At 37.0% G+C, this 121,896-nt stretch overlaps 3 protein-coding genes and 1 pseudogene across 3 annotated transcripts; 1 reads left to right on the forward strand and 3 right to left on the reverse strand.

Annotated features, from left to right (window-relative positions):
- Positions 1–42,926: 42,926 nt before the first annotated feature.
- On the forward strand, positions 42,927–50,367 carry LOC140155582 (uncharacterized). Its single transcript, XM_072178485.1, has 3 exons — positions 42,927–43,006; positions 44,995–45,249; positions 50,178–50,367. The coding sequence occupies exons 1-3, from the start codon at positions 42,929–42,931 to the stop codon at positions 50,202–50,204; spliced, it is 360 nt and encodes a 119-aa protein (XP_072034586.1). The 5' UTR covers positions 42,927–42,928; the 3' UTR covers positions 50,205–50,367.
- Positions 50,368–53,907: 3,540 nt separating this feature from the next.
- LOC140154597 (cytochrome P450 4F2-like) lies at positions 53,908–65,513 on the reverse strand. Its single transcript, XM_072177165.1, has 7 exons — positions 65,471–65,513; positions 64,651–64,823; positions 63,533–63,669; positions 62,179–62,455; positions 56,609–56,805; positions 54,771–54,917; positions 53,908–54,085 (listed from the first exon to the last, which is right to left on the reverse strand). Exons 1-7 carry the CDS (start codon positions 65,511–65,513, stop codon positions 53,908–53,910), a joined length of 1,152 nt encoding a protein of 383 aa, XP_072033266.1.
- Positions 65,514–72,045: 6,532 nt separating this feature from the next.
- On the reverse strand, positions 72,046–83,650 carry LOC140155583 (cytochrome P450 4F2-like; annotated as a pseudogene).
- A 3,724-nt stretch (positions 83,651–87,374) lies between these two features.
- LOC140154598 (uncharacterized) lies at positions 87,375–108,549 on the reverse strand. The gene is made up of 5 exons (XM_072177166.1): positions 108,436–108,549; positions 94,614–96,074; positions 91,936–92,086; positions 89,371–89,506; positions 87,375–87,955 (listed from the first exon to the last, which is right to left on the reverse strand). The coding sequence occupies exons 2-5, from the start codon at positions 96,062–96,064 to the stop codon at positions 87,375–87,377; spliced, it is 2,319 nt and encodes a 772-aa protein (XP_072033267.1). The 5' UTR covers positions 96,065–96,074; positions 108,436–108,549.
- Between the last annotated feature and the right edge of the window lie 13,347 nt (positions 108,550–121,896).

Raw genomic sequence — 121,896 nt, forward strand, 5'->3', positions numbered from 1 at the left:
ATTGATTTGTTAAAAGAAAATTATTTGACGTTTTGACTCTCCCGCTTTTATCATGAGTAAACAGCACGGCTAATTTAAGCACAACCTACCCTTCAAAAAATCGAATAGCCTAAAATCGGGCTAACCAATTACAGCAGCGCGAAATGACGCTATGGCAGTTTCGCGTGCGTGAACTGTTCCGGCGCATAGAATGCGCGCACGCGGAAGGCATGGTCAAAAGTACTATTTACGGCTTGGAGGTACTATTTACGGCTCATCCGGGACATTGAAAATACTATTTACGGCTTAGAGGTACTATTTACGGATAGGAGTATTGATGGTAGAACTATTTTTGGTCATGTGATCCACTTTTAACCAATCAATGAACAAGAATATATTAATGAAGTATATAATAAAATATATTCAGATCTACATGTATAAGGTAAATTATACTAGTGGCAAATGGTGGTCATAGACCACAAACCTAGCTAGGGCATGTTGGTGTTTTGAGGTATATGACCCCTGCTAAATGTTTCAAACAATTTCCCCTGGTCACTAGGTTTGTTGTCACCGAGTTTGAGCCCCATACGAGTTACAGATGTCCAGATAATACAATTCTAAGATTTGACCCCAGATGACCTTTGACCTGACACATGCATGATGTTCCTTGATAGTTCCCTGGTCTTGAGGTTTGTTATCACCAAGTTTGAGACCATACCTCTTACAGATGTCCAGAAAATGAAATTTCCCGCAAAAGACACATCTTCGACCGTCCGTGACCCCTCCGTGACCCGTGCCATGTACTGCCATGGTCAATGACTGTTGTGACCAAGTTTGATCCATTTCGGTCAAAGCATGCCTGATCTATAGCAATGTTGATAGGAAAAAGTCGGAGGCGGAAGAAGAAGAACAAAACCGAGCACTCGAAAAGAAAACCTTAGCTAGGTAATTAGCAAGTCCTAAGATCTAAACTCTGTAATAAGAAGTATGTGTGCAGTGGGATGTGGGCGAGGAGCATGTGGGGGTGCGTGTGCGACGGGCCCGGCTGGGTGGGTGGAAGTTGTAGATGTATGGGGTGTGGGGTGTACGTGTGACTGCTTTATAACTTTGTTTTGCAACGTATACCGTATGTTAAACGGCTCGCACGATTTCTCGTAATTGTAACCCGTGATTTTTGCCAGGTAACCCGGTGCATAGAAAGTGTACATTAACGGTCAGTTATCGTTGGTGTCATACTGCAGTTACTGTCCGTTTTCCTATACACAATACACAGTGCTCTCACCATTCAACTCGACCTTTGCAGGACTTAAACCCCATTAAAAGCTATTAAACCAAGATAACACTCATTGAAAACAGCTGAACTGATTAAATCATATCTTCTCTGGTTAAATACACACAACATATGTGTCTGCTTTACACGTACAATGGAGCAATGAGCTGGGATTATACTTTCAGTTGGGTGAACGATTATAGAGCGAGCGCTAGAGAACAATTGTGTGTGGTCTTTGTTTACGAAATGAGACAATACATGCTTATTGTTAACCAGCGTTCTTGAAAATGAGAAACATGGTGGTTTGCAGACTTAACACGGTTTGGAAATAATTTCTTCATATTTTTGGTGTTATCTGTCGTTTACATATCCTTCCTAAAACACCAAAGTACGCATATTTCCAAACATCTAAATTAGCTAAAAATTTAGGACATGTTACAAAACTATATTGTCTAGAATTTTAGAAGAGTACTTTTAATATTGGCCGGTTATTTTTCACACAGCGACGTTAACTAGGTAATGTACTATTACCTATAACATTAACTAAAACACCAAAGTACGCATATTTCCAAACATCTAAATTAGCTAAAAATGTAGGACATGTTACAAAACTATATTTTCTAGAACTTTAGAAGAGTACTTTTAATATTGGCCGGTTATTTTTCACACAGCGACGTTAACTAGGCATATCCCCATACTTTTAACGTAGGCTATTTGTAGAGGTCACGCGTCAATGGGAAAGAGCACTGTGTATTGTGTATAGGAAAACGGACAGTAACTGCAGTATGTGACGCGTGACCTCTACCAATAGTGTATGTTAGAAGTATAGGCCATTGCCTAGTTAACGTCACTGTGTGAAAAATAACCGGCCAATATTTAAAGTACTCTCCTGAAATTCTAGAAAATATAGTTTGGTAACAATGTCCTAAATTTTTAGCTAATTTAAATGGTTAGAAATATTCGCACTTTGGCTTTTTAGTGTATGTTATAGGTAATAGGACATTGCCTAGTTAACATCACTGTGTGAAAAATAACCGGCCAATATTTAAAGTACTCTTCTGAAATTCTAGAAAATATAGTTTTGTAACAAGTCGTACATTTTTAGCTAATTTAGGTGTTTGGAAATATTCGCACTTTGGTGTTTTAGGAAGGATATGTAAACGACAGATAACACCAAAAAATATGAAGAAATTATTTCCAAACCGTGTTACGGTCTACAACCATTATGTTTCTCATTTTCAAGAATGCTGGTTAACAATATGCACACTATTGTCTCATTTCGTAAACAAATGCTGGCACAGTATTGTTACCTTGCGTTTGCTTTATAATCGGTTACCAAACTGAAACTATAATACCAGCTCATTGCAATACCGCACAGGTAAAACAGAAACAAGTGTAGTGTAGATTTAACCAGAGAAGATCTGATGTAACATAATTGAGCTGTTTTCAATGAGTGTTATCTTGGTTTAATAGCTGTTAATGGGGTTTAAGTCCTGCAAAGGTCGTGGTGAATTCTACTGTAGACATGACTGCATCATGTATTAAAGCCTTGTAGGCCTATACCACTATGAGGAAGCATTGACGACACATGGCGTACAATGTTTGTATCATTTTCATAATTATTCGTAAAGCTCGCTACCTCCTTCCGGATATATGCCCTACGCATTTAGGTAAACAATTATACAGTAGCCCTAATATTTTTTGCTTTGAGCAAATACTCTGTCAATTTATGAATTAAGAAAATACAACGTCAATGACAACTTCACTATAGTAATTCAACATTACGTATACAGCGCTTCAGTTGATATTTTGTTTACGTTATTTCAACATAGACTGGAAATTCAATACTAGTACTTTCATTATAATAATCGTTTTGAGATTTGGGTTTACAAGCTTTGCTATAAATTATTAGTTGCTGTGTTAGCTGTGTTAGCTTAAATATTGCAAATACATTTAGTCATATGCGTTGATATATGCCTACAGAATAGTATTATTACTATAATTGTAAAAGGAGTTTGATCAAACATGTGTAAATATGCGTTTATAACGTTCCTGACATGAGTAAATAGATATTTAATTTTATTTCAATTCAATTTATTTAGGTAGGAAGCATAAGATTCAAAAACACAGACAAGTTACTTGATGTGCCTAAGCTATAAGAAATGTTTTACATTTCACTTTACATATTAAACATAATCAACTGTTCAACCAGCAAAAGACATACAATATTACAAATACTGATACCATTGCCTACAAATTTGGAAAAAAATTGGATCAAATGAAAGCACACAATACATATTTCAAAAACTTGAAGTTATTAAACAAAAACATTAGGTCCAGCCTGACTTCCGGTAATTAAAGAAATGTTGCACGTTTATTCTTAGAGATCTCTTTAAAAAGCGTTATTTAACATCATCATCTGCTGAAGACGCTAGTCGTACTAGTGACAAGATGTCATCGCAGTATCACCATCTGCTGAAGACGCTAGTCGAGCTAGTGACAAGATATCATCGCAGTATCAACATCTGATGAAGACGCTAGTCGAGCTAGTGATAAGATATCATTGCAGCATCACCATCTGCTGAAGACGCTAGTCGATCTAGTGACAAGATATCATCACAGCATCACCATCTGCTGAAGACGCTAGTCGAACTAGTGTCAAGATATCATCACAGCATCACCATCTGCTGAAGACGCTAGTCGAACTAGTGACAAGATATCATCGCAGTATCAACATCTGATGAAGACGCTAGTCGAGCTAGTGATAAGATATCATTGCAGCATCACCATCTGCTGAAGACGCTAGTCGAACTAGTGACAAGATGTCATCGCAGTATCACCATCTGCTGAAGACGCTAGTCGAGCTAGTGACAAGATATCATCGCAGTATCAACATCTGATGAAGACGCTAGTCGAGCTAGTGATAAGATATCATTGCAGCATCACCATCTGCTGAAGACGCTAGTCGATCTAGTGACAAGATATCATCACAGCATCACCATCTGCTGAAGACGCTAGTCGAACTAGTGTCAAGATATCATCACAGCATCACCATCTGCTGAAGACGCTAGTCGAACTAGTGTCAAGATATCATCACAGCATCACCATCTGCTGAAGACGCTAGTCGAACTAGTGACAATATATCATCGCAGCATCACCATCTGCTGTAGAACAAATTACAATTGTAGGCCATTTAGGACCCTTTTGGTCAGAAATAAATATTGAAATCTCACAATTCACAATTCAACATACGTGAACTATGATAACTGGTGTAAATTGACAATGTTATTGATTATCATATGTTTTGTTGGGCAGTCAAGTTAGCTCAATCGATAAGGCGTTCGACTGTGGTACGAGAGGTTACGGGTTCGAACCCTGGCGGTGCCTAGTACGCTCACGTGAAAAAAATTGAGTTAGCTTGAAATTCCCCTGGACAAGGAACTCACTGCTAACTCGTTGTAACCCGTACGAAACTCGGGGAGCTGATCCTGGTTGCGATGGTTATTTGTGGAATGTCTAGGGTGTGCGCTCTTGAAGCAGCAAAGTCCCTGATTTGTTTTAATGGTTTGTGGAATGATGTGGGGCCGTAGTGGTCAGCGACAACCTGTAAAGTGTGTTGAGGCTTGTGGATCAACGTCTAGGCGTTGTGCCTGTACTTAGCGCACTATAAATCACTGCGCTTTTTTTTTTTTTCTTTTTTTTGATCCTCCAAGAGTATGAAACAAAAAGGATAATCCAATAAGAGCTGAGCAGATTTCCTTCAATGGACACTGAATACAAGGCAATAGAATTTTGCTGCAACTTTCAAATCTTGGGTTACCTTCATTTAAGGTGGTAATACACCCCTTGATAAATTTGTGACTATGTTTGCATTTTCCTCAACAAAATAATGACACACTGGTAACAAATGTTATGTATATTATAGGGGCAAGGAATCCAGTTACTACACTAGAATTTCAGTGACTCAAGACAAGCGGTACGTTATTTATATGATAAGAAAAGAGGTACCGCTAAAATGTACCTCATTTCTTAACATATGTAATGAGCCACTTGTCTTGAATCACTGAATTTTAGTTAAGTAATTTGATTTCTTGCCCTATAATATACATAACTTTTGTTACCAGTGTGCAATTATTTTTTGAGAAAAATGCAAAATTTAATAGTCACAAATTTTATCAGGGGGTGTAGTACCACTTTAAATGTACGCTGCGACATCAATTTTTGGACCATTGCAACAAATGAGGTGACAGAATGCGCAAAAATAAATTATGCTTTTCATGCATATCCCACATTTGGCATACGATCAACCGTTTTGGAATAATGGTCATTCATCCAAGGGGGTAATTAATTTTTGGTAGATGTTTATATTATATACTAATATATCATAATATTGAATGTTCAGAGAATAACTGATCAAATTAAGCAAATTGCTATCTAGTTTTTACGAGCAGCGGTCACATTTAAGTTTAGCTGATGTGTCAGCTTTTTAGAAAATGTTTCTAATATTGAAAAAAGTGTTCTTAAATTGTGTCTTTGTTGTAAGGTTATGATCAGTAGCGTAGACAGGAGGGGCAGGGGCAGAGTGTTCCTTGAAAAAAAAAAAATGAAACAGGAAAGTGTCCTTCTGACAAAAATTGAAAGAAAAAAATCGGGAAAGGAAAAGGAACCACAAGAAGCCCGTTTTCCAAATTCACCCCGACCGATTTTTTTTTTTGGATCAAGCTCAAACTGACGACGAATCTTTTGATTTTTCAAGATTAACTCCTGTTGCAATTCTCGTAATGCCAACACCACCGATAAATGAATTTGGATTGGATGAAAAGGGACGCCAGTTTGCATGATTAACTGTGGCGACTTGTGCGAAAGAATCTCATTAAAATGCATGTAAAGTCACAATCAGTGATTTGTTTAACAAGGCTATACCCTACAATTGATCAATTTTGGCATTTTTATTTTGGAACGAACTAATGTGATAATAAAATGTGCAAATGGCAAACGCTAATGGAATCGGGCTACTGCATTAAAAGTTTACACTCCCTCTGTGGAAGATTTAGCTTAAGTTGTCTACATAGGGTGTATAGATTTTAAATAGAATAGACAATTGGGTAATTTTCATATCGCGTTATTATGCGAGAAGTCGACGCTTACAACATGAGTTATGTGCAAAATTAATGAAAAAACATCAGGTATTGTGATCAAATTGGCATAATTTTGTGAATTGTGTTCAAAGGAGAAGCCAACCAGGAGGTGCATTAGTGATATTTTTAACAAATGCGCTATTCCATTTAAAATCCACACTACTCATGTGGAAGAATTTGGAAATATCTTCCAAAGGGGGAGTATGAATTTCAAATGGAATAAGCACATTTGGCATTTCCATTTGAATTTCATACACCCTCTGAGAAAGATTCAACGTGAATCTTCCACTGAGGGAGAATGAGAGCCCCTGCTAATGTGTTAATTCCATTTGAAATTCATACTCCCCCTGTGGAAGATATTTCCCAAATCTGCCACAGGGGTAGTGTGGATTTTAAATGGAATAGCCCAATATATGAGCAGACGACGCTTACAGTATGAGTTACTTGCAGAATCAATGAAAACAAAAATATTGAGGCATTATAATCAAATTGGCGTACTTGTGAATTATGCTCAAGGTTGCCAAAAAAGCTAGGTGCCACGGTGCCTTGATGATAATTTTAACAAATGAAGTTATTACCCAGAATATTATATAATATGTCATTATTTAATGGTAGATGTATCAGATCACAAATTTATAATCTATGTTGATACGTCATCAAGACCCAGACTCAGCAATATGATGTATCATACATAAAATAAGTAATTGTGATCTGGTAAATACTTGGTCTAGTTGGAGAGCACCGACATTGCAAGCACACTTCCCTGCACTATCATGTTTCAATTAAAATTGCATAAGGATTCAAAAACGTCCTTATATAACAAGCACCTAAATTAGACATGTGCAAATACAATTAGGCATGCATAGGCAACAAATCTGCACGAGTACTTTCTTCTGGTGTATAGTCTGGTCGGGTTAACTAAACAGACACTAACTTTGCCATATTACTCAAGGTGAGAATCCTTGTGTTTAATATTGCCCAACCACATATCCCTGCTTCTTAAAGCAGCGGCTTGGAGGTACTATTAAACCAATATTAACAGCTCCCCTTTAACATATTTATAAAGTAACATTTAGCTGGGCAGAACATGTTTTTTTATCACATAGTGCCAGAATTTACTCAAGCTGATGTGAATCTGACCATAGGGGACAAGTGAACAATTGGTGATTTCTGTTTAGTTGGCTGGACTGGCTGGATTATACGTTTAATTTTCTTTGAAAAACGCATTTTCTGTTTATTACAATGTTGTAATTTTTAATTGAAGGAAAATAACGCCGCGCCGCTGGGGACAGTCCCAGTTTGTATTGCCAGTATCAGCTTGCATAAAAACGGAAGCATTAACATGAACTCAAAAAAGGCAAAGCAATGGGATGGGATCTAGCAGTTATTTTGTTTTTCCAGGGCCAGTGAAGTATGAATTGGTTATTCCAGTAGAAACCCACACCTACCCCTGTGGAAGATTTTGGAAATATCTTCTACAGAAGAAGTATGTTTTTCAAATGTAATTGGTAAGGTAATCATTTTGAAACCCATACTCCCCTACATTATGGCTTGACCTATCTTCCACAACTGGAGTGCGTATTTCAAATGGAAATTACCCAATTGTCTATTGTATTCAAAACTCCTACTCCCTCTGTGGAAAACTGTAGCTAGACCTTCCTCAAGAGTAATGTGCAATTTAAATAAACTGAGCTCAAAAAGAAACTTATATTTTTTACAACTTGTGAATCACAAGGTCATATCTTAAAATACTGTCAATCAAAATGAACAAAAATTACACACAAGATTACTTTAATACTCTACTCAAAACACATGTCAGTAACCAAGCAGTTGTCCAACTGACACAACAGCAAAATGCACTGTCATGGGACAGCTTCCTGGACTTCCTCCACTTTCACAGCCCAACATTTGACACACAGCACAAACAATTTGTGAGAATGCACACAAGATCCTTGCACAGATGATAAAACGGTGCTGCTTTCTGCTTTTCATACACTTTTTTCATGAAACAGGGCTGGGCTGTGAATGTGGTCCAGTAAGCTGTTCCATGTCAGTGCATTTTGTTGTTGTGTCAGTTGGATAATTGCTTGGTTACTGACATGTGTTAAGAGTAGAGTATTGAAGTAAACCTGTGTGTAATTTTGGTTCAATTTGATGGACAGGATTTCAAGATATGACCTTGTGAAAAATTATAAGTTTCTTTTTGAGCTCAGTTTAGAATAGCCAAATAAAGCTTAGTATCATTTTTCGAATGGCATTGAAAATTCACCCGAGTCATGTAGGAAACTATTTTACAGTACATAGTCGTGTAAAATATCTATTCATTTTCCCTTAATATCAGATACCACCTGCACATTCAAGACATTGCATCCTTTGACGGTGCATTATGGGACGACTTTTAATAACATATAAATTATGTGTTTGATTTATCGTCCAGGTGCTTTATCCACAATTGAATACATGAATACAAAAGCCACCTAAGTCCATGCGAAGTTATTTTGAGAGAAAAACCCGTGTATCATTTTAATTCCTTCAGTTAGATTTACCTGGTCAATATGGTAAGTTTTACGTGCAAATGAGTGGATTAACCTGTATTAGGTATGACGATTAGCATTTCAGGGACTTCGTGGGGTTCATTTTAAATTTTGGACTTTTTGGTGGTTTTTGAATCATATACAAAGACAACAATGTTAGAATGAGATTACCACTAGTAAGATAATACAAAATAAAGCACACAGGTATGTATAATGTTGATAAGCATTCTGCCATGTAATATAATTCAAAAGTCATTCTCTAGCAATGAATGTGTTACAAGTGGACTTTTATACATACTGGATTTCAATCAATGTGTTACAAGACTCAAATCATGGAATTGGGTAATTCTTTCATACATGCTATTTTTCACATGCCCAATAGACACAGAGGATGAATTTGAGTTGTTCTTTCATGCATATGACAGGCCTATGTATAGCAACAATTTCCCATGCTTAACTCAATTTGGCCAAAGTATGGACTTAGGTGGCTTTTGTATTCATATATTCAATTTCTAGTAGGTAGTACGAGTCATGTTATCATGTCTGTTGTTTGATTACTCTACCGATGGTTATTCGCTGTAGAAGTGACGTAAGGCTACCATAGCAATTGTAGATGAATACAATTTTTGACTATATCGCCCTGCACTACAACGTTCACGCGGTACCTATATGCATTTTAACCATATCATGCTGATCACTTGCACCTGTAAGATTAGTATCTTTGAAAAGAGCGGTACTGTATTCAATCACTGTTTTAATGTCCTCGGGCTCTCCCTCTCTCTATATATATCTCATACATTTGTCCTTTTGTTTTCCTGCAACAGAATACACAGATCACGTTGTAACATTGCTATCAAAATATAAATCAAATGTGACAGATTATTTTATTTATACTCTAGTTGCTCTACGAAAAAGGAATAAAATCAAAACCACAAATCCTTCAATTATCCTCTGCTGATTATATTATAGAGCTATCAACATGGCTCGAAAAGTGTGCCAACAATAGAGAGTTCCTGTGTTTTCAAGCGGAACGGACTACAATAGTGTTTATAACGTGATTCGCACCGCCGTATTCCTCATTCCTTTGATTTGGTCAATGACCCTATTGGTGCTACATTCTACAAAATAACATTTGCTAATTATTGCGCGAGTGTTGGTATTCTGAAAATTGTAAACGGAGTTTAGGTTTCCCTCCAAGATGGCGGGTAACCCAAAACACGGGAACTCTCTATATGTTTCATAATAACATTATTACATAACAGTTTACAATCTTTTGGCCTGTCTACTATGGTTTATCATTGGGGTGTGTATGACCTGACTCTGTAATAAGAAGTATATGTGTGTAGTTGGATGTGGGTGAGGAGGGGTGTGGGGTGGGTGTGTGGCTGGGTGGGTTGCGTTTGTAAATGCCTCCAAACGAGGACCTACATATGGATACACACCATAAAACGAGGACACACCTCCAAACGAGGACGTCCTCGGTTTGAAACTATGACCAGGATGACGTAAATATTTAATGAAGCAAATATGCATATAAGATGGCATATAAGATAGGTCCCCCATAGGGGGTATAGGACGGGTCTCAGTTGGATAGTAAGTTGTCTGGTGTGTTTGTGTGAGGTCCACGGTGTGTCGATTAAAAACGGGTGTGTAAATGTGTTAGATCCTCCTAAAGTCGAGGTCTTCATTTGAACGTATTTACAAACAGGGGTGTAGTTGTGGATGTGTATGGGTGGGGTGTATACCTGTGACCGATTATGACTGTGAGTTTGATGTTTATTGTTTGTTCTGCAATGTATAGAGGGTATGCAATACGACGTCACTCATGACAGAGTCATCCTCATTTAAATAAAATTCTGTCCTCCATAAGGTGCCACGGGGCAAATCGCATGATAATACATTAAAACAGGTGATAGGTATGAATGGATGTGGAATCGATCTAGAGACCTGTCCCTCTGTCATCTTAAGCTATTTTAGAACTGTCCTCCAACATGGCTGCCATCTCAATTGTTATATCGTTCCGGTTGGTTTATTGCATACACTCTATATGTCAAATGGAGCGCACGATTTCTCGTAATTTTAACACGTCATTTTTTACCAGGAATCCTTGAGCATGGAAAGCGTACATTAATAGTAATTTACCGCCTTCATCGTTGGTTTTATATGTATTATAGCGCGTAGGCATAATTAAATGTGGAAGCATTGACGACACATGTCGTGCAATTTTTGTATCAGTTTCCATAAAGCTCCTCACTACCTCCTTCCGGATATATGCCCTACGCATTAGGTAAACACTTACAGCAGCCCTGATAGTTTCTACTTTGAGCAAATACTCTCATGAATTTATGAATTTAAAAACAAGTACATGTACGTGGATTTCACTATTGTCATATTCAACATTACGTACAACGCTTCAGTTGATATTTTGTTTACCTTATTTCAACATAGACTGGAAATTCAATTAACTACCATAGCAATAGGTCAAAACAATTTTTGAATATATCGCCCTGCACTACAAGCAGGTTGCACCCATCAACTGTGTATGTCTGCAATGATAGAATAAATACAACACAGTCATTATATTTTCCTCTGTTTCATTTTGGAGATAATTAATATCATTTGTAATAATTGCTTTTTCATTTCCGACATTTTTGCAGAATATTGTTGCTTCTCTTCAAGTACTTAAGTTGTTGAAATGCAAAGACCTCCCATTTCCACCTAAGTTTAATGGCAGGTCCCATTATTTTACCGAAGGCAGACCCAGGACCTAGTGTTTATTCCTGCCAAAAACTAGACATAAACTGTATACAAAAAACTGAAACAAGTTTATTTTTATATTTTACACGTAAAAGTATAGGAGGGGTTGCATACGATTAAAACCATAACACGTTTATAGAGGTATTTGTAGTAAAATATAAACACTTCAACACGTTTATATCACCGATAGAAACGCTAATCCATCAATAAATCCTTCTATAAACGTGTTATACACACGTACATTTCCTGCTCTCGGAAGTTTTAAACACGTGTCTTCGCTGTAATTTAAAAGAACCGGGTTTTTTTTGCGTGATTTGGCAGTGTCTCAGTCTATTGATTTTATGCTAATGATGTCATGTAAACAAGTATATGATTATTTATACGCATGTGCTTTGAAAGACAAAGGTACAGTCTTTATGTGATCATAGAAACATTACTCGTTGACTGCCGATAAACGTCCCAATAAATCGGACTTAGTCACCGGTCAGTTCTCATGATAGATATCCATGGCTAACGATGGTTAACTATGAAAACATGTTAAAGGACATCAAGAAAATTTTCTAAGTTATTTATTTTGAGCTCTAAGGGTCGTTATTCCGAAGGTTCATTACTCCGAATTAACGATAAGGTTCGTTATTCCGAAGGACCGTTATTCCGAAGGGTCATTACTCCGAATTTACAACAAGGTTCGGTATTCCGAAGGGTCGTTATTCGAAGGGTCGTTATTCGAAGGGTCATTACTCGAATTTAAAACAGGGCTCGTTATTCCGAATTTACAACTAGGCTCGTTATTCCGAATTTAAAACCAGGCTCGTTATTCCGAATTTAAAACTAGGCTCGTTATTCCGAAGGGTCATTACTCGAATTTAAAACAGGGCTCGTTATTCCGAATTTACAACTAGGCTCGTTATTCCGAATTTAAAAGCAGGCTCGTTATTCCGAATTTAAAGCAAGGCTCGTTATTCCGAAGGGTCATTACTCCGAATTTAAAACAGGGCTCGTTATTCCGAATTTACAACTAGGCTCGTTATTCCGAATTTAAAATAAGGCTCGTTATTCCGAATTTAAAGCAAGGCTCGTTATTCCGAAGGGTCATTACTCGAATTTAAATCCACGCTCGTTATTCCGAATTTAAAACAAGGGTCGTTATTCCGAAGGGTCATTACTCGAATTTAAAGCAAGGTTCGATATTCCGAATTTAAAATAAGGCTCGTTATTCCGAATTTAAAACAAGGGTCGTTATTCCGAAGGGTCATTACTCGAATTTAAAACCAGGCTCGTTATTCCGAATTTAAAACCATGCTCGTTATTCCGAATTTAAAACAAGGGTCGTTATTCCGAAGGGTCATTACTCCGAATTTAAAGCAAGGTTCGATATTCCGAATTTAAAATAAGTATCGTTATTCCGAATTTAAAACAAGGGTCGTTATTCCGAAGGGTCATTACTCCGAATTTAAAGCAAGGTTCGATATTCCGAATTTAAAATAAGGCTCGTTATTCCGAATTTAAAACAAGGGTCGTTATTCCGAAGGGTCATTACTCCGAATTTAAAACCAGGCTCGTTATTCCGAATTTAAAACCATGCTCGTTATTCCGAATTTAAAACAAGGGTCGTTATTCCGAAGGGTCATTACTCCGAATATAAAGCAAGGTTCGATATTCCGAATTGAAAATAAGGCTCGTTATTCCGAATTTAAAACAAGGGTCGTTATTCCGAAGGGTCATTACTCCGAATATAAAGCAAGGTTCGATATTCCGAATTGAAAATAAGGCTCGTTATTCCGAATTTAAAACTAGGTTCGTTATTCCGAATTTAAAACAAGGGTCGTTATTCCGAAGGGTCATTATTCCGAATTTAAAAGAAGGCTCGTTATTCCGAATTTAAAACAAGGGTCGTTATTCCGAAGGGTCATTATTCCGAATTTAAAATTAGGCTCGTTATTCCGAATTTTAAACAAGGGTCGTTATTCCGAAGGGTCATTACTCCGAATTTCGGAGTAATGACCCTTCGGAGTATTTTCGGAGTAATGACCCTTCGGAGTATTGACCCTTCGGAATAACGAACCTGGTTGTAAATTCGATTCAATAGGGTTCGTTATTCCGAAGGGTCATTACTCCGAAATGACAATAATGGGCCTTATAGGTAAAAAAAGAAAGAAAGAAAGAAACAAACAAACAAACAAAGAAAGAAAGAAGAGGAATGGAGAGAGAGAGAGAGATAAAAATATAGACAAAATGAAAGGATATAAAGAGAGGAATAAAAGAAAGAACGAAGAAAGGGGAGGGCGAGAGAGAGAAGAGAGACAAAGAAAGACAAATAAAAAAAAAAAAGACAAAAAGCAGACAAAAAATAAAGAAAGTAATAAAAGAAAGTAATAAAAGAAAGTATTAAAAGAAAGAAGGAAAGAAAGAAAGAAAGAGACAGACAGAAAAAAAAGAATTAAAGAAAAAAAAATGACGAAAGTCAGAAAGGCAGGCAGACAGACAAAACATAAAGAAATACAAAATTTAAAAAAATGACGGATAGAGAGAGAGAGAGAGAGGAAGACAGACAGAAATATAAAAAGAAAGAAAGACATACAGACACACAGACACAGAAAGAAAGAAAGGACGAAAGAAAGAAAAAAAAGAAAGAATGAGAAGAAAGAAAATAAGTAAGCAAGTAAATAAGAAAGAAAGAAAAAAAAAAAAAAGAATGGCCAAAACTTGCAAAAAATATAGTCAGTCAAATATTTAAAAGTAACACAGAAAGCTCATAAACAGTACCACACAACTTAAGTTATAATGAATCATTCAACACATTTTTGTCTCATTTGATATGATGACACATTTCAGTGAAGTGCACTTGTGAGCAATGACACCCAATGCCTTTAATTTCTTATACTTATAATTGCAAAATCTGGCCTTATTAGGCCTACAGTCAGAAATATTTTTTGTTACATAATAATTAGTAAAAAAAAAAAAAAAAATGAAACATTTATCACTTATTTACAAATGCAAATTGAATCACAAAACATGGCTTGGCTATTTGCAATAATAAAAAAAGATACAAAAACAAAATTTTCTGTAATAAAATAGGTTTAATAACCAGTTTAACTACAAGTTTGTCAAAATTGCCTCATAAAAACAATAAAATACAAAAGAAATTGCATACGTGCATTAGTAAAGGAATGATTAGTCTCGGTCCCAGCCGGTTTGTGCTCCTCCGTCACTTTGTTTAGTGACGGAGGAGCACAAACCGGCTGGGACCGAGACTAAGGAATGATAAGTGGTTTCAATTTTGCGTTATCTTGTCCACGTCTATGACCATAATGAGAACCGAATATCCGATATCTTTCAAATAAAAAAGCCAATTGAAGCTGCAATTTCAAAGAAATTAAATATGAGAAAACCCGAATATGACTTAATTATAGGTTAATACATGCGTATCACTTGTTGGGAGTGAAATTATACAAAATAATGTACGCGTACTGAGATGTTGATGCGTCTAATGCACGAGCCTCGAAGGGGGAGTGCATTAGACGCATCAACATCTCAGTACAAGTGCATTATTTTGTACAATTTCTCGAGCAACAAGTGATACGCATTTATTAACCTATTTCATACACGAAAAAAAAAAATCCTGTTACTTTTTCATTTTTGTAACAAAATTGTTACTAAAAATTTGGGAAATGCAGGCAAATACAAATGCACCAACTCGCCCAGACAAACGAGAACCTAGACCTATGACTTTGACTCGCGTAGTGAAGCCGACACTGCTTAGCAACGAATTAGACAAGGACGCATACCCGGACGCAAACAAGTAGACATGTTCGCGTCTATGGAACATGTTGCGTTTGTTGCGAGTACTACGCGGAGTGCGCGCCCGTGCAATTATACAACATTTATGCACGGCTAGTAATTTACTAAAGCTGGTTTTATACTTTCTGCCGCTTGCCGCTGAGCGGCATGACGCTTCATCATGCCGCTTGTACTTTTCTGCAAGCGGAGCGGCACACCGCTAAGCGGCAGCGGCATGACTCTGAAAGCTACTCTTGCCGCTCAGCACCGCTCCAAAATCGTATTTTGTTCTCATACGTCAGAGCGGCACCGCTCCGAGTTGACTTGAATTCAACTCCCAGCGGTGCTGCCGCCGCGGCAAAGCGGTGGAGTAATCGATATATCGGCTTGCCGCTGGTCACCGCTAGCGTTTTTAGTGAGATTGCGCAGTGAAGTAAAATCATCTTCAGAGCGGCAAAGCGGCAAGCGGCAGGAAAGTATGAAACCAGCATTACGGAGGCTTTGATTGGTTCTCACTATCTAGGAGTGTATACAATATCATCATTTCGCCATTTGCCCACTTCAGTGCCCCCTTTGTTTTTGGGGTTTTTTGTTTCTTTGCATTCCGTACCCATTCAAATCTTCGAGGTGTAACTTTTCATTAATCTCCTAATCTATACAATGAAAATTGAGTTTCTGCATGACTATTCCGACACGCCTTAAGGTTATTATGATGTTGCGATTATAAAATTTGAAAACAAAATTTGATTAGCAAGCTAGCCAGAGCTGCATCATCTTTTCTTCCATGAAAATAAAAATACAATGCGTTTGGTGAATTGTAATTCATTATGGAAATATAATAGACATATTAATATTGAATAGCAAAAACTTGTTGCATCGAATATTCGACGTGGACCAAAAAGTGACACTAACAATACCAAATCCTTTTATTTTATTTTCAAACATATTTTCTCATTTTTAAATAGGCCTATATCACATTCTCAAAGATCATAGTTTGCCAATACCATGTTCCTGGTTTTGAGGGAGCGATTGACATATTTTGATACAGTTTTCTTATAATTGACACCCTTCCTGACGTTGATGACGTTTTGGGCGCTTTGGCTCGGCTAACTCTAATCAGCCGGAATCAGTGGACCGGAAAATTCAGGGCAACTTTCATTGCATCAAAAATGCGTCATTAAAGGGAAAAACCCCTGGAAAAACATATCAAGTACTGAGTAAAATGAAATCATTTACTAAGATATATTATTACTGACTTTTCCTTGGTCCCACATGAAATTTCTTAACATATCCAAACTGAATGTAGAACGTAGCCTTTAAAGTGTAGGCCTATAGGCCTACCTGGGGCCTATACGAGGGATCCAACATGAAAGCTTACATCGGCTTTGCCATTTCAAGCAGCTTTTGATGACATAATGGTAATCTAGCTGAAACTTAACCAGGTATTTTCTTGTTTTGAAAGGTGCAGTAGCTTCTAGTGACAGAATTTAAACTTCTGAAGTCCAAAATCAAATATCTACAGTTGGTAAACATCATTAGCAAACATTCCTGACTTGAATATCTAAAAGTTGATATCCATGGTTTAAAAAGGGCACCTGAGTTTGAGAATAATTGTACAAGTGTGCACTTTTCAAATATGTATTTGGATTTCCCTTACGATAATACATGTGAGAGATATAAAGGCTCGAAATGGTAAAGAGACTTTCGAGATAACCTATACTTAGAATGTCATGTACGTAGAACTATAATAAAAAGGGTTATGCAAGGGCCAGAAAGAACCATTTTAGGCATGAGAAGCCAGGTTCTGTTAAAGCCAGAAGGAACCATTTTGAGTTCTTGCAATTTCCTAGAACCCCTAGTTGTCCTGTATGTACGTAGAACCCCTACAACCTGTTTGTTTCTAAGATTGTGTCATCAGTTGATTAATAGGCCTACTCTGTCTTCGTGTTCATGGATTTCAACCCTAAAAGTTCAGTGAGAGCACTCAACTTTTGAATAGACGGGTATAATGTGCCTGTCAAGAGTTATCTTATAACTGGCACCCATCCTGACGTTGATGGCGTTTTGGGCGTATTTGGCTCGACTAACTCCAATCAGCTGGACTTAGCGGACCGGAAAGCTGCCAGCGAGATAGCTAGATCTCACACCACTCTTCGCCATACATACATTCTCCCAGCCACATTTCCCTAACATAATATGAAATGAAAAAAAGGAAATTTAGTTCGGCAGAGGCGCCATCCAGTTTTCCGGTCCGCTAATTCCGGCTGATTGGAATTAGCCGAATAATAAGAAAAGACCCTTTTTAAAGTCAATATGCTAGATGAGACCCTCCTTCTTTTTACATTCTACCCAATTTTATCATAAAAATGCCATGAAGTAATTAATGAAGAAACTTAAAATCAAACTATTGGCATCTATATTTCTATTGCAAATTTGCAAAAAATTAAAACTTTTGAAATTTGTTCCATATTTATTGAAATTTCTCTACCCGATAACTCCTTTTTCAAGTCTTATACCCAATAAACCCATTTTGTCAAAAATTTACACGCAATTACCCTTTTTTCATTTTTATAATGCCCAATAGACCCTTTTAATCACCATTTATTACCGACAGGCCCCTACTACCCAACGCCTGTCGGCACTATACCCCCAACCATCCTCCCCCGAGTTCAGTAGGGCATACATGTTTAGAAAATGAACGCTTTTCCAGTTTTTTATTACATAGGGGCCAAAAATTACTATATGGCCAATTTGGTCAATAACGAAGCATTTTAGACAGTGCAAACAAATCCTTCTTTGACTTTCTTTTGCATGACGAGCAATTTGAGACCATTTGCGTTGAAATCGGAGCATTTTTAATTTTTGGCCCCTGTGTGGCCAAAAAACTGACCACCGCCCAAAATTTGACCTTTTTGCTTATAACTCAAGAACGGTAAGTCGCAGGTAGGTCAAACTATACTTTTTCTGAATCCTTGCAATGAGAGGAATAATTTGTTAACCAGATTTGAGCAACTTTGAAATTTGACCACTGTGTTGACCTTTAACCTTGAATATGGCCGGAGTGCCGGTATTTTTGTTAACATCTTGAATGTGTTATAGGGGAATTAAAAGCGAAAACAAACATTTAAATAGGAATCTATTCTTTATGCAAATCACACATTATTGCTTTAAATGTGTTTATCGTTAGGCCATAGACCTAGGGGCTATAGTTAGCCCTTAGTGTTTTTGAGTATTTACGTGACTGTTTAATTTACTGTTTAATTTGGTTAATTTAGTCTTTACCTCATGTACCTTAACTGTAATCATGGTAACCTTTAAAGGTATTACAAAGTAAACGTATTGAAGTGTTTAAACAAGTATTTAAAACCCAAACATTTTAATTTTCGGTGCATTAATAGGGAACGCTATTATTATACCAATTCCTGTTTAACAAAAATCTAACTCCATACTTTTTTTATCGTTCATTAAAAAAGTTAGGTTTCTAGCATGTTTCGTTTTGTACCTTTACTCTGTTGAAATCCCGACATCTAAAAACCCAAGATGGTCGCCAATTAAATATGCAAATTAGGTTATTTTGTATTTTTCGCTTTTATTTAACCAAAGTATTAATTAATTAGTTAATTGATTAATTAGTTTCTTTAGTTCTTTCTTTCTTTCTTTCTTTCTTTCTTTCTTTCTTTCTTTCTTTCTTTCTTTCTTTCTTTCTTTCTTTCTTTCTTTCTTTCTTTCTTTCTTTCTTTCTTTCTTTCTTTCTTTCTTTCTTTCTTTCTTTCTTTCTTTCTTTCTTTCTTTCTTTCTTTCTTTCTTTCTTTCTTTCTTTCTTTCTTTCTTTTGTATTGGTTTTTTACCTATAAGGCCCATTATTGTCATTTCGGAGTAATGACCCTTCGGAATAACGAACCTATTGAATCGAATTTACAACCAGGTTCGTTATTCCGAAGGGTCAATACTCCGAAGGGTCATTACTCCAAAATTCGGAGTAATGACCCTTCGGAATAACGACCCTTGTTTTAAATTCGGAATAACGAGCATGGTTTTAAATTCGGAATATCGAACCTTGCTTTAAATTCGGAGTAATGACCCTTCGGAATAACGACCCTTGTTTTAAATTCGGAATAACGAGCCTTATTTTAAATTCGGAATATCGAACCTTGCTTTAAATTCGGAGTAATGACCCTTCGGAATAACGACCCTGTTTTAAATTCGGAATAACGAGACTTATTTTAAATTCGGAATATCGAACCTTGCTTTAAATTCGGAGTAATGACCCTTCGGAATAACGACCCTTGTTTTAAATTCGGAATAACGAGCCTTATTTTAAATTCGGAATATCGAACCTTGCTTTAAATTCGGAGTAATGACCCTTCGGAATAACGACCCTTGTTTTAAATTCGGTATAACGAGCGTGGTTTTAAATTCGGAGTAATGACCCTTCGGAATAACGAGCCTAGTTTTAAATTCGGAATAACGAGCCTTATTTTAAATTCGGAATAACGACCCTTGTTTTAAATTCGGAATAACGAGCGTGGTTTTAAATTCGGAGTAATGACCCTTCGGAATAACGACCCTTGTTTTAAATTCGGAATAACGAGCATGGTTTTAAATTCGGAATATCGAACCTTGCTTTATATTCGGAGTAATGACCCTTCGGAATAACGACCCTTGTTTTAAATTCGGAATAACGAGCCTTATTTTAAATTCGGAATATCGAACCTTGCTTTAAATTCGGAGTAATGACCCTTCGGAATAACGACCCCTGTTTTAAATTCGGAATAACGAGACTTATTTTAAATTCGGAATATCGAACCTTGCTTTAAATTCGGAGTAATGACCCTTCGGAATAACGACCCTTGTTTTAAATTCGGAATAACGAGCCTTATTTTAAATTCGGAATATCGAACCTTGCTTTAAATTCGGAGTAATGACCCTTCGGAATAACGACCCTTGTTTTAAATTCGGTATAACGAGCGTGGTTTTAAATTCGGAGTAATGACCCTTCGGAATAACGAGCCTAGTTTTAAATTCGGAATAACGAGCCTTATTTTAAATTCGGAATAACGACCCTTGTTTTAAATTCGGAATAACGAGCGTGGTTTTAAATTCGGAGTAATGACCCTTCGGAATAACGACCCTTGTTTTAAATTCGGAATAACGAGCATGGTTTTAAATTCGGAATATCGAACCTTGCTTTAAATTCGGAGTAATGACCCTTCGGAATAACGACCCTTGTTTTAAATTCGGAATAACGAGCCTTATTTTAAATTCGGAATATCGAACCTTGCTTTAAATTCGGAGTAATGACCCTTCGGAATAACGACCCTGTTTTAAATTCGGAATAACGAGACTTATTTTAAATTCGGAATATCGAACCTTGCTTTAAATTCGGAGTAATGACCCTTCGGAATAACGACCCTTGTTTTAAATTCGGAATAACGAGCCTTATTTTAAATTCGGAATTCGTAATAATGACCCTTCGGAATAACGACCCTTGTTTTAAATTCGGTATAACGAGCGTGGTTTTAAATTCGGAGTAATGACCCTTCGGAATAACGAGCCTAGTTTTAAATTCGGAATAACGAGCCTTATTTTAAATTCGGAATAACGACCCTTGTTTTAAATTCGGAATAACGAGCGTGGTTTTAAATTCGGAGTAATGACCCTTCGGAATAACGAGCCTAGTTTTAAATTCGGAATAACGAGCCTTATTTTAAATTCGGAATAATGAGCCTACTTGTAAATTCGGAATAACGAGCCCTGTTTTAAATTCGGAGTAATGACCCTTCGGAATAACGAGCCTTGTTTTAAATTCGGAATAACGAGCGTTGTTTTAAATTCGGAATAACGAGCCTAGTTGTAAATTCGGAATAACGAGCCCTGTTTTAAATTCGGAGTAATGACCCTTCGGAATAACGACCCTTCGGAATAACGACCCTTCGGAATAATGACCCTTCAGAGTAATGACCCTTCGGAATAGTGAACCTTCGAGTAATGACCCTTCGGAATAATGAGCCTTGTTGTAAATTCGGAGTAATGACCCTTCGGAATAACGGTCCTTCGGAATAACGACATGACCCCGACGAGTAATGGATATATTCTGTAGATTTAGGTTTTGTCTGTGACTGCTAATGTGAGGTCGTACGGGGCTCAAACTCGGTGGGTGGGTGTAGCTCTGTCCTGGCAAGAAGAAGTTTATGTTCGTTAAGTCATCTGACCCCGGGGCCCCCTCCCAGGGGTCATTTGAGGTCAAATGACTAAAAACTGTCATATGGGCATGAAACTAGGTCGTACGGGACTCAAACTCGGTGGGTGGGTGACGTTCTGTCCTGGCAAGAAGATGTTTATGTTCGTTAAGTCATCCGACCCCGGGGCCCCCTCCCAGGGGTCATCTAAGGTCAAATTACTAAAAAGTGTCGTATGGGCATGAAACTTGGTAGGTACAGTCAACATTTAAAGCAGCATTTTTGAAGGTCATTTTGGGGTCATCCAAGGTCACCACGGGTCATCTGAGGTCAAATTAGTAAAAGCTCATATATGGGCATGAAACTTGGTAGGTACAGTCAACATTTAGAGTTATAAGTTTAGGTTATTTTGGGGTCATCCAATGTCACCCTGGGGTCATCTGAGGTCAAATTAGTAAAAATTGTCATATGGGCATGTCACCATCAGCCTGGTAATCGCGCTCAGCCGAGAACCGCCAAATATGGGTAACCGCCTAGTCTATTTTAAAACTGATGCATCAATGACTATGTTCATCATGTCATATAGAGGCCTTGCATGCGACGTATCATCCCGTAAATATGGCAGACTACTCAAATGCATTCAACAAAAGCATGATTGCAATCTACTGTGACAGTTCGTCTCACACACATAATCCTGCACTACGATCAAATAGGTTGATGACAACATTTGATTGAATGGACTGCACTCCGCCATAACTACGGTGAAGGACACCGGTTGAAAACCTTTGTTTGGAGCCAATCAATAATTTCATGCAGGGCCTCTATTGTATCATTCTCACATAGATATAGAAATACTAAATTCGTTCACTATCTATATTTTTACTTCTAGTAGAGCTCCAATCTAAGGGTTAAAGTTATGTTTTAGGTTAGGTTAGGATTTTTTAAAGTACCCAGTACAGTGAACCTTATGGTACAAATGCGCGCGAAAATTTTAGCATAGGCCTATTGAAACCAAACTGGTGAAATATGGGACAAAAGTGGAATAAATTCGCGCAAAGCGCTAAAAATGGCATTCTGTGGCTATAAAATGGCCAAATATGAGGTTAATTTCGACACAAACCAATACACAGGCGTCAATATTGGGGGTGATTATATTGACCATCCCCTGGCAAAATATTGTGGCATTTATCCCCCGATCTACGCCTATGTAATTTAGAGCCCTGTGACTCCATCGGTCTCCCTCTCTCTCCCTTCCCCCCCCTCCTTCCTTTTTTTTTTTTTTTTTTTGGCGGAAACTCTAATAGGCACAAAGGACCAATATGCGATACGTAATCTATTTCCTCTTCTTTCTATATAACCTCCTTGGGCCTACATATTAGTACTGATATATCATACGCTGGCGAAATTACGTAATTAATCGGATTAATTAACATACTGAGCAATAGGTGAAAACAATTTTGACAAAAGGAGTTGTCCTTGTCAATTTGTAGACATGTACTTTTGATTATTTACATAGCTTCTTCTCCAATCACTGTGTAAAACATCCATCCAAAAATCTGATTGCTATTATTATATGGGTGAATGGACATATCACAAAAGGATTGCTTATCTCAATAGGGCATGTACTTAAGCATTTTTTTTAACTGTCCGGCGTTATTGGGCGTTTTATCGGAGGTCACCGAGTAATGCCGAAGATCAAAATCGATTTTATGTATTGTGTATGTATCATAGGACGCTTGTATTAATTGTCTCTATGCGCTTGAGAATTCAACAATATAAATAATGGTAGCTCTATTATAATACACATTAATGTTTTAAGCAGATAAAATTCCAAAATATAATACGTTTTCTGCCTTTGCTTGTCACGTGGTAGGCCTATGTTGAAGTTGCGATTATATTTTTAAATAAGTTTCAGATGAATAACAAGAAGACAAGTGGCCTAGTGGTCTAAGGCGCTAGGCTCATAGAGTACTAAGCGTTGCGCCGTGAGTTCGAACCCCGCCTCTGCCAAACTTTAAAAGAAGTAAATTAAAATTTGACTTTTTTTAATTTCATATTTGGGAAATGTGACTGGGAGAATTTATGTATGGTGTGGAGTGGTGTGATAGGGCATTGGGCGTTTTATCGGCAGTCAACGAGTAATGAAATTCCATCAAAATATTTTAATATATGGGGGCCAATGGTCAACTTTAATTACATACTGATCGACCCTCGTATGAAATAGCATTTAAACACAATCTGTCAGGACAATATAATTTTTTTAAACACCCCTTCACCCCCCCCACACACACACACACACACAAATCCAAATACAGTTTCACGGTACTAACAGTGAAATAGCAATTCAATTTTACGGGAAATAACCTTCAAGTTAAAGGGAAAGTGCCATAAAATAACGGTAATATAGTTGTCTACTCGGATATAGCCTAAGCCAAACAAATTTAAAGGTCCATTCAGCGAGTTGCTCATCTGAAAATCGTGAAAATATGATATATCATAATTGAAGACCGAATTGAAAAGACTAGTTTGCGTATGATGTCCTGTCAACCAAAAATGCTGTACTCCGCAGATCAGCAACCAATCACGTCGCGTCTTTGCCCTGACGTCAGGCGCAAACTACTATAGTCTTTTTAATTCTGTCTTCAATTATATCATATTATACGCCTTTCTTGCATTCATGAGTACGTGACGCGTAGTCTGCTCATTTTTCTGCGTCATCGACGGTTGCTATGAAAGGATGTTTGTTTTCATGATCTTGCTTTATCTTACATCGGGCTCTATTCAAACATATAGCTTTTCCTGGCAAGATGGTTAAATTACTCAATCGAATTAAGGGGGTACTACACCCCTCGTCTATGTTTGCATTTTTCTCAAAAACTAATAACACAGTGGTAACAAAAGTTATGTATATTATAGGGGCAAGGAATCCAGTTACTACACTGTAAATTGGCCAGAACACATGGAACGCGTTCATTAATGTAACAGTTTTTAACACATGACACGTGTTCAACTTATTTAGAGAACACTAGTGTTAATGTAGAGAACACAGGTGTTATTACCTCAGAACACTAGTGTAACATGTTCTAATCCTTTAAACTCTGGTGTTCAAAATTACTATCTATGAACACCTCGGACACATGAAAGAAATGTAACAGTTTTTTAACACATGACACATGTTCAAACATTGATTTTCAGAATGCTGGTGTTCAACCTTTATTTATACATTTTCAAAATCTCATTACTCGACAATAAACAAATACATGGTAGTATAAACAAGATAATGGCGGTGTTCCGAAGAATTCCGAGAGATGAAATCAGAGAGTTTTCACCTAAGGCAAGCCCAAGGCTCGAACCCTCGCCGATCGTATCTCCCGGCTGACAGCGCAACGCATTTCAATGCGATTTTCCTGCGATTAAAATCGCTCGGCCATAATCACCCTCTTGTGTCTCTCCTATGCTTGTTCATCGCTGTCCACAGATATACGGGCTCCGAGTCGCTCCCAAAGTTGCCCTGAATTTCATTCTTCTCTAAATCCTTCGAATTTACTCTCACTATCATCCCATTTGTCTTGGAAAAGACAGTTTGTTATAGCGTTTCCCGGAAGCGTTTCCACGTTTTATCGCCATTGTTGTTGTTACTTATATCCCTCCTTCAAAGGAGCACCGTGTATTTCTCGCTGACACGTCGCAGCTCTCCAACGCCTCTATCTGCTCATCCGTTCCATTTTTGAATACCAGTATTCAATATAATCATTCAGAACACTTGTGACATGTCTGATCAATACGATGTGTTCTACATTATACTAAAAGAACACTAATGTGCAAGGCTTATCATATTTTCAAATACACTAGTGTTCTAAAGAGACAATTATGAACACCTCGGACGCGTCTGAGAGGCGTCACGTGTTCGGGAACATTTGCAGTGTACACTGGAATTTCGGTGACCCAAGACAAGCGGTTCGTTATTTATGATAAGAAATAAGGTACCGCTAGGATGTACCTCATTTCCTATCAAATATACTGAACCGCTTGTCTTGAGTCACTGACATTTCAGTGTAGTAATTGGATTCCTTGCCCCAATAATGTACGTAACTTTTGTTACCAGTGTGTTATTATTTTTTGAGCAAAATGCAAAAATAGTCATAAATTTACCACAGGGGTGTAGTACCCCCTTAACATACTCTTATTAGCATTTAAGGCGGCGATAGAGGTGGGATTTATGACATTTAAGACTGTGAGAATTTGGTATTTTCAAATAACTTCATCTATCGGATGAATGGTGACGCCAGGAAGTTTTTCTGCAAATTTGCCGCAAAAGAACGGATATATTTCGTAAGTTTGGGTTTTTACATGGGGGAAACTCGGTGGACAATAGTTCTGACTGGGCATTTGCCCCCGCCCCTCTCCACTTCCGCCCGCGGCGCCACCACTGAGCCGGACTATGTTTCTCTGTCTGTCCAAATGGCTTTCATAATCCTCCTTCTTCATGTTCTTGTTATCGTGTCCACACATGTTAGACATTGTGTTTCAGCCAAAAGCTGGACACAACTCTTAGCAATTATTGTTCTCAGCAAGGTCCACAGTTTTACATTCTTGCGCCAATCGCAACACGCGCTCCATGGTTTGTGGTTAGTTCCACATACGCAGGTCACATCTTATTATTAAGTAAGCAAAAAAGAGGTTTTAACAAAAGCGGAGTGAAAAATGGAGAGCTACAAATTTTATACCACTGTGGATATTCTCACTCGTAAATCATTATAAATCATTATAGTATCAGTAACAAATATGGCCATTTTGAGATTTTGAGATTGCCCATTGAAATGTGTGTAATACTTTGCGTACAAAAAATGACATTGCGATTTCCCATTTTGGATTCCAACGTAGTATATAGCGCAGATGGTATGTACATAGGACGAAAAAGTCTCATTCTGAAAGAAAGTAAAGTCATGATATATGGATGTAGTGATCTTTAATCTACCAAAATATATGTTTTTTGGGCAACTATAATATTTGAGGAGCTCAAAAATACAATTAAGTGTTAAGTCAAAATTTTAGTCAAAATAAAAAGCGGGCTGTTTGAATTAGGCAGAGACTCAGTAGCCTGCGCTTACTGTTAATTTTTCAATCACTATGCCCTCTATCGACCTAGATGAGATTAGATCAGATTTTAGTCTTTATTCCAGCCGACTTGTTCTCCTTCATGACGAATGAGCACAATCCAGTTTGGAACAGAGACTAGCAATATTTAACACTGTATTAACGTACGTAAAAACGTACGGTCCATGTGCTGCGTTTGGAACATCGCAATCTCTCTATGTCGAACCTGTTACGGTTGCTGAGCCCCTGATCAAATCGATTTTTTTAAGTATAGTGAATGCAGCACATTTTGGCTACAGAATAATTTTATAGTACAAATGGGCGCGAAATTGTTTGGCATATTGAAGCTAAACTGGTAATATATGGTGCGAAAGTGGAATATATGCGAACGAAGCGCGTGCATTTTAGGCTAAAATGGCCAAATATGCGGTTAATTTGGTCAGAAACCCACATACAGGCGTCAACATGGGGGATGATTGTATCGACCATCCTCCTGTCAAAATATTGGGGGATTTATCCCCCATCCTCCCGGGATCTACGCCTCTGTCAGAAAGTGAGTAAAAAAAAGCGATAGTGATTTAGTGGATTTTATTTATTTATTTATTTATTTATTTATTTATTTATTTATTTATTTATTTATTTATTTATTTATTTATTTATTTATTTATTTATTTATTTATTTATTTATTTATTTATTTATTTATTTATTTATTTATAAATGACATAAACAGCAGACAATGTACAAAATGAAACAAAAACACTACTAAATGAAAAGCCACGGGAAGATTGAAGATGCGATTATACGGTCAATTCCAGCCAAAGCGGGACAAAATTCTCTCTGGGGGCCATTTTGAAAATGTTTTCCTTTTCAATTCTAGACTTATCAAATGAGACGATCATATCTAGTGAATCATCAGGTGGAAGTGCCATCGGATTGAAAAATAACTTTTCTTGCTAGACCAAATAAAGTGTTAAATGCGCATATGCATGTTACCAACGAATTCAAGCCTTTTTCACCTGTTGTACGCCATAAAAATTTCACTTTCTTTAATATCTTTCAATATTTTATGTGTGACTCATATACACTAGAAATCGGTGAAAACTTTGAACGTAAAATAGAATTTTATTACATATATCTACAAAGAAATATTTTGGTTATTACAAATTTTAAGAAAGAACCAGGTGTACAGTTCAGATTGTGTCAATTCTTCGAACTCTTTCCAAAGTGGCTGTCATTTAACATTAATGTATTATTTCGAAAGATTATAATAAATGCTTCATATAAATATAAAGTTAGATTTTGTATCTCGTCGCAGGATGAGGATCTCGGATGGATTCGTGGGTAACAGCGTCTGAAAATAGCAATTCCTATTAATTTTTTTAAATAAAAATAAAAAATACTTTTCCGTATGTCAATAATTCAGGCTGCAATGGCACTAAAATGAATTTTAATCAAAATACAAACAACATGGACTATTTAGAATGGATCATTATGGCATTTTGGGTATACAAATTTTGAGAATAATGAAGTTGCCAAATTGAAATAGACAGAGCAAACAGTTTTATATTATTATTTTAGTAAAATCATTCCATATTTTCATGCAGCAATATTCTATCAACTCGTGTTTGACAGGTCCTATGAACTAAAACACTATCAATACATTGTTAACTATAATTTAAGTAGGGATTCGTGGGTAACCAAAATGTTCGTGGGTAACACATATTTGAAGGTATGTATTGGTAAGCGGCAAAATAGAAAATATTACATAAGGTTGGAAACCATCATGCGGTATTTCCTCCATTGTGTTTCAATGATTCCCGTTTCTCTAACCAATTGCATTTAAAAAAAAATGGTAATTTAGGATAATCAATCAAAACTTCATGATACAGCTTCAGTATACCTTCAAGAGGACGCTACTAAACAGGACTGTTTTGGAACCTATTTCGCATGTTTTCAAAATGTTAAGATGCATAAGAAACGTATAATTTACGAGTAAGTCCTTGGATTCGTGGGTAACGCCGAATTCGTGGGTAAAGCTATAAGTACTATAGTACCGTTTGGGGTTTGCGTTTCTTAGGTGCATAAACTGTAAGTACTGTAAAAATTATAGCATACCCATGGCTTGAATATGTGCTGATTTAAACTTAAAATAAACAAACTCCTTGTTTTTCAAGGTTAGCATCTATTCGGGATTCGTGGGTAATAAAAGTTTAAACCGTCGTAGATTCTTTTTTAAAGCGGTGAACTTATTTTTACGATTTACAATTTTAAGCGCTTGCCAAACTAAATTCAGTGCCCAAAGTCATTAAATGTTAATTTAAGTTATGGCAATTATATTTGCTGGACTCGTGGGTAACAGTTGATACGTGGGTAACGTCAAATTTGATTTTATGGAATTTTATGGGTAAAACGTATTTGCATAAAATAATCACTTGGACCTCAGAATTATAGAACGAAACTTCGTTTCATGATATAGTCATTTATGACATATTCACTTAAGGGCTGGGGTATGAACGTTTGGGCAGTATTTATTTTGGGACATTAGAGCACATCAGACATGTCGAATTGCATTCTGAATACGAAGAATGTCATTCTGATATCAAATAATTTTGATTTTTTGAAATTCGCAATTTGATACACATTTTATGGCAAATCATTAAAAATTGATATTTTTGATATTTAACAGTACTTGAAGTAAATTTTATAAATCTGATGATTTATACTTAAAGTGTATGTAGGTGGGATGAAAAGCCGACGATCAATTGAAAATTTTGACCTTTCGTCTTTTGGGAAAAAATCCATATCTTCAATATGAAAGGTCAAAATTTTCAATTGACCGTCGGCTTTTCCTCCCTGCTACATACACTTTAAGAATATGTCATTAGATTTATATAATTTACTTCGAGGACTGTTATATATCAAAATTTGGAAAATATCAATTTTTATAATTTGTCATAAAATTGATATTATATTGTGATTTTCAAAAAATGAAAATTATTTGATATCAGAAAGACATGCTTCGTATTCAGAATGCAATTCGATAGGTCTGAGGTGCTCTCATGTCCCACAAAAAATACTGTCGAAACGCAATAAACGCTCATTTTAGATCCCTTAACATTTTTCAGAACGATCATTTTATTTTTGATACGCGGGTAACAAAATTATTAGCCAAATTGACTTAATGGCTTCTAGAGTCCACAAACTTTGGTGGAATTCAATCGTTTTACATATGATGAGAGATCATGCAAACGTCTTTCTAACGGTAATAATTTCATTTTGATTGAAGGACATTCAATGACATATATGGTGCTTTATCTTTGAATTCGTGGGTAACGCCAATTCATTTAAGCCATTATAACTTGTCCCCTGGTATGACTTGCTAGTAAAGGCCTATATGCACAAAGAGAGCAGTGGCGGCGCCAGGAATTTTTTCGGGGGGCATTAGGGGGCAAAGTGAATTTCAGGGGGGCAAAATCAACAAAGTTTGCGCAAAATTACCGTAAAAAGTGGAAATTTTCGTAATTTTGGGTTTTTCTGGGGGGTCAACAGGGGGCAAGAGTTCTGACTGGGGGCATTTGCCCCCATGCCCCCCCGTGGCGCCGCCACTGAAAGAGAGCACATTGGACGTGACCTGATAAGCTCCATCAATAACGTGATTTCCTTTATTAATGACATTTTAAAGTGGAAAGTTAACATAGAGAGAATTTTGTCCCGCTTTCGCTGGAATTGACCATACACTCATCATGCTATTTCCTGTTGCTTCTAGCATAAAATGAATAACTTAATCGATACTATATTTAGCCTTTTTACAATTTACCTAACGAAGAGTAAAATATCTTATCTATCTGAAAATGTGTTCCACAGTTGCAACTAAATCCCGCGTGCCCGGAGAGAATATCTAATGTGATTTGCAGTATTGTGCATTGAAATTACTACTTAATGCTGAAGCGCTTCAATTCCTTTTAACCCTCTCTTTACTGAGCTTTATTATTATTATTATCATTATTATTATTATTATTATTATTATTATTATTATTATTATTATTATTATTATTATTATTATTATTATTATTATTATTTGCTTAAAAAGTTACCTTTTTCAGAGTCTTCATTGAGCAGCGACGTAGCTTGCGACACCATCACGGCGTCTTCATTCAGCGTAGTGATGTTTTGTTTACAATCCTCCGGTCACATGACCACCCGATGGGTGGTCAAGTGTCAACAGATCATTGTAGATGGCGGGCAGGTCGTATCCGGCGTCCCTGTTGAGCGTGGGTCTTTGTGTCTTAATCTCTATGGCTTCCCTGATCTTTCTGTTCCAAAAATGGTCTTCTCTGCCGATGACTTCCACATCTTCAATACTAATATCATGTTTATGATCAGCTTTGTGATCACCAACTGCTGTTCGGGGGGCAGTGGTTCTAGTATGTTCTTTGAAACGGGTGCCGAGAGATCTGCTTGTCTCACCAACATAAGTGTTCTCACAGTCGGGGCAACTGATTTTGTAGGTTACACCACATTTGTTGGGTTTTGGGGTTTTGTCCTTCGGATGTACTAGGAAAGATCTGATGGTATTGACCGGTTTGTGGTAAGCGTTGACCCCGTGGTCACGGAAAATATAGGATAGTTTCTCAGAAAGTCCTTTGATGTATGGCAGCGGGACATTGATTTTTCTCTCATACTGTCCAGTTGTTTCTTTGCGATCTTTCTTTTTCTTTGGTTTGGGGTTTTAAACATCCAGGACTTATAGCCGTTTGCCTTGAGTGCAGATTTTACATGGCTCGTTTCCTGTTGTTTGTCCTCCTCTGTAGTGACTAATTTGTCCACTCTGTCCATTAGCGTTCTAACCACTGACCTTTTGTGCTCCAGATGGTGGTTCGAGTCAAAATTCAGGTATTGGTCAGTGTGTGTTGGTTTGCGATATATAGTGACCTTGGTGCTACCGTCATCATCAACATGAATACACGTGTCCAAGAACGGGAGTTTACCCTCCTGTTCGGGTTCGTTTGTGAACTTAATGTTCTTGTCTAGGCTGTTGATGTGCGATGTAAATCCATCTATGTCATATTCGTGGATGAGGACGAACGTATCGTCGACATAGCGAAACCATTTCGACGGGGGGCGAGGGGCTGTAGCAAGAGCCTTGACCTCGAAACTCTCCATGTATAGGTTGGCCACTATGGGAGAGACGGGGGAACCCATCGCCGCACCATGGGTTTGCTTGTAATATTGTCCTTTGTAAACAAAATAGGTGGTATTGAGACAAAAAGTGAGGAGTTCCAGGATATGGTTAATTTTGAGGGGAGTGCGATCCTTTAGCGTAGCGCCTTTCTCCAATTTGTCCCTGACAGCTTGAATCGCGTCTGGTACGGGAATGCTCGTGAAAAGGGCAGAGACATCATATGATATCAACTTCTGCCCTGAAGGTACTTCCAAGTTCTTAACTTGTGACCGGAGGATTGTAAACAAAACACCACTACGCTGAATGAAGACGCCGTGATGGTGTCGCAAGCTACGTCGCTGCTCAATGAAGACTCTGAAAAGGGTAACTTTTTAAGCAAATGTCAAACATGACAGAGTCCAATATCAGTATACACGCTGCTATTATTATTATTATTATTTTTAGATTATTTATCTAATCATTATTATTAGGCCACATAAAATTAAAAATTTGTTTCACGTCCCCACCTTTTTGGAAAAGTGAGGAAGGAGGGAGTTTTTTCTCTCTTTTTTGTGGCTAAATTGATAAAATACAGCAGTTTTCACATTTATTGACATTGCTATAGCAGTTTTCAGCGTCTTTCGAGTTCTACAACATTACTTATGGCTAATAAACTTGTTTTATTATGAAAATTGAAAAATATTTGATTTGGTCTTATTATTACAATTGTTGTTGTTGTTGATGTTGTTGTTTTTGTGTTTGTCGTTGATGATGATGTTATTGTGGTTGTAGTCGTCGTTGATGTTTATAACAAGTCTTGTACAAGAGAGATTGTTGCGAACATCTCTGTTTTTCTTATTTGGAAGTATTAGGGTGTCTTTGTATCTCCTTTTACCACAGATGTCCAGGCTTCACAGATGTCCAGGCTCACTAAACTTCCCGCTGTGGGACTTGGTAGTCTCATCCTCACAGGTTTAAGTACATATCATAAGATTTATACAATTTACTCGGACTGTTAAATTTCAGAAATATCAATTTTTAATAATTTGCCATAAAATGTGTATTATATCGTGATTGTCAAAAAATCAAAATTATTTGATATCAGAAGGACATTCCTCGTATTCAAAATGCAATTAGATATGTCTGATGTGCTCTTAGGACCCATAAAAAAATTGGTAAAAACGTCGCTATCTGAGCTCTTAACACTATGAGAATTTGGTATTTTCAAATTACTTCATCTGCTTACTTATTATTTGTATCATATCGTGAATTTCAAAAAATCAAAATTATTTGATATCAGAAGGCCATTCTTCGTATTCAGAATTCAATTCGATATGTCTGATGTGCTCTAATGTCCCACAATAAATACTGTCCAAACGTTCATACCCCTTCCCTTAAACTTATAAATCATTATACAGACTTGACATTATGGAATATTTTTTCGCAAAACTCCAAGACTGGTCTGGAAGGGGTCTGCATAAACCGCACGGGCTAAATATAATTGGGGTGTGTCAGGAGATGGTGTAAAATAATTATTTGATAGAAAATGTGCTTTCCATAAGTTTACATTATGGTACTCATAATGTAGCGAATTTACCTAAAATTCCGGATTTAGGCAAGCTGAATTTGAGCTTTGTGGGGGACACATTTCGGACTATATGCAACATTGTTCTGTTATTAGCAAATTCATAGGGGTTTGATGTGACATATCTTAAACTTCGTCAGGAATTGGCATTCGTCACAGCTGAAATACACTTGGAATGTATCAATTTCTTTAACATGGGAGGGGCGTAAAAATAGGGTTTTTAAAGGTGGTACGTACTCAGAAAGTTTGAATGCCCCCCCCTGTGGCCAAATGTTATAAACAAACAATTATTTTACACAATCTCCCGACACACCCAATTAATATTTAGCCCGTACGGTTTATGCAGACCCCTTCCAGACCAGTCTTGGAATTTTGCGAAAAAATATTCCATATTAAATGTCAAGTCTGTAGTATCAGTGAATGGCAAATTTTGGCAGGACATTTTACTTTAGCTCCACCTTAATTCACTTCCTAATGTTTGCCGTTCGTTTTTCTCATCAATTAAACAATGAACCTAGGATATAGTGGTTTATCTCATCAACAGAACGTTGAACGTAGCAACGTTATCATATACCTCGTTGCTCCCTATACCTAATGTGTACTTTATGTTTGTTAACTTGAATATATGCTAAGCTTTCGATAGTCGGTAATAGACTTCAAAAATGTTACTGCCAAAAAAATTAAGATCATTATGGCAACATTCTTTTCGGGAAAAAGTTGTATGACCATGAAGCCTGTCTCCAGTATATAAAAGAATCAAATAACTTAAAAATAGATTTAAATAAAAACAATCGATGATGAAAATACACCCAAGAATCACGTATTTATTCGGATCTTCAGTTCATGGTATTGAAAAGCACCCTTTACATGCGCGTATTTGGGGGGGCTTTGGGGGTCAAAGCAGGGGCGGCCAAAACGAAGGGGCGGCGGGAAGAAGAAGGGGCGGCAAAAAGAGGGGCGGCGGAAGAAGAAGGGGCGGCAAAAAGAATTAGTAAATAAAAAAGGGCGCCTATAAATACTTTTTTTTTTCTTTTTTTTTCTCTTCACTGTTTCTAACGACCGTAAAAAAAAATTGGGGCAACCTTTTCGGGCTGTTGAGGAAGGGGCGGCAAAATTGGATTTTCTTCAGCCCCCCGGGGAAGAGGCGGCCACGGTACGCCACTGCTTTCTATACATAAAATACTCTGAATGAAACGCTTTCGAAGTTCGTTGACCATTGTCAGTTCGGTATGTTACTTGCCCAGTTAGGTGGTCATTTTATGTCGAATGCTGAGCCGCTGATTAAATCGAAATTTTTTGAACAGGGGAGGAGCTTAAAATATGGCTCTTAAAAGCTGTACGTACTCAGAAAGTTTGAATGGCCTCCTGGAGTCAAATGTTATAAACTTACGGTACAAAAACAACTGTGCGGATTCCTGGTTGTCCAATGAACTCACACTCTTTCTTTGTGTACCGTAAGTTTCATCAAATTTGACCCCAGGGGACCATTCAAATTTTTCGAGTGCGTACCACTTTAAGAACCATATTTTTCAAAGCTCCTCCACTTTCAAAACTGGTAGATCACAGGTGCATTTCAGTTCTGACAAACACTTATTGGTATTTCGGTTCAGTAAGATCGCCTCAAACCTCAATAAATTTGATAATATTAGAATAATGTTGCTCAAATTCAGAAATTTTACCCCCGCAAAAAATAAATTCAGTCTCCTTAAATCCGCCATTTTAGGCTAATTCGCTACATTATGAGCGCCATAATGTTAACTAATGGAAAGCACATTTTAAATCATCTCCCGACACACCCCAATTAATATTTAGCCCGCGTGGTTCATGCAGACCCCTTCCAGACCAGTCTTGGAATTTTGCGGGAAAAAAAATTACATATTAAATGTCAAGTCTGTATTTACGGTACTTACTATGGTATTATCTAAGACTAGAGATCTAAATTGATTGGCTGATTTTCTGATGAGATTCCTTTGATGGCCTCAGTTCTTGATCCAAGATCAGGGAATGACCATGATCCTGTTTACCCAAGGGAAACCCCTGGTCTACCACAGTCTCAGTCCAAGTCCTGAAGACTATGTTTTTAATATCCTAGCTGGTATGCTTGTGCTTTCCAAGTGGTCTTCTATGTTTACCGTAGGTTCCTCTCTCGAAGATCTCTTTCTACAGTTCTACTGCACTTGACAGAGAGATAACACACTGTGTTAGCCCAGCAAAATACCACAGTTCGTTGACGGAGATGCCGCTTCTTTGAGTCGACAATACAATCGAGCACTATTGTCTCTACTGCCGCCTTTGCCCGGGGGGGCACTCAATTGTGGCCTGTACTGTACACCATCCGCGATAATGAAAACGCTTAAAAAGGGTCGTTTTTCGTGGGTAGGCACGATACGCGCGTATCGCGTTTAGGGTGTCAAAAACATGAAAAATTGGAAAAAAGGGTAGCAAAATTGCAATTTCTAAATACGCGGAAATGAAATTTGATGTTAGGAATGAAATCCCTGTTTAGGGTGTCGTTTTAGCCAAGGGTTAAATCCTTATTTAGGGTGCTTTTCAAAAGTTGATTATCGCGGATGGTGTACAGGTCACAATGGAGTGACCCCCCCAGGCGCCTTTGGCATATTTTATTCTCTCAACACACAAGAACCACGAACCGAAGTTTGAAGACTTTCACGCAATTATGGTAACTTTTGTACCACCACTGGCTAACATAAGTTTCACAGATTTCCCTCTTAGAACTTCATACTGCTGCTCTATATGCTCCGCATGCCTTATATCCCGGCTTTATTATACAACAGTACATTACATCATCACTTCACCACAAGCCAATCAGAATCATTAATCTCTAGACGGTTACTGTAATAGCGCCACCACTTACTACTTTGGCATGATCATTCTAGTACTAATAGTAGTTTCCATTTATTGTTAACTAGCATTTTCCATTGAGTTTCCAGAATATTCCATGTACAAATGGAGATAAATATCAAAACAAGTGAAGACTAATATCTGATGACAAAATACATAAAATATCAATGTTATGGAGTATTTTGGAGGCACACAACAAATAATAAACTTGTTTTAATATGAAATTTGAAAAATATTTGATATGGCCTTATTATTATAATCATAATTATTATTATTAGGCTATATTAATAATCAGCGTGACGTCAAATAACGAAATATCAAGTTTATACGCAAAGGATTATGGGATTTAACGAAAAGGTGAATTGTGACACAGGCTCGGTTCAAGTCTTCGGTGGCTATATGATGTAACAAATTTTGAATAGATCGCCCTGCACTTCAATATGCATTAAACCATAGGCATAGATGTCAAAGAAATGCTGATCACTAGCACATTAGTATCTTTGAAAAGAGCGGTATTGTATTCAATCTATGATTGCAGACATACACAGATGATTAGAGCAACCTGCTTGTAGTGCAGGGCGATCTATTCAAAAATTGTATTCATCTATTGCTATGGTAGTTACTAGTAATCCGAGTATTACGTCACTTCGACAGCGAATAGACAGACAAAGTTGTACTGAGCTACTTTATTCCCTGTTCGTTCGGTACTATTAGAAATCTAATGTTAAAGCTTCTCTGTTGATTTTATATTATTTAAATCTCGCGTATCTTTGTATCGTGTATTCAACTGAACATTTTGTAATTCTTTATAATTTCAGTTTGACCTTGACCTGCGGACTACGACTAATTCAGTTACTTTGAATTCATAAATAAAAAGTGATGAGAATATAGATGAACAGTAACAGCCTCAACATCAAATCTACTTTAATTTTTGCACTTTCCACATTCGCCATTTATTTGTAAATAAAGGAAAGAGACGTAGTAAACAGACCAGGAAACCCCCGGGGAGTACTCAGTACAAATGACCATACGGGGACGTGCCGCAAACATGGGTAGCATTTTCAGCCTTCTGGTATATCAATGACCCCTTTTCAAAGCCTATTTTGGTATAGGAATGGGTCCTCTTTTCAAAATTTTCTCAATTTTTTCGGAAAACAGCCCAATTTTTCCGTAATCTAGCCAAAATTTTCCAAATTTTGTAAAAACTACGACAATTTTGGCCGAAAATTTTGACTTTTGGTATATAAATGGGTCCAAATTTTTTGAAAAATTTGCATATTTATGGGTCCACTTCCAAAATCTCAGCGGCACGTCCCTACCAAAACCAAACTTGAGTAGGCCTACCCCCCGGGAAACAGACATTACCTGGATAATAGTACGTCCAATTTTAAGGATTATGAGCAAGTAATTATGAACGGGGGGGGCCTGATTTACCTTATTGGGGGCCCTGGGCAAGGCCAAAATTTGGAGGCTCCAAACGCACCGTGAGGAAGGCATGTGCACTCAAGTGACCAAGTTTTTAGTTTTCACTCGGACATTGCGCGCGAAAAAATTTAAATTTTTAGAAGAAACCTTAAATTTGGACAGAATCAAAGACATTAATTTGTTATTCACTCATTTTATTTATTAAATGCATATTTGATTAAAAACAAGAAGTATTTTCCATTTAATTCAGTCCAAAAATGCACAATTTTCCAACTGTAAGGAAAATAGAGGAAGAGCCCTTAAAAAACCCAATAAGGCCAAAAAAAAAGGTTTGTCTCAAAGCTCACGAGAAATTTAAAAACAAATGCGAAATGCGATTTTTTTTTTCTTTATTCCCGACTTTTTTCATGGTATTTTGAGAAAAAAGTCTGGTGTTCGCCGATATTTTCTGGAAAAAACTATAAAAAAAAATTTTTTTGAAATAAAATTAAATTTCCGCATTTGTTTTTTGTCAAATCGTGGAATTTTACAAACGCGCGCGCAAGCTTTGAGACGAACCTTTTTTTTTTTGGCCTAATAATAATAATAATAATAAAAGATCGACCTATACCGACCCTTCAAATTTTTGTCTTGGAAGGGCAACCAAACAATTTATTTTTTGGGCCTAATTAGCCACCTTTATATTCAGCAATTGAATGCAAAATAGGGGCTGTGCAATAATTATGAGCCTTGGGAGGGTAAAATTGGGGTGTATCAAAATAAAGTAATCAGTTTGAAAAATGCCACTAGATAAAAAGGTATGAGGTATTTGGTCAAAACGCTCTATAGTTAGAACATCTCGTCCTATGTCCTCCCACAACTGTACAATTACTGGCGTGTGACCATTGATATATCAGTGGCTCTTTTACTGAGCCGAGTAAAATTGCAGTTGCGCAAAGTCAATTGAAATCAAAGCAACATGAAACTCACATGTTTCACTGACAGTCTTAGTCTTCCACATGGCCACCCAGGCATGGTCACCATTCCTCTGCATGTATCATGCAGATTTCAGCTCTCCTCAAGCGAATGCCATGTTGAGGCTCAACATGGCATTCACACATCAGACTGCATGCAGGAGGACTTGTGAAAACCCTTTATTTTAGAACAATGGATTTTAGATAGCCGGCCCCAAATCCAGAGGTATAAGATCAGGAGATCTTAGGGGACCATTCCACTTGATCAGTTGGTGATTAAAGGTCCGTAACCCGATCGACAGCATCATCCCCCGATTTTTTTCATTGTTGATGAGGTTTTGGTATCACATAATAGATACTATTTTTCTCATTACTATCCTGAAATTTGACGCTCCAAGTCGATGTATTTCCGGAGAAATCATGAATCACAGCGGTTGTTACAGCTATACCAGTTTGTAAACAATAAAAATTACTTCGGATCATGGGAAGATAAAAAAGCGAACTACGCTAAGTGTAGTCTCCTACACAGCCAGTTTGCGTCGGTCTGACACTCGTCGATCCTCGTCGATAGCCACATACAGTCTGGCTCGAGACTACGCTAAGTGCTGAGGAGACGGTCCGCCGTATATAATTAAAACAATTCCTTGATTATATCAGTTGGTGAAATAGCTCAATTGGCTAGCGCGCCGTTCTTTTACCCTAGAGGTACCCGGTTCAAAACCCGGTATCGGAAGGTTTTTTTTCCTCTCCATTTTTAACCCAAACTTTTTTATATTTATTTGAAATGTACATATTGCAAGGGGAAATATATTTTGTTTCCTTTTTTTCTGAAACGGTACGAAAAAACAAAAAAAACAAAAAAAACAAAATATTTTCCGTTCAATACGGGCCGGGCATTGCAGCATGTCAGCATTCGTCATACGAACGGGAATTGTTGTTGTTGCATGCCTACCCAGAATGCAATTCACGTATACAAGGTATTGGATTGCAAATTTGGCTATTTATTCACATTTACGCTGAAAATGCTCTCGTTTTTTCACAAAGCAGCATAAAGGGGGAGATATTTGATATTATTATGTAATTTTAAAGACAATCCATATCCAAAACCAATAGGGTTACCCCCCTTTAAGACAATTACACAATTGCCAAACAATTCTGCAAGCCGTTCTGTCAATTACTGTAAAGAATTAAAGTGGTGAAACACTTATGATGTGATTTTCAATGATGTTTAGTTTAATTGACTTTGTGGAACTGCGATTTTCAAACGGCGCACAAAAATAACTACTGAATCCTAATTAATGGTCACACGCCAGTGATTTTATAGTTATGGGGAGGAAAAGATGTTGATTCCGCTATCAACTAATAAAGCATTTTGGTCAAAACCCAGAGGGGGGGGGCACTTCAATTTAAAATGGATATAATGTGTAGGGCTGACACTTTCGCACTAAGGGGCATTCGGTGAGAGCAAAATGTAAAAAAACATGGGGTAATTGGGTGAGAGCATGACTTTTGGCATTCGGTGAGAGTAAAATATATGGGGTCATTGGGTGAGAACATGACCTTTTTTTAAATGGAATCTTTGGGTGAGAGCCGAAACAGCGCCACAGAAACCTCGAAAATCGAATTTCTAGTTCTAAATGGCTTCAAATTTCTTTGTTTTTTCAAAATAAGTGACAAAATCAGTGATAAATGAAAGTTGCTGTTAAAATGGAACTTGTAAGGGTCTTTGGGTGACAGATCAAATGAAAAAAATGGGGGTCTTCGGGTGACAGAACATGTGTTCATAAAAAAATATGGGGTCTTTGGGTGACAGCGACGCTGAAAAAGGGGTCTTAACAGCCCTACATACGCGTCACCTCCAAGTTGGAGTGTTTCTGGGGTCAAATACCTCATACTTTTTAATCTCTAATGGCATTTTTCAAACTGTATACTGATAAATTATCAGGCTTCTGAAAGTAATAAGAAATTGCGTGATTTGTGTTCAAAATTAAAGATGTGGCTTGTTGTAGGCCCTAATGAATCGATGTAGATACTTTTACATTTGGCAACAATTACAAATAACTTGAGATCGGATTTTTTCCGACTGCTGAATCATTTACAATGTCTCCATTAAAGAAGCTTTTTATTTAAAAATACCCCCAGGTAATTATCATTAAATTTTTGAATAAAGTTCTGTTATTGACGGCTTATTTTAAAAGCAAAGACAAACCTTTATGTATTTAAAAAATTTTTAAAAAGTGCTTGTAGCTAGCCCCATCATTTGATCGATGATTCGATTTTATTCATGTTCACAGGCTTTCAACCTGATCAATCATTCATTTGCCTTACCCAAGAAACATGCAAACACGAAAATGGTTTTAAAACGTGACTAGGCATTTAACGCTTTTTGGTTAAGGTGTCGGGTTATAAAGGTCATGAAAACGTTTTATATGAAAGAACACTACGATAACATTTTTAAAATGTTGTCCAAAAAAATTTTTTGGCAAACATTTTGTCGTAAAATAGATTATTTTGTCAACACATTAAAAGAAAGAAAGAAAGGAAGAAAGAAAGAAAGAAAGAAAGAAAGAAAGAAAAAGAAAGAAAGAAAGAAAGAAAGAAAGAAAGAAAGAAAGAAAGAAAGAAAGAAAGAAAGAAAGAAAGAAAGAAAGAAAGAAAGAAAGAAAGAAAGAAAGAAAGAAAGAAAGAAAGAAAGAAAGAAAGAAAGAAAGAAAAAGAAAAAGAAAGAAAGAAAGAAAGAAAGAAAGAAAGAAAGAAAGATGTGCAAGGTAGACTTTCGCCAAGACTTGGTATGTGGTTGTTGGTGTAGGGGTACCCCGGGGTGTGGGGGTGTGTGTGTTGGGGGAGGGGGGCGTGTTGTCCGAGATGTTAGGAATTATTTAATAATAGTTACCGTATTAATATTGGAAGAACGTTTTAAACTTTAATTTAAGGTTAATAACAAAATAATAAAATCATATTAGGCCAAGTAAAATAAAAAACATGTTTCACGTCCGGGTTTTTGAAAAAAAAAGGAGGAAGAGGGGGCTTTTTATTTTCTATTTTTTATCGCAAAATTGGTGTAAAAACCCATAATTTGAGCTGTTTTAGCGTATACAATAATGCCTGGAAAAAGGAGGAGGCCTCTTTTTATTTGTTGTTCTGAGAGGTAGCACCCCCCTAAACTATCACAAAACCTTCCAAAAGTGTTTCTTGTATATTAGCAGGGCTATAGAAAGCATCTCTACTTCCTAGACATATTTTTTTGAAAAGTTACAACTGAATTTCATAAAATAAAAAATAATTGAAGAAACCTCAAAAAATGAAGCGGAAGGGGACGTGAAACATGTTTATTTTTTCATTTGGCCTTAATAGGTCTATTTATTATCACACGCCATGGTAACAATAAAAAAAATGGCACACTTTCCGATAAAAATTTGGGAAACAAATTAATTTAAAAAAAATAAATAAAAACAATCTTTCTTAAACCAAATTTTCATGAAATTGAGGGCCATCAATAAACCAAAATGCACCTCGAATCTGTCACACATCCCCGTAGTAGGCCTACCCTCCTTTCCCCCCCGTTGCCCTAAACTAGACGTGTAATATAACCGCCAAGAGTATTTTTTTTTACCTGTAGGCAAGCTCACCCCTACAGTCGCAATAGTTCTAGCCCAGATAGCTTTTAACTCACGCCTACTAATAACGTACTTTCGTCAAGTGATGGCGCTATAAGGTTTACCACGGAAGCTGTTTGGTTTACCGTGGAAGAAGATTATACCCTATAATGGGGGCGCTATAGAGTCAAAGTAAAATTCGCAGTGTTAAATTGGCTCTGTTTAAATTGGTTCGATTTCGGGAAGTCGAAAGATTTCTGGTACCCAGCAAAAATGTAAACATTGAAAAACAAGTGGCGTTCATCACGACGACGGCGCGGCAATCTCGAACAAATTTGTCTTCTTTTGGCCAATATCTCATCAAAATCAGTGAAAACCAGAGATGCTCTGTAGGCTGAAAGTTTAAAGTGACTAAAAAGCGGTTGCGTTGTAAAAAGAATTAGCTTAATGTTACAGTGACAGTGTGTTAATGACACTCGTCGCGGCGGGAATCGTGGTTGCTAAGCAGAGTTCCCAATATTTGTGATAAGCTTACTGAAGTTACTCCTTGTCATTGAGCCAAAGAACACTCAGATTGATTACTCTTCAGTATCATATCAAATTTATCAATCATGTCTGCTCTACATTGGGAAGCCTTACGGAAACAAAAAGTTGTTGACAAGCGAGTAGAGCAGGAACTGAAACGCGAGGTGAGTTCATGACATGATGAGTTGCTCGAGAAGTCGAGCTGCAAATTTATTTACAGTTTCTGCCAAAGAAGAACGGCAGTTATTTACATTTTGAGAGCGTGCACAGCGTAAACATGGAAGTGGGGTTCTGATTGGCTGATTCAATCGTCTGTCAATCATAACAACAGACACTGTAATCTGATTGGCCGATTACGCGTCAAAACGTGTGTCGTTGGTCGACGCAAACAAAACTTCACTTATGTCGCTCACTAACACAGGGCGCTCGCGTCAATCTGAGCAAGGGACTGCCGTTTTTCTGTTGAAACCGAGTGTAGAGTCCCCAAGCTATAGTACGGTATCAAAATCTAGTAGACATCGATGCAGTAGGTATGACCAGAGAAGATGAGAAAAGAGGAGATCGCTCGAACATATAATCCGATTACCCACAGTTAACCTCTATTCACTTTTCTTTGTTTGGGGTACTTAAAACACCACTTGAAACTTCCTTTGTGGTAATCTGTTCATCCGCCACACGCTCGTCTGATTTGGTAGTTCTCTCCAGTGGAGAAAATATTCCACACACGGAAGTACATCGTTAAAGTCCCAATTTTGCAGTCAAATCATGCTTTTTTGATTAAAAAAAATAATACTAACCAGGGTGACCATGATTTTTACACGAGTGAAGAAGCATTATATATATTGCAACTCCCATTAAAAAAATCAAAAAATTGTTAAGTTATGGAAAGTCAAGCATAATTAATTTTCCAGTCAAATTAATATAAGGTCAAAGGAAAAGAAATTTAAATGATAACTATTTGAATATTTGCGGCAGTTTACGGAAACATAAAACCAGTGTAATCAGTAATTCAAACTCGTGTCAGTTTCTCCATATACTCCCGTTTTGTGTCCAAAGCGTGTCCAAAAATGCTATTTGGATCCAAAATGCGGGTCTTTTTCACAGGGATCTCGGGTCAAACTTAGCAGCCAGTCATGCCAAACAATACAGAAATTATATTTCGCGGTCAACTGACGTAACAAATTGATATCCGGGCATGCGTGCGTTTAGAGCTAGACAGTCGTGACTCATAAAGCCACTTATCGTATTAGTTGATCAATCGGATTAGATCATTGTTTCCATCAATAGGCGGATGCACACATTATTTATTTGATGTGGGCAGCGAGCGACCTCCTCTTTTATCATCTTCTCTGGTATGACAGGGAAACCTCAGTTAACACATTTTGCTAGTCAGTCAAAATGCCCTTAACCGGCAATACAAATTTACATTGAAATTTAAAAGAAGGTTTTAAGAAAGAAACCTTCATAAATATGTTGTTTATACTTCACTTGACCCAAATATATGATTTTTTTTTGGTGATGAGAGACTTGCACATGGAATTTCAGAGAGATTTTGATAGCAGTTCCATTAAAAAAAGGTGCTATCGTCATGAGACTAAGATCTAGAAACACCCCCGTAATGCTGTTTGGGGGAATTTTGCTAGCAGAATCTTTTTGATGAAAGTCAATCTTTGACTAGATGTAACTTTGCTACGGAAAGTGCTATGACAAAAAGGTTTCCAGTGTTGGCTTTCTTTACTCAAGGGCTTTAATTTGATATATAAAATGATGCAGTTTGATGGCAAATTTGAATTCACCTGGCATACCTAGATGCAGCAGGACACCAAAGAATATAGGCCTATCATTATGTATATACATGTATATGCTACGGCTACGCGTTGCAAAAATGTCGAAGCTGTTCTGTACTGAAAAAGGCCAGTTTGGGACTAATGTGTAAACCATGTGAGCATAAAATTAAAAACAACAACATAAATATCACAATAAATGCTAATAACAACATGAAACATAACTTAATATGGCAGAGACATGGACAGTCTGAACTTATCCACATGCCCAATGTGCCCTGTGGTAAATCCGGCCAAGCAGCTACGCTGGTCTCAATCTAGTCAAAATGTGCATAATTGTCGAGTAAACTGAATTTATTTCTTTTCAGGAAGATCTAAAAAAACTCAAGGAACAAAATCGTCAGGAACTTTTAGAACAATACAACAATGGTCGCTATTTTGGTGCTAGTGCAAATGTAACCAGTTATGAACGTCAGTTGACAGCGACAAGTCAGTCTCAGAAGAACTCAAGCCATGGAGATGGAACGTGTCCACGAGGCAAGAATCATGTGAGCATGGATTCAGAGAAGAGGAGAGTACATCAACAAACCGCTAAAAGAATACAAATGCCTCTTAGATACAATGTAAGTGTCAAAATATTGCCTCGCTATACTCTCTCCAAAAGTTTGTTTGGCTTATAATTGATGAGAAATGTTCAGTTTTTGTTACTGCGCACATAAATAAAGTTCTCACATAAATTACATGATGTAACCATGCACCCCCGGGCATGCACCGCTAGCAAGGGTGAAAATAAGAGAGCTTGAACCAGGGCCCACTTTGGCAAAAACGTGGCCCCTGGTTCACCAAGATTTGGAAGAACCAGGGGCCATTTCCAATTACCAAGGGGGCCAATAAAAATAAAGATGTGCTGGATGAGTTAAATATTAAGCACTATTTGCTTGTAATTCGATATTTTTGGTTCACTATCCATCCCAGGGGCCAGTTTTGTGATAAAAGTGTCCCCTGGTCAACTAAAATTGAGATTGAACCAGGGGCCATTTCAGAGTTTCTGGGGGCCAAACGGCTCCCGTCTCCCACTTAATTTCACCCCTGACCACCAGTCATGCATTAAGCAACTCACAGTCAAGTGCTGCGCTCAGCTGAGTGTACGGCTCATACTTTATCAATACACAATGTTACGAGTCTCATATCTTTTTGTCAATTTTAAGGCAAACAAGCTGTAGACTCCGTCTGTGACTTACAGGCTGAGTCAAAAAGAAGTAAACTCATGTTTGAGGGGCTGTAACTCAATATCTGTAAGGAATCTGCTAAAACGCAAGTTATACTTATTTGAATACAACCACCCATTTTTGTAGCTGCACAAGGTTTCACTTCCCAAATAGGGGCCTACCTATTATATTGATTGGTAAGGCGCAATATTCAAATGCAAATTAAGTTATGTGGCAGGTGTGGTTTCGATCAATAATTCCTACATTTTAAAGGGCTCTTTTCAATATGAATTTTACCTCATTGCACTACATTATAATAAAGCGGGCCAAATGACAACATAGCACCACAATTTACCTTGGGAGCACACGTTTCTGTCGAATGAAGTATCATGAAACTAAGAGTCCCACTGAACTTCAGCGTCTTTTTCGTCTCCAATTTCCTACAGCTAACCGGGTTCCGGGCGGGTTCCATGTAAGGGAGCAGTATAAGAATGTGAGCAAGCTCAACAGGGTTCGCAGGTTTTTGCCGCAGGTGGAAAAAACCGTGGTTTTAACCGCGGTTTTAACCACTTGGCAAAAACAGTTTTTGCCAGCAAAAATGGCAAAAACTAAAAAAGTGATTTATAGTTCAGTTTTTTCATCTCAAAACAAATTATTGAGTTACAAAAATAAGTTCCAGAGTGTAACAAGGCCAGATTGTGTAATTATAAACAATATATTTTAGAAATTAAAGGCATGCATTTTCATTGCTCAAGTGCATTTAATCGAAATGTGGCATGTATCAAATTCAAAACATTTTCATTTTAAGGACTTGATGAGACAAAAAAATAGGTTGAATGATTCGTTAAAAGTTGTGTGTTACTGTTTATGAGCTTTCTGTGTCACTTTTTAATATTTGAGTGACTATATGTGAGTTTTGCCAGTTTTTGCCATTTTGCGGTTTAAACCAGGCAAAACTGGCAAAAACAGTTTTTGCCAGGTTTTTGCCACTTTGCTGGCAAAAACAGGTTTTTGCCGGCAAAAACCGAACCCTGAAGCTCAATGTGCATAGGACACTAAGGAACAAACAGCCGGAAGTTTCAGGCAGACCACGAACTGCTAGATCACAAGTGAACATTGCTAGAGTTAGACATGCGTTACAGCAAGACCAAAGATCAGTTTAATCTTTTACCCAACATTCCCCAATCAAGCTTCTGCCGGATCGTTCGTAAAGACTTGTATTGGTATCCCTACAAACTATAGTACCGTCATGGACATGAATATCAATTAAAAGCAAAAGTTGCATTTCAATAATAAATCCTGTTAGCACTTTACTGATTCGTCGAAATTGAAATGGATGAAAATCAATCAGCCGTGTGCAGCTACAAAAATGGGTGGTTGTATTCAAATGAGTATAACTTTAGTTTGCTGAAAGCAATTGCAACAATTCTTTTTTATTTATTTAGACGTGTAGCATTTGCTCTTTTTAGTGGTATTTTTATTTTAGCAGATTCCTTGCAGATCTCAAGTTACAGCCCCTCAAACATGAGTCGTATTTTATTTACACTTTATTGTACGTTAATATTGCCTTATTTGAATTATGGAGTACTTTTATGGGGAAATACATGTAAAACTTACTTAAATAAAATTGTAAAAATTCAAAAATGGGCTATTAGAACTGTGGCAAACGTTCACTATAGAGACCACACAGTGCCATTGTTTGCTAATTATAACATATTAAAAGTTGAAGATATGTACACACTGGAATTAGGTACATTCATGTACAGGCACTCTATAAATGAGCTGCCCTGTTCATTTGATAATTATTTTACCAAACGTTCTGACATACATAACTACAAGACACGATATGTAAATGACCTAAATCTAACCAAAAATAAGAAAGTCTTTTCTGATCATGCTATACGTACAAGAGGTCCCATTCTTTGGAATTCTTTAGATAAAAATCTGAAAGCTTCAAAATCTGTTAAACATTTCCGTAATCAATTCAAAACAAAACTGATCTCTAAATATAATTAATCTTTTCCGTGAGCACCCTCTCCCCTTCCCTTGTCTTTTGGTTATGTTATGTAATGTTGATTTATTTTGTTAATTTCATTTGATTTCAGGGAAAGGCTAACTTTCAGACCTTTTTGGTCTTCCAGCCTTTTCCTCCATATGTACCGTGTTTTTATATATTTTTTTGTAATGTCTTTGATTTTTATGGAAATAAAATATGAATGAATGAATGAATGAGTTTACTTCTTTTTGACTCAGCCTCTAGCAGTGTAGCCACCATTTTAGTATGTGTCGCATACTAGTGTGTGAGAGGGCAAAGCCAAATTTACGTCCCCATTTTTTTAAGTCGCGATATAATACACATTTTTTTATGTCAAGCATTAACAGCTGAAATCTAGGAGATAACGCTGACGAAACTTTGGCCAGGCACAAGTGACGTGGTGAATGACTTGGGGGTCGCCGTAGATAGCTGCTCGGGGCAATTTTTATAGGACAGTCAAGTGTACGCAACAATTGGCTTATTACCCTAATCGGAACCGACTGTAACGAGGTCATTTATCACATGTGAGTCATCTCAGCTCATCTGCCCCGCCTTTACCAGATGAGCCATGGGGAGAGCGTATAGGTATTTTTGGGTCCTGCGGGGAATTGAACCTCTTGCACCAATTTTACATGGCAAATGATTAAAAATTGATATTTTTGAAATCTAACGGTCCTCAAAGTAAATTGTATCAATCTAATGATATGTACTTTTATGTAGCTGGGTTATAAAGCCGTCCATCATAAAAAATTTGACCTTTGTATTGACGATTGATTTTCCCCAAAAAACACAAATCTTTTTGAGAAAAAAAGGTGTATCTTCAATATGAATGGTCAAAATTTTTAATTGATGGTCAGCTTTTCACTGTTTAATATCAAAAAAAAATTATTTTAAATGTAATAAAATTTGTGTAATATATCTCAAATTAAACAAAAAAGGTAAATTATTTGATATCAAGGCCATTCCTTGTATTCAAAATGCAATTTGATATGTCTGATGTGTTCTCAGCTCAGGTCCCACAAAATATGTGAAAACATTGCTATCCGAGCCCATATAACCATGTTAACTGTTGATCTGCAACTACTAAAAAAAAAAAAAAAATACAGCACTAATTTTTTGGGATTAAAAATATATTATCATGTTTTGCCAAATGAAACATATATCTAAATCCTAATTCTTTAGTTAGTCCTAACTGGCAATAAAAGTTAAATTTTAATATTTTTGCAATTTGAGTGAAAATGGTCCAAAACGTGAAATTTTGCATGTTTTCTTACAATTGTACTGTAGTCACAAAATTGTAAGACTTGGCAGTTGGCACAAGTCTAAAAGCATTCAAAATCTTGAGAATAGGGTAAGAGTTGGCTCATAATTTTAATATTATATGTGTACATCCATATCAAAAGGATGCACTTGTCGGCTGCTACATGTGTCTCATTTCACATAATAATTGGGAATAAATACCAGACTCATTTCAAGTGAACATTCACCATGTCACTAATTGGGGATGATTTGAAGTGACCTCCACTTCAGATGAGTCTGGTATTTATTCCTAGCTGTTATGTGAAATGAGGCACATGTAGCAGCCGACAAGTGCATCGTTTCGATATGGATGTACACATATGTGACTGATCAAGGGAAATGAGTGGGATGTCGCTAATATAAAAAAAAAAAAAAAAGAAGAGAAAGTGTTAAAATTCTTTTGTTTTATACTGTTTTCAGCGATTGATAAATTGACGTAACTTCACAAAAGAAATTCGTATCAACATGGGGTTTTCAGTTTCTGAAAGCCCTAAATGTCCTCTTTAGAAACATGTGTAAAACTCATTTTCGACTAGGGCCGACATGTCATTTGACTCATTCCCCTTGATCATGTCACATATGTTATTTTTGCTAATTGGGAATATGAAAAAGATTGGAAAATGTGTTTTCCAAAAATTAGAATGCATAACTTGAAATTAGCCTTTGTTCAAGTCTTTGGGATTGATTGTCACAATACGAAAAAAACACCCTAAAAATTCATGTTTTGGCCCTTATTTCAAACAATTGACCAAACATTGAAATTTTGCTTTCATTGCCAGTTAGGACTAACTAAAGGATTAGGATTTAGCTATGTTTCATTTGGCAAAACAGGATAGTATTTTTTAATCCAAAAAATTAGTTCTGTATTTTTCTGGAATGGGGAGTACACGCGTATACGTATGTATGTACAACATTACTATGAGCATCACTATGTTTTCTGTCTCCAATTGCAGCCTAAAACCCATACACTAACCTTTTTCTGTTTTTTTATCCTCTTTTTTATACATAGGACACCAACTTTGCTCAACAATGGTGACTGGATGATGGCAATATGTTTACTGTGACTGACTGATCCAAAGATTTGATGAACAAATTTATTGAACTATGCAAATGAAAAATGAATCAAGAACTTCTAGTTTTATACTCAATGTTTTAGTGTATTTGTTGTGTGGGGCTTTTTAAAAATTGTAAATTAACTTTTAAAATGTGTTACGTTGTTTAATTCAGAACTTTAAGTGTACATTTAGTTTAGTTCAGATTTGAAGGAAGGAATCACACACTGATACCAAAGATACACTGTATTATGTTCTTTCAATCATTTGATTTAATATCTGATCATGTAGAAAATGGTGTTAAACGTAAGATCATTATTAAAGTAATTTAATCTGCCAAAACTTACAGAACTGTCAAATTGTCAGTAGTTAGCTAGACTAGCTAGTAGTGAATAAGTGTATGTAAAATCATTTAATTTATTGTGGGTGTGTGTGTGGTAAGCAGTTTCCAATAGCCTGTATCTTAACAATATTTTTTAACTGAAAGAAAAGACTTTTTACTGGAAACTGGGAAACATGTTTCCCCATGGCCCTGAGGGGCTGTGCAATTATGATAAGCCCCCTTTCTGTAGGGGGTGGTGATTTAAAAAAAAAATTAATGCCAAGAATGGCTTAACCCCCCTTTTCGACCTACCAAAAATTGCTTCCCACTTTAGTGGACTTTAATTAGAGAGAGGGTGTATGAAATTTAAATGGAGTTGCTTAATGTGTTCATTCCATTTGGAATTCATACTCCCCCTGTGGAAGATATTTCCAAAATCTGCCACAGGGGCAGTATGGATTTTAAATGAAATAGCCCATTATAAAATGATGACAGTATGATCAGCTCATAATAGATGAGAATTATTCGGATTTTGTTACAGCGCGAATCAGTAAAGCACATTTTGGTAATCCAGACATTTCCATTATTGAAAAATTACTCCTCTATCTATAGGGTGTGCACTTATTTTCTGGAATAGCCCAATGACTGATGATATTGTTAATTGTTTTAAACCGCATCAAGTCAAGTTGAAACAGGTTCATCAGGGGTTAGGGGTGATGAAGAATTAAAGTAAGTTTTTAATTTTGTCAAACCAATCAACTTAAGAAACACACAATTTTCTTGCTGACGGTTTCGTCACTGAACCACTGATTTTTTTTAAGCTTGTTGTCATGATGATCCAACAGGTGATGACTGGTGTAGTAGCGTAGCCAGCGAGGGGTGGGGAGACCCCCGGACACCCAAAATGGGGACGGAGAAGCGGAAAAATGGAGATGAGAAGAAGGGGAAGGAGAGGAAAATAGGGATGATACTGATGTTTGGCCCCCCGGACTGACTATGTTGGCTATGCGCTTGGTCTGGCGGGTAGTCCCTGTGGGTAGTTATGTCACTTCCGGTAGTGATGTTAGTCTTGCCAGCAGTCTCCAACATGGACAATGGATCAAACATGATTTTGATTATAGATCCCTTTGTCAGCAAGACAATATTTTCTTGAATGGTTTTGACAAGAAAGGTTCAATTCCACATTAGGCAAAAAAAAACATAGCAGGTCAAATGCGAAATGCATTTTTTTTATGTCTTCAAATGACAAAAATACCTTTTTTTGCTGCAAATTGGAATGGGAATTTACACGGAGGAGCTGCTGCTGCAAGGCGTCATCTCCCATATGAACGTTGTTTTTGTTTGTACTTATATTATGTTTAGGGAAACAGCGGCAGCACGTATGAAAATATTTTATTCACGTTTAAGCGCAGCGCATTTAGCAAATAATGAGAATTTACAGTGGGTCTCTCCGACACACACAAAAAAAATATATTCAAGAATATTTATGATCCCCTTTTAACCTGCAGATTAAAAAAAGGTATTTTGAAAAAATGTGTGATGTTTTCTCCAGTAGTTTTTCACTACGCTCGTTTGTTGTGTAATGTGTAAATGTTTACTTTCGTAGCGCTTTATATAATTTTTTTTTTCTTTGAAAAGTGAAAAAACAATTCTGATGCGCAAAATAAGCTGTCAAAAACGTAATGAGCGCTAGAGGAAACAAACTTGGGGGGTTTTTTTGGCCTTATTGTTATTTGTTTAAATATTTAAGGAAAGACAGTGTATTTAATATGTAACATTGACTTTAAAATGTAAAATATTTAGTGGAAGCAAAAAATTAGCTATTCAAAAGGGCTAAGTTACTTAAAAATATGTCTCAGAAGTCAGAATGTAACACTCCATCGATAACCCTTTGATATGCATAAAAATCAAATTTGTTCTTTCTTTTATATTACATGTAGAAATGTGCAAACACATACCGACTGCTCAGTGCCAGAAGTGGGTAAGTGCAATTAGCTGCCATGTGTAGATGAGTACAATACATGTGTAAAGTGCCAAAATGTTCCCAGGGCAGTTATTGCACTTACCCACTTCTGGCACTGAGCAGTCGATATACCATGATGTTGTGAGGTAGAAATTATTTCAGAATTGTAATCTTAGGAATAAAAAATCTCAGGACTGTAGGAAAGACTTTGTATATATTTTGAATGTCAAAAAACTTTCAACTTGGATGTGAATAATAAATGATGTAAATAATGACTACTTTTAAAATACAAGAATATTTATGACTCCTTATTTTTGTCTGGATTTAGTATTGGGTTACCCTCTGTGGTTACACAGTTGCACCATGTACATGTTCAATCCATCCAGCTGGACTGTTATAAAACTCAGTTGGAATTTTCACAATTTAGTCTCAAAATGAGAAACTTTTGTTTGGATTTTCAAAATATTCCACACCTCATGATAAACCCTTTGTGGATGAAAATGGATGGATCTGGAATTAATTGCTGCATTGGACAATTCCAGTTGAAACCAAGGAAGACATGTGAGGGAGTGTGAATTTCAAATGGGGTTACTGGAATAGGTGTCTTAATTTGGAATCTTCACCTCCTTTCCCATGTGAGAATCCCCCACCCCCTTCATGCTGGCTGCCCTGATATTTAAAATTTAGGTCTTTTTTTTTTAGCCCATTTTTTACCATTTTCGGCCAATTTTCCCCCTCCCCCTTGCAAGTTATCGTGCCTACTCCATCCACCTCCTGCAAAAGTCCTGGATACGCTACTGTACGTAGATTCCAAGGCCCAATTTCTCAAAGCTTGGCTAGTGGTCAGGCTTCCTAAGCCAGCAGGCTAGCCCTACCAATGTGGATCCATAATTGATTTATCTTTCTAGGTGATGTACAATGTGAAATTGTAAGCACTGGTATATTGGACTAATTGGGTTTAAGGTGGTACTATACCTCCTGATAAATGTTGTGACTAATTTTGCATTTTTCTCAAAAAATAACTACACACTGGTAACAAAAGTTATAATGTATAATATTATAGGAGCAAGGAATCCAATTACTTCACTGATATTTCAGTGATTCAAGACAAGTGGTTCATTATATATGTTGAAGAAATGAGGTACATTTTAGCGTTACCTCTTTTCTTATCATAAATAACGTACCACTTGTCTTGAGTCACTGAAATTCCAGAGTGGTAACTGGATTTCTTGCCCTATAATATACATAACTTTGTTACCAGTGTGTTATTATTTTTGAGAAAATGCAAAAATAGTCACAAATTTATTAAGGGTGTAGTACCACCTTAAGCCTGATGGCTTAGGAAGCCTGACCTCTAGCCATGCTTCGAGAAACCGGCCCCAAATGTGTTGCTCGTGTCATGTCAAGATGAAACAATAGGCTTTATCTTCAGATGAATTCCATGTAAGGCGCGGAGTACAATAGAATGAATCTTGATGACTGCTGGCCCTTCCTCGTCTATAGAGAAATCAAAATTCCGAAGCAACAGGGCTAAAACTACTTTCATTTCTTGCATAGCAAAGTGTTGTCCAATACAATTCCTAATAAATAAGTACAGAAAAAGGCAAATAGATACACAAAGTGTAATGCATAATACAATTGAAAACAACACAAACACACCCCACCCCTACATTATCATGATTATACACCCCTGACTGTTACACCCCTAACCCTAACCCCTATACATACATTCACACAAAACGTATTTAACTTTCCAATACATAACACAGAATACAGGAAAATAATACTTGACACCAAAGAAATATGAATGACGATTGCAATCACGCGAGCATGGATATAAAGCAAGTGTTTTTGTCGGTCACCCGTCAGCAGGAAAAACGACATTGCAACCAACATTGCAACTCAGTTGAAGTACCATCAGGCGTCTAACTTGAAATTTGAACGATCTGTGTCAATTTGTTTAGTACTACTTTAAACTCACATAGATACAACAATTGATAACTAAAAATCACAAGATATTGACGAAGTAACTCAGGAAAGTAATCCAGAAAGAAAGAAATCAAAGAAAAACTTGAAGCTGGACTTATAATAGGGCCCGGCCTAACTCCATTACGCAAGATCATCCCGATTTACAAAAGGCTTTACATACAAAAGAGTGGGCCGGTTACAGACAGAAAGAAACCGAGACAGAAATATAGACGGAGACGAAAATGCAGAGATAGACTATTAAAGGATTAAAATTAAATTCTTATAATGTAGGCCTACCTTGGTCCTGCTGAAAATGGTATAAACATATAGGGTGGTCTATCTCGCGAGTTTTCCTGAGAAAAGCGTTCTGGTTTGAAGGCGTTCACATCCTGCCAATTATTCTCGTTATGATGATGTCCATACAAAGGATTGTTATGAACGTGCCTGTAGATAAATAGATACTCATTGTAAAGTTGAATAAATGAATAAACAAAATTATAATTTACCGAGCGTTATTATATTTTGCAGAAATTTTAAAAGCATGAATTATATTATTTGAATGTTATCGCACATTTTTCAATTTTCTACGTCGTCAATGTTGAATGTTGCAACAAGTCCACAAAAGTAGCTACGGTACAAACTTTGCTTTTCAGTATAAGCTTTAATACACTCCCATGACCACAGCCCTGACAAAAAATTTTGCTCCGGGCCGTGCATTAGCGCCAATCCGGTTTGAAATGTTTGTGTGTGTGGGGGGGGGCAGTTGACCAGAATTGTCAAGTGGCTGAAAAGAACAAAAAGTCGAGACATCTGGATTGACACTCATGCCCCCATGTTTCCAAGCTTGAGATTTCCAACCAAATTTTCAGACAGTTTTGTTGTCCAAATTACGCCGGCATTTTTTCAGCCTGTTTTGGGGCCTTTTTATTGAAGGCCGAATTCACGCGCTTTTTTCAGGCAGTTTTCAATAAAGCCAAGGCTCTACTTATTTACCTGCAGGTGCGATTCGTCCATCAGGAAGTAGCAAAGGCTGTTGAATTCTGCGAGTTATAGTTGGTACTGGAGTATTCAGGCGCATACTTTCTTTTAAGCACATTGTAAGAAACGGCATATTTGATATATCATCCCTGATGATGGATGAAAAAGTAGGCATAAGAATAAATTCAGAAGTAAACGAAAGACTATAATGAAAGAACAGCTGTACAGAGATAATGAAGAAGAAAAAGAAGTCTTCAAGAAGTTAGCAAGGTGTCAAAAAGCGGGCCGCCCAAAGTTAAGCGAAGTTGCAAAAACGTCCAAAACAGTGCAAAAAATTACAGTGCAGATACGTGCATGGGACGCCTGAAAAAAGATGAAGGCCTAGTTGTAAAAAGAAGAGGAAGGGCGTTTATCATTTATATAATTATTATAAAGTAATTATAGTTATGTGCAACTATAATAAAGGTGTAGGTAAGTTATCACGATGCTCATGATATTCGCCAACTTGACTCTCTGACTGATCATGCTGATATGAGGAAAGGTCCAGTGTCGCAAGTTTGACGAAGGGCTTTCTCTTTCAAAAGATCTTGACTAGAGAATCTGAAAGGACCTCAGCATGGCAATGCAAACCAAATTTCTATAGTCATTCTTGAACGATTTCAAAGCCTGAGGGCTGAAATCAGAGCTAAAAGATGCAGCTATTGGCTACTGGTTCCAATTATGACATATCTGTCTTTGTTTAGGATATAGTACAGGGATGAACATAACTGGTACACAGTGTCATCGCCCTTGATATCTTCATGGCAGAAATCAGAATTATTGTCAGTTTTGAGTTCAAGACGCAAGCTTCTTTCTCAAGACGCTAGCTAACGACTATCGTATCTATTCAAAACATATATTCAAGTGCAAGGAACCACATCTGGCTTCTTTAGACGAAATCATTTACGGGAGATATTCATCATTTTCTACCCCGGTATCCAAAGATTTTCGTCTCATATCAAACTCGTGCATAGCACATTCACGTGTACATCGATCCCGGGTATTGATTTTAGTATCTCTGATGCACCAAGTAATTATTAGCCAGGCGATGTCGGTGTGTTAATTATTTTGCGCACTGTATAGGCCATAAAGACGGAGAGAAGTGTGCATACACTTACCATTCAATTTCCTCTGATTTTCTATCTTTGACAATTTGATCTATTTCTTGCCTACATTTTTGCTGGTATTCGGGATATTTTGCCATAGTATATAACATCCATGAGATGGAACTAGCCGTTGTATCATGACCAGCAAACATAAATGTGTTCACTTCGTCTTGTATTTCTTGATCACTGAAACCATTACCGTTTTCATCCTGTAAAATTACCAAAAAACTGTAATTGTAAGCATAATTATAATTACTATTAGTAGTTTGTCATCATCGTCATTATTATTCCATCTACAAGCATCATATGCCTCTAAAAGTGATTTTTGTGTATTTGTTTTTGTTTTTTGACGAAAGAGCCGAAACGCAGACACCCTCCACAAAATCATTACAATTGGCCTTACGGCATAAAAATGTTAGTAGGCCTACACCGCCTATATTAATATAGGCCTCCGGGATAGGCCTACTCAAATTCCAATATGTTTTTGTGAAGGGTGTCACTCAGTGGCGTAGCGTGAGTCATAATATGGGAGGGGGCACACCAACCATGATTGGGGGCACTGAGTCTGATTGGCGGGCACAACAAGCCGTTCGGCAATTTTCCTATGGTATTTTCTAAATTTTGCAGTCCGAGTGGACTATGAAACCCTTTCGTTTCTTTCATTTAGAGGCACATGCATGCTTGCAGAGATGGAATTCTACGGTGTAATGTTACGTGTGAACATGCATGAAACGTCTAAAACTTTCGCAATCCTTTAAATTATTGCAGAGAATTCTACAGAAGAGACGAAACTTGAGGAAATTACGGTGGCAAAATCAAATAAGAGACGAAACTTGAGGAAATTACGGTGGCAAAATCAAATAAGAGATGAAACTTGAGGAAATTACGGTGGCAAAATCAAATAAGAGACGAAACTTGAGGAAATTACGGTGGCAAAATCAAATAAGAGACGAAACTTGAGGAAATTACGGTGGTAAAATCAAATAGGAGACGAAACTTGAGGAAATTACGGTGGTAAAATCAAACAGGAGACGAAACTTGAGGAAATTACGGTGGTAAAATCAAATAGGAGGCGAAACTTGAGGAAATTACGGTGGTAAAATCAAATAGGAGACGAAACTTGAGGAAATTACGGTGGCAAAATCAAATAAGAGACGAAACTTGAGGAAATTACGGTGGCAAAATCAAATAAGAGATGAAACTTGAGGAAATTACGGTGGCAAAATCAAATAAGAGACGAAACTTGAGGAAATTACGGTGGCAAAATCAAATAAGAGACGAAACTTGAGGAAATTACGGTGGTAAAATCAAATAGGAGACGAAACTTGAGGAAATTACGGTGGTAAAATCAAACAGGAGACGAAACTTGAGGAAATTACGGTGGTAAAATCAAATAGGAGGCGAAACTTGAGGAAATTACGGTGCTAAAATCAAATAGGAGACGAAACTTGAGGAAATTACGGTGGTAAAATCAAATAGGAGACGAAACTTGAGGAAATTACGGTGGTAAAATCAAATAGTAGACAAAACTTGAGGAAAATACGGTGGCAAAATCAAATAAGAGACGAAACTTGAGGAAATTACGGTGGTAAAATCAAATAGGAGACGAAACTTGAGGAAATTACGGTGGCAAAATCAAATAAGAGACGAAACTTGAGGAAATTACGGTGGTAAAATCAAATAGGAGACGAAACTTGAGGAAATTACGGTGGTAAAATCAAATAGGAGACGAAACTTGATGAAATTACGGTGGTAAAATCAAATAGGAGGCGAAACTTGAGGAAATTACGGTGGTAAAATCAAATAGGAGACGAAACTTGAGGAAATTACGGTGGTAAAATCAAATAGGAGACGAAACTTGAGGAAATTACGGTGGTAAAATCAAATAAGAGACGAAACTTGAGGAAATTACGGTGGTAAAATCAAATAGGAGACGAAACTTGAGGAAATTACGGTGGCAAAATCAAATAAGAGACGAAACTTGAGGAATTTACGGTGGTAAAATCAAATAGGAGACGAAACTTGAGGAAATTACGGTGGTAAAATCAAATAGGAGACGAAACTTGATGAAATTACGGTGGTAAAATCAAATAGGACGAAACTTGAGGAAATTACGGTGGTAAAATCAAATAGGAGACGAAACTTGAGGAAATTACGGTGGTAAAATCAAATAGGAGACGAAACTTGAGGAAATTACGGTGGTAAAATCAAATAGTAGACAAAACTTGAGGAAATTACGGTGGCAAAATCAAATAAGATACGAAACTTGAGGAAATTACGGTGTTAAAATCAAATAGGAGACGGAACTTGAGGAAATTACGGTGGTAAAATCAAATAAGAGACGAAACTTAACTTACGGTCGTAAAATCAGGGAACGCGCCCAAGTTGGCGATTTATTTAGCGCGTCTGATGTTAGTCGCGTTAATTACGCGGTATGGGCTTTGCGATACTTTGCGCAAAACGAAATCAACGCGACATGCATGAAAATGATTTCCTTTTTTTGAAACACTCATTTTGGCTCGTTTTATTTTTGTCCAAATAGGGCCTAATCGTTTTAGTTTTTGTATCATCATAGGCTAACTAAATGTCAATGTCGACATCAACCTTCCAGTGGTGGATATCGTTGCTGATTTTGTTTGTTGTTGTTCAAAATGTAATTTCTCTTAAAATGCTTAATTTGGAGGAAGAAGAACTCTCTCAACAAATTCGTAAGTACGAGTAGGCCTATAGTATTTTCAAATGTTCTGCAAGTGCAATATGACATGATACATAGCTTGGCTACATTAGGCCTATATGCCGACGATCTTTTCCTTTTATAGCTCGGGTAGTCTCTAAAAGAAAAGATCGCCATTATAATTATGATTAATTTGCTTTTATATAAACGGATATTTTTGCCGTTATTTTGTTATGCGCAGTATAGTGCCTTACAAATCCACATAAGTATAATTTATTCCACTTTCCCGTGGACATAAGCCAATGCAAGAATATTATAATCACGTGGTCTTGATGTAAGGCCCAAATCTTACAGAAATAAATCACACGTACAGGTAGGCCATATGTTAGGCCTACCGGTAAAAAAAAATCCCTTTAACCCGCCGAAAAAGGACGGTTAACATTTTGGAAGTCCCTGATCTCGCCCCAATTTAACATGCATGCTTGAAGTCATGGCCTGATCTAATTTGATTGTTTACCCATTAGGAAATGAATTTGGAGAAAACCTTCAGTTAATAAAATACTATGCTGAGCCACCAGCCTGGGTATAGCTCACGCTCCACTAATTTCAGATGATTGAGCTCAGTAATACATCAAAGAATGTATTCCAATTCATGAAAACAAATAGATAATCAGCTTATCGGATTAAAAGCTTAGAGGGAAGGTCTTGCTGCTCAGCGAGTGTTTGTAATTATCAGAAGGTTTTCTCCAAATTCATTCTCTAATGCTAAATTCATTTCTAGCTTCTGAACATTAAACGTTTGATCTTACTCCATCATCTTTACAGCGAATATCGCGGGCATGTCTCGACAGGAAATAGCAAAATTGAGACGCTCACTTGCAGAGAAAACGATAGCGGAACGCAAGGAAAACGGAGCTGGAGGTAAGTTAGAAAACTTCATTATTGTAATCTAAGCTAGGTAGGGCCTATGAGCACTGGCCAGCTCTAATTAGTGGTATTTAATACAATTACATATAGCAATGCCAAAATTAACTTTTAAAATTTTTTCTACTCTTCACTCATTTCAGATACCTCACAGTTTCTTACTTTTGATGGACCTATTAGAAAGCCACACCCAGTTTCTGCCACCGACTCCGAATCCGATACCCACGATGAGTTATGACGCATTGACTTGCAAATCAACGAATGCATGAATGTAGTGGTTTGAATAATTATGTAAGAGTTTTGGAATAAATGGATCATTATTATTATACGGCAAATTATGCATAATGCGTAAATGTATTGGTCATTTAGTCCCTCACTCCCGGGGTGCACTCACTAAAAATGTGTGACGGGGATGTGCGACCACATTGACCCCCATTCAAATTTAGATGACTTTTTGAAAATTTTGTATATATTTTGACCCAAAATTTCCCGATCTCACGGAAAGATCCCATTTTTTGTAAATATTTCCCCAGTCTCACGAAAAGACGCTCTTTTTGGGGGTCTTCTCACCGAAAGACCCCCTTTTTTGGTGTCTAGGCTCTCACCGAAAGACCCCTAGTTTCGAACTGTTGTCCGCACATCCCCGTCACTTCCAAAGTCGAGTGCACTCCCCGGGCCCCCACTCTCTGCAGTAAAGGTATAATGTATTTAGGAATCGGATAGCAACATTTGCACTGTATTTTTTGTGGGGACTGAGACTGAGAGCACGCCGTGTAGCCGCGGGTACTCATCGTCGGACATTCGCGAAAGTAGGGGATATTTAAGAAATAAAGGGTAATGCATGATCCTTTACATGAAAATAATGTGTCGGAGGAAGTAAAAACGTAAATAATGGGTGAGGCGCAGCCGAACGCCTTATTTAAGCGTTTTTACTGCCGAGGACACATCATTTGCGTGGAAAGGATAATGCTGCACCCTTTATTTCTATTCTATTACCACAAAATAGTGTGATTTAAAGAGAAAATATCAAATTTTTTGCCCAACTATTTCAAGTTGTTTACCTCAAGGTGGAGCGCATACGCGTAGCCAAAGCGTATGCACATTCAAATAACACAATCTAAAATTCCATTCTCCCCTATAAGCAGGTATGCACATACAATAACACACCCCTGACATTCCATTCTCCCCTACATAAGCAGGTGTGCTGTGCGCTCTGCTGTGCGCTGTGATGATAGAAGAACATAAAGTTCGTTGCCCTTGACACTTTATCGCTAATTAATGGTCTGTCACATGACGCGTTTCAACAAATCACAGTGCGCGATTTTGAATAATGGGTCGTGGGGGTAATAGAATTTCAGATAAAGAAGAAAACAAAATCGTCAAATCGTTTATGCATAGTAATATATATAGGGATTGTTTTCAAAGTTTGCCGCCGAGCATGAGTATGTAGGCCTATTATGCCTACCCGCAGATACATGGAGTGCCGGAACCGCCGGTCCTTGATTCTCAGTGGCGGCACTACGGTTGGGGGGAGGGGAGGACGTTTTTTTACAGATAATTGTTTGTAAATTAAAAGAATGAAAATTAAAATAATTTTTGCCCCTCCCCCAGTAAAAACTCAAAATTACGAAAATTTCCATTTTTTGCGCAAAATTGGTTGAGTCCCCTGAAATTCACTTTCCCCCCATGCCCCCTCCCCAAATAAAGTTCCTGGCGCCGCCACTGTTGATGCTACATGTACCCTTAGATCTACAACCTCTAGGATCCATACCATGCGCATCTATCAGGCCAAAGTTCTTTAACCCAATACATTTGTACATTCATTGAATGGCCTTTGAAAATTTGAGTACAAAAACTCACACACACTCACTCACTCATTCATTCATTCATTCATTTTATTGTTCTAAAACCTGACACTCTGCAAATTGAGGTCAAATTTTGCTGGAATGAGGCCATTGTGGTCCATAGTGAATCTGTGTCCTACCTTTGCCATGATAAGCATGTCTAAAAAATATACTTGATGATGGCCTTCATATTGCTCACACCCATGTGAAGACGACCCTTGTATTGCCTCCAATGTGTGGCGTCGTTTCCTGATGACATCAGCAGCAAATGTGTGCACTTGATGACATGCCCTTCGCCATCTCCAACCACTTGGCGACAAGTGGAATATAAGGTTGATATGGTACGGCAGAAATAACAGTCTTTTGATGAATATATCGCTTAATGTTGACACGCTTTCTAAATATGGATGATGCGATCTGAAAGGAAAGGTGCACATCAGATGAAAAAAAAACAAAAACATTTCATATCATCCTGGACCTTCATGGTCTTAGACACATGTTGATAATGTTCAATATGATTTTGATCGCGTTGAAGGGATTGAAATATCCCGTGTATATTTGACATTATAAATGATAGGCCTCATAGCCTAATGGTATTAGGCCCTATATATTCATCTCATGGCCGTGTGTTCTGTATAATTGGCGGTAAAGTCTGCCACTGCGGGACCCCCGAATGACCATATGGGTGTGCTCCCCCATTTTGTTATATATGGTGGGTCTCAATCTAAGATAGAAATAGGACATGAAAAATCGGACTACGCCTAGTGGTCCCATTTTAACACTTTGAAATAATTTCTAACCGAATGACCCAGTTTTTAAGCTTTTTTTTTTTTATAACAGTTTGTATTTCGCGGCATCGTTATAACCATGTAGGCCTACAAAGCCTTATCAAATTTTCTCAACAAACTCATTTTGCAGACCCCCAAGTGATACATTGTAGGCTAATTGAAAATGACAACGTGCATGTGTGAGAAGGGTCAACACTGTACAACCGTGCGATAAAAGAGACTTGTGAATGCTAAAATACATAAACCAGTGATTACAGTTTTGAACTACCGGTATTAATAGTCTGATAGGCATAGGCGTAGATCCCGGGGGATGGGGGGATAAATCCCCCCCAATATTTTGCAAGGGGGGATGGTCCATACAATCATCCCCCCCCCCCCAATGTTGACGCCTGATAATGGGTTTCTGATCAAATTAACCTCATATTTGCTCATTTTAGCCCCCAAAATACAAATTTTCGCGCGCTTCGCGCGCATTTATTCTACTTTTACACCATGTTTAATCAGTTTAGCTTCAAAATAGCCAAATTTTTCGCGCGCATTTGTAACATAAATTTATTATGTCGCTAAAAGGTGCTGGATTGACTATACTTCGGGAATTTGTTTCAAACTCCATCCCCCCCCCCCAATGTCAAAAAGAAATCTACGCCACTGCTGATAGGAAACCAAGCCAAAACACCATCATGAGCTCCCATAATTCTATACTTACTCGTGATGCTGACAGTTGCTTTCAATACTGAATATGCACTTCAATAAACTGTCTAAAGTAAGCATACTAATATCTTTGTAAATTTCAATGGAATTGTCATCTTGAACCTCTGCCGAACACTTCATTTTCCACTTATCCTGAAATAATAGAATAAATCATTGAGAAATTCTCTCAAGCACATTATACCGTAAAAATTCGATAATAAGCGTATGTGCCTATTAACAAGTTGATCGGACAAGAACGAATTTTTACGGTTGTTTGACTTTTTCATTTTACAATTACCTGTGTTACAGATAGGCCCCCCATTTATAAATTAAAAGAATAAAAATTAAAAAGTTGAACAATTAAACTACCCTAAAATTCGTTCTTGTCCGAGTAACTCGTTAATAGGCACATGCTTATTATCTAAATTTTACGGTAAAATTATAAAAAGTAGGCCTAATGAGATGTAAAGAGCACAAACTGCCGGGCGTGAACCTCACTTCTCTTCAGGCAAAGCAATTTTACACAGCCTCAGTGAATGTGGAACTTTTCAAATCGCACCAATTTGCACGAAAGCATTGAACACCGTTAAACTCTGGATGATTTGGAATTGTTTTTACACAGGACAGGGGAGAAATGAAACCACAGAGTTCTATGGAATTCTGTGAATGAAACTCAAGCTAACTACTTCATTTTAAAAAATGATACTTTTTTTGTATCATCAGTCGCGTTGCATGAACAACGTGACGCAGTACATACAAAACCGTCAATATCAACATTCTACGTGCGTTACACGTGAAGTTTGTATCAAAGATGTAAATCGCAATCTCTTTTTTATACGGCCGATGTCGCACGCATTTCAATGGATGACCCGCACGTATAATTAAAGTCAAATTGATTTATTATTATAACTATAGCGGTCACCCGTCTTTCGCGGTCACCCGTCTTTCGCGGTCACCGTCTTCGCGGTCACTGTCTTTTGCGGTACTGGTATTTTATATATATATTTTTTTCAATGTTCTATTTTTATACAAACAAAATGAATCGTAAGGCGTTCGTCAATACACAATTCAGAAAACGCTCGAGGTGAACGCAAAAAAAATTTCAGTGTTGAGGCATAATTAATCTACACTTACGATTAACGATTTAGCCGATTCGTTAAATAATTTGACGTATGGTTTCAAAGTCTCAAAGTGAAAAGCCCTCGTCAAAAGTCGTCTATTCCTGGCCCATTTCTTACCGGAGCTTAGGAGAAGTCCGTCTCCTATCCACGGATGTACGAGGCTGGTGCTGTATTCGTCTTTAGGTTCTTTCAAATTGTGAAAGGAATAAAGTTGTTCATAAAGTTATTCTCAAGCTGGATGTGACAAATTATCTTTTCTGTGGGTACTTGATTATTGACTTTTACTGAAAAAGTATGACTATTCGCTGTAGAAGTGACGTCATAATCAGATTAACTACCGTACCATAGCAAAAGATGAATACAATTTTGACTATATTGCCCTGCACTACAACCAGGTTGCACTCATCACCTGTGTATGTCTGCAATCATAGCTTGAATATAATACCGCTCTTTTCAAAGATACTAATCTTACAGGTGCGAGTGATCAGCATGATATGATTCAATGCGTACCGCGTGAACGTTATAGTGCAGGGCGATAGTCAAAAATTGTATTCATCTATTGCTATATTAGCCTTGCGTCACTTCTACAGCGAATTCGAAGAAGAACATAACAGATCAAAGTCATATGCAAATGAGCAATATTTCTCATCAAAACGAATTGTTCGGGATCAAAAATAAATGAGTAGGCCTAGCCTATAGGGATTTTATTCAGAAAAATGAATAGTGTGAAATTAGTGTGTGGGTTTGGCCACTCGCATTAGTTTCAAAGTTCTTAACATCATTTTTATTACAATTCTTCATTTCGTCATCAATATATAGTAGAGGTTCTTTACCAGCAGTGGATAATATGGCTCTCATTGTATCAGTCGATGCCATGCCAATGTAACAATGGAATGGTCCAATCCAACACTGGCTTGCGTCGTTGGTTTCACTGCATATCTTGCATAAGAAAGGAAGGATTTTTTCGGGATCCTTGCCCTGAAAATAATAGATTATTGTTAAAACAACGATAAAAGTTCCAAAGAGTTCTTTTGCTCCTATAAAATTAATTGATTTGAAAAGAACGAAGAAAATTGTCTAAAATATGTCAAACGAAACGTTTTGGATTCGAACCTTTTCTGATGCACCTTTCTTTGGACGTTGGGGTTGACTCCCAGGGGTTGACCCCAAATTATGACTGGCATAATACTGAATAAAAATTCCTTTAAAAGGGAAGGCCAGCCTCAATGCAGAAGAGGTCTTGTAAATAGTTTGGGTCACCGTGAAAGGCATTTTTAGGATCACGCTTACATCCATGTTACATGACAGTTCACCAAACCATCAATGGTGAGAACATGCACACTGAAACAGCAAAAACATTAACTCCTATAACTCCTGTCAACTCTTTAATTCATTACTCCAAATTGTTCTGTATTTTTGTCTTTACTGCTCTTTACCCATGCTTATTTTTAAATCAAGAAATACACTGCAGTTGTTAGTTAATTCGCTATGTTAACTCAACTTACATGCACATTTTATTTTAAAATAATTTTATATTATTTCGCAATGTATAGTTTACTATAAAGTAGATAGTGGCAAGCACATGATAAAGGACTGATCATTCACTACAATCTTCAGTTTTAAACTGTATTTTTTGAATGTGTTGATTGTTAGTCCGAAACTCCTGCAAAGCTATGGACATGGCATCTTACCTACTCCATTCTGTAATAGTCTGCATTGTGTGTTTTCTCAGTCTTCAATCATTTTGTTGAATGTAATTTTATGAATCAAATAAAAAAGATAGAAATTGGCCTCACTTTAGCTATGTGTCATTTTACAGTATTTATAATTTATAAAGTAAGACAATAATTTATTTATTTTCTATAAGTGCATGTCAAAATATGGGATATATTGTTCAATATTATAGCTAGCCCTAAAAACTTAATTTACAATCGGATTTTTCCCGTTGAAAAGACAAAACTGATGTTAAAGATAGCAATAATATCATCAATAACATTTTGAGTCAATTTTATCCATAAAACGATACAGGATAGGATAGATAATTACTTTGACTTCAATGTGGTCCATATAATGAAGATTTTGATTCTACAACATTATTAGATCTGTTATCAACATATCAATTATGCACTCACAGGCAACCAAACATCATGCTATGCTCAGTAGTCCACTGATATGACCTCGTGATCATTCCCCGCTTTGACCATGTCATTTTTTGATATGCTGATTGCTGAACAAGTTTATGTTTATATGTGTAGGCCTAACCTATGATAACTTTTTAAGTCATAATTAATTCAAACATAACTTTGGCAATACTCAATCGTTTTCGTTCGTTGAAACGGCAAAACATACTTTCTTTTCCTTGCAAATCGAATTAGCAGACATCAAAACATTTCCACCACGAGAAGTTAAAAAAATAATTCATACCAATAGAAGGAGGCTATAATCTTAGCTAATCTTTAGTGTACACAAACCCCATCTCAGAATTAGGTACCAGCCCTATGGGCTGGCGAAAAATAAGACCTCTTACCCCTTTGGACCAAAATTAGATCCCCTTTTTCAGAACCACCTCCAAATTCTCAAATTCCACCAAACGAGTTATGAAAACTACAAGGTGAATCATAATCATTGCGTTCATTTTTGGCAACATACTATTACGAGGGTCATTCAAAAAGTTCTGCCTCCACCCTCATATCTCAGCTTCTGCTTGTAGTAGCCCTTTCATATTTTCCAAGAGTATAACCTAGGAACTTATCTAGCTCAAGTGAGAACATTTTGTTTTAATATCTTTCCAACTTTGTTGTAGGTGAAGCAAAAATGAAATCAGGATTCGGTGTCGCGGAAATGGAGAAAATATGCACAAAGAAGACACAAGTAGACCAACTTGAAGTGACCATAAATACCTTTTTAGTTTAGGTCATTTCAGTTGGCTTAAATTGAAGCTGGCATAAAAAAAACAATTAGAGATTATGTAAAATGACAACAAAAACTGTTTTAACTCCAACAAAGGTTGTTGCAAAGAAAATGTTTTACTTAAAATTCCCAAAAGACATTTATGTAAAAAATTGTCTATATCACTAAAAAGGGCTAACTGGAAGCATTTTAAACCTGCTATGGAAATGGCACTTGGTACCTGAACACCAAGGAAAATAACTTGAAAATAACAAGTGACAAAAAGTGGTCGGTGTCTTTATTTTTAACTTTCAGCTCTGAGACAGAAGTTAAAATTCATTTCATACACACGGTTCCCAAACAGATTCACATGCTCTGAAAGACCATCAGATATAACAGTAAAATTTGGACTGATGCTATAGTACAATTGTTTTAAGTTAAAATGAATTTTATTACTTTTCATCTTAATGTTTGGTTACACATTTGATATTGCTTCAGTTATAATCTGTTAGCATAATCATAACACTTGCATATCGAGCGAATCTCGTAGGAGGGATATTTTCATCTTAATGTTTTACGAATTTTTTTTACCGTTTTCGATGTATCAAATCTTATTTTGGCTATGAGGTCACCCACACACACTTGGAAAAGGTATCCATATATTTGCCCACATTTGCAGACATTTGTGGTGACATCTCTTAATACTAATTATAGAGAGTTTGTCCGTCTGTCCGCGCGCTATCGCGTTCGCGTTCTCGCGGTTCGCGTTCACGCGGTGCACTATCGCGTGCTCGCAGTGCGCTATCGCCCCAGACAAACAAGAACCTAGACCTATAACTTTGGTTTGCGCAGTGAAGTCAACACTGCTTAGCAACGATTTTGACAAGGACGCAACCCGGACGCAAACAAGCAGACATGTTCGCGTCTACAGAACATGTTGCGTTTGACGCGGGCGATAACGGCGCAGCAATCACGCAAACGATCGCGTTTTTCGTTCCAGACATGAACGCTTATTTCTCCGCGTCCGACCACCCGACCAAAATCACCTTGGATACGTGGCTTCACCTACTGCCATGGTTAGGGATGGGCAGTTACAGGTCTAGGTGGTATGTCTATGAACGGGATTGTGCGCGGAGTACAGTGCACGCATCGGAAAGCATTACAGTGTGACTAACAGGTGCATCTCAACGGACCAATAGGCCTATTTTCAATACATATATTTCGATATTCGGAACACGTGCATATAGGCCTATTTCAGCAGAACATGACTATTTCCGGGGTCCTCCAGAATGGTTAACATAAAAATTATCAGTTATGGTCAGGCTATAACCGCGTTTGCGTACACAATCACGTTTCTCCCGATTGATTTTATTACTTTAGTAACAGCCTCCAATGGACAGGGCTTGGAAGAGGCGAATGGTGGATTTCCAGATTATGGGCAGGCCTACCGAACTACCTAAGTAAGCATCACAGCTACAAAACAAACATATTTGATTAAGTTGTGTCAAGTTGGGTCTTGATCATTGAGAGACGCATTTCGAAGTAGTTTGAAAGGTCAGGGCAGGTATATTGGTAACGGGTTTTGGATATTGTGAAATAGGCCTCTCACGAGAACCGCCCGACCCGAGAACCGCGAAATCTAGTTCTAATATAATCATGCTAAGTTTGCAGAAATTAAATTTTATCATGTTTATAGAACAAAAGTCATAAGAGAGGAGGTAGAACTTATTGAATGACCCTCGTGGGATATGCTCTGAACGTCCAAAATCTTCCACAGGGGGAGTGTGGATTTCAAATGGATATAGCCCATTGTGCAGTTGCCCTCTAATTTGCACATTTAATGAGCTAATTTGCTAAATGCAACTTAATTAGCCTGACAAGGAAGCTATGTATAATTTATGTATAGTTTGTTTTGTAAACAAAATAGCTCAAATAAAAATGTGTAATTCACTTACCAAGTACAAATGACCCAGAAGCCAATGACGTGGTCGAGCACATATAAAACACGACAGTTCTTTTTCAGATTTCCAACGCATGCGAAATAACTTAACGAGGATTAGTATTAAAATAGAACACGCAAACGTTAAAATTGTAACGATGAATAAATTAATAACATTTTCCATTACGGACGATGTTACAGTTTCAAGAAGTATACCAGCAAGTTAGGCCTACTAGTGCTTAAAGCTATATACACTTTTACATTTCACCACTTTTTATGATATTTAAGGCGGGTCAGAGGGGAGCATGGCCTGGCGATATTTGCACTCAAATATTGAGTCCAAAAAAGCTGCCACACAAGAAAAATTGTAGGCCTATGGGTTCTTTAAAAAAGGAGATCACAAGGCTTGATATAAGGTTTGTCAGTTTCTATTTATGTGCATTTTTTTTTTTCGGAACTGGGAGGACGCCAAATCTTTCGTTTTGATTGGCCTTAACTCAAGAAACACAGGACTTATGGTAATATAAATGCAATTATTTTTTCCTGTAAGATCAATGTATTAATATTACGTACAGTTTTTTGGTTAAATTGTTAAAATTGGAAAAATAGGCCTATGGTTCCTGCCATCCTACTCGCCTTAATTGTACGATTATCAACACCCAACAGTGGCGGATTTAGAGGGGGGCGCACCCGGCGCGCGCCCCCTCTATTTTTTGCAGATCGGCGCCTGACTCTGTGTATTTTTGCAGAGCGGCGCCTGACTTTGTGTGGGCGCCGAGCCGCAGCAGCGGCGGTGGTGGCTCGGCGCCCCCTCTATTGAAAAATCCTGGATCCGCCCCTGCCCAATCTCAAAGTACATAATTACTCAAAATAAAGAAGCAAAGTTCTAGTTTTAATATCACGGTCGGTCATCAAAACACCCTGACAACACACATATAGGGCTACAAGTTCCAAAGTACTAATTTCCTAGTACAAACAATGTCAAAACATTTTAACCGGTTTGTATCAAGTCAAGATATGCTTAAACCTGTTGGAATTGTTATCATAATCAGTAATAGGTGTATGAATAACGGGTGAATCTAGGCCAGATTTCAGCCACACATCACGTCAACAGTATCTGTTGACCATGTCCAATTAACTATTGTCTTACTATTGGGGTTACCAACGGGCAACCGAACCGCCCCCCCCCAACATATTTGCCCCTGGTGCATTTTCTGTTGAGGATTCTGTTTGGGCAAGAAAATACCGGGTGTCCCAAAAAAAGGTTACATGTAGATTTTTGAAAATAATCTATGTTAATGTTGACAAATATAAATATCCTTTTCATGATATAATCTATGTACCCTCTACTAGTACCCCTGTGAATGTCAAGTTCACAACCTACGTAGGCCTACTTTGTCTGCATTCCACGCATTCCTGAGCAAGCTCTTTACATGACATAATGCAACACGTACGCGGTTCATTTACCGTCACAGCCCACGTGCATTTGGCGGGGCACTTGAGTAGGCTCAGCCATATCATGGCAGATGCAGTATTTTATTCTGATAAACAAAGAATAAAACTTGTTTAGTTTTATTTCAAGAGTTCAGGCAGAAATGTAAAAACAAAGAGCAGCGATTTTAAGTCAACAAAATCCAAACAAGGCCTAAATGCAAAAGATTTTTATTCATTTCACTATGTTGGTGACAGGAGTTACAGCGTGCAGAACTTCTTTCACCAAAAACGTGTTCTTCTCTAATGACCATCTTCTTTTATTTGTTACCACCAAGAGCCCAAGAAGTTATGAAACTAATTTATTTTCAGTGTACAATATTTAATTGTTCAATATCTTTCTTTTGTGCAATAAGTTCAACAATGAACAATAAGAAAAACATAAAATTAATAAAGAAAAAAATCTGAAAACAAAGATGTGTGTGTGTTCAACTATTGTTGTGCGATATTTTGATGGTTAGCCACTCTTGATACCCCTGTCATCTTGCGCTCATAGGTTAAGTTGCTTTTAAGGTACGGAATTGAAACTTAACAAACAGTTACAAGAAGTATCAATTAATAATATCTGAAAAAATTACATTGTTTTGTTGTACCATCACAAAATGCGGTTCATTCTCTACATGTAACCTTTTTATGGGACACCTTGTACTACATAAATCTGGATAACAGTTTCCAAAGACGATAATAAAAAAAAAACACCAAAAAACAGAACGCGTCCGACGTTTTCAAAATCCGTTCCATTTGAACACATCGGACACGTTCTGCAGGTGTTCAAATTTGTCATTAAAAATTTGAACACCTCGCCTCCGTCTGTATGCACAAAACAAGTTAGACCAGATCTAACTTTAAACCTGTTCTAATGGAGATTAGTCCTATGTATGGGGAAGGAACTTTTTGGTATTTACATGCCTTATTCTATATCATTAAGGGCAAGTATGCAGCTTAATGACTACAGTAAAAGGATGTCTCTCTAATTCTAACCTCCCCTCGTTAGTATAGACCTGGTCTAACTTGTTTTGTGTATACGGACCAGTTTATACGTGTTTTTATATATTTCCTTTAGAAACCTGAGAAAATGAGTCAACACAATTTTTGAAAAGCAATAAAGTATATAAAAAGTTTTTATTAATGTGCAGATAGCTAGCTTTCCATCTTCCATTCGTTCTTTAATTTAGTGGAATTGTGTTATAACATTTTAACATTTAAAATATGGTCAACATTCATAAACACATCTACGACCACACAAGGTTCTGCCTAATTCTGCATGTGTACGGGTATGCCCTTCATTGCACGAGAAGCATAAGCCAAAACAATACATTTTTATGTATTTGTGATGCGATCATGCCAATTGAGTCGGATGTCGAAGTCTTGCAATTATAATTACCGTAAAACCCCGTCTACAAGCATATAGAGTGCTTCTGATGAAAGCTACATTAATCCAGGCGTCATTATGGAGTTTGAGCAAATAAATTACGGATCCAAGCATATACAAACAAGTATTAATTTAAGACCAATCTATTGTATTGGTATATTTACGCTTGGTTCGAATTAATTTAGCTTTCATAAAAAACACTATATTATGCTTGTAGACAGGGTTTTACGGTATGTTCATTATAAGCGCTACATTTGGCTGAAATCGAATTATTTGTTTTTCTATTATATGAAAAATTATAGCGTAACTTGAATAATGGAAACTGTCAAATGATGTCTTATTTTTGATATGACCAACTGCATCTCAAAATTCAAAATCAGCGGGCGCCCGGCATCCGACGCCTATAATCACAGACCGTAAAAAGAATATGGTTTGCGTCATAGGCCTATGTCAATCAAACTCAGAAACGGATTGTTTTATACGATCTGTCGTGTAAATTGAAATTTCTGAACGCAGATCACAGCGTGCCCTATGGTTATTTTTTCACTTTCAATCATGTAAACTGTCTCAAAAGTTGTGTTTTAATAATAGGGAAATTTTCTTCCTGAAGACACCACGTCAACAATGTCTAGAAAACTTAGTTTTTGCAATTAAATATTTCGCCATTTTCTGCAAAACCTTTTATGAAGGCACCAGACACACCAACCTTCCTTTTACGCGCTCTAACCAATCAAGGGTTGTAGGAAGTTTGATTGACAGTGACGTCAAACGAAAACCAGTCTTTTTAAAATTTGTTTCAGATTATAATTATAATAAGCACTTGATCGTGTGGGATCAGCAAAATTTCGAAATTTTACTGATCAGTAGATGATGATAGCGAAATTCATAAAATGCTGTACTTCGATTATTTCCACCGTGATAAAAAGACATTACCCAGCGAACACAAAACGTTTTCGAAATTATTCGCAAAAGATTAGAAAAGGTTGCCAGAAAACAAACGTTTAAATATATATATATATATATATATATAAAGTGTAGTAAACATTCAAAAAACATTTGTTGATAACCTAATGCAAATATTCTAACTTAATGTTATTTAAGTATTGACAAAGTATTTGGCAAAAAATGTTTGCAAAACATTTTACAATAGCATTTTGACAACATTTTAAAACGTTTTTACTAAAACGAAAACGTTTAACGTTTTGTGCTGGATATTTAAATACTGTAACAAGTATACTTTACAAGTGACTAACTTTGGAATTTAGAGTAAATTTGAAATCATGACAAATTATCCGTCTGATGATCGGTTTACCCAATGATCGTAAGTGAGGGTATTCCGTGAAACTTTAAGTAACGGTTGCCTTGCCAGAGGTCTATACTTTGTAAATACTGTAACATATAGCTAAGAACAATTGAAAATGTCTGGCAACTATACCATTATTTTTACGTTACGTTATGGGCCTAATTTTATTTTCATTTATATTATATGAGCATTGTTGTTGTTGTTGTTGTTGTTGTTGTTGTTATTATTATTATTATCATTATTTCATCTGTAACACAGCCAGCTTTAAAATCAAATTAAATTAAAATGTCCAAATCATAATTCCCTTGGCTTGATATTCAAATGTATTCCATTTTTAGCACGTAGTACTACTGAGAAGAATTTCTCCACTGGGACCGTTTCGTCAACTCTTAGATGGAAATGCCTCAGCACTATCGCTACTGTCACCTTCATCTCGTTCATTGCAAAGTTTTGTCCGATGCAGTTCCTGTGAAATTAATTAAAGAAAATTAATTAATTACCGAGTAGATGCATATATGCACATAATTATGTTGGCTATGTGAAATTGAGTGGCGAGGTGACTTTTCATTAACCATGATTTATTTTTGGGGGGCTGATTTTGAAAAAGTTGACGTTTTTTTTCAAATTTTGGACTTTTTTGGACTAGGGGAGGCGGATTTTGAAAAGGTGGCAAGTTATAAAAAAACAAACAATTTTTTCGCTAGCTACGCTCGCAAATGGGACTTTTTGGATCAAAAAATGGGGATTTTTTTGTGCATTTTGGGATTGGGGGGCGTCCGCCCTAGCGCCACCCCCTCTGGTTACGGACCTGATCCTGATTATTCATTAGTAGATGAGATAAAATTATATCACAGCTAGAACCGTTGGTGAGGTGCTGTATGCATTTATAGTATCATATCTAGAACATTGATTTGATATTTCCCTTACCTATAGAGACGTCCTTATTCGAGGGCTGAGGTTCCGAGATGCTGCTGAAGATGGCACTCGTTAGAGTTCCAAAAGCTCAGCCCTCTGAAAAGGACTTCTCTGGGGAAAGATTAAATCCCACTCACAACTTACAACATTATCAGAAGACTTAACCTCCACAGACACTTATGAGACATTTTAAGGTTGGTCTTAACTTTGGAATTATGGAAATTATTTGAGCCTCATAACTGCTCAATTGTGGGCCTAAAGTATATAAAAGTAGGCCAATATAGTTAAAAACACTTTTTGGACAACATATACCAATTTTTGGAGACATAATAAGTTTATGGCACAAATGCTCGCGAAAATTGTGCCATATTGAAGCTAAACTGGTGTAATATGGTGCAAAAGTGAATCGCGCAAAAGCGAAAAAATCAGTGGCACTTTTGGGGCTAAAATGGCCAAATATGAGGTTAATTTGGAGCTATTTGGTCACAAACCCACAAGCGTCAACATTTTAGGATTTACCCCATCCCATCCCCGGGATCTACGCCTATGCCGAAGTCAATGAAAATACCGTTAATTCAAAAGTTTAGTATAATTATAGGGTATTTAGTAAGGACAGTGATGTGACTAAATTTCTGACATGTAATACCTTGGTCCTGCTGAAAATGGAACGTAAGCATGAGAAGATCGTCCTCGACTATTCTCAGGGCTAAATCGTTCTGGAATGAAAGTTTCTGGGTCTTTCCAAACGTTTTCATTAAGATGCATGCTACCAAGTTGAATGGTTAGATTTGTGCCTACAAATACAAACAAACAAGCAAACAAGATAGAGGTAGATTAGTATTATTTATGCCAGATATATTGCGACTGATATTCAATGCATTGTCTTCTTAGAAGAAGGTCCATCAAGTATATACATCTTGGCTCAGGGGCGTAGCAAGTGGGTGGACAGGGTGGACGAAGTCCAGGGACCCCGAGGGTTCAGGGGCCCGAGCAAAAGCGAAAATGTAGTGGTTTAGGGATAGGGCTGATAAAGGAGATGCTAAAAGGGTCCCGCACTGCTCCTTGTCCATGGGGCCCCGAGGCTCTTGTTACGCCCCTGTCTTGGCTAGGCAGGTAGATCCCTGTACAGCCAGCTGATGTTGTATTCATCAAACTCTTCAAAGTCCAGTGGCACCATGTGGGGACTTGTAGATCAGACCCCGGGGACAGACATCAATGTTGTGCTCCATTGTATCGTTTGGATTTCAACACATTCACAGTTGGGCGATGATGCTGCGCCAATCTTGTGTAAGAAGTGCTTGGTGCATCTACGACTCTATAGTCCTTGTCCTATTTTAAGTCACACAGGTCTTCCGTGGAAGATCCCAGCCACTTGGATTAGAAGAGGACTCGGTGAAAAACAATGAAAAATTTGCACTATTTCGCGATTTTGAAAATACCGTTTCTTAAACCAAATGTTCATGAAATCGAGGGCCCACCAATATAATAAACCAAAATGACTGAATACACCTCGAATCTAACCTAACTGGCTGAAAATACAAATCCCCGTACCCTTATTTCCACTAATAACTCCTTCCTCCCCACCCACCCAACCTACCCTTACCGCCCGGGTTCAGTACTCACCAGGTGGGGCAGCTTGACCATCCATGAATTTAAGCGGTCGTTCTAGTTGTCTGTTGATCATAGGTACGGGCGTGTGTAAGCGTAGACTTTCCTTTAGACACTTGTCAAATACGGCAGTTTATGCAAATCATCCCTATAATAAATATAAATATTTTTACGTATACACAATGGTCATATTAGACTTGAAATAATTATTTGTAACAACGTAATTTTGGCCGTACACTACGAATGAGCCGTAAAGTCGGCAAATTGTATTCTGAGTTACAGTGTAAAATGTGCGTGAAGGTCGTATTCATAGGTACCTAAATTTGGTGCGACAAGTATCTCATTTGTCAAACACCATTTAAACCAATCAATAATCCTATTGCTAAAGAGGATTTTACTTTCTTGAAATCCGAAATCTCAAAATCCAAGATGGCCACCACTAATGAATTAAATATTCTAATATAGGTAACATGTTTTTGTTGTTGATCCTAGTGTTATATCAACCAATTTTGGGATTTATGTTACATATTAGGCCAATGGAACTCGATTATTAGTTTCCGATTGGATGGTTGAAAAAAAGGACGAGGTCGCTATTTCATTATTCGGTCTCTTTTCATTATCCATTATGTCAACAAAATCAATGATTTTATGAACAGCTTTCCCCAAATTTAGGTACCCCACCAGTACCAAAGTATATTGTTGATGAAAGACCATCTCAAAACAAGTATTAATGCTTAGAATTTAGATAATCTTTACAGACATTTTGCAACAGATTGAGAAAAGATTTGAATTTGTTTTTATTAAAATGAAAAGAAATGTGCAATTTTTGTGATCACTAGAAACATGATGAGGTAATCCTTAAATTTCCATTATTTACTACATCCTCTACCCCCACAACTAAGAAAAACTGCTGATTATGATCAGCAGGGGATGTCAGCCATTTTGAGAGATTCAATTTTGATTATTTCCATCTTAATTTTCAGATAATTGACTTTTTAATGAAAATAATGAAAGTTTTTGTCAAATTGAAAAGGTGATGCGGGTGGGCCAATAGGAAACTAACAATCGAGTTCCATTAGCCTTAAAGTAGCATTTTGATTGTAAATCACCCCTTTTAGGGATCGGATAGCAACGTTTTTGCACAGTATTTTTTTGGGACCTGGGAGCATATCAGACACACCAAATTGAATTCTGAATACGAGAAATGACCTTTTGATATCAAATAATTTAGATTATTTGAAATTTGTGATATAATACCAATTTAATGGCAAATTACTAAAAATTGATATTTTTGACATTTACAGTCAAAAAGACTTCACAATTTTAGGTCTTTTTTTGGGGGGAGGTCAACAATTAAATAATAGGTAACAGATGGAAAAGTCAAAATTTTCATATAATTGACGGCTGTTCTTCCCAGCTACATACACATTACCACTATATAGTTAAGTACATATTATCAGATTTATCAAGTTTATTTCGAGGACTGTTAAATGTCAAAAATATCAATTTTTTACATTATGTATTATAATTTCACAAAATCAAAATTATTTGATATCGGAAGGACATTCCTCGTATTCAGAATGCAATTTGGTGTGTCTTAATGGGCTCTCAGGTCCAAAAAATACTGTGCAAACGTTGCTATCCGATCCCTTAACAACATAATTTCTCCTACCATCCTATGCGATCCTCTTCTTTATCCATAAGTAGTTGATCAACTTCATCTCGACATTTTTGTTGGTATTCCGGATGGCGAGCCATGTTGTAGAGCATCCACGATATGCCACTTGCTGTTGTGTCGTGACCTTCAAACATGAAAGTGTCAACTTCATCTTCAATTTCTTTATCTGTCAAACCATTGCCATCGTCATCCTATATTCAATGAATATGTTGTAAAAGCTGGTATAATAAAACTATATTATAATTATTATGAAGCAGATTCTTCACAAATATTCAGAAGAGGGTTATCCGATGATATACAACAGTGGAGTGCAAACTTTGGGACTTGGTGGGCTAGAAATAACAAAAGAAAAAAGTTGGACTTAAGGGGCATTTGATAAACGATAAGTACAAGCAAGTAAACTTTGAATTTGTTTGTCATAAATTCTTTCAAGTTTGTGATGCATTGATTGCTCTTTTTGCGTAGGTCTATCTCTGGCTCAAAAATCAAAATCTAAACAAGATCATTGAAACAAGTGCCCGTACCGCAAGAAATTTCAAAACTAATTTTACCTTTTTCTTCTTCAAGGATCTCGCGGGCCGCACAAAATTCGCTGGTATTATAATGAGTTCAATTGGAGAGCGAGTGTTCGAAATAAGCACTTATCCTCTTGTCCAAAAATCACTGGGGACAACCATATTGAGATATGTACTTATCCCCTGGACAACCACTATATTTACCTCTTAAATAGGACACAATTTTGGGGACAACCAAAATGTTTTGAGGACAAGCAGAATTTATGCTTTGGTTGTCCTCGGGACAACCTCCATATTTTCCTTATTTCGGACACTGCCCGTAGGTCCCCTCCCCTCATGTCACTGCCTTCAAGCGTAATGGTTCTTCAAATAGAACCGTTGAACACACTCTTTCCGACATTTACAGAACTTTTGGTTGTTCTCGATGATCAAGTTAATGGATGCAGGACAGGTCTCAAAACCTTAAAACTTTTTTTTTTTCTGTAGAAAGTGTACGGTAGATTATTATAATGAGTTCAATTGGAGAGCGAGTAATATCTCCTAACAGTAGAAAGGTTCCAGGCAACAAGAACCATTTCATTAAGAAGCCGTCGATAAGACGAAACTTTTAATCAATCTGAATTGGTTTCCTGATTTTTAATTACACCTGAACCAATTCGTCCCATTTCACATGTCGAACTCAAACTTACTCTTGCGCCAACAAGGATGTCCACGAAATCAACGTATTGTCGAGTCTTTTTCAGTCCTTGGGCAACATTTTTTACTTCCAATTTTCTCTCAGCGATGACATCATGAGTGAATGCATGCGCAGCTCCAACAGCACGTCGCCATCGCCATCCCGTTGGAGTCATGTGATATATAAAGTCATTGTGATGGAATATGTTTATGACTCGCTTCATTATTAATTCAGACATCTCGTAGACACTTTTGATGTATGGATGAGTAAGACTGATATAAAGATAGATAAAGAAATGTTTTATTATGAAATAAAAACAATAGTATAGCAATTAATCATCATCATCATCATCGTCGTCATCACCGCTGCCATCGTCGTCTTTGCCAATCGATAAATAATAATAATATCCCAACTTTTGGTAGCGCTTGCACAATTGTTTTTTTTTTATTTTGAGAGAGAGACCCAGCAAACACAAAACGTTTTCGACATCATTCGCAAAAGGTTATAAAAGGTTGTCAGAAAACGTTTAAATGTCGGGTTAAATAAAGGGTATATTAAGAGTATAAAACGTTTTCATAACCTTAAACAACATTTTTTGATAATCTACTGCTCAGCAAACAAAAATGTTTTACAGAAAACGTTTAAATGTCGGGTTATATAAAGGGTATAAAAACGTTTTAATAACATTCTAGAAACATTCTTGAAAACTTGATACAAAACATTTTAAACAGAATGTTATTTTGGGGTTGAAAAAATATATGACGAAAAATGTTTGCCCAAAATATTTTCAATAACGTTTTAAAAAAGTTTTCATGACCTTTATATAACCCGACATTTAAATGTTATTAAAAGGTTTTAAAAAAAACATTTTAAGAACATTTTTGTGTTTGCTGGGTTCAAATATTTTAACATAATGTTATTTAAGTATTGACACAATATTTGGCAAAAATGTTTGCAAAAATAGTTTACAATAACATTTTTGAAAATATTTAAAATATTGTTGTAGTGTGTTTTCATACAAAACGTTTTAAAACGTTATCATGACCTTTATATAACCCGACATTTTAATGTTATTAAAACGTTTTTACCTAAACCAAAAGCCAAAATATAACTTATTTAAAACGTTTTTAAAACGTTTCTGTGTTTGCTGGGGAGGCTGTATATACTATACCTGTCGGTTTGGCAGTTACTTTCGATGCTGAAGATACATTTTAGAAGGCTATCGAGAGTGAATAGGCTGATATCTTTGAACATTTCTCTGGATACTTCTTTGCCTTGAGAAGCAAGTTTCCATTTTTTCTGTAAATTAGAAGTATTTTTCAGTATTATTTGTAATTGTATCAACTATACATAAAACAAACACATCATTAATAATTCCAGCTCAAATAATTATTTTCCCAGGACTTTTGGGAGTATTATATCATTATTTTGTACTTTGAAAAATCAATATGATAGTGCTGTGGTGCTAGTTGATATGCTCTTCAGCTCTCTTCCGGTCCTCCAGTTCGAGGGGACTAAACTGTCCAACAAGGGCTGATATTATTCATATAGAAGACATAAATTCTTCCCATCCCGATTTCATCTGGGTTATATTTTTCGAGGGGACAATCTGGCCCAGCTGATTACGCCCCCTGAACAATTTAACATACCACAAGTGTTAACGCTGACTCATTAAACAGTCTCGTGTACGGTTTCAAAACCTCAAAATGAAATGCAGGGGTGAGCAGTTTACGATTTCGTTGCCACTTCTTCCCTCCACTTATGAGCAGTCCATCGCCAACCCAAGGTTTGACGAAGCCGTAACTGTACGCCTCCTTTGGTTCTGTAAAAAGAGATATAGACACATTTCCAAACTTAATGAATTCTTCCTGGCCGCTCTCTGCACTTTTCACAACTTTATTTTTTGTTAGGTCTTTTGTTTCAGTTTGTTTCCTTCGGTATTTTGTGTGGAAACTATTATTATTTACAACTGTTGCACAGTGCTCCCGACAAGGGATCGGGATCAAATGGGCACGAAGAGTCTTGCCTTCATGGAGTCCACGTGACCATCTCTGATGATGTCTGACCCTTTGGAAGAACGTATGGGACATCCTAAACGTGTTTAAGCGGAGGTCAATGAGAGGATAATTATAAGCCTGCTACCACATTGCTTTATTCTGAGGCGCCAAAATCGGATTGACAAGGTAGCGGGAGTGCTAGAGAGATCAAACGCCTGTCAGCAGTATGTGACAAATGTACAATGATGGTGGCCACACAAAATACTGAATGAAAGTTCAAACAAAAGCACTGAAACTCGATTTAAAAAGAAAACTAAAACAAAGGAACTGTGAAAAAGTGTGACATATGTCATATGTGATGCGATCAAGCAAAATCAGTCGGAACTCAAAAATATTGATTTTGAGATATAGCCAAACAAAGGAATATTTTTTTTCTATTGTTTCCTGTTGTTTGGGAAACACTTTAATTACTCATATCTTTGGAACTGGTTGTTCAATTTAAATAGGATTTTCTGCAAAATGCAGCTTTGTAAATGTTTTTACTCTCATATAAGAAACTGAAAATTTATTATGTCCGAGTTCCGACTGATTTTGATTGATCGCATCACATATATAGAAGAAACATTTAAACAATTAGTAGTCTTCAGTGATTGAAGAAATGTGAGTTTTTTTCTGCTTGTAGCCTTTTGTAGGCTTGTGGTAGCAAATCCAAAGATGTGTCAAACCAGGAAAGGCTCTTTTTCAAGAGTAAAGATAATTTTTGCATTCAGTGTATATACGCTATACAAAATAACGCATAAATTATGTAAGCTTACCTGCAGTACCAAGAATAGTTTTGATTGTCTCTGGGCTAAGAACAGCAAGGTAACATCGGAATGGTCCCAGCCATACTTGAGCAACACCGGTGACTGCTTTGGAAGCTTCATGGGCAAACTTGCTTATTATTATAGTAGGATCTAACTGAACAGAAATAACATGTGTTGTGAATTATTGTCAGCTATATATTATAAGCCTATGCAATTATATATCATCATGATCATTATGGGGCCTGTGCCCGGGGGGTACTCAATAGGCTACAAATGACCATACGGGGACGTGCCGCAAACATCAGCCTTCTGGTATATCAATGACCCCTTTTTCAAAGCCTATTTTGGTATATGAATGGGTCTTTTTTCAAAATTTTCTCAATTTTTTCGGAAAACAGCCCAATTTTTCCTTAATCTAGCCAAAATTTCCCAAAATTTTGGGAAAATTAGTAAAAACTAAGACAATTTTGGGTAAATTCGGCCGAAAATGTTGACTTTTGGTATATCAATGGGTCCAAATTTTTTGAAAAATTTGTATATTTATGGGTCTACTTCCAAAATCTCAGCGGCACGTCCCTACCAAAACCAAACTTGAGTACCCCCGGGGCCTGTGTGGATCCGGGGATCAGTTAACTAACATGAGTCTTTCTACGTGCCAAAAAAAAGCTATATGAGTTTTAAAAATGTCCAATAGTTAAAAAATTATAGCGAGACCAACAAATATTGGGCGTAAAGCATCCAATTTTATCATTAGGCCTATTATGTCAATTTATTGACATTAAACCCAACATACAGGTATAGTATTATGTGTTGGCTCCAATATTTTCACACACTTGGGATTCATCAAAACATAATAAATAATGGGTGCAAAATAGGACCCGCAATAGGTTTGAACTGTTCATGAGACCAAATTTACAAGTCGACCTGAAATGACCTTTGAACTATACGACCTTAAACACCTCCCCCACCCCCCAACCCCCCAAAAAAGGGGGAACCAGAGTTTCTGACCATGACCCACCTATTTATACGCAAATCTGAAGTCAATCCGCCTGTCCATTTAGCAACGGAAGGAAGCACAGACGGACTGTGTAAAAAAGCTTAAAAACACTGCTAATTCGTGGTGGAGGCATATCAAAACCAAAAAAAGAAAAGTAAATCCCGGGGCGAAATCCAATTCCAAGACAAGGGGCCCTCCCGTAAGAGGGCGCCCAAAAACCTCCTATAGCCTATTGATGCTCCTATTATCTGGCCCCTAGTATTATGTGACACGCAACGCAGCTACAACTTCTTCATTTCCCGGAACACAAAATGAAAACATTTATATTTAGCGTTTTTATAAGCCTATCAAATAACATGTTATAAAATACTAGTAGGCCTATCACTATAAATTATTAATACGTACCATAGCAGTGTGTCCAAACAGCCAGTGCCTGGGGTTGACTTTAAGCTTTTCAAAATCTCTCAGTTTTCTTTCATTGTCCCACCTATCTTGTAGCGCTTGTACCAGTAGCTTTAGTAGATTTATTATAACAAATACCAGTATGGTCACGGCAACGACCCGCACAGTATTATTGTTCACAAAAGACTCGAGTAGAGATTGATTTGTACTCATTGTAGCGGCCATGTTGCCGATTTTCCGGGCCGATTTTCCGTTAAATAAATAATGGGCCACGAAGCTTTATCGAATTCAAAGGTCAACTCCTCTGTTGAGATCATGCAGATAATAATAGGCCTATGTACCTGCGTTTACCATGTTTATTGAGCAGCAGATAGTTGCAAATGAACCAGATTCATCTCATCAACACTGAACCTGAATACACAGTGTTTCGCGAGGACTATCACGGAGATCAAAAACATTTGACCCCCTAGTTTACTGAATAAATACCGCTCACTGTTTATGGGCACAGACCACCAAATAACTACTCCAGTGAACGTGCTGACAGTGCTCACGTAAAATCGGCAACTGTTTTACCTGGCGTTTTCTATCCCGATCCCGTGTGACAATATTTTTCACTTTTCACGTCATCCCTGCAGGATGAATTTGCATTAATTTTTTAAGGTCCAATTTTGGTTAACTTTACAGATTCAGTTTTATAGGGTTAATTGTTGGTTTCCGTCTTTCTCAAGAACGTAGGCTCTCATTTGCTCATCCCAATTGATAACCATTTCGGAGTAGGCCTAGATCATGTAGATTACTAATTTCAAATCATCATACTGAAATGGTTACGTTTCTATCCAAGAACAACAAATGAAACAACATATATATTATAAAGAAAGTATTATTTTCAATGGAAAGTTTATTCATTTATCCAAACAAAATAAACTTCTAGCATTATACTAAAATACTTATAATGCAGAGTTAGCGTAGCGTGCCCCCCCCCTCCAATCCATTTGAAAAATTTGAAAATTGGCGAAAGTAGGATAGGAAGACTCATGCTGACTCACGCTATGCCACTGCAGTTACTATTAATATTATTTCAACATTTTGGATAAAAGAATAACAAAATTAAAATTTGACGGAAATCGTACATTATGGCTTTAATTATTAACTACACCAGGCACAAAAAGAAACTCGTCAGTTATATTCATCCTTGCTGTTCAATAACTTGATAATTTTGGATTATTCTGAAATATACATTTTGTTAATTAGACTTTACTTTCTCATTTGACACCCTATTCGTGAAAAACGAACAAGAATTGACCAAGATATCCGCCTCCAAAGCCTCAAACCCCAAAATCAAAAGTTGCATTTTCAACGATTTTCAATGGGAACGCATCGTTGTATTGCACACAAGCACCACGGGCCAATCAATAAAGCACACAGTGTAACAGGCACAATTGAATCGTTAAAATTGCAACTTTTCATTTTGGGGTTTGAGAGTTTGGAAGCGTATAACTTGGTCAATTCTTGCTCAATGTTCACGAACAGGGTGTCAAGTGAGAAAGAAAAGTCCAATTAACAAAATGTATATTTCATAATAATCCAAAATTATCAAGTTATTGAACAGCAAGGATGAATATAACTGACGAGTTTCTTTTTGTGCCTGGTGTATATAGTTGAGTCAAGATATCATGTTTAAAGTGCTTGGGATATAACGAGTTGTGTAAAGATACAATTTGTGATTGTGTTTCCATGCTTGTTAAAAAAGGGTAAAGGAGCTGGAGACGAACAAGTGTATATATAAACAGTGAACGGAGTGCCCATCTCTCTTGCATTGGCGATTGGGCCAGACTCCTCCATGTAATGTTGCTGTGGGGGGATCGCTACACCTCCTCCACACCGAGTCTGTTACCTTTCCCAGCATTAAAGAATGCCGGTACCCATTGATACACCTGGATGGAGAGGAGTAATCGAGATAAAGTACCTTACTCAAGGGCACAACACGATGGCGTCGCCGGGGCTCGAACCCATAACCTTCCGATTATGAGTCGGAGCCCGTTCCGCTCTGCCACCGCGCTCCCGGTATAGTGTTAGTGTTAAACTATTGTTTTTATTAATCATTTGTATTATATGCAACAGTTTCATGCTATTGTGCAATAACCATGACAGCACGATGATTACAGTGACAGTGCCTATTTGGGCCCCGCCCCCTAGTGCAAGGAAAAAAGAGGAAAAGGGGGGAGAGAGAGGAAAAAAGAGAGAAGAGAGTGGGAGAGGAGGGAAAGAGAGATATTGGAATCCATACGATATGCAATATACCATACGATTATTATCAATGAGCCTGGCAAATTTGTCTATTTGGGCCCCCGCCCCCCTAGTTTGGGCCCCGCCCCAAACAGGCTTGCCCCCCCCCCCCTGAAAAAAATCCCAGCTACGCCGCTGGATGATTACTAACTAATACGACAACCTATATTATTTACAATATTATGAATACTACTGCGATACTCAAGTTGTAAAATATATACCGCTTTATTAGTTCAACTTGAGCTCTTATGTTTTCTTTGTAAATAATTACACCATACATATCTACTTCAGCCATTTTTACACGTCGGCCTTAAGTAGCTGGTAGATATTTTTTTATAATATAATCTATAGGACTATATATAATATCTAAATAAGTGGTTGTTATTCAAGGGGGGGGGGACTCAACACAAATGACCCGGAAATTACCATAACGGTATGCTTCCTCGGAGAAACCCCTGTTTTTTGGACCGCGCAGCAGTGGCGTGCGCAAGGGGGGGCGGCAGGGGGGCACATGACCCCCCCACTTTTGTTGGTCATTCGGGGAAATCAGTCATTCCGCTCGTTTGTACTCCTAATCAGACTCCATTCGGGGAATTGAACAACCTGCCCCCCACACTTTCAATGTGCTGCGCACGCCACTGCCGCGCAGCTCCGAACAAAAGACCCCTGAATTTTACCAAAACCATGAAAACAGAGCATTGACAAACCTTGATTTTGATAATTTCAGCTCTAAAAGACCTTTAAATTCATTCCTCACATTTTGCGTTTTTTGTCAGGTGATTTCAAACCAGAAAGCCAAGAAAGACCTTTAATTTTGACACCAAAAGAACCCCTTTTATTTGTTTCCATCTCCAAAATACCGGTACGCCGTCAGCTCCCAAAGACCCACCACCTCAAAATTCCGGGGAGCATACGGGTCATTATTCGGTAAGGTGCTTATTTGAAAGTTTGGAAAATAGACATTTCAAAATGATTTTTCTATTATTTTTTTACAGTATATACGAAAGATATAGGTCTCCAGTGTAGTAAAAGTGTTTGGCTCAATCTTTATTGCCAACTTGATGTATTTTTTTTTTGGCTTTTTTTGTAGCGAATGTCATCTCCGTCACCGTCGTCATCTCCGTCACAATTGCACCTAAGTTCAACTGATACCAAAAATGTGTCGCACATTGAACATTTGTTTTTACCTACAGAGCTGAGGAAAGGAAAGGAGTATAACCAAGATTATGCAACATATCATTACATTTTACCAGTTTTAAGGTCAAAGCAGGGCATTATCTGTAGAGTGACGGAGATGATGTCAAAAGAAGTTATGTTCACCCCTGTATATCAGATATATATACCATAATTGTAACCAGCAGCTGCATCTTTTAGCTCGGATTTAAGACTCACTCGTTGAAATCGATCGAATGGTGTTCGTCGCATTCCTATATATATAGCGGAAGACATCAAAACTGTATATTTTTAAGAATTACTAGTATACAATGTCACCATGGTCACATAGGATGAAAATGTTATCCTTAGTTCTCAAGGTTGATAGGATGAACTAATTTTAATCGTTACCTGAGCAGCCAGCGCACATAAACGTTGAAAAAAACCAAGTGCATCTGGCCGGATTCGAACCGGCAACCTTCGTATTACTAGCACGACGCTCTAGCCAATTGAGCCACAGAGACACACTGGAGAAGAGCGGAAAAATTAGGTATTAGGTTCGATTGGCTAGAACGTCGTGCTAGTAATACTGATAACCGCAAACCCATGACTATTATAATATCTCTCGGGCTATACATATACCTTTGCAGCTCTTTGCATTGTCTGAAGAAGTCACCATAACCTGGTTATTCACATATTGGTTATGGGCATCTAGCCTCCACATCCGCCACAACCCCCACACCCTCCACAACTACCACACCCACCACACCCTCCACATCCACCACACCCACCACAACCTCCACATCCACCGCACCCACTTCCATCACCCGCACCATCTCCCCCGGCAGCTCCCGCACTCCCAATACCCATGTAACTATTACACGGCGTATCGTACATGTAACCCACGGCAACCACCATGGGCAGGCTATCCGATTCGATGGCGTTGATGGGCCGTTTGCCACTGGGCTTCTTCACGACCTTGCCCTTGTCGAGCAGGTTGCGCGGCTGACAGAGCACGTGCAGCACGGCGATGCTGAAGCCGAGACAGATGTTCTGCGACACCTCGTACGTGTTGGCCTGGATAGTCATGTTTCCAGTCTTCAGGCTAAAGTGGATGCCCTCGATGGTCAACGAGAAATTGCGCTCCTTGGACTTGCGCGTCTGGTTTGAGATCTGTGCACGGTGCCATGTCTGCGTCCTCAGGTTGTAGAAACGGATAGATAGGTGACCAGGGCTGCCTGGGACCCCCGGGGTGCCCTTCACAGCTTTGCTTGATTTTGATCCTGATATACCTGAAAATAATAATATGTGTTGTGATCAACAGGAGGGTGACAGTTCAGGAGGGTGAGAGTTCTTAAGAGCAATGTCGAGTCGAATGGTTAACACAATGCTGGACTTTAATATAGCTAATAGTCTCCTCCACCTTCACAGCACGCTATAGTTTGATTTCACCACTGTGTGGAGTGACTGGAATCACATTGACAGTGCGAAGGCCTTAATCCCTTGTTGTTAAACACATTTTAATTGGATTGCGTATATAAATAATTTGCTCTGGTGACTGTACTGCACGCTGAGCAGTGCAGTAAACAGCACATGTTGGGGGACTAAATTAAGATTAAAAGCAATCAAATTATGATAAAAAAATCCTTGATAATTTGATTATCAACACCGTAAACTTGAACCCCGACTTGAAATCATCGCAATCGGTCTCAAAACGGCAGAGATGCATGCGAATACTTCATCTTGAAAAGTGCCCCTCCAGATTTCAGATTTAGGTTAAGATATGTTTTCTAGAAATTCGCAGAAAATCGTATGACGAGGCGATATTGCGCACAAAACAGAAGCACGTTTTTCTATCACTATGGAAAATCTCAGCCCAGTAAAAATCATCGATCTCAGTGGGCCACACAACGAACGACATACATGCTAATACGTTCTGTACACAAACCTGTTCAATTTGGGCAAAGGACCAGTAGTTAAAACAACGCTCAAAAGTCACTTTCTCTTTAATTATACTCCTCCAGATTTCAAATTTAGGTTGAAACATATGTTGTAGAAATTCACAGAAGACTGCCTGACGATCGGTATTACTGACCGAAAGAGAAGGCACTTTTCCCTAATTACACTCCTCCGGATTTCAGATTTAGGTTGAGACATATATGGTAGAAATTCACAGAAAATTGCCTGACGATCGGTATTTTTGACCGAAAGAGAAGCACTTTTCAATAACGCTATGGATTATTTAGACCCTGTTCAATTCGGGTATAGAAACAGTGGTAAAAAAACAACGCTCAAAAGTCACTTTCTCATTAATTATACTCCTCCAGATTTAGGTACAATAGTGTGCAGGATTAGATGAAATTGTGATTATTTTTCCAAGTGTAAGGATACTGTTTTGGCGCAGTATATATAAATTGAGCATTTTCCTCTCATGTATATGCTAATGATCTACAATCATACATCATAAATCCTTTTCATATGAAATATTTTCTTAATTTTCATAACAGTAGTGTGATAATGACAAAAAGATTGGTGGTCTGATAATTATTATTCCTTTCCAGGATTTGCCTTATTTATTATATTGTGTAACAGACATACGAACCTGGCTTGAACCACTGATTCTGATGATTTACAATCCCGAGATTCTCCTATGGAACCCATCCAATGTACCCAGGAATATGGCCCAGTCCGTGATCTTAATTCTTACCTGGTGTTCCAGGGATTCCCTTGCGGAACCCCTCCCATCGACCTAGGCATATACCCCAGTCTCCTTGTGCATCTTTAATAATAAGTGCTCTCTCCCCCGCAATAATATCCATGGTGAGATAATTCTCGGCAGATACCTATGAAAATGAATGGATTTCGCGCAATTATAGTATTTATATCTTTTTTAAATATTTTATGATAAAATTTTGTAAAACAAAGTAACATCGTGTACGCAATTCAGCGTTGTGTCGTATGCAGGCGGTGATGGAAGCGATATCGCCAATTTTGAGGTCGCCATTGGATTAACACATAATCATGAAATCTTCATAAACAATTCTAAATTTGTTATGTAGTGTCTAAGCAAAATTATCTTACTCTAAAGCCGTCGGGGCACGACCGTGTACCACACTGCAAGTATGTTAATTTTCCATTTGTAATTGCTAACCGTGTATTTTGAATGGGGCTGTCAGCCCTGTATCTTCGCCAGCCTCGTACGTCACGTGTTGCGCTTCCTATGCCGCCTGGTCGTATGGCCTTAATGATTAGCGCCATCTAGAGTGTAATAAGGTCGTATCTAAAATGGCTGCCTCCATGACAGAACTTAGTTACGGTATGTTAGAACCTGATCAATACAACAACCAATGTAATAAGGTGAACTTTGTATCAAATTAGCTTTGCAACGCATGCACTTCAAAATAACGCTTAATCTGATAGTTGAACGCAAGAATGTTTTGAACTTTCGATGGGAGGGTTCATTTTCCGCGATTTTTGCACATAATATTTCGCGAAAATGCCGTGAGTTCGTTTCAGCCACTTGACACACTTTACAAAATCGCGGATGATATACTTATTACCAGAAAAGGTGGTACAATGGAGGCGGCCATTTTAGATATGACCTTATTACACTCTAGATGGCGCTAATCATTAAGGCCATACGACACAAGTGTAATGACAGTAGATGCGATGACTTACACTTAGGGGACACAAGAACTCTAGCGAAGCGTATGTACCAGCATACATGGCATAGGAGAGCTAGCACTGGTTGGCGAGACTCTGCTGTTTAGAGAGCATGCTTAAAGCCTTAATGTACGATTTCCGTCAAATTTAAATTTTGTTATTCTTTATTCAAAATGTAGAAATAATATCAGTAAAAATTATGATAATATGTCGAACTTTGCTCTGTTGACCTACAAAGAAAACAAATTTGGCCGATTCCATTTAGGTGCAAGTTGGGACATGTGTAAACATTACAAATATGCAAAAAAAAATCAGGTTTGAAAAAAAATTAACCAATTTCATATTATAAGATCGTACATTAAGGCTTTAATAGACAGCACTAATCATTCGTTTGACAACATGTCAAAATATTAGATCGCGAAAGCAGATGGTTTGAGAGAGGAGTCAAGCGATTTATGTCAAACGAGAGGAGCCTTCACTTAACAAGGGAGACGGGCTGCTACGTCACAACTTGGCAGGGGACTACCTGTTCAGCTCTCAAGAAGATCCCTCAGAGGTTAGGCTCATCTTCGACCTGTGACACAACATCGAAGTTCACATGTCAACGAATTTTTACCGCTTTAACGTCAGGGCCTGATGTCCAGTAGATCAGATTATAATCTCAAGTTCATAAAAAGTAGGTAATGGTGAATCCAACGGACGAGGACACAAAACACATCAAGGATCAATAAATGATACAAGAGGATACCTTGAATAAGAACAACAGGAAAGAAAAAAGCAAGGTACACCAACTTGATGTGGGGAAACAACAAAATGCAGACTAACTTGATGTGGGGAAACAAGGAACTGGTAAATTTTGGCTATCGAACTTTGCCTACTTCTTCTGCCTACATTTGCTGTTTGTATCCCCCTGCATACTGTCTAGTCTGCATTTTACTTGTTTCCCCACATCAAGTTGGTGTACCTTGCTTTTTTCTTTCCTCAAGTTCATAGTTATTTACCCTGGATGAATGATAATCTTCAGAATCGTATTGATACACTTCGTTTATTTCAAGTCTTTTACCTTTGGTTTACAAAGACATAACTATAGTTTGATCAGCTCGAAATCGGCGGGCCTCGTGACATAGTGGATTAATATCAATATATTTTATTTCAAGAACGGTCTTGTGACATCTCACAAGAAGCATCACAAAATATTAATTAAATTCCTATACACCTATCCGACTTCGCCATTACTGCGGTGTCCCCGATGTAAAACTGCGGTGTCCCGAGGTCGGGGGTTCCATCCATTATTTATTGTGTGCTATACAGAATTGTACTCGGGAATTGTACACAACAGTGATATTCAATACACGATCATGAGTATTGAATTACGAATTAAATCTCCCGCTCTGGTACATCTGTGTTGCCGTCAATAGAGGGCCAAATACAGTAAACGCTTCTCGGATTGGTGTATACGTTTGTCTACTTTCTTTAACATGCAAAAGGTAGACCAGACAGGTCAACTGCATCACTCTTAATGTGGGTCTACTTTTTGACGTAGTGGTAAAAGCCTAACAATTTCCCGCCAATTACGAGCTGATCAAAGTGTGTAGAGCATGCGACTGACCTGCTTAGGTGAGGGGAGCTGGTCTGCAGCAATCAGATGAGAAACGCACACCATTTTGTCTTTCAGGTAGATCTGAACCGCTGACATCATCAACGGGATGGAATGAATCACCCGACATGTAAACGTCAGCTGCCGAGCGTGGTTGAATAATCTACAGAAGGAAAAAAGTAAACATTTAATGGGTGAACACTTTTACTCTAATCTATGAGTGATTGTACAATTGATATATAAAATAAGTAAGATAAGCAACATTTCTCTATTATCAATCATATAAATGAATTTGTGCATGAAAATAAAAGTATTTATAATATTATACGTTCCAACTATGGCGACACCTCGTAAGTCACGCTGGACAAATTCCATTCACTAGAAGAGGTTCGTTTGTGTGTGTCTATGCTATGGAGTCGGGAATGGAGCAAATACATTTTCAAGCAATATAGCCTCGGTTTGCTCTGAATTGAACAGGGCACGTGTGTCATCAAATCATTCCAATACATGGTAAACAAATGTTCTTAAAACAGATCCAAAATAAGTAAATTTGTAATCACTAGAAATATTTCGATTCCTATCATATCAGAAATCTTGTTCACTCTGATTTTGGTGAGTAGTAGTGTTTCTAGATCTTATCGGCAAACTTTGTGACCGGTCTTGATGACGTCAATGGGTTGCTTGCCGATTAATGATCTGAGCGTAGATCCGATCAAGTCTCGTTACGCCCCCTTGTCCTTGTTCATGGTGGTGTTGCCTCTGCTTGTATCCATATGGCCTCTTGGTCGATGACTTTGGCCTCCTACCACCCAATTACGTGATTGTTTGTTGCTGTATGTTCTACTATAGCTGAGGAAAAGATCTCCCTAAGCAAAAGAAAAGCAAAGCTAGCGACAGTCAAGACAAAACCAAAGACCTTGTAGTTCTTTCGTATGTGGAAGGCTTATCTGAGCGAGTGTCTAGAATTTTAAAAAAAGCATAGTTTTTCAACATCCCTGAAACCACATGCCACCATCCGCAAAGCACTTGTGCACTCCAAAGATAAACGAGACCCCCTCCAGAGAGCCGAAGCAGTCTAAGAAATTCCATGCAAGAGCTGCCCAAAAACTTATATAGGGAAACAGGCCCACTACTTGTTAACCAGGGTAAAAGAAGACAAGACTAAATCTGAAAAGGCCGGTGAGAAAATGTTTACCAGAGCACAGAGAAAAGCATCCGCCAAAGAAACATACAAATCAGCTATAGCAGAACATACAGAAACAATCACGTAATTGGGTGGGAGGAGGCCATAGCCATCGACCAAGAGACCAACAAAACAACTCGCTGGCTCAAAGAAGCCATATGGATACGAAGCAGAGGCAACATCGCCATGAACAAGGACGAGGGGCGTACAGACGTGATCGGATCTACGATCAGATCATCATTCGGCAAGCAACCCATGTGACGTCATCAAGACCAGTCACAAAGTTTGCCGATAACATCTAGAAACACTACTTCTCACCAAAACCAGAGTGAAAAAGATTCCTGATAGGAATCGAAATATTTCTAGTGAGTACCAAATTGTTTTATTTTGGATCTGTTTTGAGAACATTTGTTTACCAGTGACTTTTATGAACGATCCTGATGAATCTGTTCAGGGATCCTGATGAATCTGTTCAGGGCATCCTAATACCGCTTCAAAAGTGACAGAGCGTGTCCAGATTATCATTTGTATAAAGATCTTTATATGTATAAAAATCTTTAAATGAACAACATATGTTTTGAAGGGAATAAATCATAATCGATATTCTAATTTAATGATGTAATTAATAAATAAACAAAGGAAACCATTTAGACATGTTAGCAGTGTTCGGTTTTTGCCGGCAAAAACCTGTTTTTGCCAGAAAAGTGGCAACAACTGGCATAAACCTGTTTTTGCCTGGTTTTACACCCGCAAAAATTGTACAAACTGACAAAAACTCATATCAGCCAAATATTATAAAGGTACACAGAAAGCTCATAAACAGTAACACACAACTTTTTATGACTCATTCAACATGGTTTTTTTTTCTCATCCAGTCCTTTATAATTAACATCAAAAAGTTTTGAATTTCATACGCCACATTTCAGTTAAATGCACTAGAGAGCAATGAAACCCCATGCCTTTAATTTCTTAATATGTTAATTATAATTACAAAATCTGGGCTAGTTACACTCAGGAAATTATTTTTGTAACGTAATAACTTGTTTTGAGATGAAAAAGTGAACTAATCAATTTTTTAGTTTTTGCCATTTTTGCCGGCAAAAAATGTTTTTGCCAAGCGGTAAAAACCGCGGTTAAAACCGTGGGTTTTTTTTCATTTTCACCTGCGGCAAAAACCTGCAAACCCTGCATGTTAGATGCTATTCTATTCAATTCAATAATAGCATAAAATCAATTAATTGTCAATTAATTGTCCAAATACCGTAAAACCTCGTCTACAAGCATAATGTTTTGATGAAATCTTAATTAATACGAAACTGCCGTAAATATGCCAATACAACAGATTTGTCTTACTATAGTACTTGTTTGTATATGCTTGTATCAGTAATTTAATTGCTCAAACTCAATAATGTTATGCATTCGTCGATGGATTGCGCCTGGATTAATTTAGCTTTCAATAAAAGCATCATATATGCTTGTAGATGAGGTTTTACGGTATAACACTTACTTGTTTGATGCTACAATACAAGTATTTGGTACGCCGTCGGGTAGCCGGGCAAGTGGTATTGGACCCCAGAGCTGTTCGATATTTTCAGGCATAGTATACGTCTGAAATGGCTCGGCTTCTAGGCTGAACTTGCAAGGTCCCTTTACTGGTGGTCGCACAAACGCAGAAAATGACAAGTTTAGGTTCTGCTGACTGCCCGCTTCACCCGTGAGTGGTAATGTCTGTTCAATCCTCTTGCCGTTAGATGGGGTCGTGTCTACGACTGGCAGGAAAGGAAACGTATGACTTCCAAAAGATTGTTTACTTGTGAAGCAAAGGAATCCCTTTTTGTCCACCAGTTGAAACTGCAGTGCAGTATACTGACCAGTGTCGAACGTGAAACGAACAACTCCATCCCTGTTGTCTTCCCAAGACCTCTGTGGACCTTTTAATTTCAGTATGGTCGGACCGAGTCTTTTCCCAGATAGAGCAAGTCGTAGGGAAAATTTCTCTTCATTCTGATCCAGATTCTGTAAGCTCAGCTTATTTATATCCACTGCCGCCATTTTACTTGAAATGGAATATATCTGTTCTGTGGAAACTGTGTCTAGTTTTCCGACTGGGGGTTCTCCGCGAAACATACATCCATTCAGAGCGAATTCCTCGCCAAATGTTTCTTTCCACAGTTCCCGTGTTTGCTTATCTGACCGTACAAGTTTCGAATCGGGTTCGCGATCGTTAACTGAATCGTCATGATTGAACATTCGTCCTAAAATGACAGTTGTGTCCTGCTTATAAAGTGATGGGTGAAGCTGGTGAGAATGCCAAATTAGGTCAAAGTCGTAGCAAGGCACTAAGAACGTGTCTGCATTTAACCTCTTCAGCAACAGATACTTCTTGTAGCGTGAGACACCGTTTTTCAGAAACTTGATATCGCTATAATGTGGCAATGATACCTGATAGAAGAAAAGCCTCTGTCTGCTGACTGCCGCTTCCAAATTGTACGAACATCTAGACTTGTACGACTCATTGTATGCCACTGGCTCCGCATCGACGTTAACCTCGAATGGTTCCAGCATATACTTCTCTTCCCATAATACCCTAGCTCGTTCGAGAGCAGCACGTCTGACTCGCCCAGACATCAATTTATGATCCACAACAACACCTGACAGAAGCGTCATACAATCCTTCTCATAGAAGTATGGAGCGAGCATGTGACAATGCCATACCCAATGGATGTCAAGAGGAGCTGCAAGGTCTTTATCCTTATTGGCTGCTGCTAACGGTAACCAGAACTTCTCATAACGATATATTGCATTTTTGGTGAGTGTTTTTGAATATAGCTTTGGATGTTCATCGACTGTGGTAAGAAAATCCAACTGATTGCGTGCGGCATCGACCAGGTCGATACTAATCTTGATGTGACTTTCTTTAGTTGGTACTTTATGTTTATTAAATAGATGCTTTGCCATGGTCACGGATCTGAAAATGTCAAACGAAAGAATGATTAAATAACTTCTATCTATTTTGTTTGTTTCATTAAGGATCGCTAATTTTCAGCCTATGTTATAAGCTAACCTCAAATGACAAGCGACAGCGTCAGCTCTGCTTAATTATGGGGTATTTATCTCAAGACTCATGACATTTGAACTCTGTATGTGATATTAAACACCACATTTGCTGCAATTATATTTGAATTGTTTGTAAAATAGTATTTTTGAACTCTGAGAAATCGACGTATTTGAAAGAAAAAAAAACCTGTCATAACTATGCACAAAACGTATTTTTAAAACGGTGAGACTTCAACGCGTGCGAAAACTCTGGTGCATGGTCTTAATAATATGCATCTTTTTGTGCCAATGAATCCAAAATGTCTGCTGTGCTTTTAGTGCGCCAAAAATTCAAAAGAATAAAAAAATCTTTGTTGTTTACACACGTTTACTACATATCGAATGCAACAAGACTGCGTTGGACATACATGCATACAAATATGAAAGGAAATGACTATTTCAACCTAACTAACAAGTAAAAAGTCAGTAGCTCTTGGAATAATTTTACGAGAGCGATCATGGATTTTACTGTATAAAGCAATCCTCACCAACCCCTTGGTCATGGTCATCATTATTTTGATGTCTTCAGTTTGTATGCTTTACTGTGGTTATTGTGTTTGTAAGAGGCGTACCATAGCGTGTAATTTTACCATCTGCCATTGAACTTTGGTTCAGTTTATCTATTATTTGATAAAGGTGGTGTATGCGTGTTCTATGTCTAAAGAACCATGACATATCAACTATGATAACCCAACAAACACAAAACGTTTGACAGAAAACGTGTTAAAGCAATAATGTGTGATTTGCATAAAGAATAGATTCCTATTTAAATGTTTGTTTTCACTGATCACATTATCCCCTTTTAATTTCGAGCCAAACAAATGAGGTATAACGAAGAAAATTGCGATTTCATTCCAGCACCTACAATGCGTGTACGCTCGCCGATCGTAGCATGTAATACTACACTGAGCATCGCGTTCGACGTGTGTGTACACATAAGCTGACATCCACGGGAGATGTTAGCAAGCAGTCGACCGATGAACTCTGAATAAAACCGGGTCGACCCGGTTTTAATATAAAAGTTAAATTTTACTGTTTTTAAAGCACTTCAGGCTTAGTCTTTTATGTGGTATTTTAGTACATCACTGGGCATTATAATTATGCAAAAAGTAGAAATCCGAGTAAAATTGAGGGCGTCGCTGTGACGCAAATCACACATTATGGCTTTAAGGTGGTAATACACCCCCTGATAAATATTGTGACCAATTTTGTGACCAATTTTGCATTTTTCTCAAAAAATAACTACGCACTGGTAACAAAGGTTATGTATATTTTTAAGAAACTATTTTATTGGAAAACTTTTCGGAGAGTATCACCTTAACTTTCATTATCCTTAAATTTCTTACACATGGATAAGCAATAATTGACCGATTGCAGATTGTGCGAGAATAACGTGCACAATCCAGGCGGTGATGGAAGCGATATCGCCAATTTTGAGGTCGCCATTGGATTCACACATAATCATGAAATCTTCACAAACAATTCTAAATTTGTTATGTGGTGTCAAAGCAAAATCATCTTACTCTAAAACCGTCGGGGTTCTACAAAGTACCCCACTGCAAGTATGTTAATTTTCCATTTGTAATTGCTAACCGTGTATTTGGAATGGGGCTGTCAACCCTGTATCTTCGCCAGCCTCGTACGTCACGTGTTGCGCTTCCTATGCCGCCTGCACAATCAGCCCATGCAAGACAAATTACTGCAAATTCTATTCATTCTATTATTAAAATATTTGATTTTAAATAAAACTGAAACTGAAATGGAGAATTTGCGCTTGGTAATTTTTTTTTTTTTTTTTTTCCATTTTATTCACCTGTACTTGGGCCTGGTGGAAGGGAAAAAAGAACATACAGACATGGTCCACCAGACCCCATCTTAATTACGGTAACCAAGATATATGCAAAGAAACAATCAGATTATGACAATGAGATTTAAATACTACTGCCCCACCACGACAACAGGACCCAACCAATACCTCTGTTAAAAAAATAATAAAAAAGAGCAAATGCTACGCTACCAAGAATGATGGAAAAGGCAAGCAGAAAAAGAAGTGGTAGCCCAGCAAAAAGCATGAAAACACAAAGGCAACTGTTGGGTCCCCCTGCCATGGGTGGGCAGAATCAGCACCATACAACATGCATAATAAGATCAAACAAATAATGTTGGTTACGAGTGCATTAATAAACTAGACCAGGGATTTTCTAGACAAAAACACAAATCCCACCCAAACACCCCCTCAACAATCAACGCACCCACCCATCCCCCAAACACACAAACATGCAGGACAAGTGACAAAACAAAACACTGAAAACTTTCCCATCTCACAGTGCAAATAACATGGTCCACCATGGCAAGAAAAAAAAGAAAAGAAAAAAGGGGTAAAAATATATATAAACACACCACGATAAAAGAAAATTGCAACCCATTAAAAACCAAGATCAAAGGAAAATTTCTTTAAATGGTTACCCAGTTTTCCCTTGCTTTCTGCAATTTTATATTCTGTGCCAAATTTAACTTTCACCATGTTCTTGTAAGCTTGAAAACTAGGTTTGACATCTTGAAATTTGCATCTATGAATATAATATTTCAAACATAAAACAAGAAAGTTGATGGCATTTTGTGCTCAGATTCTTCAACATCCAAACCAAACATTTTCTGAAAATTTGAGAATCCAAAACACTCACCGGTTTTACTTTCAATCAAGGCACTCAAGCTATCCCACAAACAAGTAATTTTTTCACATTCACAAAACAAAAGTACCAGGGTCTCATCATTTTTTTTACAAAAACAACAAAATGGAGAATCAGTTCTACCAATCTTATGAAGAAATTTATTGGTACAAACAGCTCTATGAAAAACTTTAAAGTAAAATGCTCTCATCTGAATTTCAATACTGCAAGTAAAGTTGTTATCATGAATTTTATTCCATTCAATATCGTCTTCAAGATTCAAGGCATCAATCCAAAATAGTTCGGTGTTTACAGGACTGTACTTTGCTTTCAAAATATTGTAAGAATACTTGGTAATTTTGCCATTTTCAAACAAAGTAGCATGCAACTATGTTATCAAAAATATTCACCTGAACCGTTTTGGGACTGTAGAACCAATCAATTAAAATACCATTCATAAGAGAGTTGTATTTCCTTCTGTCCTTAATAGAGATATCAAATTCCATAACAAGATCTTCAAATGTTTTCACTAAGTTATGACCTCTATTAAGGTCATCCAGAGTGCAAATACCATGTTCAAACCAATCCTGATAAAAAAGAACTTCTTAGTTTTAAGACGCACCTTTCGGTTCCACCAAATGGAATCCTGAAGATGATAGTCACTGTACCCAAGGTTCTCTTTCACCTTATCTCTGAACAAATACCAAACCCTGAGGGATTCAGCTAACTGTGAATTTTTCAGCAAAGCAAGAACACAATTTGGTGCATCAGCTTTCCATAAAACTGTAGTATCATTATGAAATACCTTAAGAACCTGTGTCTCTAAAAATTTCCAAAAGCTATCATAATTGGGGTCTAATAAATGTTTTGACCAGACTAATTTCTGAGCTTGTGAAAAAGCCTCAACGTCAATCATACGCAACCCTCCATCACTGTAGTCATTGAATAAATAATTTCTTTTAACCCTGTCATTCCCACCATTCCAAATAAATTTAAAAAACAAAGTGTTCAATCTCTTAAAAAATGTCTTAGGAATTGTAATACACAAAACCGAAAATAAGTATAAAAGCTGTGGCAGCAAAAGGCTCTTTATCACAGTAATTTTACCAATTAAAGACAAACTTCTTGAACGCCAACAATTCAAAATTTGCTGAATTTGAGTCAATTTAGGAATAAAATTTAACTCATACAAAGCATTCACATGTAATGAAAAATTAACACCAAGTGTTTTAAAGGTATTCTCTTTCCATACAAGACCCTCATTGCTGAGGGGCTTAAATTCACTACCCTTCAACCTACCAATATGAATAGCCTCAGATTTAGACATATTTATCTTGCATCCAGATAACCCAGCAAAAGTCCTAAGAGAATCAAACAAATTTCTAAATGACTCAAAATCCCCATGCAAAAAACAAGTTGTGTCATCAGCCAAAAGACTCAATTTTTTTCAACATCACCAATCTTAATGCCATTGATATTCTCATTGTTCCTGATTGAAATTGCCAGCACTTCGATAGCGCAAAGAAACAACAGAGGCGAAATCGGACAGCCTTGAAAAATGCCACGTTCCATAGAAATACCTTCGGAGAGAAACCCATTATTACTGACATAACTTCTCCTATTACAATAAAATGTTTTTACCCACTGAATGAAATCTGAGCCAGAATTAAAGGCCTCCAAGACCTGAAACAAATAATCATGCTCAACAGAGTCGAATGCTTTTTCAATATCTAGCAACACTATAGAGCCAGGAATGTCATTTGAGTCACAATAATCAATCAAATCAATAATAGTTCTAACATTATTGCCTATATTCCTCCCTTTCATAAAACCAGTTTGATCATCATGGATAATTTCATGCAAAAAAAGCTTAAGACGGTTAGCCATAAGTTTAGCAATGATTTTATAATCTGTATTAAGAAGCGAAATAGGGCGATGATTTTTCACAAAGAGAGGATCCTTATCTTTTTTTGGAAGTAAGGTAATCACACCATTGCGTTGTGAACTAGACATGAAACCTTGCTCAAAAGAGTAGTGATAACAATTTAAAAGCATGTCGCAAATGTCATTGAAAAAAACAATGTAAAACTCAGCTGGCAGACCATCATAGCCTGGGCTACGATTCATATTCAACGCCTTTAAAGAAGTTAAAATTTCAGCTTTGGAAATAGGCCTATTCAGCTTATTTTTACTTTCATCCATAAATTGGGGAATATCAAGTTTATCTAAATATGAAATTATATTATCCTTATTGCTAGGAGAAGATTTGGAAGTGTACAAGGTTTCATAAAAGAGTGTAATTCATTGAGAATATCTTTCTGATCTGAAATGATGGAGCCGGTATCCTTTTTCAAAATATTAATATTTTTCTTGTCGCTAGAACGTTTCTCAAGATTACAAAAATATCTGGAACTTTTTTCACCATGCTCTGCCCACTTAATCCTTGATCTAATTATCAAACCAGCCGTTTCCTGATCCACAATTTTGTTTAAATCCACTTTCAATGAATCCAATTGTTCAAGTAAATCAGAAAGCTGCTGTGGAGCATCAGGACCAACATTAGAGATTTCATTATTAATTTGGTCAATTTTAGTTTGAATCTCCTGTTTGTTTTTGATTTTTTCTCTCTTCTTTCTGCTACAATACTGAATGCAATGGCCAGTAACAGTACACTTAAAAGCATCCCACACGATATGGGGGTTACAAGAAGTATCCCTATGGATATCCTTGAATTCAGTAATTTTGTTTTTAATAAAAGACACAAAATCTGCATCATGCCTGAGATAATGACAATTCAATTTCCAATAGCTTTTGCCTCTCGGGGGAACATTAATAGAAATTTTACATTTCACAATTGAGTGATCAGATTTAATCCCACAGACAATTTCAGAGTGTTTCACATTATCAGCTAAATTAGAGGAAACTAAAATGTAATCTAGCCTAGAAAGAACAGGAGGATTTTTTTGATGCCTTGTAAAACCACGCAATGTTGAATGCTCATTCCGCCAAACATCAATCAAATTGAATTCATCCATAAGGGCACTCAATGCTTTGGAAGCATTTTTATTACTGAGTTGGGCATGAGCCACGGTAGTCAAGCGGGCCTAAAGCAACATTCAAATCACCAGCAATCACCAACCGAGACGAGTCAAGATTGTCTAGTTTAGAAAAAACCTCAAAATAAAACTCGGGATCATCATTATTAGGCCCATAAATGTTCACTAAAATCATATTAAAACCATCAATTATAATATCAAGAATAAGAAATCTACCTCCAGGGTCCCTCTCAATAGTATTGACAGAAATTTTGTGATTAGACTTGATCAAAATTCCAACCCCTCTGCTACTGGAAGCAAAATTTGAAAACCAACAATGACTGCCCCATTGTGAACTCCAGAATTTTTCATTAGAATCAGACGAGTGCGTTTCCTGAAGAAAAATAATATCATCACCTTTTTTATGAAAATAACTAAAAACAGCTTTACGCTTAAACCCATCCTGTAACCCTCTGCAATTAAAAGTGGAAAATTTAAGAGCCATTAATCACAATTTTACACAAATCTGAATTGCAAAAACATTCAAGCATATTTTCATTATAAACAGGGACCTGAATCATTAAATGGAAATTAAGAAGCTTATTATTCCACACCAGCACTAAGATAGACTCTTTAAGACAAATAAAAGAATTATTACATAGCTCCCAAAAATTACAATTATATTGCCATAGTCTACATGACTCACATTCACATTTGTAGAGATGGGAAAGAACAGTATAGACGGACACCACACACACAGAAGATGGACAACACATACACAACACAAACACAAAAAAAAAACAACTAACACCCATCCGTGAAATACCAAAAAAAAAATGGTAAGAACTTCAAGATGAATACAGTTCTAACCAGTCGGTATGCCCAAGGATAAAGCCTAACAGGAGCCCCCAAAATTTGAGAAAAATTTTTTAATTAAAAATGAAACAAAATTAAATATAACCTTTTTTTTTTTAAATTTAAAAAAAGCAAAACGCGGAAGGTCATGCGCTCTCTTAAATGGCTTTTAAAGATTGGGGTGACGGAAAAGTCCAAATCAAGATTGAGGAACCAGACGTAAAAATTAAATAAACACAAAATTCCAGAGCAAATTCAATCCAACCTTAGACCCCTCCCTCAGCACAATCCTTAAGATTGAAATATCAAGAGAGCACACTGAACACAATTAAACATGCCAAAAAATAAATAAATAGATCAATAAATTATACCAAAAATATTATTTGGTAGGCACAAAAATAGTTTTAAAAAAAAATATTTAGAGTAACCCCCCCAAAAAAATACCACTCACACAAACGGGAACAAACCAAAAGATCGACGGAGAGCTTCAAACGTAATTAGCTTCACAATTGGTGCAAGGGGCCACCAGCAAAAATAAGGCACCAAAACACAAACACCCACCAAAGCCCCTGACACACGAAACAGCCAAGCAAGAAATGAAGCCAATCACATCCCCAAAGCCCCGTCGATCTCTCCGCCCATTCCAAACATTTGTAAACAAGGATAAATCAGTGACTAAAAAAGAGATACATTTATATGAAGCAAATATCAGTGTCCATAATTAAACAAAGAACTGTACAAGTTTTTTTTGTACAAGCAGATAAAACATTGGAATACAGTTTTGTGTTCAAATCAGTTCAATAATGTGCACACAGCCTGAAATATTTGATCACAGGCAAAAAAGTCATACAGGAGTAACAGTCAATTTTCACAGCCATGTTGTTTTCCTTCTCCAATAAAGTGCACAAAAAAGATGTTCAGAACAACTCCCGGAGTGTGAAAACTGAGCCTAAAAACCAAAATGTGACTAGTTTCACCTCACCGGCTCAGCAAAAAATCATGTCAAAGCATTCACATGTATTATTTTTAATGAAACATTTGCAAAAGCATTAGAGTCAAATTTATACATGAATGTCCAATGAAAGTTAGCAATAAAGTGCACAAAATGCAGTTATACACCAGTCGTGCCAGTCCACACAAGATGAATCCGTTTATGGATCTCTGACAACGCCATTAGCTTCTCGAATCTTGATGGTAGCTGGGTATACAAGGAACGCGTTCTTCCCTTCATTTCTCAGGCGACGAAGTTCTTGAAGTTTGGCCCTACGGAGCTGTTGCACCTTCTGTGAGTAGTCATTGGCCACAAAAAGCTTAGCTTCAGATGGTCCAATAACTTTTGAAGAGATCTGCAAGGGCTTTACGACATTTTTCTTTTTCTTGGAAAAAGGTAAACCCAACATGGATGGGACGTGGCTTATTAGGTCTTGAACCTGGCTGTTTAAGCTTACCAGTGCAGTGAGCACGTTGGATACTGACCTGGTCAACAATGTTACAGTCCTTCAACATATTACCGATGAGGCTACAACAATCGGGACCTTGTTCTGTCCCTTCAGGCAGGTTAAAGATTACAATATTGTTTCGTCTGCTCCTATTTTCTAGGTCGTCCAATTTCACATCTGCGAGTTCAAGTTTTTGTTTCAACATTGTGATTTCATCTTGCATATTATCCATTTCTAACTTGAATCTCTCGAACACTTCTCTACACTCTTTCAAAACATTAGCGAATCTCACCTCCTGACGGGTTTCAAATTCTTGAAACCACTGTGGTGGACCTGCGGACATGGTAGAATCGTGTTGACGTTGCAGTGTTTCGTTGAGAGATGCATCGCCATGGGCGCCGCCATCTTGACTACGTGACCCGGAAGTATTCTGGCTCTGCATGTTAACTTCATCAGGAAAGCTTAAAGTTTTTGCTGCTTTAACGTGTCTAGCATTTCCCTGAGGCTTTGTTGGAGAGGCAGGTCTCTTATCTGTCTTCTTAGGAGGACTCATATTGGCAGAACAATCTTGAAAATTAGCTTAAAGCACCAAAATTATCCAAATTTCAGGAGCTCCCGCACAGCCGTGTCTCACACTTCGGCACTCATCACGTGACCCTCGCTTGGTAATTTTTGATAGCACGAACAAACTTGACCCAAAGGCTGACAGTAAAATAATAGTTCTATTGATTGTTGAGAGTGGCCTTCTTTTCCTTGTTCTTTGTCATCATATCTGTTTCTCATTTTTCTTTCCATATAAGCCAGCATGCTATAGGCTTTTTTGCCTGACTTAAGTATTTTGATTGAGCCTGGTCCCATCAGGACCCAAGTGTGTCTCCACACGGAGAGACGACAAACAAACAAACATTGTACTAGAGGGTCTTAGATTGTACTGAACATCATAATTATTCTGATGTGGGAGTAAGATAATATGTTTTCTTGGGTGCAATTAATGCCCGAAATTAATGGCATATTAAATATTTTTTGTTCTTTGCTCGGTTTTGTGATCTGCACAGTATGACCTTGAACTGTTGTTTTTTACCTTTGTTATTTTACCATTGTATATTTTGCTAATTAGTGTTATTTTTATCGTGTAGCTAAATAATTGATTGTAATTCCAATGTTGTATTTTGTTTATCTTGTAAAGTGCCCTGTGGTGGCGTGCAATATAAGCGCTTAATAAATTGCCTGTATAATAATAATAATTATTATTATTATTATAATTATTATTATTATTATTACTATTATTATTATTATTATTATTGTGCAATATAAGCGCTTAATAAATTGCCTGTAATTATTATTATTATTATTATTATTATTATTATTATTATTATTATTATTATTACTATTATTATTATTATCATCATCATCATCATCATTTTTCAAACGTAAAATTATAAAACAGAATGGGAATAAAAGTGTGTGTTTTATGTTACAATATGTATATTAACAATCCAATCTACACTTTTCTCCCTTGCATTAATTATGATATTGATACAGTAAAAATATTATAACCCTCAATATTCACATTCTTGAGTTATATTGTAAAGAGGGCTGAAACAACAATACTTTTGTGAAACGTAGGCCTACATAACTCATTAACAACAACAAATCAAGCAAGTTGTCAAAGTAGGCCCCTGTATGATTTGTAGAATGGACTTTTGCAAAACATGAAAGTGTAATTTTTCAATAATATATTGATTTAGATAATGAAAATCGATTTTTAATTTGCTTCGACCAATAATACCACGTCTACCCTTAAGTGTATTAAGTATCATCTATGATCGGATTATACGCGCGTGGTCAGAGCTGGCCACTCATACCGACTACATTTAAATATAACCACGGACATTTAAATATAACCACAGATATTGGAACACAATATTTCAATATCTGTGATATGCATTTATACATAATAACTCCGCCAACTGAATAATCAATCTTGTGCCAATACACGCCCGGCCCCATACACGCAAACACGTACTATTTTAATAGTATAGGTGGACTCGCTGCCATAATACGCCGTGCCTATTATATATGTACGAGGGTCATTCAAGAAGTTCTACCTCCGCTCTTGGTTCTGTAAATGGTAGCGTTTTAAAAACTCAGCAAGATTGTGCATTGGAATAGTATTTACAAATGAGGGCAAATGTATGTATGTATCCATCCTACGAGATTACCTCGATATGCAAGTGTTACGATAATGCTAACACATTGTAACAAAAACAATATCAAAATGTGTAACCAATTGTCAATATGACCAGTAATAAAAAAATTATACTATCATTTAATTTTTACTGTTATGTCTGGTGATCTTTCAGAACATAAGAATCTGCTTAGGAACCATATCTGTATGAAATGACTATTAAATTCTGTCTTTGAGCTGAAAGTTAAAAATATAGACATCTAGCCACTTTTTGTCGCTTGCTATTTTTAAATTAATTTTTCTTGGTGTTTAATTACTAAGTAACATTTCCATAGTAGGTTTAAAAATGCTTCAAATTTTGCTTTTAGCCCTTATCTAAATACACACAATTTTTGCACAAATGTCTTTTGGGCATTTGTAATAAAAACATAAAATTTGATTACAGTTCTTATCTGCTCTTGTCTTTTAATTTCCTTTGCTAAAAAGCAACGATATTTGTTAGAGTGGACCAGTTTTTTGGTAATTTTCAATTTTGTCTTTATGACAGCTTTCTTGTAAGCCAACTGAAGTAACAAGGTGCTCCAGAATGTTTTCGATATGGGGAGGCAATGGCGCCTGGCCCACGTTATTGGCCCACGTTACCCCTTGATGGTACTTTTGCGCCCCTGGTTCCGGAGCCCTGCTATACTTAGGGGTGGTGCAATAATTATGTGTACCCAGGGGGTGAATTCTCAAAATGGTCTGCCAAAATTGCTTGCCCCCCCCCCCCTATGACCGTGCCAAAAATCTTTGCCCCCCCCTTTCGACGTGCCAAAAACCTTTGCCCCCCTTTTGATGTGCCAAAAATCTTTGCCCCCCCCTTACGCATGCAAGATTTTGGGGAACCCGAATTTAAAACCTTAAATTGTCTTATCATATAGTGCGAGCGCAGGGAGCAGGAAATTTTGCATATTTGAATGTGTTCCTAATGTTTTCCTACGCCTTTTTAGGGCGTAATATAGAAACAGTGCCCAAAATATCTGTGCCAAAATTGCTTGCCCCCCCCTTTCGACCTGCCAAAATCGCTTGACCCCCCTTTTGACCTGCCAAAAATGCTTGCCCCCCTTTGGCCTGCCAAAAATCTTTGCCCCCCCTATAATTCACCCCGGGGGTACACATAATTATTGCACCACCCTTATGTCTTCTATGTACAGATTTTCTCCATTTCCACGACGCCGAATCTTGATTTCGTTTCTACTTTTTTTAACGTTTTTTTACATTTTTACGTCTACAGCAAATGGAAAATGATATTAAAGCCTTAATGTACGATCTTTTTTAATTTTTAGATTTTTCTTTTTTTCTTCCAAAATGATAATATGCAATCATTATGAAAGTTCCCAATACAATTGGACGCGAAAAACATTGGAAATTTGCAAAGAAACAACATCATAAACTTAACCTCTATCACTCGAAGTATCTCGCACTTTTTGGATTTAATAGGACGCCCAGTGCGGTCTCAGAGTTAGTAGTATTATGCTCCCTCCAGTATGGTTATGCTCCCTCCACATGTGTGGAGGGAGCGTAATCAAACTTGCTTCGTAGGATATTAAGATTTGCGATCGTTCCGACATTATTATCATAATCTGAAATATTATGATAATATGTCGGACCAACAAAAAATCATCCCGTTTTACTACAAATTGGGCGAATTGACAGTTTACTCATAGATGTAAGTTGGAACATGTGTAAGTATTGCAAATATGCCAAAAATCGGGTTTGAAAAAAATAAAGGTATATTCTGAAAAAGATCGTACATTAAGCCTTTAAAACAAAATTTGTCACAAGCTAGATAAGACCCTAGGTTACAATCATTAAAGGGACATTATTTACAGAAGCTGAGATATGAGGGTGGAGGTAGAACTTTTTAAATGACCCTCGTATATTACGGATTGGCATTATGCCATTTCGTATATGAAGGTTTTGCACACAATCAACAAATTTCTGCGAAATCGGTCAATGTATATAAAATTGGTACTCGTATAGATCACCAGATCATGATTTATCTTACCTGATTTATCAAATTAAGTGAAACGTGGAATTTCCAAGCCAGTGACACCTTTAATACGTTTGATACGCTATGATCACGGCTAAGCGCAGTAATACAGTATTTCACCTATGGATGATCACAGCTAAAACACAACAAATGATACTGCGCATGTGCATATACCAGTCATATCGTGATTTTGCATCTGGATTTTGCACAGAAGTGGTTTAGCGCCCTCAATTGTCATGTAAACTACATGTACACTAAGAATGCCAGTCAGACTCAGTCGATGGCTATTTGGAGGGGCGCAGAATAGATGCTGAATTGGTCCATTTGGCGCACCCCCAAGGGTGGCGCCCGAGGCACGTTGCCCCCCCCCCCAGGTACGCGCCACTGGTTGAGGACTACGCTACCAAGATTTTTTTAAGCGCCTTTACTCAGAACAGTTAACGTATTCGTCATCTTGCCGTGTTCGTAACGATGTGTATGCATATCATTACATGTCAAAATAAACACCATCACATGACATAATATTTCACTCGCAAATACACCCCACACCCAACACACCCCCTCACATGATTGAAGTGTGTGTTTATCAGCACATTATAATGATAGCATTATAATGAAAACCTGGGGAATAACTCAAGGGAAAGGCAGAGAGAGATATACCGGATTAGCGTCCTACAAAGGAGGAATAATGAGCGGGAAAGGAAATGGCTAACACGCAATAAACAAGATGAAACCAGAATTACGTTTATGAAATTTATTGTGCTTGACATGGTCAGAACATACACATGCAAATAATGTTTGTATTAATAAACCTTACCAGAGTTTACACATTGCGGCATAATTGAATTTGATATAACGTGCTCTTGCATGACAAGCAGTAAATTCGCCGTCAACGGGCTTAAACAAAACATATCAGGAGATGAGATAATTGTGTCCACATGGTATGAGAGTCAACAAGAAGTGATTCAATACTCTAAACATTGGCAAGACATCTCCCCTCGGCGTGTAATTGATGCACCGATGCATAAGACGTGCACAAAATGATTTTTTTCCGAGCTGGCCAACCTCTGTTGTTTGATGGCATTTTAAAGAAAGGTTGAACAATGGTGGCGCTATTTATCTAAAATCTTATTTGCATCTTTGGGGTAGACACTTGTAAAATGGTATTAGAATATCAGCAAACAGACTAACAAATGACAAGGGAATTTTCAAAAAACTTTTTATCATGAAATGTAAAGTATAACTCATATTATTTGGCTAATTCAAATTTTAAATATATGTAAATAGCGCCCTCAATTTGCACACAAATGTTCAGTTCATAGAATTAAAATTACCACAAAAAATCAGAAAATGAAGAATAATTTGATATAGAAACGAACATCTATGTTATAAATTGCTGCAAAATATATGTGTATATACAGTTTATTAGTGTGATAGTTGTTGGTATTATTCAAGACTAGAATTGAACATTATAAATGAATAATGATAAATAATCACATCAAACAAACGTGAGCGAAGGATATTAGGAGCTATTAGGTCGAGCGAACATGAGACTTCATCAGAAAATAATTAAGGAGAACACACGGTGCTAGGAAATGATTAGAACCTATGATCTGAACTTTGTATGGAATTTTCGTTTAGAGAATGCTGTGCTTTTTTTTCATCAGCAAGCTTTATTATACACGAGACAAGTATACACATACAATACCACAATAGTTTAAAACATTAAAAATAAACACTTGCAGTTCACAACCTAGACAAAAGGATACTCGACCAGCGAGTCCTTGGCGGGGGAAATATTGAGTACTTGAGGGCAAAGACATCAGGACTCAAAGGATGGAGCACGGAAGACTTGAAAGCAGAAAAGATGGATCAAACGCACTCAACAGCTCTCAACCCCTCCGTGCCACAATCACAAACGCACCCCCGATGTCCATGGGCTCCAGGCACTCGGTTAAAATACAATGTGAAACTGTGGAAAAGCATCTAAAAGGCAAAAATATGATTACAATTTAAAAATATCTGGTTCCTGCCAGGTGGGCTCAAATTTAGAACAGAATATGCTAAATTTTGCTGAGTTAGTCACGGATATTTTTGAAGGAGACATTTATATGAGACATTTTAGTCAGCTGCTTCAACGCCTTCAAATTCTCAGGTGAAATATTTGTTTACCTTCCTCATATATGGTCGAATCCAACCAAAAGTGTCCACGGGCCAAAAATAAAAGTCCGAAATAAAAATGTCTCCACAATTTTTTCCTTTTGCCCATTGATTGATGACATATTGGCCTTATAGGAACCAAAAGTGCCATTACTAATCTTGAAAAATAAATCCAGGACGTGTGATAGTAAATGTGATATCAAAACCCAATGTTACCTACGAATACCACTAGGATGCTTTCACTATCGCAATACTAATCAACCTAAAACAAATGGAATATTCCCATTAACGCTTTTTTTCGTGTAATGTAGACCACAGGGTGTCAGGAAAATTCTAGCTCAACCAGAAAATATTTGTTTTTATTTTTATAACGCGATCAATATGATCTTTGTCAGTTTATGCTAGTTTATTTTTGAAAATGAAGTTTAGGTCAGTTTCTGTATTTTATTTATCAAATGAGTATGAATCAATTTACACATTGTATAATAACGAGTAGGATATATGTTTTCAAGAATATTAGGAATTATACGCATACACCTAACGCTTTATACAATGAAAAGGTGAAGAAACCCGGGTATTCGTAGGTAACATGAGCGATTTAACAATATCTATATTGAGTTTAGAGGTTTAAATTTGGCTATTATGGTAATGAATTAATAAAATGGTAGTTTTAGATCTCTTTCAGATGGTACGTCCAAATGAATAAATGCTATTACCTTAGATCAAAAATTGTTGATGCTTTTAGCAAGATTTTGACCACTTCATTTTGATATACAAGTAGTTAATCAGCAATTTTACATAATAAATAATTGTTGAATGAATCCGTATATGGGTAATAATAGTGTCCTGGGGTACCGCTTAAAGTTTTTGACAATTAATTTCCATTGGCAGGGACACTTCATTACACATGTCATGTATTATGGTGTATTCGTAAGTAACATTTCAGTATTTGTAGGTAAGAATTAGACTTTTGGTGGATATCGCAATCAAAACTTCATTTTATAAAGCACTTTGAATGTAATATTTTCTTTATGTGCGTTTATTGATACTTAGGACCCTATCATGTATTAATAATGTCGGTTCACAGCGGTTGAAAGAGGATTTAAGTAAGAAACAAAGGCACTAAAGTGACTTTAATTTGATTAATTGCACACAAATCGCTTAAAACCGTTATTGCAGACTTGTGAAGTCCATCTTGGAGTCAGTTACGTCTTGTGGCCTTTCTTTTGAGGGCAACTACAATTAGGTTTATACAGGGTCCATCACTGTGTTGTCTAGATCATGAGACAATGAGAACAGTCGTTTTTCCATGGTATTCGTAGGTAACCTTAGCGAAAACGTCAAAAGTTACCTTCGAATAAATGAATTTGGACACAAATTACTCAGAAACCAGAAGGTCGGTAAACATTTAAAATGAAGCACACATGACAGTTGACAAATCCAAGTATTTATCCCCTTCTAATCTTCTTTGAATCTGATTTTTCTTTCAAATGAGCAGACCGTCGTCTATTTCAGTACATATTTTTCAACAATTAAGCCAGTTCGGTTTTGCATGGTGGGCATGTATGTGAATTCGCAACTTTCATTGACATATGATTTGATAGCAAACATACAGGCCTTCATTATGTACCAATATGGGCATTGGCATGAATGGCGGTGTTTCACAATACTGTCATGATGTCAAATTGTATTCGTAGGTAATATTCGGTTACCGACATTTACCTACGAATACTTGCTTTTATTGTTGACATCTCAGAAACATTTAAACGCAGGCTATTGAAACTTGGTAGAAATAAAGAGTGTATTACCCTGCACCTATTCCTTAACTATTGTTTACTATTCTCTCACTTTGTGGAAATGACACAGCTTTTAACATGTATTCGGAGGTAATGCATATTTTTTACCAAACCTACCTTTGTGCCATTTAGAATTTCTGGCAGCTAAACACAATAATAAAGATGTCCGAATACAATGCATTTCAGTATTGGACATATCAAAGCTTGTATCAATTGCGCATTTATTAGTGATTTCCATTTTTTAAAGATATATCTAGTGCTATGAAAAATTGTATTCGTAGGTAATGTAAAAAATACCACTCAAAAAATTATCACAAAAAATTCATAATTATGTACAAATATGTGAAAAATTGAACAGGCAATCTTTGAATACACACCTTTCAGGAAATCAATTTAGATTCAATCCAATGACTTCTTTTCATAACTGATTTAGATGTTTTTAAAAATACCTTAAGAAATATTTTAAAAAAATGGGTAAAAATAGCATGTTTTGGGGTCTCTGTGTCTAAATTTTTCACAGAAGGGGGTCTTATTATATATGGCGCGAAGCGTATGATCAAGGCGAATAAACACAATATAAAAACGAATGTCAATTGATTAATACTTTTAAGTTATGGCCCTGAACATGCCGTGTACACTTTTCGTTGGATTCGACCATATGCGCTAACAATGTTGGGCTCTAAAGGAACTGTAAGAGCTTGTAAGCCCGATAAGAAAGATTTTCTTACGATTTGGCCAAAACATCACCAGGTCTGGACGCTGAGAGGAAGGCAGAATTTCTTGAGGGATGGTCGTGACTGTTTGCCAAGGATAATCTGGGAGGTCTACATAGACCCTAGGCATATTGTCACCTGAACCGTTGGAGAGAAAGAATAACACGGAATCATGTCTCCAAGTACATGTATATCGATCTTGCTTCAACATATCCTGGCAGGAGTTGAGAATGTGACTCAGAGTTTGCTTATTGCCACAAAGAGGACACTTATCATTAAATAAAGATCGTTGACGCCACCTACATAAATTCACTGAAATGTTAATTTTATTGCTTATAGGTTTATATCATGAAATTGGATTTAAAATCATTCGAAAGTCGAAATGTATTCGATACGATGTATAGAGTCTACATCGTCAGCGTTATAAAGAACAATTATCGTAATGATTGGCTCGAGTACCAGCATATGGATATTGACCTCTAAAGAATAAAGAGTGACAGCGATGTCTACGGTGCTACGCTGACTGTGATTAAAATCTTGCGATTTTCAAAGACATACATATCAACACGTTTCTAGTGTACATTTCGATTTGGATTTGGAAGATACCTTCTCTTAAATAACAGTATTGCGAACCACCAGCATACATAACTCGATGTAGAGAGTCTTTCCTATTCAGAGGAAATATTGCAATTACACACCTTATTGCCTTTTAACAATGACCATTGACACTATCACATATCAGAGAAGATGTAAGAAAAGGAAGGAGAACAGAATTATATCCTTGAGATAATCCCGTAGGTAATCCTGTTGCACCTATTCATAGTCCTTTATTCTCAAGTGGTGGGTTAACCAACTATTAACAATGAGAGGACATTCCTGAACCTCGTTCAGTTGGGGATGATTTGAAGTGACCGCCAATTATGACCATTTGATATTTAATACCAGCAATGTGAAAAAAGAAAGAAATAATGTAGTGCCAAGTTTAACAAGTTATAACTCCGCTTCTGCAGTACGAATGTCAGCGGCGAATGTCAGGTTATTATTTCCCAGTCTTTAAAAAAAATTGCAGGCAGAGGTGGGAATCGATCTCGGTACCTCCCGGTTAAACAGCACTGCGCAAAAACCCTAAGCCAACTAAATATCTGTTGTGAGATGTGTGACATTAATCTTTGATATTGCTTAATGGAACAAATCGCGGAATCAAATCAGTAATAAAAGAAGTAGATTCTTATATAGCGGTCAAATTGGATAAAAGGGGAAATATTTGTCCCTGCTCTAAAGAAAATATCGCTTAGAAAATTATCAAATAAATTTAAATTAAAAATTGAGATTTTATATTTCTTTCTTTCACGAGGCGGCATTATCACAAACAAACACTGTATAAGCTAAAAACTCGACCCTCATCACTAGATGATGTCATAGCTCAATGGTAGAGCATCAGACTGCTGATATCAATATCGTTGGTTCGAGTCCTCCTGCCAGCAATGGTTATATTTATGATTTTAATGCTACGCTAAAATTTGTTCAATTTTTTCGTTTATTTATTTATTTATTTATTTATTTATTTATTTATTTATTTATTTATTTATTTATTTATTTGTTTTGTTTATTTATGTAAATAATTTGATATATTTGAAAGAGGTATTTGAGCAATTCGAAATTTTGATTTTATAATCCTATGGGGTCATTTTGAACCCCTGCCCCTCCCAAATTGCCAAACGCACAACACCTATGAGTTTGCATCATGCATAATGATCAGTACGTCCATGTCATCATCATAAAAAAAATACATTCTATGTATACCTGACGCCGGCAACTAGACTACTATAAAAAAAAATAGTATCACATCTTTCCTGCTCAATCAAAATAATACTTGCAAATAGATCATAGTTTACTAATCTAATCCTGTAATATATAGACCTGTAATATAGGTGATCATTTTTACATGGTTTGTTATGGTTGGGATTAGTGTCCGATATCTGTAATGTAAATGAAGCATATTGATATGCAGGAAGAATCGATCAGGGCGCTAGCTTTATTGTCCTATGAGATGTAGGGCCTAGTCCCAGCATTCATTGTTCATTTAGTATCATAATCTATTAGGAAAGATAAACACTATTCAAAATATCAATAGATAAGAAGAAAGGGATTTAGAGATTTGTAATTGAGTCATGCATGATTTAACAGAAGGTTCTTTCCAAAACCCAAACGTAATGAGTATTAAATAATAGAAGAAATATAGTCATAGAGAGACACAGGACTCTACCTTTCTGTTTATTGTCACAATAATACAAATTTATTTTGATGAAATAAACTGGTATGACTCTTATGACTGAATAAACGATGACTCATTTTCAAATTATGAAATAAAAAATTGGGTCATTCACGACGTCATTCATTTATTTCCAAACCCGGGGGTGGGGCGACCTTAGTACATACTAAATAGTACTTGTACGACCACTTGATATATAACGTCATTGCCCGGCAGTACGCGCGCAAATTATGGCAATTTCCATTGTTCTTTGTCCTGCAGTGTACGTACGCATCGTAGTTTGATAAACAATGTCAAGTGGTCTATACTACAGCGCGATCGATACTCAACTGATTCAGACAATATAATGTACCGCGCTCATGTGCACCTGCTTGACATATCCGGTCAGTTGATACCATAGATAGCTATGGCCCGAGAAAGTTCTGCTTATTGCCTCGCTGTGCTAAACAAAAAATTGTGTGTGTGTGGGGGGTCAAAAATGATAGGAAGGGACGGTTTTTCAATCAACAAATATTCCAAATTTATAAATCAAAATGGCTTCAAAAATAACACATTGACAGACCAAAATTCTCGCCGTGAAAAATTCGAGAAAAACTAATCAAAACACATTGAGGCTCCCCAAACTACGTCAAATTATTCCCATGGGGTTTCCTACACGGGTATATAATTAATTATGAATTGAGGTTTATTTGAGAAGAATTATGGCCTGGAGATTTTTAAAAAAAACACCAAGTGCATGTTTTTTGATTAAAAAAAAATTACGATTTAAAACTCTTTAAAACCAATCAAGAATGATCTGTGATCATTGAGACTAAGTATATGAAAATCATATGCATCATTCATTTTGTGACTCCTCATACTCTTGGGATTATTTCCCGCCAAAATTTTCCACCAAAAAGTGGTAGTTCCCTTAAAGTGTTACCTAAAACAACTGCATCCAATATACGTCAGCTCGGTCTGGTTTTTTTTCCTTCAAAGATCTTGTATAAAATGAGTCTGACATATACTTTATAGACTAGACTATACATCATTGACAATTATGTATGGGTCAAGATGTAGTCAACAGTATTTTTTAATTCATTACACCATCTTTCAGGACAATACATCATTGACATATAGTATTAAGATGGAAGTAATTACAACCACGTCATTTTAAAGAAAAGGTGAACACTGATGGCGCTATTTATCTTAAATCATGTTTTCATCTTTACAAAGGGTAGACACTGACATAATGCCAATAAAACATCAGAAAAAGAATAACAAATAGGAAAAAATTTGAAATAAACTTTTTTATCATGAAATGTTAGGAATAACTTATATTAATTGACTAAATTTAATTTTAAATATATGTAAATATCGCCCTCAATTTGCACACAAATATACAGTTTATAGAATAAAAATACCACAAAAAAGCAGAAAAAGACGAAAAATCTGTGTTAAAAGCTTAAACTTGAAATATACGTACATAATATAGTGTGATAGTTGTTGGTATTGTCCAGGTCTATAATTGAACATTATATAATGTTTTGTTAGAAAATTTAATAAATGGTCACATTAAACAACCGTGTGCACCATGATGTTTCAGGACAATACATCATTTACATCTAGTATCAAGATGGAAATCACATCAACATTATACAAAAATAAATACATCTGAGGTCACGCTGAAAAAAATGATTTCCGAATACTTGAACTTGAAGTAGATCCCTGCGTCGGAAAATTATTTTTGAAGATCAAATAATTTGCTATTTTCTTCGATCCATATAGGAATAATTTTGGAATGGCCAAAGTTTCATCAAGCACCGCGCGAACACAGCATGTGTACGCATCAAAATGTCAAAGTTTTGGCCCCACTGTGACCTTTGTTCAAAAAAGCTCTTTAAATCTTAAAGTGTTAAGGGGGTACTACACCCCTGTGGTAAATTTGTGCCTATTTTTGCATTTTCTCAAAAAATAATAACACACTGGCAAAAAATAATAACACACTGGCAATAAAAGTTATGTATATTATTGGGGCAAGGAATCCAATTACTGCACTGAAATTTCAGCGATTCAAGACAAGCGGTTCAGTTTATATGATAGGAAACGAGGTACATCCTAGCGGTACCTTATTTCGTATCATAAATAACAAACCGCTTGTCTTGGGTCACTGAAATTCCAGTGTAGTAATTGGATTCCTTGCCCCTATAATATACATAACTTTTGTTACCACTGTGTTATTAGTTTTTGCAAAAAATGCCGAAATAGGCAAAAAATTATCGAGGGGTGTAGTACCCCCTTAAAATGTTTTAATTCTAAGCTATTGCAAAGGACATAAAATAATGATTAGGCCTACATATAAGTGTACGCTTTGTTTGGGCCTATAATATATCACCGATTTCAAGACATTAAAAATTCTGTATACAACATTCATAAATAGATAATCACTCCGATTACATTATATTTGGCTTATAATATCATTGTACATGCAATATAATATTTTTCCCGAGGGATTATGGAGTCATACCCAGTTGCACAATGTACGACAAATAATAGATGTACAAATGCTTTAAAAAAAGCTCTTAAAACTTATTTGTTCCCTTAACCTGTTCTTATTGGTATTGTACTTTGTATTTTAAGCTAAGATGCACCTTCAAAATGTATTTTAAGTGGTAGTAAAGCTGTTTATTTTGTAAGTGCTCTGAGCCTTTTGTAAATGGCGCAAATGTTCTTCGTATTGTATTGTATCCCAGCTAACACACTACGTTTTCACGACATTCGCGGACGTTGGACTTAGGTTGTCATTTACGTTGTTAATACGTAAATCTGTGAACTCGTATTCGTGTAATGACAACGTTATTTTCGACGTTGATTTTTGGACGTTGATATAACATCATTATGACGTTGTAATGACGTTGTTTCGACGTGATGCAATGTTTGACCAGACCTGGTGACAACGTTTGAATAATACGTTCAGAAAACGTTACACAAATACGTATCTGAAAAATAGTTTAGATATTGACACCACGGAATGTAAATTCTTCCATTCCAAGGAGTTTGTTGTCCAGCAAAAATTTTCTTATCGTGTCATTTGACGATCGCCTTTAGGCGTGAAACTCAAAGTAACGACTTCTATTCCTGAAGTTCTAAACTTTAAATTTTTATACGCTCTCCCTTTGTGGGATTGAGCATCATTGTTGCCGGATGTTAATATAATGTCTTTTAAGACAGTAAAATCACGTTGTCTCGACGTATAAAGCACGTGGTTAAAACGTGGTTTAAAAGTCATGAACTGACCCAGATACAACGTCATCTACGGACGTCGTTAGTACGCAAATTTATGACGTTGTTTCGACGTATAAAGTACGTTATTACAACGCCGTGTAAATGTCATGGTCTGACCCCGATACAACGTAATCTACGGACGTCGTAATTACGTTAATTTGTGAACTCGTATGCGTGTTGTGATTTTCGGACGTTGATATAACGTCATAGTGACGTTGTTTCGACTTTCACAACTTGACGTCGAAACAACGTCATAATGACGTTACATTAACGTTCGGGAATAACGTTTTCACGACACGAATACGAGTTCACAGATTTACGTACTTACAACGTCCATATATTACGTTTGTACGACTTTATATAACTTTTAGACAACGTTGTAACAACGTAAAATTGTTAGCTGGGATTGTATTGTATTGTATTGTATTGTATTGTATTGTATTGTATTGTATTGTATTGTATAGAGAGACTTGAGTGACAACACAAACATGCAGTAGGATAATATGTTTAGGCTACGTCAAACTAGGAAAAAATACGTAAGATTAGCAACTGTTTAAATTGTTGCGATTTGGTAGTTCGCAGCATCTTGCGAATGGCAGTGAGTTTTGGCAAAAATTGCATTGATAGCGAGTATGTAGAAGAACTCAAAGATCACAGATATACTTTTGTAGGTCCTGTGGTTCTTGAGTTATGTTGTAAAGAGGACTAAAACAACAACACTTTTGTTAAACGTACATAACTCACTAAATCAAGCAAGTTTTCAAAGTATATCATTTGTAGAATGAACCTTTGCAAAACATCAAAGTATTATTTTTCAATAATATATTGATTCAGATAATGCTGCTTCGACCAACAATACCTCGTCTACCCTTAAATACAACATACGCTTAATCCCATAGGCAGGGCACCTATGTGTAATTACAAATAGTAAATCAAGGATACTTAACATAATTATTATATCGCAAATAAATATTAGTTAACCACATCCATACATATAACTCCTAATTACACCAAATAACTTTGTATCTGGCTTTTTCCACACTGTCCAACAATATTGTATCACAATACTTTTAAAGACTTTGAGTATACCAAAATTAACACATTGTTTTTGTGATTGTCATTAGGAAATGAATTTGGAGAAAACCTTCTGACAATAAAATACTATGCTGAGCCATCAGCCTGGGTGGCTCACGCTCCAATAATTTCAGATGATTAAGCTCAGTAATACATCAAAGAATGTCTTTCAATTCATGAAAACAAATAGATAATCAGCTTATCGGATTAAAAGCTTAGAGGGAAGGTGTTGCTGCTCAGCGAGTGTTTGTAATTATCAGGTTTTCTCCAAATTCATTCTCTAATGTAAAATTTTGCTAATAAAAACATGAAGATAAAAAAAATTAACACATTGTTATGTTAATTGTAACACATTTTCATCTTTTTATACTATCTGACGATTCTATCATTTATACATGTCAAACGCATTTCATGTAATATTACAAAAATACTCATATAATTTCATTTCAAATTGCAATTGAATTTACAAACTATACAACATTTCATTAGCACATAAGCCTATGTTATACCTTTCATAACTCAAATTTGTTTGAATTTGTTTGAGTTTACTTTCGGTTAGAAAAGTTATTCGGATCAATGGTGAATCTGATAGTGTAAACAAACAAACAAACAAACATTCAGTATAAAAGACAACTTGCGTCGACTTAAAGTTATCTCGACCAATTGCTTGCTAGTTACAACATCGAGATCACAATCCTACCCGGAATGGATTTGACATTTGCATATTTTACTACATTTGTGGAACCAATGTGTTTTGGCATCCTTAAACCTGAAATGATAAAAATATTATAATTTTGTTCTATGCCCCATGAGAGGTCGTAGGTCACAGTGGGCCAAAATATCAAAGTAGTCCCATAATGTATCTCAAAGTGTTCCTTTTATCACAGGAAATAAAAAGTATATTGCCCTATTTTTCTACGATGCTTAGTTCAGGAGAATAGGTCAAATGTCAACATGTTCATACACAGAGGTCAAAATTACATAATGGTCCGATTTCATCGTCTCAAATTACACCACTTTACATAAGAAATCTCAAACATATACTTAATTCACGATTTTAGGGCAATTTTGTATTGTCATGACCTCCTTAAGAGTTCATGCAGCTGAAGTATGTACACTGAAGAATAATATTTGACCCATGATCATGATGATTTCATCCGATTCTGAGGAAATACATTTCTCAAATAAATTGTATTCCTATTTGGTTTGGCGGGAGGAGTAATTGAAGGTAAATTTCGATTGAATCGGTGCATTTTGAAAACTTGGCTTTGGTGGATGAGATGTGACATTTGACCTTTACTCTATAACTCCTGAAATAAGCACTCTAGTGCAATATGACAATTGACTTTTTTTTTAAATTCCATGGAATGAGAGGAACAATTTTAGGTATATTACAACATGACAGAACAAATATTAAAGTTTGGTCCTATTATGACCTTCGACCACTCGTGGGAATCATAGAGGCATAGAAAAAAAGGACAAATTCTTGTTTTATCCTTTGAGGTGTAAGGATGCCAAAAAAACATTGGTTCCACTTATGTATGAAAACAAGATGATAACTCAAAAATCACCGCCATAGCGCTATGTACTGTATAACATCACTCACAATTAATTCTCATTTGTGGTGTTATCAAGCAAAATCAATCTGAGATCAGATTCAATTTTCAGTTTTTATAGGATTGTAAACAGCTTTTGCAAAGGTACATTTTGCAGAAAACTTCATTGAATTTGGACAACCAGTTCAAAAGATGTGAGCAGTTTAAGAGTTTCCAAAACAATAACCCAGCAAACACAAATCGTTTTCGACATAATTCGCAAAAGGTTATAAAAGGTTGTCAGAAAACGTTTAAATGTCGGGCAGGCCCGTACGCAGGATTTTGTTTGGGGGGGTGCTGATTTTGAAAAAGTGGACCTTTTTCCCGGGGGGGGGGGGCGATTTTGTGAAAAGTGGACTTTCTTTCCAAAATTTGGACCTTTTTCGACCACCAAATGACCCTTTAAAAAATTTGGGGTCGAACCCCCGCACCCCCCTGCGTACGGGCCTGATGTCGGGTTATATAAAGGGTACATTAATGGTATAAAACGTTTTCATAACAATACATAACATTTGTTGGTAATTTACTGCAAAGCAAACACAAATGTTTTACAGAAAACATTTAAATGTCGGGTTATATAAAGGGTATAAAAACGTTTTTAT

The sequence above is a fragment of the Amphiura filiformis genome, chromosome 6 (genome assembly GCF_039555335.1).
Source record: "Amphiura filiformis chromosome 6, Afil_fr2py, whole genome shotgun sequence".
NCBI classification, from domain to species: domain Eukaryota; kingdom Metazoa; phylum Echinodermata; class Ophiuroidea; order Amphilepidida; family Amphiuridae; genus Amphiura; species Amphiura filiformis.

What these genes read in the sequence shown, in the direction of transcription:
- LOC140154597 (XM_072177165.1), bottom strand. Translation starts at nt 65,513, where the DNA reads ATGGCATCGACTGATACAATGAGAGCCATATTATCCACTGCTG. An exon ending in AGCCATATTATCCACTGCTG is followed by an intron (nt 64,824 to 65,470) that starts GTAAAGAACCTC and finishes ACAATTTGAAAG; the next exon opens with AACCTAAAGACGAATACAGC. An exon ending in AAATCAGAGGAAATTGAATG is followed by an intron (nt 54,918 to 56,608) that starts GTAAGTGTATGC and finishes ATTTATCTACAG; the next exon opens with GCACGTTCATAACAATCCTT.
- LOC140155582 (XM_072178485.1), top strand. Translation starts at nt 42,929, where the DNA reads ATGTCTGCTCTACATTGGGAAGCCTTACGGAAACAAAAAGTTGTTGAC. An exon ending in AGCAGGAACTGAAACGCGAG is followed by an intron (nt 43,007 to 44,994) that starts GTGAGTTCATGA and finishes ATTTCTTTTCAG; the next exon opens with GAAGATCTAAAAAAACTCAA. An exon ending in AAATGCCTCTTAGATACAAT is followed by an intron (nt 45,250 to 50,177) that starts GTAAGTGTCAAA and finishes TTTTATACATAG; the next exon opens with GACACCAACTTTGCTCAACA.
- LOC140154598 (XM_072177166.1), bottom strand. Translation starts at nt 96,064, where the DNA reads ATGGCAAAGCATCTATTTAATAAACATAAAGTACCAACTAAAGAAAGT. An exon ending in TGTATTGTAGCATCAAACAA is followed by an intron (nt 92,087 to 94,613) that starts GTAAGTGTTATA and finishes TTCCTTCTGTAG; the next exon opens with ATTATTCAACCACGCTCGGC. An exon ending in GGGAATCCCTGGAACACCAG is followed by an intron (nt 87,956 to 89,370) that starts GTAAGAATTAAG and finishes TATTATTTTCAG; the next exon opens with GTATATCAGGATCAAAATCA.